This window comes from Oryctolagus cuniculus, chromosome 2, assembly GCF_964237555.1.
Source record: "Oryctolagus cuniculus chromosome 2, mOryCun1.1, whole genome shotgun sequence".
Taxonomy (NCBI): Eukaryota; Metazoa; Chordata; class Mammalia; order Lagomorpha; family Leporidae; genus Oryctolagus; species Oryctolagus cuniculus.
Window position 1 is genome coordinate 97,009,831 of NC_091433.1, and position 144,179 is coordinate 97,154,009.

General features: G+C 40.1%; 1 protein-coding gene, 1 long non-coding RNA gene and 1 pseudogene across 3 annotated transcripts; 1 reads left to right on the forward strand and 2 right to left on the reverse strand.

Annotated features, from left to right (window-relative positions):
• The first annotated feature begins 21,548 nt into the window (after positions 1-21,548).
• Positions 21,549-68,960, forward strand: LOC127486178 (zinc finger protein 585A-like). 2 transcript variants are annotated; one of them, XM_070068653.1, is made up of 4 exons: positions 21,549-21,852; positions 61,018-61,144; positions 61,389-61,481; positions 64,911-68,960. In XM_070068653.1, the coding sequence occupies exons 2-4, from the start codon at positions 61,021-61,023 to the stop codon at positions 67,592-67,594; spliced, it is 2,901 nt and encodes a 966-aa protein (XP_069924754.1). In that variant the 5' UTR covers positions 21,549-21,852; positions 61,018-61,020; the 3' UTR covers positions 67,595-68,960. The 2 variants fall into 2 exon arrangements, with proteins under 2 accessions (XP_069924754.1, XP_069924753.1); XM_070068652.1 differs by lacking the exon at positions 21,549-21,852 and adding an exon at positions 52,653-53,087.
• On the reverse strand, positions 29,478-32,408 carry LOC127486493 (uncharacterized). Its single transcript, XR_007913169.2, has 3 exons — positions 31,548-32,408; positions 30,120-30,324; positions 29,478-29,622 (listed from the first exon to the last, which is right to left on the reverse strand). It is a non-coding gene; the product is annotated as an uncharacterized lncRNA (long non-coding RNA).
• A 58,762-nt stretch (positions 68,961-127,722) lies between the features above and the next one.
• Positions 127,723-131,014, reverse strand: LOC138848535 (inducible T-cell costimulator pseudogene; annotated as a pseudogene).
• Positions 131,015-144,179: the final 13,165 nt, after the last annotated feature.

Genomic DNA, 144,179 nt, shown 5'->3' on the forward strand with positions numbered 1-144,179 from the left:
GTCCCGGTCGGGGACTAGAATGCATATACATATGCATTTGACTTATAGCAAATAAATAAAAAATTATACAGGTATAAAATACACCCATTTTATTTGTAATTCTTACTAAGCATTTTTGGGTGGCTAGGCAGTTCATATGCTGGTGGAACCTGTGATCACAAATGAGGTTTTAGTTGTCTACTGCTTTAATTGAGGCTGCTGCCTTCAAGATTGCTTAACTCACACAAGTATTTTTTTTAAAGATTTATTTATTTGTTCATTTGAAAGGCAGAGTTACAGAGAGACAGGGAGAGACAGATCTTCTGTCTGCTGGTTTACTCTTTAAATGGCTTCACTAGGCTAATCCTCTGCCTGTGGCACTGGTACTCTGGGTTCTAGTCCCAGTTGGGGCTCCAGATTCTGTCCCAGTTGTTCCTCTTCCAGTCCAGCTCTCTGCTGTGGCCTGGGAAGGCAGTGGAGGATGGCCTAAGTGCTTGGTCCCTGCACCCGCATGGGAGATCAGGAGGAAGCAACTGGTTCCTGGCTTTGGATCGGTGCAGGGTAGTGGCCATAGTGGCCATTTGGGGGGTGAACCAATGGAAGGAAGACCTTTCTCTCTGTCTCTCTCTCTTACTATCTAACTCTGCCTGTCAAAAAAAAAAAAAAAAAAGGCTTCAGTGGCTAGGACTGGACCAGGCCAAAGTCGGAAGCCAGGACAGGAACTCCATCCAGGTTTCCCAAGTGTGTAGAAAGGGCCTAAGTTCTTGGACTGCCTTCAGATATTTTCCCAGGTGTATTAATAGGGAGCTGGATCAGAATTGGAGGAACCAGGGTTTTAACCAGTGGTGGTAGCAACGCAGGGTTCCATATCACTTATCAATACTGTTTTATTAATTTATTCATGTGAAAGGCAGAGAAAAAGACCCTCCTTCTGCTGGATAACTCTACAAAAGCCCACAACAGTGAGGGAGGTAGGAATGCCTTGTGGGTATCCCATGTAGATGGCAGGAAACCAAGTTTTTGAGCCATGAGCTGTGGACTCAAAAGAACACTCATGGGAGCAGTGTTGTGGTGTGGTGGGTGAAGTCAGCACCTGCAATGCTGGAATCCCATATGGGCATCAGTTTGAGTTCTGGCTGCCCACTTCTAATCCAGCTCTCTGCTATGGCCTGAGAAAGTAGATCACCCACGTCCTATGGCCCCGTGCCTATGTGGGAGACCTGGAAGAAGCTCTTGTCTTCTGGCTTCGGATTGGTGCAGCTCCAGCCATTGCAGTCAATTGGGGAGTGAACCAGTGGATGGAAGACCTCCCTCTCTTTCTCTCTGCCTCTCCTTTCTCTGTGTAACTCTGTATTTTAGATAAATAAATAGATCTTAAAAAAAACTTGCAGGAAGTTGGGTTGGAGCTGCGGAATAACCAGGACACACACCAAGCACTCTGGTATGTGATGTGGTATGTCCAGAGAAGTAGCTTAACCTCCTGAATCATAATGTCTACCCTTCCAAAGTCTGGTTTGTGCAGCCTGTGACCTAGGCCCCATGTGTCCAACAGGCAAGTCTCAGGATTCTCCACATGATTGCTATGCCAGAAGGCAAACTTCCAAAGGCAAAATACTTTTTGAACTATTTTGGTATGATATTTACTGTTGTCTCATGGGCTAGAACAAGTGAACTGGAAAATGTCAGGGGGTGAAGGTTTATATCAAGGTGAAGGATTATATCAAGGCTTATATACAGGGAGGAGTGTCACATGGAACAGTTACAGAGAGCTGTACTAGTATATTATGTCAATTTTTCCTGTAGATATAATTGTGGCCAAAAACTGATTTTCAAGCTGCATACTTTTATGGAATTTTAAATACATAAAATACTGTAAGGAAAACAGTATTGCCTGAGTAATTTTCTGTGTAATATGGATACTAGTGAAAGCATAATGTGTACTGCTACTTATATGAACAATCGTGATGAACATTATAAATTATTTCTATGCATTGACATTGATTTTTTTATGATTTATTTATTTGAAAGTCTGAGTTGCAGAGAGGCAGAGGCACAAAGAGAGAGGTCTTCCATCTGCTGATCACTCCCCAAATGGCCTCATTGGCTGGGGATAGGCCAATCTGAAGCCAAGAGCCTGGAGATTCTTCTAGGTCTCCCATGTACCTGCAAGGGGCCCAAGGACTTGGGTCTTCATCCCCTGCTTTCCCAGTCCATAGCAGAGAGCTAGATAAGAAGTGGAGCAGGTGTACTGGAATTGGTGCTTCACCCACTGCTCCACAGTAATGGCCCTGGCATTGATTTTTTTTACAGCATTGGTAACAAATTAATATTTTAATTAGCATAACCATAGTCTATATTTAACCTGAGTGATTGGTAGAGTTGTGTGTGCCCTTTCAGGGTCTGTTCTGCTCTTCCCATGTGTAAAGCCTATATTCCCCCGTAGGGAGGGTACTTTATTTTTGTTGCACAGCTAATATGCCCATTTTTCTATATACATTTCCTTCATGACCTTGCTAGCACAGTAGAATCTAGGAAGAATCTAGACTGTCTCACCCCTCCCTCCAAGTAATTCCTCTTGCAGATAAGATTCTACAGACATCTACATGTGGCCAAGTCCAACGAAAATAAACATATTGCCAGTAAGTTGTTTATTTGTTCCTTAGCTCCTTTCACATTGTATTTTAAGAGCTTTCTGAGATTTTGTTAAATAAATTGGAAAAGCATAAAGAAATATAATTCAGAATCAGGATTTATATAAGATAAAGTAAGCATGGCTTCAAGATCTAAAGCCATCTGAGCTGAATGTACATTGGTCTCAATTTTTTTATTGCCATAGCTACAAGACTTTTTACATGGTTTGAGTTGAAACTTAGAGAAGAATTGGCTACCTCAGAAACAATTAATTAAAATGGTTATATTTGGAATTGTTAATGTAGGGTGTCCTCAGAAGCTTTTTGGAGGCTGAGCTTGTTTCATGGATCAGATCAGAAATTGTGTAGAGGACAGAATCTATTGCACGTCCTTAAGTAACTCTCCATAGTTAGGAGACTACTTAGGAATATTTCATAGTAGCAAAGTTATGTTATGTTATGTTTTCAGGCAAATTATTCCATTATTTTTTTGACAGGAAGAGTTAGTGCGAGAGAGACAGAGAGAAAGGTTTTCCTTCCATTGGTTCACCCCAGAAATGGCCACTACGACCGGCACGCTGTGTCCATCCAAAGCCAGGAGCCAGGTGCTTCTCCTGGTCTCCTATGCGGCTGCAGGGCCCAAGCACTTGGGCCATCCTCCACTGCCCTCCCGGGCCACAGCAGAGAGCTGGGCAGGAAGAGGAGCAACCGGGACAGAATCTGGCTCCCTGACCGGGACTAGAACCTGGGATGCCAGTGCTGCAGATGGAGGATTAGCCTATTGAGCTGCGGCGCCGGCCCCAGAAAAGTCTTCCATCCACTGGTTCACTCTCCAAATGGCCCAAGCTGCTGGAGATGGACTGATCCAAAGCTAGGAGCTTCCTCTGGGTCTCCCAGGCCATAAACAGAGAGCTGAATCAGAAGAAGAGCAACTGGGGCCAGTGCTGTGGCTTAGTAGGTTAAGCCTCTGTCTGCACTGCTGGCATCCCATATGGACAGTTATTTGAGTCCCAGCTGCTCCCCTAATGATCCAGCTCTTTGGTACGACCTGGGAGAGCAGTAGAGGATGGCCAAAGTCTTCAGGCCACTGCATCCACAGGGGAGATCTGGAAGAAACTTCTGGCTCCTGGCTTTGTATTGGCCTAGCTCCAGCTGTTTGTGACCATTTTTGGGAGTGAACCAGTGGATGGAAGACCTGTCTCTCCATCTCTGTAACTCTACTTTCAAATAAATAAATCTTAAAAAGAAAAAGAATGTCGCTCCCCCTCTTTGTGGAGGAACGACACAGGACCCTGCGCTGTTCTTTTGTCTGCTCGGCCCTCCCCGGGTTTGCTGCTGGTTCTTCCCGGGTTGGCTACCGTCCCTTCCACCTCCGTGGAAGGGCGGTTCCCCCTAGCCACTTTCCCCACTTCCGCGGGGGAGCGGCACACCGCCGGCCGGCTCTCTCGGGGGCTGCACAGGTGTTCCTTCAGATAGATGTTCCTCTTAGATGTTCCTGGTGCATGTTGTCTCTCTCCTCCTTTATAGTCCTTTTCCACCAATCCCAACTCTGCTACTTACACGCCGAGTACGCTGCTCTCCTCCAATCAGGAGCAGGTCCTGCAGCTTGTCAAGTTGGTGAGAGGCAGCTGGGTAGAAGCTGTTTCCTCCTCTCCCAGCGCCATATTGTGAGAGAGCAGATGCATAGAATAAGTCTTAATTCCAGTAACTTAGTCTACTCTGAGTTGCTCCCAGTTGCTCCCCACAATAGAATAGCATCCAGGAACACATACTGTTGCCCATATGGGATGCTTAGCCTACTATGCCAGAGAGAGAGAGAGAGAGAGACCTTTAATCCACTGATTCACACTTCAAATGCCCACAGCAGCCAAGGCTGGAACAAAGTCATAGCTGAGAGCCAGGAATGTAGTCCTGGCCTCTCACTTGAGATGCAGAAGCCTACTTGCTTGAGTTGTCAGCACTGACTTCTGGTGTCTAGATTTGCAAAAATCTAGAATTAGGAGCCAGTGCTGGAAGCACAGCCAGAAATGTTATTGTAGGACTAGGGCACAAGCCTAAATGACTGCCTCACTTCTAGAATCTTTTGCCTTGCCATAGTTGAAACTACTAGACAGCCTTCTGGAAGCCATCCTGTTTGTATCATGACATCATGGATGGTTTCTTCTCTTTTTACAGGTATCTTATTGATTCCACTCTGCAATTCACATTGACAGGTTTGACCCTATCTGGTCTGACATGTCTGTTTCCTTCCAGCTTGTATTTCTTGCACAGCATGTATACCACTATATCTACACCCTGTTGAGTGTTTCTTTGTAGCTGTCCAAATGGCACCTCATGCCACACAATTCTAATTTGAAAACCTGGGGCTGACATTGTGACATTGTGGTATAGTGGGTTAAACAGCTGCCTAGGATGCCAGCATCCTTATGGATTCTGGTTTGTTTCCTGGTTGCTTCACTTCCAATCCTGCTTAGGGCACCTGTGAAAGCAGCAGAAGATGGTCCAAGTGCTTTGACACCTGCCACCCATGTGTGAGACCCAGATGAAGCTTCTTGCTCCTGGTTTCAGTCTGGCCCAGCTCCAGCTGTTACAGCTATTTGGGGCATGGTACAACAGCTGGAAGATCTTTCTCTGTCTTCTCCTCTTTCCCAAAACTATGTCTTTCAAAACAAATCAGTTAATCATTAAAAATAAATAAAATGAAAAACACATAATTTATTTTCTTTTTAAATATTACTACCAAGTAGCCTTGACCCAAATCATCAGAAAGAAAGTTTTCCTGGAATGCTCTTCTATCTTTTTTTCCCCAGAAACCTCTTAGTTAAGGAATACAAACTTCATGAATTTCATAATTAAAACTTGAAGAACATAGTAATTTTTCCAACCATACCCACCCTCCCACCCACACTCCTACACCCTTTCTTTCTCCTGCTATTTGCATTCTTATTTTTCACTAAGATCTACTTGCAAATAACTTTATACACATATGATTAATTATACTAGTTAAAGATTTCAACAAATAATATGAAAAAAAACCTCTTCCTCAATAGTTGAGACAAGGGCTATTCAGTCATTGCTTCTCAAAGTGTAAATTTCATTTTTATAGATTACCTTATGTGCTCTATTAGTTATCACAGATCAGGGAGAACATATGGTATTTGTCCTTTTTGGACTGGCTTATTTCACTAAGTATGATGTTTTCCAGTTTTATCCATTTTGTTGAAAATTAAATGATGTTTTAAACCTCTGTCAGTATTCCATGGAATACATATCCCATAAGTTCCTTTTTTAAAAAATGATTTATTTATTATTTATTTGAAAGTCATAGTTACACAGGAGAGGCAGAGAGAGAAAGAGTCTTCCATTTGATGATTCACTCCCCAGTTGGCCGCAATAGCCAGAGCTGCACTGATCTGAAGCCAGGGACCAGGAGCTTCTTCCAGGTCTCCAATGTGAGTGCAGGGGCCCAAGGACTTGGGCCATCTTCTACTGCTTTCCCAGGCCACAGCAGAGAGCTGGATCAGAAGAGAAGCAGCTGGACTAGAACCAGCACCAATATGGGATGCTGACACTTCAGGCCAGGGCTTTAATCCACTGCACCACAGCGTTGGCCCTGGAAATGTTTATATTTTCAAGGAGTCAGGAGAGACAGAGAGAAATCTTCCATGCTCTGGTTCATTCCTGATGGCTGCAATGGCCAGCCTTGGGCCAGCCCAAAGACAGGGGCTTCTTTTGGGGCTCACATGGGTCACAGGGGCCCAAGCATTTGGAGAATCTTCTGCTGACTTTTCCTGGTCATTAAAAGGGAGCTTCATCAGAAGTGGAGCATCTGGGACACAAACCAATGCCATATGAGAGGTTGGCATTAGATGGTGACTTTACCCAGTATTCCACGATGTCTGCCTAAGAGGAAAAGTTTTCAAATTTTCACTGTTGACTGTGGTGTTAGCTGTGAGCTTGTCATTTATGGCCTTTATTTTATTGAGATACATTTCCTTTTTTAAAAGATTTATTTCATATTTGAAAGTCAGAGTTACAAAGAGAGAGGAGAGCAGAGATCTTCCATTCACTAGTTCAACTCCCCAAATGAATGCCCAACTGATGGCAGGGTGGGCCAGGTCAAAGCCAGGAGCCAGGAGCTTCATCCAAGTCTCCAACATAGGTGCAAGCAGTTGGGCCATCCACTGCTGCCTTCCCTGGCACAGAAGCAGAGACCTGGATCAGAAGTGGAGCAGCTGGGACTTCAATCAGTGACCATGTGGGATGCTGATGCTGTAGACAGTGGCCTAACCATCTGTACTGCAACACTGGCCCTGTCTCTCTCTTTCTCTTTTTTAAAGCTTTATTTATTTAATAGTCAGAGTTACACAGAGAGAAGAGAGGCAGAGAGAGAGAGAGAAAGAGAGAAAGAGGTCTTCCATCCAATGGTTCACTCCCCAGATGGTGAGATAGAGAGAGAGAGAGCGAGAGAGAGAAAGAGGTCTTCCATCCAATGGTTCACTCCCCAGATGGCCACAACAGTTGGAGCTTCACTGATCCAAAGCCAGGAGCCAGGAGCTTCTTCCAGGTCCTCACTTGGGTGCAAGGGCCCAAGGACTTGGGCCATCTTCTACTGCTTTCCCAGGCCATCAACAGAGAGCTGGATTGGAGGAGGAGAAGAGGAACAGCTGGTTCTAGAACTGGCACCCATATGGGATTCTGGCACTTCAGGCCAGGGCATTAATCTGCTGCACCACAGCATCAGCCCCTGGCCCTCTCTCTTGAAATTTTTAAATAATGAATCTGGGTTTGTTTTGCCAGATGCTTTTTTCTTTGCAGCTGTTATAGAATACAAACTTAAGAGAATTTATATAACCTAAGAACCAATTTTTTGAAAAACAAATTCTAGCAGAAAAAATAAATATATAGGAGTGAATTTAATCTAGGAAGATAATTACCTGGATGTTGAATATTTTATAATGTTGATAAAAGAAATTGAATACAACAGAAATAATTGACACATTACTCACATTCCTAAATGAGAATAATATTAGGATATTCTTAGTATCCAAAGCAATATACAGACACAGTGCAATTGCAAAGTTTCAATGCTATTCTTTAACAAAACTTTTTAAAAGATTTATTTATTTGAAAGAATTGCAGAGAGACAGAGACAGAGAATCAAGTGTTCCATCCACTGGTTCACTCCACAGATGGCCACAAAGGCTGTGGCAGGGTGCTGATCCAAAGCCAAGAAACAGGATTTCTTCCAGGTCTCCAAGGACTTGGGCCATCTTCCACTGCTATCCTAGACCATAGCAGAGAGCTGAATCATAAGTGGAGTAGTTGGTACTTGAACTGGCATGCTTATGGGATGCTGGTACTGCAGGTGGTGGTTTTACTCACTAAACCACAGTGCCAACAAGCCCCTCTTTAACTAATCAAAATAGCATATCACTGGCATTAAAGCAGATACATTAAGCAATGGGGCAGAATAGAGAACAAGTCATTAATCTATAGTCAATTGACTTTTAAGGTGTCTAGAACAGATGAAGAAAAATGAGTAGTCTCTTCAATACAAGGTGTTTGGAAAAGTCAACCAATTCTTTTTGCATTTGAAGAGAAATTATCCAGATAACATTGAGAGCCTGGAGTGCTTCATGAAATTTATGGGGTAATGTGAGGGTATTTTAAGGGTGAAAGGAGAGGAGGTTGTAGGCATTGCTTTAATTTATTTATTTGCTTACTTATTAATTAACAGAGAGAGAGAGAGAGGGAGAGATCTTCCACCTGCTGTTTCACTTCCCCAGATGGCGGCATCAGCCAGGGCTTGATCATGCCAAATCCAGGAGCCAGGAGCTTCTTCATGGTCTCCTGCCTGGGCAGCTGGGGCACAAGTACTTGGGTCATCTTCCACTGCTTTTGAAAGGCCATTAGCAAAGTGTTGGATTGGAAGAGGAGCAGCCAAGACTAAAATCAGTACTCATATGGGATGCTGGAGTCATAGTTGGCAATTTTACCTATTACACCACAACAGCAGCTGCTGTAGGTGTTTCTTTAAGAAACAACTCCCTAGTTCTGGGTTTAGCTGTAGTGATAGTCTGCATAAATAGAAGGTTTACACAGCCAGTTTCTGCATAGCTTTATCTTGCAGGTACATCACCATTCTCCAGCAGTAATAAAAGCAACATGCTAGTATTTCTGTACCTCAAATGAAACCAGAGAAATTAGTGATTTTTCTGCCTGAAAACTTTCAGTTTAAAACTGGGAAGAGTCACTGATTAAGACTTGTGTGCATGGGGCTTCCACTTTAGTGTAGAGAATAAAGCCACCGCCTGCCTTGGCAGCATCATATGGACATGTGTTTGAGTCCCAGATGCTCCACTTCTGATCCATCTTTGATAATGCACCTGGGAAATGAGCAGAGGATGGCCCAAGTCCTGGGCTCCTGCAACCACTTGGGAGACCTGGAAGAAGCTCTTGGCTCTTGACTTGGGTGGTCCCGTCTCTGGCTGTTGCAGCAATTTGGGGAGTGAACCAGCAGATGGAAGATCTCTCTGTCTCTCCCTCTCTCTCTTTGTAAGGCTATCTTTCAAATAAATAAATAAATATTTAGCAAAAATAAATAAGACTTAGAATGAGGCCAGACATTGCATTTTAAGACATGTTGAGTTTGGAAGCAGTCCACACAGCAGACTCATAGAATGACAATCATTTTAAATAGCATATAGATGTAGCATTAGGTGTGAGACTATTAAGTATCATATCTAGTTCTCATCTCTTTTTAAAAATGGGAGGGCACTCTAGAGATTGTAGTTCTAGCAGAGTCTTTTTATGCCAGTTACTATCCATCATTCATTAAAAATCTTTATAACTTCTTTGCTTTATCTAATTTGCTTTAGAGTTCACACCAGTGACTCATTACATCTTGACTTTTGTTTCTTCCATGTGATCAAGATCTAGTTCTGAAATCACAGCTGATCAATCATGTTCCATCTGTCTCTTGTTGCAAAGTTGTATTTGACCTGGTTTTTCATGCAGACTCATGGCAAGATAGAAACATTTGATGAGAAGAAGTCAGTGTAAATATGTTTTTAGTCACATTTGATTAACAATGAAGATTTAGGAGTGGTCTTCAGGCTAATTTTATCTGTACTCCATTGCTAAACTTAGATATATCTGTTCTGTATACAGAAGTCATCGCCCCGAAGTACCTAGCCAGGATTATTTTGCTGGGAATTATACTTCTGCAGAAGTATGCCATTCAGTAGGCCCAAAGTTCAAAATAAAAGTGTTTAACAAAACCAACAAGATAACAAATTGAGTTACATCTATGCCTATAAGCTATGCAGAAGTTATATGTTAAAACAATGAACAAGGTTACAAGTGAATAGCAGAATACCATAATTAACATCATATAAGTACACAGGAAATGCTTATTAACCTCAGTGAAAGTTTTCAGGCCCATGAACATGGGCTGGTATTGTGGCCCAGTGGTTCAGCTGCCATCTTTGATGCCTACATCCCATATGAGTGGCAATTTGAGTCACTTCTGATTTGAATCCATGCTAATGGACCTGGGAAAGCAGTAGAAGATGACATAAGTGCTTGGATGCCTGTCACCCATGGGGAAGACTCAGATGAAGTTCCTGATTCCTGGCTTCAGCCTTGCCCCATTCCATATATTGCAGCCATTTGTGGAATATACCATGGATGGAAGACTCTTTCTCTGTCTCTCCCTCTTTGTCTGTAATTCTTCCTTTCAAATAAATGAAAAACTGAATCTTTGAAATAAAACAAAAACAATGAACAGTTGTGATCTGAAAGAGGGAGTATTACAGTGTGCTAACTACTTACATGAAATATGTATAATGTCTGATCCAAAAATTCTGAAAGTTAAAAATTGAATCCAAGACAGGCTTATATTTTCTTTTTTAACAGCAATATCTGGTATTTTCAAGTTTTGGGGTTCACTAAGAAGTGACAACTCTATTCACTAATTGTAAGGCTAGGAGTTCATGATGCCAGATATTCTGTGCATCATTTTTGTGTATATGCTAATGTTTTCAAGGATATTGTGGTATGATGATAATAGATTCTTCTTTTTTTAAATTTATTCATTTTGACTTGAAAGCCAGAATTACAAAGAGGCAGAGGTAAGAGAGAGAGAAAGATGTCTTCCATCTGCTTGTTCACTCTTCCAGATGGCCACAAAGGTCATAGCTGGGTTGATCTGAAGCCAGGAGCTTCTTCTGGTTCTCCCAGACTGGTGCAGGGGCCCAAGGGCTTGAGCCATCTTCCATTGCTTTCCCAGGCCATAGCAGATCAGAAGTGGAGCAGTCGGGACCTGAATCATTGCCCACATGGGATGCCAGCACTGCAGGTAGCGACTTTGCTTGCTATGCCACAGTGCTGGCCCTGATAATGGATTCTTACTGAGCTCATACAATAACGTTGCCACAAGAAATCAAAGAAGTTTTGCATTTTAGAGGAATTAAGTAAGTGGAAAGGTAAACATTTCCATCTATTTACAAAACTATACTAAAGTATAGTAACCAATAGAAATTGTAGAAATCTTCCTGAATCTAGATGGAACACTGAAATGCAGAACCAAAAAAATTTAAATAAAAGCATAGAAATCCATAAATATGATTAATTCAATCTGATGTAACTAATTCTATGTATTTGAAAGACAGTTACAGAGAGAGACAGAGACACAGAGAGAGAGAGCACTTACATTTGCTGGTTCACTCCCCAAGTGGCTGAAACAGTTGGAGCTGAGCTGATCTGAAGCTAGGATCCAGGAGCTTCTTCTGGGTCTCCCATGTGGATGTAGAGGCCCAAGGACCTGAGCCATCCTCTGTTGCTTTCTCAGGAACATGAATAGGGAGCTGGATCAACAGTGGAGCTCCCAGGACTCAAACTGGTGCGCATATGGAATGCTGGAGCATCAAGCCAGGGCTTTAACCCACTGTGCCACTGCACTGGCCCCTCTACTAGCAGTTTAATGTGATTTTTAGTTTTTTTATTTCCCTCAGCATTCTGGAAATTAGTGTCTAAAGTAGCCTAAGATCTGTATTTAAGAATATTTTCTGTTAAACTGATTTCAAGTGTTTTTAGAAAATACAAAGTTATCCTTTGACATATCCAAGGGTCCAGCTAGAAATCTCAAGGTCAAAATGCTTAGAACCTTGATCCTGAGAAATCCTGTCAAGAATGCAAAAAGGGCTTCACATGTTTGGTCAAAACTTCTCTTGTCATGAGCTGTATGGAATCCTCTCTGGATTTGGGGGACCAAAAATTGGGAATTTCTTACACTCAGCATGGCTCTAAGGCAATCACCATGCTGAAAAATGACTATATTGACTCCTCAGGTACCCTAGTCTCTACTGTGGACCACATATTGATTGTCAGAGTGCTTTGCTTGCACACTGGAGTTTCTTGTCTGATTTCACTCAGATTTAAAAGCTGTAGGAAATCATGGGAGTAGCCATTAGGAGTTTAGGTCTCCAGACATCACCAGTCACTGGGTTCCACATTTTCCTTCCTTCCCATAACTAAGTTAGCTAAGTCAAAGAAAAAGGGTAGCTCTTTGTATTTCCTTTCTGAAAACATCAATGCTAAAAACATTTAAGTGAAGTCTTCTTTAGAAATTCCAAGTTGGATGGGCCAGCGCCGTGGCTCACTTGGTTAATCCTCTGTTTTACTGGCATCTGGGCAGTGGAGGATGACCCAAGTGCTTGGGCCCCTGAACCTGCATGGGAGACCAGGAAGAAGCACCTGGCTCCTGGCTTCAGATTGGTGCAGCTCTGGCCATTGCAGCCATTTGGGGAGTGAACCAACAGAAGGAAGACCTTTCTCTCTCTCTCTCTCTCTCTCTCTCTCTCTCACTGTCTATAACTCTACCTGTCAAATAAAAAAGAAAAGAAAAGAAAAGAAAAGAAAAGAAAAGAAATTTCAAGTTGGAGAGAACATTTACCCAAGGTCTATGATCTAGATAGCTGATTATTTTCAGCATCTTTGAGCAAGAATTGTTAATGAGCTTTTAATCTTAGATCACCAAAGTGTTCCAAGTTTCAATGAAGCACCACAGAATTCAAAGGAAATCTCATCAATCTCTTCCTAGCAGTTTATTTCCTGACAGTCACCTTCCAATAAAAGCAGCCAAAAGAACTTCTAAGATCACAGACACACATTAATGGAGCCACATTCCAAGTCCATGTTTATAAATTAGCTTTTAAATGGTCGGGGATTGGGGTAATAATCTTAAATCTCCATGCACAAGTCCACAAAACAAGACAAGCTGTGTGCCAAGAAAGAGGAGACAGAGCATGGAGCCACAGGCAGGCCAGGTTTATTCACTCCAAGGTGAATGCATGGCAGAGAGTTCCCAGCAAACAGCAAAGAGAGAACCCCCTGTCTTACAGACTGCTGCTTTATATAGCACAAAGTGGTGGGAAGGAGCTTGGAGGTCTGAGCTAAAGCAGGGCTGCTGAGATAGAGAAGAGCTTGGGCTAGATTTCAAGGTTCTTTGAGGTCACAGTGTGAGCTGGGAGGGGTTTGGGCTGAGGCTGGACTCTGAGGCTGAGCGCTGAGATAGAGGGAGACAGCTTGGGAGGAGTGGGGGAGATATCAGACTGATAGCAGAGTTTTCACATAGTGTTGTGCCCAAAAGTTGAGGCAGGGCATGGCTGGTCAAGGCAGGGGTGGGTGGAGGGGGGAGAGGCTGTATTAGCAAGACAGAGAAACAGGGGACTGCTTGTTGTGTAGGTGAGAGGTCAACATGGGCATAAGGATTTTTGTCCTTTCTCCATCACTGTGTATGACAAAGTCAGAATAAAGCAGACTTTGGTGGGAAATTTCTGATATAAATTCTATAATAAAATTTAGCCAATCACAATGTTTTGCAGTTCGGATAGATTTCTGTGGCTGATCCCATGGGACTGCCTGCCCTGCCCATGCAGGAGGTTGAGAGGGCATGGTGCGCTATGCCTCCCAGGAGGGACCCGGGCCTGGCTGCTGGCAAGTGGCAGGAGCTCCAGGCCCATTTCCAACATCTCCTCTTCCTGTTGGAAGCCTTGTGGCTATGCTTTTGTGGTTCATAAACAGAGAGCTGATAAGCAACTCCCAGACATGGGCTGGTTGCACAAAGGAGCCCAGGGGCCTATGTGTGCTAAGTGACCTATAAGTCAATTAGTTAGAGGCCTTTTGGCATGTTGCCCCTTCTGCTCTATAGAATTGCTGTTGCCACCTCAGCTTTTTTCTTCCCCTCCTACCCTATAAATTCTGAGCCTGATTGCTAAAAACAGACAGGCTCATCAGGCCTGTCTCCAGTGTTTCTTGTGGAGAGATGCTGTTGCTCTTCCAGCCCAACAGCTGAGGGTCTCATGGAAAGAGACCACAGATGTCAGTCTTTCAATAATGGGATTCATTATTGAATTCATTATTGGCTGCCTTTCAGCTGGGAACCTGAGGAAATGTCTAGCAAGGGTAAATGCCATAGGAGTTGTCAGAGACCTAGTAGAGAAAATGATGTGCACCACCAATGGCAAAATCCAGCTCTAATGACAGAACTCCCAATCCCCAATATAGAGCCACACATTTAGCATCTTTCATGTCAGCAAGGAGTATTTACCTTTTGCAAGAACTCTCAGTCAAGTCTCAAGCTATGTGCATGCCTATATTTGTTTTAAGCAAATATTTGTTGGGCCATTTGTCAGAAAGACAAGCAGAATATTAGCCACATTAGGCGCTTTATTCATAAGTTCCAACATCATTACTACCACCAATTCAGATTTAAGAGGAGGACAATTGCTAACCTTGGGTGTGCATCTTGGGGAAGGGGCAAAGGAAATGCTGTGTTTCCTGTCTCTTTGCTCATTTTCTAGCCTGCAAACCTTTCTTCTTCTCTAGTAGCCCCAGGTAAGAAATCAGCCTGCTTCACTTGCTCATAGGTTCTTCTTTAAAATCCCATGGCGCAGCCGGCGCCACAGCTCACTAGGCTAATCCTCCGCCTTGCGGCACCAGCACACTGGGTTCTAGTCCTGGTCGGGGCACCGGATTCTGTCCCAGTTGCCCCTCTTCCAGGCTAGCTCTCTGCTGTGGCCAGGGAGTGCAGTGGAGGATGGCCCAAGTGCTTGGGCCCTGCACCCCATGGGAGACCAGGAGAAGCACCTGGCTCCTTCCATCGGATCAGCGTGGTGCACCGGCTGCAGCACGCTGGCCACGGCAGCCATTGGAGGGTGAACCAATGGCAAAAGGAAGACCTTTCTCTCTGTCTCTCTCTCTCTCTCACTGTCCACTCTGCCTGTCATGCCCACTCTCCCTCTGTCTGACCCTCATTCATATCAGGCATGTGAGTGAACACATGGGACAGCACCCAACATTGCACATTCACTTGTCATTATGACCCACAACCTGCATACATTAACCAGGATCTCATCTGGTGGTCTCTCAGCATCACCCACCCAGGTTGTTGCACTCAATTCAGGCTCATCTAAGTTCACAGGAGCATAAGGGGAAGGACATGTAGTCAGGAGTCCACCCTGCCTTGCAGGGCTACCCCTGCCACATCACCTTCTGAAAATATTATTGCTATGGCAACTTTCCAACCTTGAGGCCAGTGCTTCATACTTCCTCTGACTGTAGGTCTACACACATCCCTTGGCCTCATCAGGCACTCCAGGAGCAGACTCGCTCCATGCATACTGCAGTGCTGGCCAGACAGAGGCAGGATTAGCTCAAACCACTGCCACCAGTCATCCCTGATGTGTCAACAGCTGCAGCCAGTACCACGAGGCCACAGCTCACAGCACATCTGTGACCATCCTACTCTGTGGGCAGATGTGTGATGTGGCAAGCCTCTGAGTCTTCTGCTGGATCCTTTAACCAATGGGCTCTAGAGGGGCAGGGCTTTCCCTCCCCAAATGTTTTCTACACTGTCAAGACAGTGCCTGCCCAACTCTGGTCTTAGGGGATTTGTCATTGTTCCAGGAGCATGTACTCAGGGGTGGGTGGCTGAGCACTTCTGAAGTGTGAACAGGATTTTCTGTGTTTTGTTTTCTTCTTCTTCTTCTTCTTCTTCTTTTTTTTTTTTTTTTTTTTTTTTTTTTTTTTTTTTTTTTTGCTTTGTAAGGAGGACTCTATGGTTGAACATTTGAACATGACCAAAGTCCCCTGCCTCAGTTTTCTCACCTTCAAGTACACCCATAAGGTGAGAATAGATTCATGAGTCTTCCATTTACATGATACCTCAAGATTCTGTTCATTCAGCCATTCACATTCACATGTGCCCTGTGATGTGGGGCTATGGGGGGTCTGGTGGCTTGAGAGGTTTATGCTAAGAAGACCAGGTCAGAAAAGAGCCTTCCTATGAAAGAGGAAATCTCAGGGTTAAAAAGATTCTGACTTCAAATGTGGGGAGCTCCCACAGTCCCCTCAGCCAAGGCCAGAGATGATTTTCTCTTTCTTGGTTATGCCTCTCTGCAAAGACATGGGCACTAGGATAGAAGTTGGGAGATCCCAGCCTTGTCCAGGTTAATGATTGGTTTGACAGCCTGCCAGTCAAGATCCATGTGCTGATCCCAGCTTTAGTTACCAAGCTTCTACCTACCATCTGCCTATTTTCATTTCGTACAATGGTGTCATTTCTGGGCTCTGCTACCTCTGAGATCTGACTCTTTTTTTAAAAAAGATTTATTTATTTATTTGAAAGTCAGAGTTACACAGAGATAGAAGGAGAGGCAGAGAGAGAAGAGGTCTTCCATACACTGGTTCACTTCACAGTTGGTGGCTGCAATAGCCAGAGCTGCACTGCTCAGAAGCCAGGAGGCAGGAGATTCCTCCAGGTCTTCCCATGAGGGTGCAGGGGCCCAAGGGCTTGTACCATCTGCTTTCCCAGTCCACAGCATAGTTCTGGATCAGAAGTGGAGCAGCTGGGAATTGAACCAGTGCCCATATGGGATGCTGGCACTGCTGGGGGTGGCTTTACCCTCTACACCAAATGCCAGCCCTGAGATCTGACCTTAACCTGGTGGTTCCTGCCTGATGGGCATGGCACCCACAAATGTTGTAGGTGATTGTATTCTGCACCCAAAACTTTTGTCACATTGTTTTTAATTATCTATGTCCTTGTCATTTGTCCACCAGGACTGAAATCACCTTTAGGGTAATCATGATATTCACATTATTTGTATTGCATCATTCATACCCAGGAGAGTACCAGGCATAATGCAGACAAGTAACCACTGTCTCGCTTCCTCCACTGCTCCTCATTCCCACAGTGCTAGGGGCTCTTGCTCTTCTCCTCCTCCACCCCTCCCTCTGCACAGCTAGCACCACCATGAGACCCACACACCATACTCCTTTACTCCCTCTGAACCCATACGCTCTCCAGTTCCAGTGGATCCTAACAGGAGGACATATCAAGTGTGGAGGTTTAGTTGTACTCATGAAGCAAAGCTACAGAGCTCCACTATCACTAAGTGAATTGTGGATGTTGGACTTGAAAGCTCTGATTGTTGTGCTCAGTTCTATGGTCCTATGACAACTGAGAGCATGGCAGGAATTAAGGAGATGCCTGCTGTCGCTCCCCCATTCGCGGAGGAATGACACTAGGACCCTGCGCTGTTCTTTTGTCTGCTCGGCCCTTCCCGGGTTTGCTGCTGGTCCTTCCCGGGTTGGCTGCCGATCCCTCCACCTCCGTGGAGGGGCAGCTCCCCCTGCCACTTTCCCCACTTCCGCAGGGGAGCGGCACACCACCGGCTGGCTCTCTCGGGGGCTGCTCAGATGTTATCCAGATGTTCCCGGTGCATGTTGTCTCTCTCCTCCTTTATAGTCCTCTTCCAGCAATCCCAACTCTGCTACCCACATGCCGAGCATGCTGCTCTCCTCCAATCAGGAGCAAGATCAGCGCCTGCAGCTCAGTCAAGTTGGCAAGAGGCAGCTGCGTAGAAGTTGTTTACTCCCTTTCAGCGCCATATTGTGGGAGAGCAGATGCATAGAATAAGTCTTAATTCCAGTAACTTAGTCTAGTCCAAGTTGCTCCCCACAGCCTGCCTGCATATCCCATTCATTTAGGAGACACAGAGCTCTGCGGCATTGTTGTTTTAGCCCTTTCCATTTATTCACTGCTCAAACCTATTGCTTTCTTTTCTGCTTTGTGTCCATCCACTCATATCAGAGTAGCCAGGACAGAGTGAGTTTTTATGAGTCATGATGGTGAGCCAGTGGCTAGACACCTTACTTGGACTTTATAATGTGCATTTTGGCTATTCCAGGAAATTGTTTTTTTAAAGATTTATTTATTTATTTGAAATAGTTACACAGAGAGAGAAGGAGAGGAAGAAAGAGAGGGAGAGGTCCTCCATCCGTTTGTTCATTCCCAATTGGCTGCAATGGCCGGAGCTGTGTCAATCTGAAGCCAGGAGCCAGAAGCCTCTTCCAGGTCTCCCACATGGGTTCAGGGGCCCAAGGCCTTGGGCCATCTTCTACTGCTTTCCCAGGCCATAGCAGAGAGCCGGATCAGAAGTGGAGCAGCCAGGACTTGAACAAATGCCTATATGGGATGCCACACTGCAGGTGGCAGCTTTACCCACTATGCCATAGTGCTGGCCCCTCCCCAAGGAATTTTTTGTTTTTTACGTCTTTCCTGCTTAATTGTGCTTTAGTTACCTAAGGCTGATGAATCTATAAATTGTGAATTAGCAAGGTATTCCAAATTTAGCTGTGAAATATATGATTTTGTGCATTTTTTAACTTAACTTTTTTTTATAAATTTTCTTTTGACAGGCAGAGGGACAGTGAGAGAGAGAGACAGAGAGAAAGGTCTTCCTTTTGCCATTGGTTCACCCTCCAATGGCTGCCACGGCCAGTGCACTGTGGCCAGCGCATTGTGCTGATCTGAAGCCAGGAGCCAGGTGCTTCTGGTCTCCCATGTGTGTGCAGGGCCCAAGCACTTGGGCCATCCTCCACTGCACTCCCTGGCCACAGCAGAGCACTGGCCTGGAAGAGGGGCAACTGGGACAGAATCCGGTGCCCCGACCTGAACTAGAACCCAGTGTGCTGGCCCCACAAGGTGGAGGATTAGCCTATTGAGCCACGGTGCCAGCCTTTTTAAAATATTGACCATTACTACTCTTTTTAAAAATATTTATTTACTTATTTATTTGAAAATCAGAGTTACTCAGAGAGAGTGGAGGCAGAGAGAGAGAGGGAGAGAGAGAGAGAGGTCTTCTATCTGATGGTTCACTCTCTAATTGGCCACAATGGCCAGAAGTGTGCTGATTCAAAGCCAGCAGCCAGGAGCTTCCTCCAGGTCTCCCATGTGGATGGAAGGGAGCAAGTATCCTCTACTGCTTTCCCAGGCCATAGCAGAGAGCTGGATTGAAAGTGGAGCAGCCAGGTCTTGAACAGGGGCCCATATTGGATGCCAGCACTTCAGGCCTGGGTGTTAACCTGCTGCGCCACAGCGCCAGCCCCTGAATTTAACTTTTTATTTAAACCTTTCTTATAGAAATGGATTATGTCTTCTAGTTTCTAAGTAACTGCATCATAATGAGGACCATTGTAGATTGTAGCAGTTAAAAATATTTGGCTTGATGATCAACATAAGGCTTATAGATAGTAGCTACCCATGAGATTGTGTCTTGGATTTAGGGGAAGTTTATAAGTCAGTTGGAGGTAGCCTTTTATTACTGGTGAACATGAATGTACTGAGAACTCCTTGTCCATTTAATAATAAAATCCAAATGAAGATTTACACATGAGTTCCCTCCTGCCTTCATCTACCACTGAAATCCTGTTGTTTCTGCCTTTTGGATCTCCCTGTAATCTGTTGCCTCTTCTTCATTCCCGCTACCACCATACCTTGGTTTAGATTCTATGGAATTTCCTTTGATATACTTTTTAATTGACTTCTCTGCTTTTTGTTTTTCTTACCTTTGTGTAAAGCCTCTTAGTTCATCCAAATATTTTTCTGATTGCTCAGGTTCTCTTACTCCAATAACTAAGAAAATCATGTGGCTGGTAGTTCTTTCAACACACCACACAAAAGAATGCTCAGTAAATGCTTACTAAATAATGAATGGAATGCCTTACAAAGCTAGGGTGAACATTTAACCTGCTTGGCCCTGGATGGTTTCTGTTTATACATTTCAACCCTGTGTCATTATCAATATGTCTCTTTTATTATCAAAGTTGTCTCTGAGCACCAAATTATACATTCATCTAATTGTGTGTGTTATCAAATAGATATCTATTTCATTGTCTCTTCAACTAGGTAGTTATTGGGGGTCAGAAATTATATTTGTTTAATTTTTATAGCCTCATTTATTCATTCAACTAAAAGAATGACTCTATCAAGATGCTGAGTTTCAATGTCAAAGCAAACATGTTTCTTGCCCTCCTGAATTTCAATCTGGCAAGAAAAAGCAGTCTACACAAAGAATATTGCCTGACATAATAAACATTAGTGTGAAATGAATGGATACATTTAAGCATTCCTAATCCAGCAATTCTAATCCCATGAATTATAATTGACAGAAGTAATCACAAACAGAACTCCATGTCATCCTGCTTCCATTTACATTTCTACTTAAAATCTTAAAAATCAAACACCACACATATACCTAAGAATGCATAATATTTATATGCTATCTTGATATTAAGCATGAGAAAAATAACCATACAGCAAAAGCAACTTTGAACCTCCTTTCTTTTTTAGATAAATTATAATCCTATGTGTTTCTCTACAGTGAAGATTAGGATTGTAGATACTCTTCCTCTCCCTCACTTTTTATTTTAGAGATGAGAAATCTGGGGTTTTAGAAACTGAGCCCCAAGATAAAAGAAATATTTCTTTTTTTAAAGAAGATTTTTTTTTATTTGAAAGGTAGAATTACAGAGAGGCAGAGGCAGAGAGAGAGAGAGAGAGAGAGAGGTCTTCCATCCACTTGTTCACTCCCCAAATGGCTGCAATAGCCATAGTTAAGCTGATCCAAAGCCAGGAGCCAGGAAATTCTGGGTCTCTGATGTGGATGCAGGGTCCCAGGCATTTGGGCCATCTTCTACTGCTTTCCCAGGCTACAGCAGAAAGCTGTATTGGAAGTGGAGCAGCAGGGACTTGAACTAGCCCCCGTATAGAATGTCGGTGCTGAAGGCGGAGGCTTAGCCCACTATGCCACAGTGCTGATCCTGAAAGACTTCTTAAACCAATATTTCACATTGGTCAGCCTTTAAGCTAGACTTTTTTACCATACTTCCATGGGAAAATTCAATTCTAATCTCTTTCCACCTCAGCTTTCTCTTTGTGAATTGAGAATACGGTCTCCAGAATTAACCTAAAGTATAATTGATACAATGTAAGGCATTTACTCTGTTAATCTGGCCCCTAGAAGATACTTGGGAATGTTAGTCCTGTATCCAGTTCTCTCTCTCTCTCTCTCTTTTTTTTTTTTTTTTTTTGTACTTGGTGAATTAGATGGTGGTGTAAAATGCTTTGAAAAGAACCACAAATAAAAGACACAAATAAAAATTGTATTCTCAAATCTAGATGTTAAACTATGCCGTGTACACCTGTGCTGAGAGTTACATTGAAATCCTTGTCATTCATTATTTGAGAGAAGCTGTCCAGGAATAAAGCAGCAGGGGATTTTCCTGAGGGAAACAGCGTGTGTGAGGGAACTGGGATTTGGGACTCAGCAGCAGTGGCTGTCAGTTCTTAAGATTTTGTTCAAGAAAGGATGAACAGCAGCTGATCCTCGAGATCTGGGGTGGGAAGGAAGGGAAGGAGGGATGTAAACAAAAGCAAACACCCTCTGGTTCCCAGCCTGTCTCCACCCACCCCGCACTGAAGTCCTAGGAGAGGGCCAGTAAGTCTATCTAGGAATGCTCTGGCCTGGACTCCATTTCCCAGAGTCACCCAGTGCTCTAACGTTTCCTGCCTGTGCGTGTGCATGTGGGAGAACGTGCGCATGCGTGCTTTTCCCTGTGGCTCGGGGCTGGGAACAGAAGTTGATTTACTGATCAGAGAGGTCCCTGAGAGGCCGCGTTGCTCCTTCTCCCACATTCACTGGGGAGTCTTGCTTTGCAAGTGCAATTTCCGGCGGTTCGGGAGCACACACCTCAGACCTGCCGCCCACTGCTTCTGTGCCTCTGCATCTGCCACCGTGGGCCCCAAGTTCCAGCGACTTCTCCTGTCCCACACTCTCTGCTTTGCTCTCCAGGTGTCCTGAAGAAAGGGGACGTGCTCCCGAGATTTTCCACGGCAAGTATGGAGAACAGGAGGGGCATCTATGCGTGTGTGGGAGAAGGGAGGGTGCGATGGCAGGTGGCGGCTCCCAGACCTCGATCACTTGCTTCTCAGTGATCCTGGGAGCTTCTCCGGCAGAGTCAAGGCTGGGGCCCAGGTGTTGTGTTTCCCGCCACCGCTTCCCAGTCTCCCGATGCTTGGCCAGTGCCATGGGCTGCCTCGCTCAAATTCTCCTTAAAGTACACTGGATGAGGAACGGCACAAGCAGGGCAGTTGAGAGCACGCCTAAGGAAGGAGTCCCTTTCCCTATATTTAAATAAGCCCAGTTCTCACTTTGGGTGGGTCAGAGAATGCCTTGTGGCTGGCCTCTGGCTATATCCCCTGGTAGTTCCAGCTGGGTGGGGCTCAGCGGCCCTCAGCCTGAGCCTGAGGCAGTGGAGAGGTGGAGACAGAAAATCAGAGTAGGCTCTGGCTCCTGGCCCCCATGCTGGACCCCACGGACACATCTGACTGCTGGGGCATTATGTGTTTGGCTGACTTTCCCAGCAGCACGTGAAGCTTGTGCAGTAGCTTTGTGGATTGATCACTCCTCCGTGTTTAATTAACAGACTCTTTTTCAATCTGGAGCTTGAGGCCATGGAAATGTGATTTATTTTCCTGCATGTCGATTTCTGTCTTCAACCCTTCTTTCTTCTCATGTTATTAGGGATGTGAACTTTTATTACCTGCTGCTAATCCCTTTGCAAAGTGAGAAGTGAACTGAAATTAATGCAAGTCTACCGTGTGAGTTAATAATGAGCTACTTCAATCTGGATTTTCATAGTGGAGAGCTACGAAAACATAAATACAGAAAAGTATCAATTTTTCTTGTCTAGTTCTTTACAGTCACTCAATGCTCCACCAAGCTGATTATCTTACAGTCCATAGGGTTTTAATTAGGGGGCCAGTTTTTTTTTTTTTAATTTGACAGGCAGAGTTAGAGAGGAAGGTCTTCCTTCTGGTGGTTCATCCCCCAAATGGCCACTATGGCTGGCGCACTGTGCTGATCCGAAGCCAGGAACCAGGTGCTTCCTCCTGGTCTCCCACATGGGTGCAGGGGCCCAAGCACTTGGGCCACAGCAGAGAACTGGACTGGAAGAGGAGCAAATGGGACAGAATCTGGTGTGCATATGGATGCCAGCACTGCAGGCAGAGGATTAACCAAGTGAGCCATGGCGCTGGTCAGTTACTTTTTTTTAAAAAAAATTTATTTATTTATTTGAACGGCAGAGTTACAGAGAGGCAAAGACACACACACACACACACACACACACACAGAGAGCTCCCATCTGCTGGTTTACTCCCCAGATGGTCACAATGGCCAGAACTGCATAGATCTGAAGCCAGAAGCCAGGACCTTCTTCCAGGTCTCCCACACAGGTACAGGGGACCAAGCACTTGGGTCATCTTCCACTGCTTTTCCAGGCCATAACAGAGAGCTGGATCAGAAGTGGAGCAGCCAGGTCTTGAACCAGCACCCGTATGCTTTTACCCACTCAGCCACAACACCAACTTCAAGTTACTTTTCTTATTCTGGGTTCTGTGTTTAACCCCATGACATTTTCAACATGGAAGGATAATAGTGATAGATTTTCAAAATGACTGCTCTGTGGAAGCCTTTGTACAGGTGTTAATGTGAAGATGGGTAAGGAAGAAAAGAGAAAATGTTCCCCTCTTCCCCTCACAGAGATGCCCACACAGTACGGTAAACGATGTGGCTTTGGGCTGGCACTGTGGCTCAGTAGTTTAATCCTCTGCCTGTGGTGCCAGCATCCCATATGGGCACCAGTTCGAGTCCCAGCTCCTCCTCTGATCCAGCTCACTGCTATGGCCTGGGAAGGCAGTAGAAGATGGCCCAAGTGCTTGGGCCTCTGCACCCATGTGGGAGACCCAGAAGAAGCTCCTGGCTCCTGGCTTTAGAACAGTGTAGCTCTTCTGGCCATTTTGACCAACTGGGGAATGAACCAGCAGAAGGAAGACCTTCCTGTCTGTCTATCCATCTCAGTATCTGTAATTCTACCTCTCAAATAAATAAATAAAACATCTTTTAAAAAAAGAGAAATGTGGCCCTGAAAACTATTGGTATAGACTAACTTTCAGTGTAATGAAGTTTTCACTTCTTCTGTGTAATAGTTATGTTATGTTATCCTTGCTTTGGATAAACAAACTCTCTCCCATCCCTCAGTTAAAATGCTTTTAAAAATAGGTTTATTTTGAGGGCTGGCACTGGGGCATGGCAGGTGAGGCTGCCACCTACAGTGCTGGCATCCCGTATGGGTGCTTGTTTGAGATCCTGTGAAAGCAGTGGAAGATGGCCCAAGTTCTTGGGTTCTGCACTCCATGGGAGACCTGACAGAAGCTTCTGGCTCCTGGCTTCAGATAGATCCATCTCTGGCCATTGCAGCCATTTGGGGAGTGAATCAGTACATGAAAGACCTCTCTCTGTGCCTCTGCCTCTCTGTAACTCTGCCTTTTAAATAAATAAATAAATTTTTACATGCTATACCATGGAGCTGGCCCCAAGACCTAACAGGTTTTCTGGGTGCTTATCTTGGGGTTCACTTTGAGCACTAAGCACAGTTATTCTGTGTGACTGAATATTTCATGTTCCTTCTTATGGAAAAGTTTTTCTCATGATCTGAGTGATTGGCTACATCTGCCTGTAGTGGAAACTAAAACTTAATTTGGCATCTGAACACCCAGAGTGCTGAGTCCTGTAATCTTCAGAATTTAATCAGAAAATGTGTTTTGAAACATTTGGTCTATGGGTAGGCAGGGCAATTTTCCTGGATCACTGTGAGAATTCTGAAATTTACTTCCTTTTATTTTCTTAAAATAACTATATTTGTAATTTGCTCCCCCTTTCTGAAATGTTTGTGCTTCTGTCCTCCTTATAACCATGGACATGAGTAGCACTTTTCCTTCTCTCTCTCTCTCTCTCTCTTTTTTTTTTAACAGGCAGAGTGGACAGTGAGAGAGAGAGATAGAGAGAAAGGTCTTTCTTTGCCATTGGTTCACCCTCCAATGGCCACCACGGCCAGTGCACCGTGCTGATCCAAAGGCAGGAGGCAGGTGCTTCTCCTGGTCTCCCATGCGGGTGCAGGGCCCAAGCACCTGGGCCATCCTCCACTGCACTCCCGGGCCATTGCAGAGGGCTGGCCTGGAAGAGGGGCAACCGGGACAGAATCCAGCACCCCGACCGGGACTAGAACCTTGTGTGCCAGCGCCACAAGGAGGAGGATTAGCCTATTGAGACGCTAAGCCATTTATTTTCCTTCTCTTTATGATGTTACAAGAGCAGTGGGACATTGTAGCTCTCTCCCCTGGCAGCACATCTTCCTCAGTACGTCTCTTTGAATTAGACCCTGGGTTAACTTGGCTGCACAAAAGGCATATATCTAAACCCAGTGTACCTAATGAATGAAATTCATCATGAAATCAATATGCCTTGTAAACCTCTCATCTCTTGTTTTGAAATGTGTTGTGAATGTGTCTTTTATGTCAGTATCTGTAAGCTGGAGATTTGCCACTTAAGGCAGAAGGCTGCTGAGGGACAGCACAACTGTAGCTTTGCTCTCTTACTTTAGTGTGGCTACTCTCTCACCCTTTCTCTTTATTTTATTAAGATTTAAAAATTTTATTTTAAAGGCAGAGTTACAGAGAAAGAGGCAGAGACAGAAGGATGGGGATCTTGCATCTGCTGGTTCACTCAAGGGACTGCAATGAATAATGCTGGCCCAGCCTGGAAGTCCAACCCAGTGTCCCATGTTGGTGCAAGGACCCAAGTACTTGTGCCATCTGTTTCTGCTTCCCTAGTTGCATTAGCAGGGAGCTGGATCAGAAGTGGAACAGCTGTGACTCAAACTGGCACTCATGAGGCTGGCATTGTGGCACAATGGGGAAAGCCACCATCTGCAATGCCAGCTTCCCAGATGAACAGCCGTTCATGTCCCAGTTGCTCCACTTCTAACTTAGCTCCCTGCTGATGGTTTGGGAAAAGCAGCAGCGGATGACTCAAGTGTTGGGGCCATTGTAACCCATGTGGGAGACCCAGATGAAGTGCCTGGCTCCTGGTTTCTGTGTGCTTCAGCCCTGGCCATGGCAGCCATCTCAGATGGAAGATTTCTCTCTTTTTAGCATTTATTTATTTATTTGCAAGGCAGAGATAGAGAAAGGGAGAGAATGAGAAAGAGATTTTCCATCTGCTGGTCTACTTCCTAGATGGCTGCAATGGCCAAGACTGGGCCAGGCCCAAGCCAGGCACCAAGAGCTTCATCCAGGTCTCCCACTTGGGTGTCAAGGACCCAGGTATTGGACCATCTTCTACTTTTCCAGGGCCACTAATAGAGAACTGGATTAGAAGTGGAGCAGCCAGGACATGAACTGGTGCCTATACCAGATGCCAGCACTGCAGGCAGCAGCTTTACCTGCTAGTCCACAATGGCATCCCATCTGACTCTCCCTCCTCTCCATAACTCTGACATTTTTTTTAAGATTTATTTTATTTATTTGACAGAGTTACTGATAGAGATAGAGACAGATAGAGAGGTCTTCAGTCTGTTGTTTCACTCCCCAAATGGCCACAGTGGCCAAATCTGAGCTGATCTGAAGCCAGGAGCCAGGAGCTTCTTCTGGATCTCCCACATGGATATAGGGGACCACAGACTTGGGCCATACTGTGCCACTTTCCCAAGCACATTAACAGGCAGCTGGATTGGAAGTGGGACAGCCAAGACCCAAACTGGTGACCATATGGGATGCAGGACAGTGTCTCAACCAGCTGTGCCACAGCACTGGCCCCCAAAACTCTGACTTTCAAATAAATAAATCTTTTTTAAAGGGTGGACACACATATTGGATCCCAGCATTTTATTTGGTGGTGGCTTAATCCACTGTGCCACAAAGCCAGTCCCACCCTTTATCCTGGTGACTTGTGTGTCAAGATCTGGGTAATATCTGCTGAACAACTGTTGGTATTATGTTAGACTCTTCTGTTTTATTTTGGTTCTCATTTGTTGAGTTTATTTTGGCTGCCACTTTTTGGTAGCAAGCTGTGATGTCATCAGTGGCTAAAGCTGCCATGTGTTAGGTTGGCACTGATTCTACCTTTCCATTTCTTCAAGTAGAAGTAGAAAATGAAATCCTCTCAAAACTAACATGCTACAAGTAACAACTGGAAATCAAGCTTCCTTCCTTCTCACCTAACAGACCCAGCTGGTCTCTGTGTTTCTCATTTTAGCCCAAACCTACATGAGATTCCTAGAGCAGAAGGAAGCTTATTCTTCAAGGCAGAATTCATAGATATGGTTATCCATTCACCTCTGAGAATTAAAGCCATCACTCTGCTTTTTGACTGGTTTTCAATTTGTGGTGGTGCCCTCTCTCACAGGAGGATAGATTCCTCAAAGAAGAATACACCTAGGTGGAGAAAACTTCAAGGAGTGGGTTTTCCAAAGTGAAATGGAATTCTGGCCTGGACATCCTTGAGATCATGATCAGCAGAGTGGGGAAATTCTTTGCTATGTCCATTCACATCCTTTCCTTTTTGTTCATTGTATTCCTTCCTTACATAGTGCTCTGTGCTCTCCTTCTGTTGCACACACACAAGGCGTGTCTGTGATTGAGGCTGTTTGTGTACCACTGCAGTATCTGGAGTTGCCTTTGTCTCCGTCTCTAACCAGAAATTCAGATGCAGAGTGAGGAGGAGACTGCCAGCCTGCCACACAGGGCTTGGGCCCCTTGCTCCTTTACTTTTCTTCAGTGCAGGAGCAGCCTTAAAGAGAGCTATACTGGGTAGTATTATTTCTTTTGGATTTGAGTGCTTGGATAGCAAAAGAAATACATATTTTTTTTCTTATAGAATGGATTGAGGAGGCACTACATAAAGTCAGCAGCAACTTTCTTGGCTCTTGTTACATGTCAAGATGAGTCAGAATATTTAGGGCCATTTGTTAAATTTTTTAAAAAATTAAAAGTATTTATTTATTTGAAAGGCAGAGTTACAAAGAGAGAAGGAGAGATGTAAATTATTTATCCACTGTTTCACACCCCTAATGGCCACAGAACCTGGGGTTGAAACTGGATTAAAGTCAGGAGCCAGTATCTTCTTCCACATTTCCCATGTGGGAGTAGGAGCATAGGCACCAAACTTTGTAGCTTTCCTAGGCACAGCTGGGACATGAACTCATGCACAATATGGAATACCAGCATCACAGGCAATGGCTTTCCCACTATGCTCTACTGTCTGTTTATTATTATTATTATTATTATTATTATTATTTTTATTTGAAAGAGAATTAGAAGCAGAGGCAGAAAGAGAGAGGGAGAAAGGCCTTCCATCTTCTGGTTTACTCCCAGATGGCTGCAATGGCTGGAGCTACCCTGAACTGAAGCCAAGAGCCGGGAGACTCTTCCAGTTATCCCACATGGGTACAGGGGCCCAAGGTCTTGGGTCATCTTCTACTGCTTCCCCAGACCTTAGAAGAGAGCTGGATCAGAAATGGAGCAGCTGAGACTCAAAGCAGCACCCACATGGGATGCCAGTAGTGCAGGCAGCAGCTTTCCCTGCTGGGACACAGTACCAGCCCCTCTATCATCTGTTTTATGGAAATATTTAAGGGACATTAGAAGGCCATTCAGGCCCTTCCTACAATACATTTTGAAATAGTGATTGACAGTCCACAAGACTGCTTCCAAAGGGAGAGAGCTGCAGGGACAGAGAGGCAGTGATATTGAAAGGGTATGAGGAACAAGGGAAGATGGGAAGGCCAGAAGAAATCTTGAAAAGTATTCCAAAGGATAAAGTAATAGGACACAGGTCATTTGTGCAGGTTTCCATTATAGGGTTTTCCTTTTTTTTTTTTTTTTCTTGTTAATTAGAGATAATTTCTAACATGATTTGTGATATACTGGACTCACTTTTCAGTTTTCTTCTTACAGATAAGATGTGCTTATAAGATGTAGAGGGGCTGGTACTGTGGCTTTGTAGTTTAATCCTCTGCCTGTGGCACTGGCATCCTATATGGGCACCATTCTAGTCCCAGATTCTCCTCTTCTGATCCAGCTCTCTGCTATGACATGGGAAAGTAGTAGAAGATGGCTCAAGTGCTTAGGTCCCTGTACCCAAGGGGGAACAGAGAAGCTCCTGGCTCCTGGTTTCAGATCAGTGCAGCTCCCTCTGTTATAGTCATTTGGGGAATGAACCAGCAGATGGAAGACTTTTATCTCTGTCTCTTCCTCTCACTGTCTATAATTTGAGCTCTCAAATAAATAAAATCTTAAAAAATAAGATGTAGAGAAGTACTGGAATTAAATGCAATAGTACACTCCTAAATATGCAATAGCATTAAATTTTTGTTGAGAAAGGGATGAGCTTGGCTTTATGTGTGTCTTGCTTAGAGCAGAATTTTTGACTGAATTTGAGACAATTAAAAATCAGTTTCATAATTGAAACATTGACCATTTTTACTGCTGCAGCCTCCCCCTCACTCTGTATCCCTATGCAGATAGTCCACATGAGAGTACAATAGAAAGAGAGGCCTGCATATCTGGAGTAATGCAAATAAGCCCTTTGCTTAAACCAGGGGATTGATCGACTGGAGTTCTTTGTGATTCAGTTTGCATTTTTCTGTAGAGTGAAATATAGTGATTTGGGTAAAGTATCTTGTCTTCTAGTAGATGATTCCAATTGGCTTTCTTATCCATCTACCTGGCATCACAGGTGATTCCCAAGACAGGTGTTGCGCTCTATGGAAAAAAAAAGTAGCCTTTTCAGAGTTGATGTATTTCTCCTGGATAATTAGAGAAATATTTTGTAAGAAGCAGTTCATGGAGGATGTGTACTTCCCTAGAAATGAGACAGAAGTGATTCCCTTTCCTTGCCCCTCCCTGAGCTAGTTCCTGAGGCTTATTGATCAGGGCAAGAATGCTAATATTTATAGGCCAATTATGAATGATGCATGTTTGTCTTACACATGAGATGTCGACAGATCTGTTTCTCAAGGCCTTTAAGATAAAATAAGCAAATTTTGCAACAAAAGAGAAGGTTGGCATTGCCTGTTGCCTTGGTCTGGGATCTGTGCATTTATTATACACTTAGTACTCTGACTCCTATTGTGCGCATCTCCTGATGGTTCTTTTTTGGCCATTCCTGTGTCCAGATTCCTTAATGGGTGACAATCTTTGTCCAGACTGCCAGTCTGATAACTCAGCCCAAATTGGAGTTGACTAGTTTGTGTACTCACTTCAGGATTAAGGTGGTCCAAAACTGCCAATGCCCAATGACTGGGCTGCCTTTATGCTCACTCAAGAGATAAGACTCTGGGAACAGGTCCCAAGTGGCTTTGCTTGGTTCTCTTCCCTTGATCTCCTTGGTGACCAGGCTGATTCTCAGATAGACAGGGAACTTGTTGGCTCACAGAAGTCTCCAGATTTCTGTTTTGCACTCATCTGCAAAATATTTGAGTTTTCTCTTGGATCTCAAAAGTCCTGAGTAGGGAGTTTTATTTTGTATTGAGATGTGTCTTTATAAAGACAGGTGTCATTGAAGACTGTGTGTCCTCAGAATCAACTGATCTCATCCAGGCCTGCCTGGAGTTTTGGGATCCTGGCTTCAGGCTGAACATTGCCTGCTGTTGTGAGCATTTGGGTGTGTACCAGAAAATGGAAGAAATCTCTCTCCCTCTCCATCTCCCTCTACCTTTCAAATAAAATGAAAAACAGATAAACATTGGAAAAAGTGTGTTTTGCCTTGTGTCCTAAGGAAAAAGTAATTACTGTTGTTATAGCTAGAACTCATTTGTACACTTCACAAATACTCACAAATCTCAGGTTAAAGGCTTGGTGGTCACTACTGGCTGGGCTGCCTACTCAGCTCCCATTCTGTAATGCATCCCCTTCCATCATCTGCAGTTCACTTTGGGTGCTCATAAAACACCAAACTGCCTCTTGACTTTGCATCCCTATGTTCTTTATACATAGCTGGGCCACAATCTCATTTTCTTTAGCAGCATGCTAATTTTTATGAGTACTTCATAGGCAAAGAATAATGGGGACATTGATTTTTTCTGAGCTTTTGCCCTAAGTGGTTTATTTTATGAAGCTGATTCTGGGTACTGTATAGAATTTTGTTGGATCAGAAGTTGGGGTGCAGAGGTTGACATTAGAGAAATAGGGCTAGCACTGTCACTTCCACCCTGCAACCCATGCCTGCCTTTGGATTCTGCTTTCATAGAGTGTTGGAATGAGGCAGTAGTGATGCAATAAAGGAATGAACTTTCAATTGTTAAACATTTTTATTTTTATTAATACAAAGAGAACAGATTGTATAAGATTGTAATTCCAGAAGAACATTACCATACTTTTCTATTTCCCCCTCCTTTCTTCCTTTCTCTTTTTAAGGATTTAATAAGCTGGCTTTTTTTCCCTAACCTAGTCTTTACCCCTTCACCTCCAGCCTTCCTGTCCATTTGCTCCTACTTTACAATCTAGTACTTTAAGATTTTTCCCCCTTCTTTCATGCATGTTTTTGCCTACTCCTACTCCAATTCCAAAGAAGGAAAAATGAATAAAAAACATGAGATAGTGATTCAAAGACAGGAATCCTATCCAGAAATATGGAAAAAAAAGTTACCTCCTTTTTCTTTTTATTAATAATTTATTTATTGACTTACCTTTCTGGAAGAGGCAGCTGGAAGTTCTCTGAGGTCTTTCCTTAGAATGTGAGGAGAGCCAGACATATTGGATAGACTCTTTACAGTCTGTTTTACTGTGAGAGATGCTGTTCCACTTGCCTGTGGCAGAAAAAAATGTGATTTCAATGATTTTTTTTCTGTATTACTACTAATTTTTATGATGAGTCTCATCTTTATCAATGGATAGAGACCTGTCAAATTTGCCATGAGCAAAAAATTTCACAGACACAACTGCTTCCAGAGGAGATGCATGCCTCTTCATTCCCACATGGCCTTCCCCTGAGATCTCCAGGTGGCTTTCCTTAGTCTCCTGGAAGCAAAGAGAAGATTCCAACCACAGAAAAAGCTCACTATGACTGTGATGTTGTTTCTTGGAAGTTCCTGTCCAAAAAGTAATCATTTAAGAACATCAGGGGCATTTCATTAGTTTCACAGGAATTTCTTCTTCCTGGCTTCAGTGGAGAGGAAAAATAACCACAGTTGAAGCATGATTCTAGGGAAAGCACAATTATTTATCTGCATAACAAAAATCCTCAATTTTTTCTGCACATTGTTAGTCTTACATGGGTTAGAAAAAAATGCCATTTAATGTCTTAGAACTCTCTAATGTTAAAAAGTACAAGAATTAAAAATTGCTATTATTTTATGCTCTTATAAAGCTGCAAAAGCATTAACATTGTGCATTTCTGGGTGATTTGGAAACTAAATTCGAAATCAACTACATTGACTGATTTTGCAGAGTAGGAAGAAAATAATTGGTTTATTAATTATTTATAAAGAGAGACTATGAAAGAAGCTATTCATTGGTACCAATTGTCTAAGCTTTAGTGTATATGAAACTATGATTTATTTATTTATTTGTTTGTTTGTTTATTTATTTATATTTGACAGAGTTATAGACAGTGAGAGAGAGACAGAGAGAAAGGTCTTCTTTCCGTTGGTTCACTCCCCTAATGGCCACTACAGACAGTGCTCTGCCTATCCGAAGCCCAGAGTCAAGTACTTCCTCCAGTTATCCTGTGCAGGTGCAGAGAACCAAGCACTTGGGCCACACTCCACTGCCCTCCTGGGCCCAGGAAGAGGAGCAAATGGGACTAGTACCCGGCACCCCAACTGGGACTAGAACCCAGGGTGCTGGTGCCACAAGTGAAGGATTAGCCAAGTGAGCCATGGCATCAGCCTATGATTTATTTTATTTTATGAGCTATGTCCACTTGAAGTTGTGAAAGGAAACCTACAATGGTGGTTGTAATTCACTTTAACAGACTTTTTGAAGGATTGTATTTATTTCTTTGAGAGGCAGAGTTACAGACAGTGAGAGGTAGAGACAGAGAGAAAGGTCTTCCATCCATTGGTTCACTCCCCAAATTGCCACAACAGCCAGAGTTGCTTGATCCAATGCCAGGAGCCAGGTGCTTCTTCCTAGTTGCCCATGGGTGCAGGGGCCCAAGCACTTGGGCCACATTTTACTGCTTTCCCAGGCCATAGCAGAGAGCTGTAGTGAAAGAGGAGTAGCTGGGACCAGAACCAGTGCCTATATGGGATGCCAGTGCCACAGGTGGAAGATTAACCTACTGTGCCATCGCACTGGCCCCACAATTCTCTTGAAAACAGAAACATTTATTCCTGAGTCTTTTGATGAGTTAGGCCAATGAAGTCCTGACAGGGCACATTTGTCTCTAGAATTAGAGGTGTGCTCATCATTCTCATACTGTGTTCTGTTGCTGTTCAGCCTGTGACAGTGACATGGAAATAAAAAAACCAGATATTCAGCATGTGGTTACCCGACAAGGAGTCTTATCTTGTCTGCATCTGAATAATTTTGATAGCCAGGTGTTTTTAAGTTGCTAAATATTCTCCTAATTTGTATTTATTTAAAGACTATTAACTCAGTATGACAATTTTTGTTATAATAATTTGATTGCTGATAAGGAATTTACAAATTCATACCTTAACTAGAAGTTTTACTTTGTAACAATCACAGACTAGCAGAAGTCATAAACCATTAACCCTCATTTTTCTTTTTTTTTTTTAATTAATTAATTTTTTTTTTTGACAGGCAGAGTGGACAGTGAGAGAGAGACAGAGAGAAAGGTCTTCCTTTTGCCATTGGTTCACCCTCCAATGGCCGCCACGGCCAGCGTGCTGCTGCCGGCGCACCGCACTGATCTGATGGCAGGAGCCAGGAGCCAGGTGCTTTTCCTGGTCTCCCATGGAGTGCAGGGCCCAAGCACCTGGGCCATCCTCCACTGCACTCCCTGGCCACAGCAGAGAGCTGGCCTGGAAGAGGGGCAACCGGGACAGAATCCGGCGCCCCGACCGGGGCTAGAACCCGGTGTGCCGGCGCCGCTAGGCAGAGGATTAGCGTAGTGAGCCACAGCGCCGGCTAACCCTCATTTTTCTAAAATAAGAGGTTGTAAGTGATATGAATATATAAAGAATATATTTTTTAAGATTTTATTTATTTATTTGAGAGGTAGAATTACAGACAGAGAGAGGGAGAGACAGAGAGAAAGGTCTTCCTTCCATTGGTTCACTCCCCAGATGGCTGCAATGGCCAGATCTACATGGATCTAAAGCCAGGAGCCAGCTGCTTCTTCCTGGTCTCCTATGCAGGTGCAGGGGCCCAAGCACTTGGCCATCTTCCACTGCTTTCCCAGGCCATAGCAGAGAACTGGACTGGAAGAGGGGCAGCCGGGACTAGAACCAGCACCCATACAGGATGCCGGCACCACAAGCAGAGGATTAACCTCTGCACCACATCACCAGCCCCAAGTACGTGAAGAATTTAGAACAGAAATTCTACCAACCTCATGGAGTTTATCTCCCTTTCAAAACTTTTAATAACCTTTGGGATGGAGAATGCTAACTTAAGGTACTGTAATTAAATTCACACAAACAAAAGATGTTTTAGTATGTTTTACTTCATTATTTAAGTTAGATACTGTTAGGAAATTCTAGATTATTTTGTGAGTAAATTGTAATTTCTTTTCACAAGTGTATTTGAGTAGAAACACAAGCTTTTATAATCAATTATTTATGTTTGAAACATATGCTTATGTATGTTTTGTATTAAAATAACAGCATTTTATGAAGTTTAGATACATCTTGTTCAATACAAGCCTATACTTTTTTTAAGTTTTATTTAAAAAGAATCTTTGTATTTATTTTTTTAATACAGCAAACTCAGGTGATACCTTAAGTCCATAATTTCCCATAAAATTGATTAACTTAATAATTGAGTATCTTAAGTCTTATAAATCTTCTGAATCATTCATAGTTATGCACTCAATGGAATGAACTCCTCAGCAGCTGAGAAGAATCTTAACTTAAAAGCACCAACTCTTCAGGCTAGGCTAGGCTATTTTTCATTCTCTAAGACATGCAGTCAGACTGCTGATGCAGCAAATACCAATTCACCTTAAGCTTCAATGTATAAGAAAAAGCATGTGGGAAACCCACATTATTAATATTAAGTCTGAAAGCATTTCTACCTCTTTACTGAATGACTTTCCCTTCTGTCAATGTTAAACTCTAATGAATAAAAATTGTGTATTGAACATAAGTTTTTCAGGTTAATCTAGCACTTTAGGACATTTGTTTTTGTTTTATAAGCCTTAAGGAAAACAAAAAGGTAATCTCTAATCTAGACAATTCTGGAATCTTTCATTAGATTTAGAATTTTACAGCAAAGTAATATGATCTGTCCAAATAGTATGCCTTTTAAAAAATTCTCTTCATGTATGTAAATTAATAAAACTTATTTCCAATATATATTTTCTGTATTTTCATTTGCTGAAGCAGGGTTCAAAGGGTGTTTTTAGGATTTTGCCAACATCAGCCCTATGTACCCATAAATTATTGGAGCCATTAAATGGACAATAAAAACTGGTTGAAGCTACCGATAAATGCTTCAAAAGGAATCTGAATCTTTTCCAGGTGTCTTTTTAGGTCATTAAGGTGATTGATAACATCCCAAAACCCTGTAGTTTGGAACATACACCCTAGCGGTTTGGACCCTACACTTTAGCCAATCATTTTAAAAAGCATCAATCCCAAAGCCATCTAACCACCTTTACTAGGTCTATTCCCACCACTGGATTTACTAATCAATTTTAAGAGACGTTCTTTAAATTCTCGCAGAATGAGATGAGTTGCTGAATGGTGCTATAATATGTAGAATGTCTCTGAAAACTCTATATAAACCCTACAAAGTATACGGGGTGGGTCCTCATCAGATGACCACTGTGATGATTGGAGGAGTGGACCCTAGATCAAGCTAGAACAATAAACCTCTTTGCTTTTGCATCATTGAAGTCTGTCTTTGGGATAATTGAGTCCCATCCAAGTTCGGTCTAACAGAAAGAGAGTCGGCCTCTGCCATCCGCTATTTCACTCCCTAAATGGCCGCAATGGCCAGAGCTGTGCTGATCTGAAGCCAGGAGCCATGAAATTCTTCCAGGTTTCCCACATGTGTGCAAGGACCTAAGGACTTGGGCCATCTTTTTACTTTTTTCCCAGGCCAGAGCAGAGAGCTGAGTCAGAAGTGGAGCAGCTGGGACTTGAACTGGAGCACATATGGTGTGTCAGCACTGTAGGCCAGGGCTTTAACCTGCTTCACCACAGTGCCAACCCCCCAACTATTTATTAAGAGCTCTTAACTGACCTGTTAATTTGATAAAAATTTATGACACTCAGGAGTTTTATTATCAATCTTCATTCTAGTTTGCATGGCATATAAATGACCCCCTTGGTGAAATACATAATGATCAAACAATGGCTGACAACAAACACCCCTCAGATCAATTCTTGAGCAACTATTCAGTAATAGGCCACCACAGGGTCCTACTTGTCATGCTCCTGAACCATCAGGTGATGCTGTATGTTCTTTTATTTTTAAATTTTTTTTATTTTTTTATTTTGACAGGTAGAGTTACAGACAGTGAGAGAGAGACAGAGAGAAAGGTCTTCCTTCTGAACATTGTTGGTATTTTGATTGAGATCATGTTGAATCTGTAAATTGCTTTTGAGGGGCTGGCACTGTGGAATAGTAGTTTGAGCCTCTGTCTGCAGCATTGGCATCTCATATGGATGCCAGTTTGGGTCCCAGCTGGTCCTCTGATCCAGCTCTCTGCTCATCGCCTAGGGAGGCAGTGGAAGATGGCCCAAGTGCTTGGGCTCCTGTATTCACATAGGAGATGAGGAGGAAGCTCCTAGCTCCTGGGTTCAGATCAGCCCAGCACCAGCCATTACAGCTATTTGGAGAATTAACCAACAGTTAGAAGGCATCGCTTTTTGTCTCTCCATCTCTCTGTCTATAACTTCCTCTCAAATAAATAAATGATTATAAAAGTAAAATTAAAAATAATTCCTATTGGTAGAATGGGAATTTTGGTGATATTAGTTCTTCCAATTTATAAACATCAAAGATTTTTCCATTTTTGGGTTTTCTTTTTTTTTTTCTTTAATGTTTTGTAATTTTTCTTATAGAGATCTTTCACACCCTTGACTAAATTTATTCCAAGGTAATAAAAAAATTTATGGTTATTGAGAATGGTACTGATTTGATAAGTTATTTTTCAGCCATGGCATTTTTGTATATATAATGGTTATTGATTTTTATGTGTTGATTTCATATTTTACAACTTTGCCAAACTTTCTTGTGAGTTTCAATAATCTCTTGGTGGAGTCTTTTGGTTTCCCAATATTTAGGATCATGTCGTCTGCAAACAAATTATTGGACTTTCTCCTTTCTAATTTGTTTTCCTTTGATTTCTTTTTCTTGAATTATTGCCATGGCTAAAACTGTCAGTAGTGTATTGAACAGCAGTTGTGATGGAGAGCAACTTTGGTTTCAGATCTTAGTGGAAATGCTTCCAAGATTTCCCATTCAATATGATGTTGGTTGAAGATTTGTCATATATTGCCTTGATTGTGATAAGGAATGTTCCTTCTATTCCCAACTTGCTTAAGGTTTTTATAGTGAAAGGTTGTTTTTTTATCAAATACTTTCTCTTCATCTATTGATCATCATGTGGTTTTTATTCTTTAGTTTGCTAGTGTCACATATCACATTTATTGATTTGCATATGTTGAACTATCCCTGCATACCATAGGTACATTCCACTTGGTCCAGGTAAATTATCTTTATAATCTGTTGTTGAATTTTATTAGCTAGTATTTTGTTGAGAATTTTGGGATCTGTGGTTATCAGAGATATTCTTTAATTCTCTTTCTCTATTGCATCATTTTCTGGTTTAGAAAACAAGGTGACACTGGCCAAATAGAAGGAGTTTGGGAATACTCTTCTCTTTCAATTGCTTTGAATAGCTTAAGAAGAATTGGAATTAGTTCAATTTTTTTTTTTTGACAGGTAGAGTGGCAGTGAGAGAGAGACAGAGAGAAAGGTCTTCCTTTGCCATTGGTTCACCCTCCAATGGCCATTGCAGCTGGCACGCTGTGGCCAGCGCATTGCGCTGATCTGAAGCCAGGAGCCAGGTGACTCTCCTGGTCTCCCATGGGGTGCAGGGCCCAAGCACCTGGGCCATCCTCCACTGCACTCCCGGGCCATAGAAGAGAGCTGGCCTGGAAGAGGGGCAACTGGGACAGAATCTGGCACCCCAACCGGGACTAGAACCTGGTGTGCCGGTGCAACAAAGCGGAGGATTAGCCTATTGAGCCACGGTGCTGGCCAATTAGTTCTATTTTTAAAAGTCTGGTAGAATTTAGCAGTGAAGCTTTCTGGTCTTGGGCTTTTCTTTGGAGGGTTTTTGTTACTGATTCAATATCTGTTTTGGTTTGTGGTTTGTTTAGGTTTTCTATATGTCTTCATGGCTCAGCTTTTTTACCTAGCATGTGTCTTGATTTCTTCCAGGTTTTCTAATTTGTTGGTCATTGCATGTGATGCCCACATTCTATATTGCAGTGCTAATCTAAGTTTTCAGTGTTTCACTTCCAAACTAGTTTCCTGCTTAATATCTCTGGGAAGCATGGGGTAGTGGCTCAACTTCTTCAGTTCCTTTTACCTAAGTGCAAGATCTACTACTTATTAGGGGACCTGAGAGCCTGGTCCAGCCATAGCTGTTGCAGACATTTAGAGAGTGAACCAACATATGCAAGACCTCTTTTCCTCTCTCTCTTCACCCACTTTCTGTGTGTTTCTCTGCCCTTTCTAAAATCATTTTAAAAGTTATTTACTTCTTTATTTGAAAGTCACAGTTACAGGGAGAGAGAAAGAGAAAGAGAGACATAGATCTTCCATCATCTGTTTCACGTGCCTGGTGTCTCCACTGGCCAGTGTAGGGCCAGGTTGAAACCAGGAGCTTCTTTTGAGTCACCCATGGGGGTGGCAGGAGCCCAAGTACTTGGACCATCTTCCACTGCTTTCCCAGGCACATTAGCAGGGAGCGGGATAAGTTTGGAGCATCAATATCTGTGACATTCTCCTTGTAGTACAAGGATATAGAGCCCATCTTGCACAATTAACGTCCTATTTATGGGTGGGCCAAGTATAACAGCTTCCAGCTCTCAAGGTTTGGACTAGATGGGTTCTGAGGAATTGTGTTATAATAGATATTAATCCATAACTCTTGGTTTAAGCTTTTGTTAGCAGATAACGGCTGTGACTACTTTGGGTCTCTGGATTGTCACCAGTGAGGGCATCCAGATTAATAGTAATGAAATCAACAGTCAGCAGAATGGTGTCCAGCTGAACTTAAATGGTTTTACTTTATTATTGTTAGAATAGTGACCTCCTGCTGTACCCTGGCATCCGGACATAGACAGCAGACATTGGAAGCCATCCCCTTTGCCAGATGGAGTATGCTAAGTTTGGGTCCATCATCTATTAAGGAGGCCTTAGTAGCCATTCTCATGTTTTACTGTTCTATATCCATGGCCAAAGTCCTACTAGATAACAAGGTTTGTAGAATCACAGGCTCAAGGTGTGTAGGTGACTGTTTTTCCAGTATAGCCCAGTTAATAGCCATCTAATTTAATTTTACTGAAACATAGCAAGGTTCCAAAAGAGGGTATTCCTTGCATCACAGCCCTTGAGAAGTAATGGATATCACAAATGATCCAGAGAATTTAGAAGGCATATGAGCTCCACGAGTGAAGAAGTCACTGAGAGTACTAAGGATAGTGCCTACAGAATTCAATTTGACTTTTCATTGGAAGGGAGGCCATATAAGCTGGGCTGATTTGTAGCATCCATGACAATTAATTTTTTTTTTTTAATTTTTTGAGAGGCAGAGTGGACAGTGAGAGAGAGACAGAGAGAAAGGTCTTCCTTTGCCATTGGTTCACCCTCCAATGGCCGCCGCGGCTGGCGCGCTGCGGCCGGCGCACTGCGCTGATCCAATGGCAGGAGCCAGGTGCTTCTCCTGCTCTCCCATGGGGTGCAGGGCCCAAGCACCTGGGCCATCCTCCACTGCACTCCCTGGCCACAGCAGAGAGCTGGCCTGGAAGAGGGGCAACCGGGACAGAATCTGGCACCCCAACCGGGACTAGAACCTGGTGTGCCGGTGCCACTAGGTGGAGGATTAGCCTAGTGAGCCGCGGCACCGGCCGACAATTAATTTTTTAAATGAGGCATGCATTGCACCAAAACACAGGAAGGACTAAAAGGTATTAGCATTGTATGTTCTTCACAAGTGTGTCAAATAGTCTCATGAAGGGAGGAAGTCATCAGTGTGATATATTCTTGTGCTCCTGATAAAAGCTGGTACAGTTAAATTCTTTGCAAAAATTATGTTTGATGGTCAAGTCAATGAAATGCTCATGTATACTCTAGAAAAAGTGTCTTTCCAAAGTGAAGGCAAACTAGACTGAGGAGCTGTTGGAAAAGCTTTGAGCAAAAACACATTTGCCACTTTTGTAATAGTTAAGACAGGTCATTTATCTATTAAGAGGCATCAGATATGTTAATATTAGATATAAAGTATGGTGCACATAATCGATGGCATATAGCGTTAAGATTTTAGTAATCTACCATGAGATGCCATTTACTTTTTTCCAGATTCAACAGGTAAAATTGGGCTGCTAAGCGGGAAACAGCTGGAATAATCACCTTTTTGTTTATTAAGTTTAATGTAATAAATTTTAATGCATGAAGACATTGAGTTTCCTTTTATTATGTCATCTTAATTACTTAGTTTGGGACCTGTGGAGTGTTATTTTCCCTAGTTAAGTTGTAGCTTAAAATTTTTATTTTAATAATTACTTGCTGTGTTAGGCCATCTCTCCCACCTGTGGGATTTTTTGAGTACATCTGACTATTGGAAATTTAGGTAATACTATAGTTAAAATGAGATGTACCAAATAAATTATTTTTTTCTTCTGATACATATTTTGGAACTTTTCTAAAATGGTATTGAGCACCCTGTTTAAATTTAGGGGGATTCCCTGTGTAAGACTGTTATTTGAGCCACATTACTGATTACATCTAGGAAACTCTGTGAATAAGTGCATCTAGTACCTGGAAAAGTTGACGTCTTATGCTGAAGAGACATAAGGATCAATGTCTTTTTATCTTTTTTAATTATATAATTTACAAATATGTTTTATATGTCTAAAAGGATGAAATTATGTACTTTTCAGAAATTTATACATATATACAACTATAATTTATAGATTTTACATTTTCATTCTTTAGGTTTTTAAGACTTATTAGGGCTGGCACTGTGGTGTGGGCAGAGGCCCACACACTTGGGCCATCTTTTGCTGCTATTTTCCCAGGTTCAATAGCAAGGAGCTGGATCTGGAGTGGAGAGACTGGGACACAAACTGGCACAAATATGGGACACAATTCCCATCTAGTAAAACTTGATCAGATAACACTGGTTGCTTCTATTAGTGATAAGTAGCTCAACCTTGACCTCAGATTTAGTCCTTGTAGGATCCTGAATTAGTTTCAGTCTGTGATTCTCACTCTCTTTATATCTTAGGGACTACATTTTTCATTATTGATTGAGTAAAATCGAATGTTAGAGCTCCTATTTCTAAGTGCTTGAAATTATAAATGCTGGTCAGAAGGTGTATTTAGGGCTTGGCACCATGGCTCACTTGGTTAATCCTCCACCTGTGGCACCAGCATCCCATATGGGCACCAGGTTGTAGTCCTGGTTACTCCTCTTCCTGTCAAGCTCTGTGCTGTGGCCAGGGAAGGCAGTGGAGGATGGCCCAAGTGCGTGGGCCCCTGCACCCCCATGAGAGACCAGGAAGATGCACCTGGCTCCTGGCTTTGGATCAATGCAGCGCTGGTGACAGCGGCCATTTGGGGAGTGAACCAGCACAAGGAAGACCTTTCTGTCTCTCTTACTGTCTATAAATCTACCTGTCAAATAAAAACTAAGGTGTATTTAAAATCAGTGAGAGAAAATGAATTGTAAAAGATCAATCAACAACAATTGAGTGTTGCGTGCTGTCTTCCCACTTTCTTCTCAGGAATCCCCACAGAATTTTCAACCATAATTCTAAAATCAGCAACTCCTGCTGTCAGAAGTGTGTGGCTACCACTATGGGGAGCAATAATTTTTAGAAAGAACAAGGGAATTCACTATTTCATGATACTATTCTTGTTTGATGCCTACAACTTCATTTTCTGTTTACATTGTATGATGCTGGGAACTAAGTAATAATTTTATTCTGGGTCTGAGGTGAAGTTATGTAAGATTGAAGTTCAAGACTGAGGTCCTTCAATTTGCAGAGTTTAGTCACTGAAAGGCAATTACCAGATCAGTGCTGATATAGGCATTTGCATGGCACAATTCATACACTATACATAGAAAAAATGACCAATAGCTGTTCGCCAACAGTCAGTGGCCCATGAGACCATCACTCAAATCCTCAAGAGTTTGTCTATAATTTCATGGCAATTCTCATTTAGACTAGAAGAGGAGTAAAAGCAGGAGCTCCATGACACCCTAATATTTGTCTCTTGCCTAATTTGTGTCAGAAACCACTACTTAAGTGCAGTTTTTTTCTTAAATATAGCTTTGTTAAAAATATACAGATAACTGGATGTGATGGATAGATGAATTTCAGGATGATTTGGGTAAAGAATTTCTAGATAGTGCAGTTTTAAATATTCACAAAGATTTTACAAGGCATTCACCCTGTTTTCCAGCCATATTAATGCACCAAATTATTACTATTTTACTGTAAAATATGATCCATTGATGGCCCACAAATTCTTTTAATAGGTAAGATCAAGCATTATTTTAAAGGATTAAAAATGATTTATTTAGGATATTATTTTCTTCTTTAAACACTAAAGTTAAAGAGAGTCCGTGGAGGTTTTTTCTAAGTATCTGTAGAAGTATTTGAGGTTTTAGAACCATAATTTAATTATGAGAATTTAAAAAATATTGATATATATAATGACAATTTCCAAAAATTCTTTCCACATTTTAATTTCTCCACTTATAGTATGTTTCGTTTTGTTTCCTTCCTTCCTTCCTTCCTTCCTTCCTTCCTTCCTTCCTTCCTTCCTTCCTTCCTTCCTTCCTTCCTTCCTTTCTTTCTTTCTTTCTTTCTTTCTTTCTTTCTTTCTTTCTTTCTTTCTTTCTTTTTTGACAGGCAGAGTTAGTTAGAGAATGAGAGAAAGAGAGAAACAGAGAGAAGGGTCTTCCTTTTTCCGTTGGTTCACACCCCAAGTGGCTGCCATGGCTGGCATGCTGTGCTGATCCAAAGCCAGGAGCCAAGTGCTTCCTCCTGGTCTCCCATGCAGGTGCAGGGCCCAAGGACCTGGGCCATCTTCCACTACACTCCCGGGCAACAGCAGAGAGCTGGACTGGAAGAGGAGCAACTGGGACAGAATCCAGCAACTCAACTGGGACTAGAACCCAGGGTGCTGGTGCCGCAGGTAGGGGATTAGCCGTGTGAGCCATGGTGCCGGCCAACTTATAGTATGTTTCTTTCAAATGTATTTGCCAAGCCAGGAATTAATGAGGAATTGGAATATTATGCAAGCACTTCATGTGGTTAGACAAGTTTTATGTATCCTCGCTGTAGCCTAAGAGGTTGATTTTCTAGCAAATTTCTTCCTAATGGAGGTGTGCACTGTTTTATATGGAAAGTAGCTTCAGCAGCCCGTGATGTCAACAGGGAAAGATCATGGAAAGTCTCCTTTGTTTTCCTTCTCAGCATATGCCATTGCAACCACTCCCACCATCGTTAGAGAATTTCTGGTCCTGAAGCTGTCCTCATATTGCTCAAGGATTGTGTGATTGGTTTCTATGTCTGTGAATGTTAGTGTGGGGGTAAAAGGAACTTTGGAGAGCAGGGCAGGTTCCTGTCTCTTGATGGCATAGGTGCAGTTGTAGATTGGAGGCATTATAATCTCTCTTTCAGGTACACCCTTGGCTGGTTCAGGAAGGGATACTAGTGGTAGATCCTCAGTTTCAAAGCCATAGAAGGAATGAATAATGTTGGATTTTCAAGGATTTTTTTTTTTTTTGTCAGAAGATGAAGGGCTAGCGCTGTGGCTCAGTGGGTTAGTGCCCTGGGCTCAAGTGCCAGCATCCCATATGGGTGCCAGTTCTAATCCCGGCTGCTCCTCTTCTGATCCAGCTCTCTGCTGTGGCCTGGGAAAGCAGTAGAAGATATCCCAAGTCCTTGGGCCCCTGCACCCGTGTGGGAGACCCAGAAAAACTGGCTCCTGGCTTCGGATTGGCACAGCTCAGTTGCAGCCATCTGGGGAGTGAACCAGTGGATGGAAGACCTCTCTCTCTGTCTCTACCCCTTTCTGTAAATCTGCCTGTCAAATAAATAAATATAAGTCTTTTTTTAAAAAAAGAAGATGATGTGTCTGACAGACCAGTGGGTCTCCAGGTAATCAGAAAGGGTTTCTAAAATTTCTGTAGACAACTAGTCTCATACAAATGGCCGTGGGATGGAGATGGGTATTCAGACCATTTGAGCTGAATTGTATATGAGCTGAATGTAGGTTGCACCTCTGTCACTGTTTACTCATCTCTAAGATGAGTATAGCAACAATACTAGTGAAATGTCTTTACTGTGAGATGTGTGCATGCTGACTTACACTGTGTTGCAATTGCATTTATGGGGTTTCTGGTGTGTCTTCTTTAAATGAAGTTTCTCATTTCCTGCACTGTATAGCCTGCCCCGTGCTACTCATTCAAAGTTACAGAACTTACACAATACATAGTTTCTGGGAACCTGGAAGTTTGGGTACTGGGGGACAGTCCCATTTCCTTTGGAAGTGAGAAGCTTTTATGGCATTTGAAGAAGGGAGCTCAATAAATAGGAATCTTTTCTAACAGAATACAACTTAATGCTCTCTAAGATAATACCTTAAGGCTCAGAGCAGAGACAAGACTCATTAAAAAGTAAAGATCCTAGTTGCATGGTTCAAGCAGTTATGGGGCATACTGACCAGAGAAACAAGATGTACTTGATATTACCTTACCTCATCCATTAGTTTTCAAAACTTGGTGGTAATAGAAGTTCTGGACCAGCATTCAAAAGAGAGTTGTGAGTGGATTAGAAAGACAGTGGTCTTAAGGGTGCATCCTGGGGTGGAGGGATAACCTCTCCAATCTGAGAGTCACTATTTGCATTGCTTCCTACCATATGCCCATTACATCATTCCACTATCAGCATCTCTAGAAATGGAGGTCTGTAAAATCTGGTTTGTTATATACTTGGTACCTGGGCTATGCTTCTGCCCACTGTATTCTTTTTCTCTTTAACTTTTATTTAATAAATATAAATTTCCAAAGTACAGCTTTTGGATTACAATGGCTCCCCCCCCCCCATAACTTCCCTCCCACCTGCAACCCTCCCATTTCGGGCTCCCTCTCCCATTCCATTCACATCAAGATACATTTTCACTTATCTTTATATACAGAAGATCAATTTAGCATATATTAAGTAAAGATTTAAAGTTTGCACCCACACAGAAACACAAAGTGTAAAGTACTGTTTGAGTACTAGTTATAGCATTAATTCACATTGAACAACATATTAAGTACAGAAATCCTACATGGGTAGTAAGTGCACAGTGACTCCTGTTGTTGATTTAACTATTGACAGTCTTGTTTATGGCATCAGTAATCACCCTAGGCTCTTGTGTTGCTAAGGCTGTGGAAGCCTTTTGAGTTTACTGACTCTGATCTTATTTAGACAAGGTCATAGTCAAAGTGAAAGTTCTCTCCTCCCTTCAGAGAAAGGTAGCTCCTTCGTTGAAGGCCTGTTCTATCCATTGAGATATCACTCACAGGGATCTTTTATTTAGGCTTTTATTTTTTATTTATTTTTTTTTTCCAGTGTGTCTTGGCTTTCTATGCCTAAAATACTCTCATAGGCCCTTCAGCCAAATCCAAATGCCTTAAGGGCTGATTCTGAGGCCAGAGTGCTGTTTAGGACATCTGCCATTCTATGAGTCTGCTGTGTATCCCGCTTCCCATGTTGGATCTTTCTCTCCTTTTTAATTCTATCAGTTAATATTAGCAGATACTAGTCTTGCTTATGTGATCCCTTTGACTTTTAATCCTATCATTATGATCAATTCTGAACTGAAATTGATCACTGAAATTGATCAAATTGATTGACTAGTGACATGGCATTGGTACATGCCACCTTGATGAGATTGAATTGGAATCCCCTGGCACATTTCTGACTCCACCATTTGGGGCAAGTCCAATTGAGCATGTCCCAAATTGTACATCTCCTCCCTCTCTTATTCCCACTCTTATATTTAACAAGGACCACTTTTCAGTTAAAGTTAAACACCCAAGAATAATTCTGTGTTAATTAAAGAGTTCAACCAAAGTATTAAGTAGAACAAAAAAATACGAAAAGCGATAAAGTATTAAGTTGTTCATCAATAGTCAGGAAAAGGGGTGATCAAGTCAATGTTTCTCAAAGTGTCCATTTCACTTCAACAGGCTTCCTTTCAGGTGCTTGGTTAGTTGTCGCCAATCAGGGAGAACATATGATATTTGTCCCTTTGGGACTGGCTCAATTCACTCAGCATGATGTTTTTCAGATTCCTCCATTTTGTTGCAAATGACTGGATTTCATTGTTTTTGACTGCTGTATAGTATTCTATAGAGTACATGTCCCATAATTTCTTTATCTAGTCTACTGTTGATGGGCATTTGGGTTGATTCCAGGTCTTAGCTACTGTGAAGTGATCTGCAATAAACATTATGGTGCAGACATCTTTATTATTTGCCAATTTAATTTCCTTTGGGTAAATTCCAAGGAGTGGGATGGCTGGGTTGAATGGTAGGGTTATATGCAGGATTCTGAGGAATCTCCAGACTGAATTCCATAGTGGCTTTACCAGTTTGCATTCCCACCAACAGTGGGTTAGTGTCTCTTTTTCACCACATCCTTGCCAGCATCTGTTGTTGGTAGATTTCTGTATGTGAGCCATTCTAACCAGGGTGAGGTGAAACCTCATTGTGGTTTTGATTTGCATTTCCCTGATTGCTAATGACCTTGAACATTTTTTCATGTGCCTGTTGGCCATTTGGATTTCCCCTTTTGAAAAAATGTCTATTGAGGTCCTTGGCCCATCTCTTCAGTGGGTTGTTTGTTTTGATCTTGTGGCGATTCTTGATCTCTTTGTAGATTCTGGTTATCAACCCTTTATCAGTTGCATAGTTTGCAAATATTTTTTCCCATTCTGTCAGTTGCCTCTTCACTCTCCTGTTTCTTTTGCAGTACAGAAACTTCTCAATTTGATGCAATCCCAAGTGTTAATTGTGGCTTTGACTGCCTGTGCCTCTGGGGTATTTTCCAAGAAGTCTTTGCCGGTGCCAATGTCTTTCAGGGTTTCTCCAATGTTCTCTAATAATTTGCTGGTGTTGGGTCATAGATTTAGATCTTTAATCCATGTTGAGTGGATTTTTGTGTAAGGTGTACAGTAGGTGCCTCCCTAAGGTGTAAGGTAGGGGTCTTGCTTCATGATTCTGCAAGTGGAAATCCAGTTTTCCCAGCACCATTTATTGAATAGACTGTCCTTACTCCAGGGATTGGTTTTGGATCCTTGATCAAATATAAGTTGCCTACAGATGTTTGGATTTCTGGTGTTTCAATTCTGTTCCATTGGTCTATCCATCTGTTTCTGTACCAGTGCCATGCTGTTTTGATTACCACTGCCTGTCGTATGTCCTGAAATCTGGTATTGTGATGCCTCTGGCTTTGTTTTTGTTGCACAAAGTTGCTTTAGTTATTCGAGGTCTCCTGTGTCTCCATATGAATTTCAGCACCATTTTTTCCAGATCTGAGTAGAATGTCTTTGGTATTTTGATTGGTATCACATTGAATCTATAAATTGCTTTTGGGAGAATGGACATTTTGATGCCATTGATTCTTCCAATCCATAAGCATGGAAGATTTTTCCATTTTTTGGTATCCTCTTCTATTTCTTTCTTTAAGACTTTGTGATTCTCATCATAGAGATCTTTAACATCCTTGGTTAAGTTTATTCCAAGGTATTTGATTGTTTTTGTGGCTGCTGTGAATGGGATTGATCTTAGCAGTTCTTTCTCAGCCATGGCATTGCTTGTGTATACAAAGGCTGTTGATTTTTGTGCATTTATTTTATATCCTGCTGCTTTGCCAAACTCTTCTATGAGTTCCAATAGTCTCTTAGTGGAGTTCTTTGGATCCCCTAGATAAAGAATCATATCATCTGCAAAGAGGGATAGTTTGAGTTCTTCCTTCCCAATTTGTATCCCTTTAATTTCTTTTTCTTGTCTGATGGCTCTGGCTAAAACTTCCAGAACTATGTTGACTAGTAATGGTGAGAATGGGCATCCCTGTCTGGTACCAGATCTCAGTGGAAATGCTTCCAACGTTTCCCCATTCAATAGGATGCTGGCCATGGGTTTTCATAAATTGCTTTGATTGCATTGAGGAATGTTCCTTTTATACCCAGTTTCCTTAGAGTTTTCATAATGAGATGTTGTTGTATTTTATCAAATGCTTCCTCTGCATCTATTGAGATAATCATATGGTTTTTCTTCTGCAGTCTGTTAATGTGGTGTATCACATTGATTGATTTGCGAATGTTGAACCATCCCTGCATACCAGGGATGAATCCCACTTGGTCTGGATGGATGATCTTTCTGATGTGTTGCTGCATTCTGTTAGCCAGAATTTTATTGAGGTTTTTTTGCATCTATGTTCATCAGGGATATTGGTCTGAATGTACTTTCAATGCTGCATCATTTTCCAGCTTAGGAATTAAAGTGATGATGGCTTCATAGAAAGAATTTGGAAGGATTCCCTCTTTGTCAATTGTTCTGAATAGTTTGGGATTAGTTCTTTAAATGTCTGGTAGAATTCACCAGTGAATCCATTCGGTCCTGGGCTTTTCTTTCTTGGGAGGGCCTTTATTTCTGTCTCAGTTATGGGTCTGTTTAGGTTTTCTATGTCTTCCTGGTTCAATTTAAGTAGGTTGCATGTGTCCAGGAATCTATCCATTTCTGACAGTTTTCCCTGTTTGCTGGCATACAAGTCCTTGTAGTAATTTCTGATGATTCTTTTTATTTCTTCGGTGTCTGTAGTTATGTTTCCTTTTTCATCTCTGATTTTATTGATTTGGGTCTTTTCTTTTTTTAGTTAGTTGGGCCAATGGGGTGTCAATTTTATTTATTTTGTCAAAAAATCCAGCTCTTTGTTTGGCTGATCTTTTGTAATGTTTTTTTTTTTATTCAATCCTGTCGATTTCTTCTGTGATTTTAATTATTTCTCTTCTACTAGATTTGTGTCTGTTCTTTTGCAGTTTTTCTAGATCCTTGAGATGAATTGAAAGCTCATTTATTTGGTGTTTTTCCAATTTCTTGATGTAGGCACCTATTGCTGTAACCTTTCCTCTTAACACTGCTTTTGCTGTATCCCATAAGTTTTGATATGTTGTGTTCTTATCCTCATTTACTTCCAGAAAGTTTTTGATTTCTCTTTTGATTTCTTCTATGACCCATTGTTCATTCAGGAGCATGTTGTTCAGTCTCCATGTGTTTGCATATGCTCTAGGGATTCCTGAGTTGCTAATTTCCACCTTCATTCCGCTATGGTCTGAGAAGCTGCATCATATGATTCTAATTCTTTTGAATTTGCTGAGACTTGCTTTATGGCCTAGTATGTGGTCAATCCTAGAGAAGGTTCCATGTACTGCTGAGAAGAATGTAAATGCTTTAGCTGTACGATTGAGAGTTCTGTAGATATCTGCTTGATCCATTTGGGCCATAGTGTCAATTAAATCTTCTGTTTCCTTGTTGATCTTCTGTCGGGTTGATCTATTTCTGAGAGTGGAGTATTGAAGTCCCCCAATACTATTGTATTGGAGTCTATGTCTCTCTTTTAAGTCCCTTAACATATCTTTTAAATAAACTGGTGCCCTGTAATTAGGTGCATATACATTGATAATTGTTATATCTTCCTGTTGAATTGTTCCCTTAATCATTATATAGTGCCCCTCTTTGTCTCTCTTAACAGTTTTTGTGTTAAAGTTTATTTTGTCTGATATTAATATGGCTACACCTGCTATTTTTTTGGTTTCTGTTGGCATGGAATACATTTTTCCAAACTTTTACTTTCAGTCTCTATGCATCTTTGTTGGAAAGATGTGTTTCTTGTAGGCAGCAAATAGATGGGTTTTTTTCTTTAATCCATTCAGCCAGTCTGTGTCTTTTTTTTTTTTTTTGACTTTTATTTAGTGAATATAAATTTCCGAAGTACAACTTATGGATTACAATGGCTTCCCCCCCATACCGTCCCTCCCACCCACAACCCTCCCCTTACCCACTCCCTCTCCCCTTCCATTCACATCAAGATTCATTTTCGGTTATCTTAATACACAGAAGATCAGCTTAGTGTACATTAAGGGTTTCAACAGTTTGTTCCCACACAGAAACATAAAGTGAAAAATAATAGATGATTTTTTTTAAATGATGATGAAATCAGATCAGACCTATTGTCATGTTTAATCCCAGTGAGAGTCAAGTTGGGAATTGATAATTTCTTTTTTTTTTTTTTTTTTTTTTTTTTTACAGAAGATCAGTTTAGTATGCATTAAGTAAAGATTTCAACAGTTTGCACCCCCATAGAAACACAAAGTGAAATATATTGTTTGAGTACTCGTTAGAGCATTAAGCCTCAATGTACAGCACATTAAGGACAGAGATCCTACAGGAGGAGTAAGTGCACCGTGACTCCTGTTGTTGACTTTACCAATTGACACTCCTGTCTATGGCATCAGTAATCTCCCTATGCTCCAGTCATGAGTTTCCAAGGCTATAGAAGCCCCTTGAGTTCTCCGACTCTTATCTTGTTTAGACAAGGTCATAGTCAAAGTGGAGGTTCTCTCCTCCCTTCAGAGAAAGGTACCTCCTTCTTTGATGACCTGTTCTTTCCACTGGGATCTCACTCACAGAGATCTTTTGCCAGAGTGTCTTGGCTTTCCATGCCTGAAATACTCTCATGGGCTTTTCAGCCAGATCTGAATGCCTTTAGGGCTGTTTCTGAGGCCAGAGTGCTCTTTAGGACATCTGCCATTCTATGAGTCTGCTGAGTATCTCACTTCCCATGTTGGATCACTCTCCCCTTTATTTATTCTATCGGTTAGTGTTAGCAGGTACTAGACTTGTTTATGTGCTCCTATTCAGCCAGTCTGTGTCTTTTAACTGGATATTTGAGTCCATTAATATTCAATGTGACTATTGATAAGTAGTAGCTTTGCCCTGCCATTTTCCCAAAGATATTTCTAATATATGCTTTGAACTTCCTGTGATCTTTTACTGGGAGATTTTCTTCCTTCACCTTTTTTCATATTTATGGCCGTGTTTCTGTGTTTCTGTGTGTAAGACATCTTTAAGCATTTCTGCAGGGCTAGACGAGTAGTGACAAATTCTTTCAATGTCTGTTTGCTATGAAAGGTCTTTATTTCACCTTCATTCACAAATGGTAGCTTTGCAGGAGATAATATTCTGGGATGGCAGTTTTTCTCTCTTAGTACCTGGGCTATATCTTGCCATTCCCTTCTAACCTGTAGGGTTTCTGATGAGAAGTCAGCTGTGAGTCTAATTGGAGATCCTCTGAGAGTAATCTGACGTTTCTCTCTTGCACATTTTGGGATCTTTTCTTTATGTTTCACTGTAGTGAGTTTGATTACAACGTGTCATGTCAAGAATCTCTTTTGGTCATGTTTATTAGGGGTTCTATGAGCTTCCTGTACTAGGATGTTTCTGTCCTTCTTCAAATTCAGGAAGATTTCTGCTAGTATCTCACTAAAAAGGCCTTTCTCTTTCTCCAGGCCTTCAGGAACTCCTAGAACCTGAATGTTGGGTTTTTTAATAGTATCCTGTAGATTCCCAACAATATTTTTTAGATTTCTAATTTCCTCTTCTTTTCTTTGGTTTGACTGTATGTTTTCCTGTGCTCTGTCTTCTAAGTCCGGTATTCTCTCTTCTGCTTCACTGATTCTGTTTGTAAGGCTCTCTAATGTGTTTGGCATTTGATCTATTGAATTCTTCATTTCATTTTGATTTCTCTTCACTATCACAATTTCATGTTCTACTAATTGCTTCATTCAATTAGATTTTTCCTTAAGATTTCATTTTCATGAGAGAGAATTTCTACCCTGTCCAGTAAGGATTTCCGTAGTTCAAGAATTTGTTTTTGAGAACTTCTAAGTGTTCTTATCATATATTTTTGAAAATTGATATGTTGCATTTCTTCTATCTCATCACCTTTATAATCTTGGCTTGGGGTGTCCTGTTCATTTGGGGGCATCATAATGTCTTCTTTGTTCTTGTTTCCTCAGTTTCTGCATTTGTTGCTTGACATTATGGAATTATTCTTTGGTTTGGTTTTCTTCTTCTTCTTCTTCTTTTTTTTTTTTTTTTTTGCTGTTGAGGTTTTTCTTGTTATACTATGACTCGATTAAGTGGACTTTCTGTTCTGCTTTTGATGGATCCTTAGAGGCTTGTGATGGGTGTGGCCAGAGAGTGCTGTTTGATTCTTCAGGGTTAAGGGTGACACACTCTGGTTAGGCATATTAAATTTTTTCTCTTTCTGTGTTTTTTTTTTATTTTATTTTTTTTTATTAAGAAGGGAAGTAATTCCACACAGCTGAGTGGAATTGAAGGCAGTCAGTGTCTGAGCTCTGGCCCCTGTGGGTATAATATTCATCTGCTCTGTCCCAAGGACCACACAAAGGATCTGTGCAGTCCTCAGTGAAAGCTCAAATTCCCCTGAAGTCTTCCACCAGGTTGCCAAGGTTACCAAGTTTGCGGCGTCTCCCAGGAGTACTCACATCTCAGGCACTCCATGAGTTCTCTCACATACCCTCAGTTTTTTTTTTTTTTCACAGTCACAGTTCATAAGCTCCCACACATCACTAGGTCCTAACCTCCTTTTATTTCTCCCACCAGAGTCAAGTTTTTCTACTTGGCTGAGGGCGGGTGCAGCCCTGAGGTGACACAGCTCTTACATATGTCCAAAATGGTGCCTGCTCTTTGTCTTGCTCACCTTTGTAAGGTGAGTGGAGAGAGAGAATCATGTTCATACTGGTTCCTTTTATTTTATTTTATTTTATTTTATTTTATTTTATTTTATTTTATTTTATTTTATTTTATTGATTTTATTTCTCTCTTAGTTAGCCTGGTGGACTTTCCCCCAGGGCTTCAAGCCTCATTCCCTCTAGGCTCTTCCTGCGACTTCCCTGCCAGTGTCTTGGGCTACTGAGGTTTTGCCTCACCTCCCTTTCCAGTACTGGTGTGTAGACTCAGCAGCTGGGGTCGTGCCCTCCATGTAGGTCCACCATGTCCCACTATTTCTGGAAGAGTTTCTTCTGCAGTTTTTTCCCCCTAACTCTTCCCTGAAACTACAGTATCTCCACTTTTATTAAACTATCTTTTCCTGGGCTATCAGTGTGCTCCCTCCCTATTCCACCATCTTGGAGGACTCCTGCCCCCTGTATTCTAATAGTCCTTCCTGGTAGCTCAAGGAAGTTTTGCCAGGATCTCTGTAAAAAAGATGAAATAAATTGTATTTCAGGAGAAAAGTGCTTTGTGTAGTGTCACATGATTTGTAAATACCCAGCACCTTAACTTCTGCCTAATGTTCTCTATCTTGCCACACTTAATTAAAAAACATTTATTTTTCAGATCCATTTCAGAAATTGTCACCAGTTCAAATAGTACTGCTTTAGAAAACTTTCAAGAGTATGTCTTCCCTTTTTCTACTAATGCTATGTTTGGAGTGTATGACTTCAAAAAGCATATCATGAGGCTGGTGCTGTGGCACAGCAGGTTAATTCCCTGGCCTGAAGTGCCCACATCACATATTGGCACAGGTTCAAGACTCAGCTGCTCCACTTCTGATCCGGCTCTCTGCTATGGCCTGGGAAAGCAGTAGAAGATGGCTCAAGTCCTTGGGTCCCTGCACCCATGTGGGAGACTTGGAAGAAGCTCCTGGGTCCTGGCTTTGGTTGGTGAAGCTCTGGCCATTACAGCCATTTTCAGAGTGAGCCATCAGATGGAAGATCTCTCTCTCTCTCTCTCTCTCTCTGAGTAAATTTGACTTTCACATAAATAAATACATCTTTTAAAAAAACCAAAAGATATCATAAACATTTTACCCCTTTCAGTAATTTCATCTTCAACAATATGCAGTATACATGCACCTACAGAAAATTACTGTGAACATTTATCCTGCCTTCTGAGATAGTAAAATTATATTAAATTAGATTTCATATGATAATAAGCTTCTTAAAATATAAACTAAAAGAACACAATGACCATATATAAGCCGAAATGTGAAGAACCACCTTAAGGTCTCCAGATAATTTATTTTTATGAATCCCAGGACTTTTTTTTTTTTTTTTTTTTTTTTGTATCAGCAGCTTTTCTAAGGTCTAATTGATAGGCAAATATTGTGTTTATAGGAGCATTTTTCTAAGTTTTTTTAAAAAAGATTATTTGAAAATATTGTATATAGAGGAGAGACCCAGAGAGATCTTTCTTCTGCTTGTTCACATCACAGATGGCTGCATTGAGCAGGGCCAGGAAAGAATGAGGCCAGGAACCAAGATTTTCATCTGGATCTCCCACATTGGTAGCATTTGCCCAAGTATTTGGATCATCTTCTATTGCTTTTCTTAGGCCATCAGCAGGAAGCTGGATCAAAAGCAGAACAGCCAGAACATGAACCAGTGTTCATATGGGATGCTTGTATTGCAGACGGCAGGATTACTTGCTATGTGACAATGCTGGCCCTGTTTTATGGGAACTTCCAAATGAAATTTTGAAGTTGTATGCATTGTAGTTTGCATGTAATTCAACTTTCTGCCATACTTACTGATACATATCAGCATTTGATGTAGGACAAACCAGAAAACACAATGGCTTAACAAATAGCCATTTGATTTGCAGTTCTGACTCTGTGTTATGGGCTGTACTCAGCTGGGCAGTTTCTATGATCAGTCCAGGAGTAGAAATGAGAGTTTAGCCATTTGGGGAACTGATTGAGGCTTCACTTAAGTGTCTGGGGTTTGTGGTGAATCTTGGCTACATATTATCTCTTTTTTTTCTTTTTTTGACAGGTAGAGTTAGTGAGAGAGAGAGACAGAGAGAAATGTCTTCCTTCCACTGGTTCACCCCCAAAATGGCTGCTATGGCCAGCCTGCTGTGCTGATCCAAAGCTAGGAGACAGGCACTTCCTCCTGGTCTCCCATGTGGGTGCAGGGCCCAAGAACTTGGGCCATCCTCCACTGCCTTCCCAGGCCACAGTCAAGAGCTGGACTGGAATAGGAGCAACTGGGTCAGAACCGGCACCCCAACTGGGACTGTCACCCGGAGTACCAGTGCCGCGGGTGGAGGATTAGCCTAGTGAGCCATGGCACCACCCTACTACTATCTCTTCAACAGGCAGGCCCCAGGGTTTTTCAGAAGATAACTGTCAGAAAAAGAAAATCTGAGAAGGCAAATACTTTACCAATTGTCTATTTCTGGGGCTGGTTCTGTGACATAGCAGGTAAAAACACCACCTGCAGTGCCAGCATCTCATATGGGTGTCAGTTCATGACTCGGCTGCTCCACTTCTGATCCAGCTCTTTGCTACAGCCTGGGAAAACAGTAGAAGATGGCCCAAGTCCTTTGGCCCCTGCTCCCTTGTGGGAGACCTGAAAGAAGCTCCTGGTTCATATCTTTGGATCTACACAGCTCCAGCCATTGCAGCCATCTGGGGAGTGAACCTGCAGTTTGAAGACCTCTGTTTCTCCCTCCTTCTCTCTCTCTCTCTCTCTCTCTCTCTCTCTCTCTTCTCTGCCTCTCCTTCTCTCTTTGTGTAACTCTTTCATATAAATAAATATTTTAACAAATTGTCTATTTCTATCACATTTACTGGTATCTCATGGGGTAAATCAATTGAAATGGTGAAGTTCAGGGTCTTTTTAAAAAAGATTTATTTATTTATTTGAAAGAGTTACACACAGAGGGAGAGGCAGAGAGAGAGAAAGAGCTCTTCCATCTTCTGGTTCACTCCCCAGTTGGCTGCAATGGCCAGAGTTGTGCCAATCCAAAGCCAGGATCCAGGAGCTTCTTCTGGGTCTTCCACATGGGTGCAGGGGCCCAAGGACTTGGGCCATCTTCTACTGCTTTCCCAGGCCATAGCATATAGCTGGACCAGAAGTGGGGCAGCTGGGAATCAAACCAGTGCCTATGTGGGATGCCAATCTGCAGGTGGCAGTTTTACCCGCTAGGCCACAGTGCCAGCCCCAATCCAGGGTTTTGTGAAGGGATGAATACAGGGAAAGGTGCTACTTGGAATCATTACTGGTAAAGTGCACTGCATTAAATATACATTATGTGTATTTGTTAACTTTCTTTAGTATAAACTTTAATAACAACATAATGTTTATCTTTGATAACCTTATTCATTTGAACACTCAACCTTTCTTTTTACTTTTACATTATTATTTTACAAAATTTGTAGATAATGCTTTCATTAAACCAATGATAACTTCTGTTTAATCTCTGCTACTTAATATAGGTGGGTGCATTTTCCTATGTATTTCTATTTTTACAGGATTATTCCTCCACAGTGAAGCTGATGTTTATTATTCTTTATTCATCTATTATATCCTTTTTTTCCCACTGTTCAGTGCAGAAGGAAACCAGAGGTTTTTTTTTTTTTATTTAAGATTTCATTTATTTATTGAATGGGTTGCAGAGAGAGAAAGTCTTCTATCTGCTGGCTCACCCTCCAAATTACTGAGAGGCTGGAGCTCAGCCGATCCAAAGCCAAGACCCAAGAGCTTCTGGGTCTCCCATGCAGGTGCAGTGGCCCAAGGACTTGGACCATGTTCCACTGCTTTCTCAGGACATAGCACAAAGCTAGATTGTATGTTGAGCAGGCAGGACTTGAACCAGAACCCATATGGAATGCTGGCACTGCAGGCAGCAGCTTTACCCCTTATGCCACAGTGTTGGCCTCCAGAGTTTTCTTTGAACTCCTTCCATTCACCTTCTCTCCCAGGTATGATTCTGGGTCCTCCACATGTTTCTAAGAGGAAAGAAAATTAATATATCACCTGTAAGTGTTTTTTTTTTTTTTAATTATTCCCCAGCTTGTCAGTACTCATTTTAGGTGTTTAATGCTAGTTTATTTATTTATTTTTTTAAGTATTTTTTATGTATTTGAAAGTCAGAGTTACAGAGAGGCAGAGGGAGAAAGAGAGAGAGTCTTCCATCTGCTGGTTCACTCCGCAGTTTGCCACAATGGCCGGAGTTACACTGATCCAAATCTAGAACTGAAGAGCTTCTTCTGGGTCTCCCACATGGGTTCAGGGGCCCAAGGACTTGGGCCATCTTCTACTGAAATCCCAGGCCATAGCAGAGAGCTTGATTGGAAGTGAAGCCACTGGGACTTGAACTGGCACCAATATGGGATGCCAGCACTGAAGGCAGTGGCTTTACCTGCTAGCAACAATGCCAGTCCCAGTATACTAGTTAATTAAAATGGAAAATATGGGGCTGGCTCTGTGGCTCAGTGGGTTAATGCCCTTGTCTGAAGCATCGACATCCCATATAGACACCGGTTTGAGTCCTGGCTGCTCCACTTCTGCTCCAGCTCTCTACTATGGCCTGGGAAAGCAGTGGAAGATGGCCCAGGTCCTTGGGCCCCATCACCCATGTGGGAGACCCAGAAGAAGCTCCTGGTTCCTGGATTCAGATTGGTGCAACTCCAGCCATTGCAGCCAATTGGGGACTGAACCAGCAGATGGACGACCTCTCTCTCTCTGCTGCTCCTCTCTTTGTGTAACTCTTTCAAATAAATAAATAAATCTTTAAAAAATTTTAAAATAGAAAAATAAACATAAAATTTGTTCTCACAGAATATACAGAAATGAATTATGAATTTGGCATGATTATGAAACATTATTGTCATGTATAATAATGCAATTTGGTATCTTCTCTTTCTGTTGCTATAGCAAAATACATATTTGTTACATGAATTGAGTTGAAACTAAGCACAATATGCTACATTTTTGGAGTCATGTCTGAAACAGTGTACACATAGATGATGTACTGAACAGTATTTTAGTGCTACCTATGAAATAAACACTTAGCATTTTGCAAGAGGAAGAGTTACCTAGTGCTGGAACACAAATCAGTTAAGTTTGTTTTCAAATTATTAGAGTAATGGAGTTCTTAATACCTTTGAGAAGCTGAATGGGATTCTGGAATAGGATAAGGAATGTGTGAAGAAAAGAATCTACTGGAGGTTCATTTATTTTTTTAAGATCACAATGTAATACTTTATCCATTTTAGTATTTTTTTTTGTTCTAGTACCATTGGTTGAACTCTGTAATTAACACACAATTATTCTTAGGTGTTTAAATTTTAACTGAAAAGTGATCCCTGTTAGGAATTTGGAAAACATTATGCTGAGTGAAATAAGCCAATCCCAAAGGGACAAATACCACTTGTTCTCCTTGATAGGTGACAACTAACTGAGCACCAAAAAGGAAACCTGTTAAAGTGAAATGAACACTATGAGAAACGGTGACTTGATCAGCCCTCACCCTGACTGTTGATGAGCAACTTAATATGTTATCCCTCTTAGTATTTTTTTTGTTTGTTCTACTTAATACTTTTGGTTGAATACTGTAATCAATACATAATTCTTCTTAAGTGCTGAAACTTAACTGAAAAGTGATCACTGTTAAATATAAGAGTGGGAATAAGAGAGGGAAGAGATGTGCAATTCGGGACATGCTCAAGCTGACTTACCTCAAATGGTAGAGTTAGAAACATACCAGGGGATTCCAATTCAATCCCATCAAGGTGGCATGTACCAATGCCATCTCACTAGTCCCAGTGATCAATTTCTGTTCACAATTGATCATAATGATAGGACTAAGAATCAAGGGGATCACATAAACAAGAATAGTGTTTGCAAATACTAGCTGATAGAATCAAAAAGGGAGAGAACGATCCAACATGGGAAGTGAGATACACAGCAGACCCATAGAATGGCAGATGTCCTAAACAGCACTCTGGCCTCATAATCAGCCCTTAAGGCATTTGGATGTGGCTGAAAAGCCCATGAGAGTATTTCAGGCATGGAAAGCCAAGACACTCTGGGGGAAAAAAAAAAAAAAACTAAATGAAAGATCTCCGCGAGTGAGATCCAGTGGAAAGAATGGGTCATCAAAGAAGGAAGTACCTTTCTCTGAAGGGAGGAGAGAACTTCCACTATGACCACGGCCTTGTCTAAAAATTATCAGAGTCGGTGAACTCAGGGGGCTTCCATAGCCTTGGCAGCTCATGACAAGAGCCTAGGGTGATTACTGAGGCCATAAACAAGAGTGTCAATTTGTTAAGTCAACAACAGGAGTCACTGTGCACTTACTCCTCATGTAGGATCTTTGTCCTTAGTGTGCTGTACATTGAGATTTAATGCTATAACTAGTACTCAAACAGTATTTTTCACTTTATGTTTCTGTGTGGGAGCAAACTGTTGAAATCTTTACTTAATGTATGCTCAACTGATCTTCTGTATATAAAGAGAATTGAAAATGAATCTTGATGTGAATGGAAGGGGAGAGGGAGTGGGAAAGGGGAGGGTTGCGGGTGGGAGTGACATTATGGGGGGGACATTAGTATGGGAGTTCCTTACAAAAATAAACGTATGTTCCAGTATTTCCAAAAAAAAAGATTATTTATTTGCAAGGTGGACTTGCAGAGATTGGGAGAGACAGGGAGACAAAAGGATATATCTTCTATCTACTTTTTATTCCCCAAATGCCCACAATGCCCGGGACTGGGCCAGGCCAAAGCCAGGAGCCTGGGACTCCATGGGTCTCCCACATTGGTGGAAGGGTCCAAATACTCAGGCCATTTTCACTGCTCTTTCAAATGATTAGCAGGGAACTAGATTGGAAGTGGAGCAGCAAGGAGTCAAGTCCTCTGTTTATATGGGATGCCAGCATTGATGGTGGAGGCTTAGCCTGCTGGATTACAGTTCTGGTGACTATTGCTTGTTCTGAAACAAATCTCTAAACATTTTTGTCATTGAGTCACAAATGCAGATTGTACTGCAGACATTCCCAGGTTCTCTTTTTGGGCAAATAATTCCATTGCTTTCACTTTAATTATGTATAATGTTATTTCAATTGTTTATCAGTAGAATAATCATAGACAAGGGCAAAAGCTAATTTGTATTCTTTGTCTTACTTGTATTTTCTCTCTTACTTCAAAATATTTATTAGCTTGATAGAGAAAGAAGTTGATGGACTGAGAGATAGAGAGCTTTCACACATTAATTCACTTCCTAGATAACCATACCAAACAGAGGTGGGGCAGGACTGAAGCCAGGATTGAGGAATGGAATCTAGCCCTCCTTCATTGGTGACATCACCATTGCTTCCCCAGGTTTGCATTATCTGGGAGCTAGAAACTACAGCTGGCATTGGAAATCATAGACACTCTGAGGTGGCATCATAAACAACACTAAGCTAAATGTCTGCCCTGTCTTTTAATATATTTTTTCTCTGACATATTGGAAATGATATGCATGGTGTTTTCCTGGAAATTGTTTTCTGTTCATTCCCATCATAGTTTCACCGATGGTTTCTTGCCTTTTTTTCTCAATGCTTCTACATACTTCTCCTTAACATTGCCCAGTCAAGAGTCAGTATTGCCCCTCTTCTAGCCTGCTGTGCAATTCCCCTTGAATGATATGGCCTTTTTGATTTGAACCTCCTGTTTCCCTCCAGCTTGGGCATTTCTCACAGCCTGTAGATCATTGGTTTGACTCTTGAATGCTCTGTGTGGCGTTCTAAACACTCTACAAGTCTAATGTGAAACCATATCCTTCCTTTTTTCCTTCATATCAATACACAACTGTCAGTGTTTATTTTGTGACAGAGTTAACATGTTGACTGAAAGTGTATTATTATAGGTGATGACAGCATTTGAAGACCTCGCTGTGTACTTTACATGGGATGAATGGCAGAAAATGAACAATGCTCAGAAAATCCTGTACAGAGATGTGATGCTGGAGACCTACAGCAGCCTGTTCTCGTTGGGTGAGTGACACCCATCACATGCCCAGTGATAACATTTTCTTGCTATTTGACAAATAAGGGAACACTTTATGCTGTTTAATATTGGGCAGGATTAGAATTTGAGTCCATGAATAATCTGACTATCTACCATCTAACAAAAGATTCAAATTGGAACATTTGTTGCATAGCTCCTGAACCAAGCTGTAGTCCTTTAAATAACCCAAGATAGTGATTTTACAAAGTGTTACTTTGTTTCCATTAATAGGGCACTGCATTACCAAACCTGACTTGATCTTCAAGTTGGAGCGGGGAGAAGAGCCATGGATGGTGGACGAATGCTTGAATCAGACCCTTTCAGGTCAGTCTGCACATAACAGACAGGGAGGCCAAGGCAGAGAGTATGCAGATGTTGACTGGTGTTCTTTCCATGAATTTTTCTCAAGCCTTACTCCTGATGAAGGCTGGTTTTGTGCATCAGACACAGGCATTTAGAGATACCAGTATCTTTCTAACTTTTGTTCTTAGTGAAGATGTTCTTTGATTAAAAAAAAAAAATCTAGTCATTTTCTGCTGTTACTAAGGCTTTTATCTAGGTTTGATACATTCCCCCAATTCTAACTTGTCCTCCTCTACACTTTCATACCTTTTCCTTCATGCATTTATTAGTTCCTTCAGTTCTAGTTAATTAGGCAACATATAGAAACTTATTTTTTTTTAAGATTAATTTTTCTGTGTTTTTTTTTTTTTTTTTTTTGACAGGCAGAGTGGACAGTGAGAAAGAGAGACAGAGAGAAAGGTCTTCCTTTTGTAGTTGGTTCACCCTCCAATGGCCACCATGGGCATTGTGCTGTGGCTGGCACACCACACTGATCCAAAGCCAGGAGCCAGGTGCTTCTCCTGGTCTCCCATGTGGGTGCAGGGCCCAAGCACTTGGGCCATCCTCCACTGCACTCCCAGGCCACAGCAGAGAGCTGGCCTGGAAGAGGGGCAACCGGGACAAAATCCGGCACCCTGACTGGGACTAGAACCTGGTGTGCCGGCGCTGCAGGCAGAGGATTAGCCTATTGAGCCACCACACCAGCCTGTTTTTTTTTTTTAAGATTTATTTATTTATTTGAAAGTCAGAGAGAGAGAAGAAGGGGAGGCAGAGAGAGAAAGAGAGGTCTTCCATCCACTGGTTCACTTCCCAATTGGCTGTCATGGCTGGAGCTATACTGATCTGAAGCTAGGAGCCAGGAGCTTCTTCCAGGTCCCCCATATGGGTACAGGGGTCCAAGGACTTGGGTCATCTTCTACTGCTTTCCCAGACCATAGCAGAGTGCTGGATCAGAAGCGGATCAGCTAGGACTTAAACTGGTGCCCATAGTGATGTTGGCACTGCAGGTGGTGGCTTTACCTGCTATACAACAGCACCAGCCCCCGGAAACTTATTTCTAACTCATTGCTCAGATTGAGTTCCTACTCATGATTTTGCCCAGGCTCAGGACTGAATCAAGAAATGTGAACTCTCTCTTTCTTAGTCTCTTTTTTTTTCCTCTGTGCCTCTCAAATAAATAAGAAAATTATAGTCTGTTGGAAACATTTGAGGGGTGAGCTTACAGTTGGCAAACCTCTGTTTCAGTCTGTCTTTATCTCTCATTCTGTCTCTCTGATTCTCAAGTAAGTAAATAAGTAAATGCTAAAAGGTGGTCATGTGGCTGGCACTGTGGTGCAGTGAATTAACACCCTAGCCTGAAGCAGCAGCGTCCCATATGGGCACCAGTTCGGGACCCAGTTGCTCCACTTTCAATCCAGCTCTCAGCTATGGCCTGGGAAAGCAGTAGAAGATGGTCCAAGTCCTTGGATCCCTGCACCTGAGGGAGACCCAGAAGCAGCTCCTGGCTCCTGGCTTCAGATCAGCACAGTTCTGGCCGTTGTGGCCAATTGGGGAGTGAACCATTGGATCAAGACCTGACTCTCTCTTTGCCTCTCCTCTCTCTGTGTAACTCTGACTTTCAAATAAATAAATAAATCTTTAAAAATAAAAGATGGTCATGAGTAAGCCTCTGTGCTGTGACATCAGAAATTATGAAGCTAGGAATGACATTGTGGTGCAGTGTGTTAAAGCTCTAGCCTGCAACACTAGCATTGCATATTGGTGCCAGTTCAAGTCCCAGCTAATCCTCTTCTAATCCAGCTCTCTGCTAATGCACCTGAGAAAAGAGCAGAGGTTGGCCCAAGTCTTTGGCCCCCTGTACCCATGTGGGAGACAAGAAAGACACTCCTGGCTCCTAACTTCATTTTGGCCCAGCATTGGTTGTTGTGCCCATATGGGGAGTGAACCAGCAGATGGAAGACTTCTCTCTGTCTCTCTCTCTATAATTCTAGCTTTCAAATAAATAAAGTAAATCTTTGAAAAAAAAAAAAAGAAATCATAAACTAAGCATGAACTTATATAAAACATGAAAATAAGTGATCCTAGACTCACCAAGAAAGTAATGAGATTTTGAGACCCAAGGTCAAGTAGCCTCATGGGTTTATGTTGAGTAGCTCAGATTTCTTTAAGGGTGGAGTTTGAAGTATGATTTCTCTCTTATTTTTCAGTATCATTGAAAAATAAGCAAACAAAAAGATAAGAAAAGCATAGGAAATGAAGCTTTCAGTGAAAATAGGAGGCAACTGATCAAAAGCCTCCAGAAATTCAAATTATCACACAGGAATGCTTCTAGAAAGAATTGAGAGGAGGTAACCAGCACTGATGATTTCAGAATGAGCTAGAAAACACTTTTCAAAGAAGATGAGCACATCCTGGTTTGCAGAAACAAATTCTTCAAACTGATTGGGAGTGTTTAACTAAAGTGGTATATTGGGAATTTTCTGTACCTGTTGTACTTCTGAGAAGCTGAAGGTGTTGGGTGTCCTTAGGAATTTGGGGAAGCTGTCATAGAGTAGAGACAAAGTAGTTTTTCATTTGAAAAATCCCACAACTGATGTTTACCTAGGAAGACTGAGCATGAGACAATCATAGATTCAAATTCTACTCCTTAAATGTTGTCCTGCTTAAAGTACAGGCACATTTCACTCTTCTCCACCTGCAAGTAAATGATCAGTAAAACTTTTTCATGTTTATGGTTGAGATATCAGAGAAGCAAAAAGCACAAAATTTTTATAGAAATAAACTGGAGAAAAAGGACAGGGAAAAAATGGTTGGTAGGTAGTGGGTGAATATTTTTATTAAATATTTGCCCATTCTTTAAAATATTTTATAGTTATTTCATCTTTGTGAAAGGCAGAGTGATAGTGAGAGAAGAGAGAGAGAGAAAGAGGTCCTCTATTAGCTCACTTCCCAAATGCCTGCAACACTTAAGTCTAACTAGTCTGAAGCCAAAACTCTAGAATCCCTCTAGTCTTCCCTGGTTTCTCATAGGTTTCCAGGCACATGAACCATTATCTGCTTCCTTCCAGTTTACATAGGCAGAGAGCTGTACTGAAAGCAGAGTAGCCAGGGCTCAAACTGACACTGTTTTGAGATGCAGGCATCCCACACGTCATAGCACAAATGTCATTCTACCATCCTTGACAAATTCCCATAGTAAAAAGGATCATGTTTGAACATTGGGAAACCTCATGGTATATTAATGTATTAAGGAGATTAACCATATAATGGATACAAATAAGTACTTCATACTGATTTTGTGAAAATCTTATGCCACTTGGATTAGAAGTAACTTCATTCCCTTTACATGAGTATGCCAGGAGAAACAGTTACATGTGATTCAGTGACATGATTGCTTTTTTCTCATTTCAGCGGTTATGAAAAGGGATGACCTGCGTAGGATCAACCAGGAAAGTCAGGACACAAATCTGAATCAGGATTTTATGAAAAATAACAAGACATCAGCTCTCAAGAGAATTGAATTAAGAAAAACTCTTAGTTTAAATTCAAGCCATATTCCAACACTGATTATTAAAAAGGGAACAAATACAGGATTGAAGCCTGAGGAATGCAGTAAATGTCACACTGTATTTCCCCCCAGTGGCCCTGATCAACTACAGGCTGGAGAAAAATTTGATAACACTAAGATACTTGGAAAATCTCTGCAGTTCTGTGAGCCTCTTAGTCAGCATGACAATATTCATATCATGAAGCAGCCATTTGAACCCACTGGACAAGCAAAAGTCTTCATAAGAAAGATGTTCTGTAAATCTGAGAGGATTCATATGGCAGAAAACTGTAATAAATCAACTGTCACTTTTGGAAAAGCAACTCAAATAGAAAGAGCTATCCATGAAAATTCTAGCCTCAATATGCATCAACAAACTCACACAAGAAAGAAATTTTATAAGTACATTATGTATGTTGAACCTGTCATTCACCAGTCACATCCTGCAATAAACCAGAGACTAAATACAAGGAAAAAAGTTTACACATGTAAACCTTGTGGCAAATCACTCAGTTTTAATTCACGATCTGAATGTCATGACTGTGGAAAAGTCTTTAGACAAAATTTAGTCCTAAGAAAACATCAGCAACTTCACACAGGGGAGAAACCTCATGAATGTAGTGACTGTAGAAAAGCCTTTACACAAAAGTCATACCTCATAAACCATCAGCGAATTCACACAGGAGAGAAACTTTATAAATGCCTTCATTGTGGAAAGGGCTTTCTGTGGAAGTCAGACCTCATAGTACACCAACAAATTCACACAGGGGAGAAACCTCATAAATGTAATGACTGTGGAAAAGCCTTTAGACACAAGTCAGGCCTCAGCAGACATCAGCAAATTCACACAGGGGAAAAACCTCATAAATGTAATGACTGTGGAAAAGCCTTTGGAAACAAGCCAGGCCTCAGCAGACATCAGCGAATTCACACAGGGGAGAAACCTCATAAATGTAATGACTGTGGAAAAGCCTTTGGAATAAAGTCAAACCTCATCATACACCAGCGAATTCACACAGGGGAGAGACCTCATAAATGTAATGACTGTGGAAAAGCCTTTGGAAGAAAGTCAAACCTCATCATGCACCAGCAAATTCACACAGGGGAGAAACCTCATAAATGTAATGACTGTGGAAAAGCCTTTGGACACAAGGCAAACCTCAGGAAACATCAGCTAATTCACACAGGGGAGAAACCTCATAAATGTAATGACTGTGGAAAAGCCTTTGGAAGAAAGTCAAACCTCATCATGCACCAGCAAATTCACACAGGGGAGAAACCTCATAAATGTAATGACTGTGGAAAAGCCTTTGGAATAAAGTCACACCTCATCATACACCAACAAATTCACACAGGGGAGAAACCTCATAAATGTAATGACTGTGGAAAAGCCTTTAGACACAAGTCAGGCCTCAGCAAACATCAGCAAATTCACACAGGGGAAAAACCTCATAAATGTAATGACTGTGGAAAAGCCTTTGGAAGAAAGTCGTACCTCATCATACACCAGCGAATTCACACAGGGGAGAAACCTCATAAATGTAATGACTGTGGAAAAGCCTTTAGACACAAGTCAGCCCTCCTCATGCACCAGCAAATTCACACAGGGGAAAAACCTCATAAATGTAATGACTGTGGAAAAGCCTTTGGAAGAAAGTCAAACCTCATCATGCACCAGCAAATTCACACAGGGGAGAAACCTCATAAATGTAATGACTGTGGAAAAGCCTTTGGAAACAAGCCAGGCCTCAGCAGACATCAGCGAATTCACACAGGGGAAAAACCTCAGAAATGTAATGACTGTGGAAAAGCCTTTAGACACAAGTCAGCCCTCCTCATACACCAGCGAATTCACACAGGGGAGAAACCTCATAAATGTAATGACTGTGGAAAAGCCTTTGGAAGAAAGTCAAACCTCATCATACACCAACAAATTCACACAGGGGAGAAATCTCATAAATGTAATGACTGTGGAAAAGCCTTTAGACACAAGTCAGCCCTCCTCATGCACCAGCAAATTCACACAGGGGAAAAACCTCATAAATGTAATGACTGTGGAAAAGCCTTTGGAAGAAAGTCGTACCTCATCATGCACCAGCAAATTCACACAGGGGAGAAACCTCATAAATGTAATGACTGTGGAAAAGCCTTTGGAAACAAGCCAGGCCTCAGCAGACATCAGCGAATTCACACAGGGGAAAAACCTCAGAAATGTAATGACTGTGGAAAAGCCTTTGGACAAAAGGCAAACCTACTCATACATTGGCAAATTCACACAGGGGAGAAACCTCATAAATGTAATGACTGTGGAAAAGCCTTTGGACAAAAGTCAGCCCTCATCATACACCAGCGAATTCACACAGGGGAGAAACCTCATAAATGTAATGACTGTGGAAAAGCCTTTGGATACAAGTCAAACCTCACCATACATCAGCAAATTTACACAGGGGAGAAACCTCATAAATGTAATGACTGTGGAAAAGCCTTTGGACAAAAGGCAAGCCTACTCATACATCGGCAAATTCACACAGGAGAGAAACCTCATTAATGTAATGACTGTAGAAAAGCCTTTGGAAGAAAGTTACACCTCATCATACACCAGCGAATTCACACAGGGGAGAAACCTCATAAATGTAATGACTGTGGAAAAGCCTTTGGAAACAAGCCAGGCCTCGGGAGACATCAGCGAATTCACACAGGGCAGAAACCTAATAAATGTAATGACTGTGGAAAAGCCTTTGGACAAATTACTAACCTCATATCACAGCAGAGAATTCACACAGGGTAGAGAACTCATGATTGTGATAACTGTGGAAAGCATTTAGCCATAAGTCAACCTTCTTCATGAATCAGAATTCACACAGGGCAGAAACCTTATGAATGTAATGACTGGAAAAGCCTTTGGACAAAAGTCAAACCTCATAATGCACCAGAGAATGAACACAGTATTGAAACCTCATGAGTGTAATGACTATGGAAAAACTTAAGTTCCAACTCCAAATGCATCAGAGGATTCACACAGGAAAATAATCTTATAAATGTAATGACTGTGGAAAGGCCTTTTTCTATAAGTTATACTCACATCAAAACAATTCACACAGGGCAGAAGCCTTATGAATCTAATGGGTGTGGAAAAGCCTTTTTAAATCATATGTTATAAATCATAGCTCATATCACACCAGAGAATTCACACTGGGGAGAAACTTCATGAATGCAATGACTGTGGAAGAGCCCTTGGCAATAAGTCACATCTCAGAATGCATCAGAAAATTCACATGAAGAGAAACCTTTTGGACATAATGACTTGGAAAGCTTTTTCCCATAATTCAGCCCTCATTGCACATCATCTAATTCATATGGGGGAAAACACTTTGGATATAATGCATATGGAAAAGCCTTTATCCATAAGTAGCACCTCATAAAACATCAGAATTCACATGGGGGAGAAAGCTTATGAATGGAATTTAATGAATGTGAAAAAATTTTTCTGCCATCAATCAATTCACATGAAGAGACTCCGAAATGAGAAAACATACATGCATAGAAAAGTCATGTACCATACATCACCTCTCAATGGTTACCTGACAACTCACAGAAAGAAAAAAATCCTATGACTGTATTGTAATGTGAAATACCAGCATTATTAGGCAAACTTCCACAAAACAGAGCAAGATTACAGAGAGAAGTCCCTGAAATATAATTTGTTTGGAAGAATTCTTTGGTAGAATCACACCTTAGTGAGTATTGGGCAGTTTTCATGATGAGTTGTGACAGAGAGTGGTTAACCATTCTTCAGAAATTTTTCTCTTATTCAACCTGAACTTTTGGTTTCTCACTATTGTGAGTGGGATCAAGTATATGAACTGAACTGTGCTGTCTTGTGTAAATTTTGTTAATAAATATTTAAAAGTTGAGTAACAGTTATTTCAACAGTTATTTGGAATACCATCTTCATCAATTACAAAGTTATTTGTTTTATAGCTCCTTTTTTGGCCATCCAGGATTCTTTCCCCACATTATTGTAGTGCAAACCAGTGATGTGACCATAGGCATATCAAGTGACACATGTTCCAGCCATCATAGTGTACCCCGGCCCTGGATAGTAAGTGTTGTGTGCAACACAAGGGAATGAGTTTGTGGCAACCTATATACCCATGAGAAATTTCAACTAATCTGTGTGCACATCTGGATTAGACTCCACTACCCAAGGTCTATTTGAATATGCAAGTAGATGTTGTCGCACACATTACCCTCATTCTTTAAAGGGACAACCTCAGACCCTATAAGTTGCAACACTCATCTGAATTTTTCTGTATTACTGAGTGCATAATTCCTTTTTCATTCATGATGCCACTTTTCTATGCTTTTTCATTCTGTTCCTAATTGCCTTGAGACAAGAACATGGAATGAAGTCTATCCATGTGGTACCCATTGCAATAGAGAAGCAGGAGCATAGGTGTAGTATTTTTTTTTAAAGATTTATTTATTTGAAAGTCAGAGTTACACAGAAAGAGCAGAAACAGAGAGAATTTTCCATCCAATGGTTCACTACCCAATTGGCCACAATAGCCAGGACTGTGCTGATCCAAAACCAGGAGCTTCCTCAAGATCTCCCATGTAGGTGCAGGGATCCAAGCACTTGGGCCTTCTACTATTTCTCAGGCCATAGCAGAGAGCTAGATTGGAAGTGGAGCAGCTGGGTCTCGAACCAGCACCCATATGGGATGCCAGCACTTCAGGTCAGGGCATTAACCTGATGTGACACAGTGCTGGCCCCTGTAGTACACTTTTGTATTAATTTAACATATTTTTATAACCTTTTTGTTGCATTATTCCCTGCTCCTGCAGGTGGCCCTGATTTTTATTGAAAATGTGTGTTTTTATTCCTTCCGATTTACAAAGTCCTTTCTGGATTTATATAAATCTGATTTACATTCAGTTAGTTCCTCAGGATACCCTCAGGAGGAACACTTTTCCTAGGTTGCTTGGCTATCCCATGATAACAGGGCTACAAATGCTATGATGCATCTAGCTGCAGTAGCTCTTTTATTTCCCATCTAGATAATAGCTGTGCAGCTAATCCATTCCACCTCCATTACTACCCATAAGAAATAGCTCTTCATCCCTGTTTAAGTCCCCACAGCTTCTTACAAGTGTTCATCAAAAAAAATCTTATTATAAACAGATTTAATAGAAAATGAATGATATAGCTGCTGGTAGTTTCAGTGAGGTTGAATGATTTGCTGGACCGCTGTTTTGTCTGGGTTATCTTTCATATTACTTAGAACTAATTTTTCACAATATTACTTGCCTGAGCACTGTTTCCTAGGCTCCCAGCTAAACAGGTGTTTGAAGAGTAGATTTACTGTTAATTCTCACTAAGGACAGAAGAACCACATTGAGAGCACAGATCCTCATGTGGTCCTTGGGACATAGTGAATATTATACCCACTTGATTTAGTACTCAGGCACTGGTCTCCATTGAAGAGAAGAACTCAGCTGAACAGAATATAACTCCCTTCTGATTAAAAGAGATTTACCATGCCAAACCTGGGTGTGTCACCTTAGGCATACTCTTTACCCTTGAAAACTTAACGGAGCTCTCTGGCCACACCCACTACAAGCCTCTAGAGATTCACTAAAAGCAGAAAGTCCATTTATCTACAGTCATAATACAATGATAAAAACTGCTAGGAAAAAAAAAAGTATTTCCACAAATGCAAGAATCCAAGAAGCAAGAATAAGGAAAACATCATGCTCCCAAAAGAACATGACATTTCAATACTAGGTCATGAAGATGATGAGAGAAGAAATGCAAGAAATAGAACTCAAAAATTTGCTCATAAGATTACATAGAAGTAATCAAAAGCAAATGCACAAACTACTGAAATCCATGAAGGACATGAAAGAAAATCTCTCCCATGAAGTAAAAATTATCAGGAGGAATCAAGATGAAATGAAGAATTCAACAGAACATGAAACAGATATTAAAAAGAAATCAAAATGAAATGAAGAATTCAATACAATAAAAAATGCAGTGGAGAGCCTTAGAAATAGAATCAGTGAGACAGAGGAGAGAATACCAGACTTAGTAGAGAAAGTACAGGAAAGTATACGGTCAAACCAAACACAAGAACAGATTAGAAATCTAAAAAAGACTGTTGGGAATATTTACAGGATACTATATAAAAAAAAAAAGACCCTCCATGTGGGTCCACCATGTCCCTCTCATGTCAGTAGAATTTCCTCTGTCATTTTTTCCCTAACTCTTCCCTGAGACTACTCTATTTCCACTTTTTTTAAAACTATCTTCTTCTGGGCTAGAGCAGTAAGCTCCCTCCCTACTCTACCATCCAATTATTAGCCCATCTCTATATGATTATGACTCTTTCTGCCAAATTACTAATTTATACACCATATAATCAAAATTAAATGCCTTCCATGGAATGCATATTTATTTTGTCATTTACTACTATCACCTGCATGTGTAATGAATAACCCAATTTGTGACATTCCTAAAACAGGGAAATGATGGGTACCATGGTTTGATTTATAATTGTGTGGTCATCAACTCACTCTAAATGCTGGAAGTTGTCCAAGCAACTGTCATGTGTATAGGATTTGAGTACATTGCAGTGCCAGCACCATCATGGTCATCAACATAGGATACATTCTTAATGTTTCTAGATGCTCCTGGAACTGTAAATTATTTTCTGATTGTGGAAATTTTCCAAACTGCAAGTCTGTATCATACTGTAATTTTTCCAGTTTATTCCGGACTGTTTTTTCACCAAATATTCATCCACATATTTATTTTTTAATTATGGCTCACATTAAAATACACATTGTTACTAAGGGCAAGGCAAAGTTTTAACTTCCATGTGCATCAGGTTTCTATTTTTTATTTTGTCTTTCATTTAATTAATTTCATCTGAGTATGTCAATATCCACATGGAAAGCAATCTTAGCACTGCCAAGGTATGATGATTCTTTTGGGCACTTATATTTTCATATCATGAATGCACTAAATAATGTTCAAGTTGTCTTAGCAACCTCCATCTTTATGGCCTATCAAATAATTTTAGAACATTACATTCTTTTACACTTTCAAGGACACTTTTTTATAGCTTCTTTATATTTCGAGAATCAAAATTGTCATTCTCTTTAAAATTTCCATGCATTGGATCGAGACAGTTTTATCTTGGTTTTAAAACTACTGAATTCAATGGCATAAGCTTTCTTTGATTTAAGAGAGCACAAATTTTCTGTATTTAAATGTGTATTTAGGGCTATTTTTATTAATATCTGCTACGTCTCCTTGTAACCTTATTCCTGCTTCTACTAAATTTACCATTTGTACACACAACTGTCAATATATTGAAATGAATACATTTCTCTATTTTTCATGTTGATTCAAATTTATTACCACCTCAATAAATAATAACCTGATTTGTGCCAATTCTAGTGCAGGGAACTTCAGGCTACCATTAGAGCTTGGTAGACTTGGAGACACAGAGAAACAAAGATTATGAGCTACAACTTGGTGGCTTACTCTTCATTCTTGTAATGATCAGAAACTGGATTATTACAGAAATCTGAGCTATTCTTTTCTGATGACAAATACATTATAAAAATTTCAAAATGTTGCTCTCTATATATTTATATTACAAATTATATATATGTACATTTATATTGTAATGTCATAAATTAAACACACACACATATATATATATATATAAACACCTTTAAAATTCTCCTTGTTATTGTTATAAATATTTTGAATTTTAAATATTTACTTTTAAAATTTTATTTAATATCAGTTTGATATATTTCATATATACAGACTAACTAATGTAAGTGACACTTTCTCCGATACCCTCCCTGCCATACACACTCCAACCCTTTCTCCTCTTCCCTCTCACATTCCCACTTAACTTTAACAGAATCTGTTTTCAGTTTACTTATTGATTGTATAGTTAACCCTACACTAAGTAAGAGTTCAACAAGTCAGCGAATAGTATGAAGAAAAAAAATAAATTACTGTTCCTCAATGGAAGAGACAAGGGCTCTAAACAATCATCAAATCTCAAAATGTGTATCTAACTCCAATACATTACATTTTAGGTACTCTATTAGCTACCTCAGATCAGGGAAAACATATGATATCTGTCTTTCGGGGACTCATTTATTTTACTAAGTATAATGGTTTCCAGTTTCATCTATCTTGTTGCAAAAGACAGGGTTTCTTTTTCTTTTTTTTTTTTTTCATAACTGAGTAGTATGCCATAGTGTGTATATACCATAATTTTTTTTATTAAGTCAACAATTAATTGATATCTGGATTGTTCCCAGATCTCAGCTATTGTGAATTGTGCTGCAATGAACATAGGGTTATAGATAACTCTTGCATATGCTAATTTCTTTTGGTTTGGGTAAATTCCAAGGAGTGGGATGGCTGGATCAAATGGTAGGTCTGTAATCAGATTTGTTAAGATATCTCCATACGGTCTTTCATGGTGGCATGCACCAGTTTACATTCCCACCAACAGTGGACCAGGGTAACTTTTTTCTACATCCTCATCAGTTTTGTCATTTGTTGATTTCTTTTTTTTTTTTTTTTTTGACAGGCAGAGTTAGGCAGTGAGAGAGAGAGACAGAGAGAAAGTCTTCCTTCCATTGGTTTACCCCCCAAATGGCCACTATGGCTGGTGCGCTGCAGCCAGCATGCTGCGTTGATCTGAAACCAGGAGCCAGGTGCTTCCTCCTGGTCTCCCATGCGGGTGCTATTCTTCCTTCCCTAGTTCTGACTCTTAAAAGTGTTCCAAATTATGGAATTTGATTCAATGCACCAGGTCTTAAATTTAAGGTTTTATTTCTGACTTTTGAACAACCAAAGAGACAGATTTTGTGTTATTTTAAAGTAATCTATTATGTTCTCTTACTGCCTCTTAAGTTCTAATTGTTTAAAACAACTGAGTTTTAAAGGAGCTATGATTTGATCAAATCTGGTCTATACTTTGTCATGATGTTAAGGGATCTTATTTCAACCAGATATTTTAAGCCTTCTTGTCATCTTTTACAGGCATTCAAAAAAATCAAAGTTCCAAAGAATTTGGGCTTTGATATTTCCAGTTAGGTTCCTGGAAATGTCAAAGGATATATGTCTCTCATATTGGAGAGACACCAGCTAATCAATCAGGCTATTTGGGTTATCTTACAGGTATTGTTAAAATGTGAAGTCACGCTAAATTTTAAGTTTTGATAATATAAAATGCCGCCGATACAAATGTCTGAAAGTTAAAAAGTCTAATGATCTTGTGTTACTAGACATGGTGGTTATCTTAATGAGAAAGGCCCAGAGGCCTAAAAGAATTAAATGTTTTGTAAAATCCTACAGGTGCTTTTGAAAATACTGTGTAAAGTAAGTAAATGTCTCTTGTTGATTAATGAGTTTATCATTTTAAACATAGCTATTTAAAGTCTTTTCTCATCCACAGTTTTGTATATCAGATTTGGCTGCTCTAAACTAAAACATTGTTGGTTCTGTGTTTAGCTGCCCTCCTATGGGTTCTGATGGATTTTTTCCAGCCACTTCTATTGAATTCAGTAGTTTTGAATTGTTCTGTAAACAGATGAAGTGAATAATGCACTACAGGTTCCAACTGGAAGAAAGTATGGTTAATCAATTTACCAAGAACAGAAAGTAATTTTAATTGGTTGGTAATAAAACAGCTAAAGATTTTAGGAAAGTACTACTAAAACTGCTTTATTGTTCTACCTTGTATGTGTGTTATGTGTGTGTTCATATTGTATGTCTACATGGGAAAATTTATTTTGAGCTCTGTCTTACTTGGTTTATAAAGGAAAGATTGCTCATAAATTTAATAGCTAAAATTAATTGAAGATACATTTGATTCATGTGACCTGAATCTCTTTGTCAGATGTTTTAAATTTGTTGATAGAAAAAGGAACTAAAAAATGTTTTATGTTTCTGCTTGCTGTTTAAACAAGCCTCATCATGTTAGATATTTAAGATATATTTAAATACATGTATTCTTAAAATTTATAGAAGGCATTGGACCTTCCAGTAAATATTTTATAAGCTATTATTTAATGGTTAAAACCACTTGCTAAGATTCCATTAGACATTGTCAGTGGGCATTCTGGCAAGCCTGCCTTGCTCCCACATTTCTCTATTCTCTTTAAGATGGGACACTGACTCTGTCCTGAGGGATTCCTCAAGATGTAGTTTGATTTTTCTATCTTATGAAAGGAGTGACTAACATATTCTGTGTAACAGCATAGCCAAAATGAGAGCTTAAATCATAATTTCACAGCTGGATTTACTTCACCATGGGATCCCAAATCCCCTTCGGCTAGATGGTGAAGTGACATCTTAAGTTTTAACATTTATATATATATATATGATTAATTTTAAAAGTGACTGTATTTGATTGCATTAAGTTTAAATTGGTCATATAGGAGGCACTAATTGTTAAAGTGATCATATCAATACAATTAATAGAATTAAAGAGGAGTAAATGCTTCAACATGGGTAGCAGTCCATACAGCAGACTCATAGAATGGCAATTGCTCTAAGTAACGCTCAATGACCTCAGAGTCATCCCTAAAGGCATTCTGGTCTGGCTAAAAAGCCCACAAGAGCATTTCAGGCGTGGAAAGTCAGGACACTTATGCAAAAAGGTGTGCCTACATGGAGAGTCTCCCTGGGTGAGAGTCCTGTGGAAAGAAGTGGTCATAAAGAAGGATGTACTCTCTTCAAAGGGAGAACTTTCACTTTGCTTACAGCCTTCTCTAAATATTGATGGAGCTTGTGGATTCAGAAGGCTTCCATAGCCTAGACAGCTCATGTCAAGAGCCTTAGGTGATCACTGACAGCACACAAAAGAGTGTGAATTGTTAAATTAACCATAGAAGTCACTGTGCACTGACTTCCCATGCAGGACCTTAAGACTATGCTAAAAAAAACAGAGGGGAGAGTATGGTACCCCCACTATGAGTGTATTAACGTTGCTCCTTTCACTGTTAAGTCCTTACCAGTCTCACCCCCTGGAGAGCCACCAGCAGTGAGACACTGGAGACCTCTCACAGGTGCAACCCAATTGCCTCTGGTTTGATGGAGGGACCCAACCACCCAACAATGGAAGTGGCTGATCCCCTCATAATGTTGGGCAAAGGTTTTGCTTGTGCTTTCCAGAGATCACTCTGCAGCCTGTGTGGATAGCAGCCTGAAATGCCAAACCCTGGACCCAGTCTCTGAAAGCTGACCCTCTACAAACCAACTTCAGCACCTTTCCCTGAACAAGCCATTCATAGAAAGATCCTCTTCAGATGGGCTACAGCTTAAATGGAAGGGACCTTACCAGGTGCTACTAAACATGACTACCTCAGTAAAATTAGGATTAAATGTCTACCTCTCAAGTCCTCACACGTGCACTCAAAAGACATGCCTGATGATTCCTGTAAGCCAGAGATCTTAAGCAAAAAGAAAAGCCTTTGCTTTCCTCACATCACGAGTGCTACACCTGAAGGCAGGCATGGTGTACCTGCCTCTTTGATTCTCCCTGTTATTAACAATAAAACTCCTAATGTGTTCTTCTAATATAATTCTCTATACTCAAGCTAAATGGGTTTATAATGTATCACCACCCACTATCTGGGAGTCTGTAGGATGTAGTCTTTTAATCTTAAACAGGCACTCCACTTACAATTGGTCATGTTCCAGTTTTGCTCATACTAATTAACAAACTTATATGTTCCAGAACTCAACAACTTCTGGGAGTCACTGACCATGCAGAGGACACAGACATTGGTGGTGACCAAGATTGCTCCAGCTCACAGAGAGAATTTGTTAGATGAGATAGGCAGAGACTTCCAGACCCTGGACAGGCCCTGCACTATATCCCTCATAAACAGGAAGCAGCTATAGAAGATGTGATGATTCTACATCCTTCAACATCCCTAGGATTAAGGGAATGGAGTCTCTGAAGGGGGGATGATGCAGGCAGTCATATATCATTAGACTTGAGAGCTGGAAGGCTACACCTTCATCACACTGTCCCCAGCCCCCATGTGATCTCATGCCCCTGCTTTCCCATACCTGTGCACTGCTGCCAATTACAAAGGCCTGAAACATGGTGGGCCTGGCCTTTTTCCCTTTGCCCTTCTTTTCCTCCCTGCCCTTAATCCTTGTGCTAGGCATTCTTCAATTTAATTTAAAGCTTATTGTGGGCTGTGGTTTGTTGCTGTGCCACACTAAGCAGAGTCACACTTGCCCTAAAACAAAGGGGGAATTGTGGGTGATCCTGTGAGACTTTCTGCCTAGCCCATGTGGCTAGCCTGACTGATGGTGGGAGGTGGGAGCCTCAGGCACATTTCCTCCCACCCCCACCTTCTGCCAATTAGGTAAACTGTTGCTGGCAATGGTCCAGGCCCACCTGGAAAGCTACCCTAACTATGAGACCTTCAAGCTAATCGGAGATGCATATTTGTGCCAGTGTTGGTTCTATCCTATAGAGTTAGGGTTGCCCTGAATTAGTTACTTCCCTTCTGCCTGCCCTTTAAAAGTGTACATGGTGATTAATAAAGGTGGACATGTTCACTGAAGCTTGTCCCCGGTGCTTCCTGTGGAAAAACACCATTGCCTCACTCTCCCCAATGGTGTGGGCCTCACAGGACAAGTCCACAGCTCTTGGCCTGCTGCCTGCTTGGTATGGCCCCTACTTAATTTCCAGACTTTCCTTTCTCCTTTAGATAGAGCCCTCACTCTCCTATGCATTCTTCTCACTGAATAAAAGCTTAAAAACTCAGCTTATCATCTGGTCTATTTGAACCAGTATTCAGAATTTGTCTCTGAATTCATGGCAAGAACCCATACAGATTATTAATTTCAAAAATATTAATAAGTGCTGAAGTCTCAGGGCCAAATTATGGAGTCTTTTATTTCTAAAAGCCAGTGGCTGCACAGGGGTGTGTGCTATCCAAATCATACTGCCCTGAAGGAGCTCAAGGTTAAGGTTCTAAAGGCCAAAACCATATCTTGTTGAAGTTAATTACAAAGCCAAGTGGAGTGACTCTGGTCAGGCCATAGCTCATTTGTACTTGAAAATCAGTAAAACTTAGCCTGAGGATCTGCAGCACCTCCTGCATGGACCCAGAGGCCCCTCTGACTTTGACCATCTTGACCTCAGCATGACCCCAGCATGGCTCCCCATTCTCTGTTACAGGAAACTGGGTTGCCAGCATCACTGCAGAGAACAAGGACAGTCCCACAGTGACGGTGGTGGAGCCTGGAGCTGGAGTCTCTACAAGAGGCAAGGACCCATGGCAGTGTGGCAGGAGTTCCCCATATATCACAGAGGACAGTGAGTGTGCCTCTGGTGGACTTCCTGTTGCAGGCAGAGGATTGCTCACTTCAGGACTGGTTACTACATGAATCATACTGGCTGTGAGGTGTTAGCTCCATGCAAAACTTGGCTCATCCCTTGGATGCCTAGAATTAATCTCAGACATGGCCAAGAAGGCCCCACAGCACTGCTCAGTGCATGGCATGGCCTCTGTCAGCAAGGATAGTGTCAACATAAAGAAGCCACACTACTGCCCCTGAGCCAAGCACCCAAAAGCACTTGTCTGTCCCGATGTCTGAACACCAGTCTGCTTTCATAATCAATTTCATTGTGACAGGATGAAGAAGTCAATAAAACTGGAGAAAAAGTGGGAAAAACCAATGTAATTCTACACACTTTTCAAAAGACAAAGAGGAAGAATACATCTGGACTAATTCATAATGCAAACATTATCCAACTGCAATGACTGAAGAAATCAAATTTCCACATGAGCAATAATATAAAAATCAAACTAAATTTGAAACAGGATATTCTTCAATAGGTGAATGTATTAATAAACTGTGTTGTGTCTGAGAGACCTGAGCCTGGATCAAGGCGCAGCTATTTTAGAATAGGCCTCCATCTTGTAACTTGGGCCTGACCGAGCCCTGAACCCTGAAGCTCATGAAAGAAAAAATAAATAAATGAACTCCCCTTGCAATAAACCCCACCTAGCAACAGCCAATCAGCAGATAGCAGGGAGATGCCTAAAGTTTCAGGTGTCTTTCAGGCACTTAAGGTAATTGATAATATCCTGAGACCCTGCAGTTTGGCACATACCCTAGTGGCTCAGACCCTATACTTTAGCCAATCATCTTAAAAGGCATCAACCCCAAAAGCCATCCCATCACTTTTAATAGGTCCATTCCTGCCGCTGGATGCACTAATCAATTTTAAGAGTTGTTCCTTGAATTTCCCATGGAATGAGATGATTTGCTGAATGGTGTTAGAATGTATAGATTGTCTCTGAAAACCCTATATAAACCCCATTAACTGAAGTTGGGACTTTCAACCAGACCCGTGGCATCAGTGATAGTTGATCACCCAAGCCCAGACCTGCAATAAAACTCATGTGTTTTTTTTTTTGGGGGGGGGGCAGGCAGAGTGGACAGTGAGAGAGAGACAGAGAGAAAGGTCTTCCTTTGCTGTTGGTTCACCCTCCAATGGCCACCGCGGCTGTTGCACTGCCACTGGAGCACCGCACTGCTCCGAAGGCAGGAGCCAGGTGCTTCTCCTGGTCTCCCATGCAGGTGTAGGGCCCAAGCACTTGGGCCATCCTCCACTGCCTTCTTGGGCTACAGCAGAGAGCTGGCCTGGAAGTGGGGCAACTGGGACAGAATCCAGTGCTCTGATCGGGACTAGAATCCGGTGTGCTGGCAACAGAAGGTGGAGGATTAACCTAGTGAGCTGCGGCGCCAGCCAAACTCATGTGTTTTACAATGGTATAGGCTCCTTGGTGGTCTTTGGGGACAATCTAAGTGGGCATAACATATCATCCACAAAATTTTAGTGCTAAAGGAAATGAGCTCACAAATCATGTGGTCCATTAGCATTGAATACCACATCCTGTTGCAACAGCCTGACCATGCAGATGAATATCTGTGAGATGGGATAACTTCAGTCAGAGTAAAGTTAAGTTTCAAGATAAAGTCTGGGACCTGGCACTGTGGTGTAGTGGCCTAAGCCTCTGCCTACAGTGCCATAATCCATATGGGCTCCAGTTCAAGTCCCTGCTGCTGCACTTCTCATCCATCTCTCTCCTTTGGCCTGGGAAAGCAGTGGAAGATGGCCCAAGTCCTTGGGCCCCTGCACCCAGGTGGGTGACTCAGAATGAAGCTCCTGGCTTTGGATTGGCCCAGTTCTGGCCATTTGGGGAGTGACCAGCAGATGGAAGATCTTTCTCTCTGTCTCTCTTTTTCTCTGTCTGTAACTCTACCTATCAAATAAATAAATAAAATCTTTAAAAAGAAGAGATAAAGTCTGCCTGATTTTTTTTGGACAGGCAGAGTTAGACAGTGAGAGAGAGAGAGAGACAGAGAGAAAGGGCTTCCTTCCATTGGTTCACCCCCTAAATGACCACTACAGTTGGTGCACTGCTCCAATCCAAAGGCAGAAGCCAGGTACTTCCTCCTGGTCTCCCATGCGGGTGCAGGGCCCAAGCACTTGGGCATCCTCCACTGCCTTCCTGGGCCACAGCAGAGAGCTGGACTGGAAGAGGAGCAACTGGGACAGAACCCAGTGTGCTGGTGCCACAGGCAGAGGATCAGCCCAGTGAGCCATGGCGCCAGACTTAGTAGTAGTTTTACCATTAATTCACATAGTACAACACATTGAGGACAGAGATCCTGCATGGGAAGCAGGGGCACAGTGATTCCCATTGTTGATTTAACAATTGACAGTCTTATTTATGATGTCAGTAATCACCCAAGGCTCTTATCTCGAGCTGCTGAGGCTATGGAAGCCTCTTGAGTTCACAAATTCTGACCTTATTTAGATAAGGCCATAATCAAAGTGGAAGTTCTCTCCTCCCTTCAGAGAATGGTATCGCCTTTGATGGCCCATTCTTTCCGCTGGGATCTTACTCACAGAGATCTTTCATTTAGCAACCTGGTTATTTTTAAAGTAACAAGCTGATATAAGTGCATATGAAATGCAAAGAATCTAGGATAGCCAAAATAACTCTGAAAAAATAATAAAATCAAAGGGATGATTTTTAAGTGTTATAAATTTATACTAATCTAAAGTGTGCTGTTGTCATACAGAAAGCCAGACAGATGAATGGAACACAAAAGAGGTTCCAGAGAAGATCCAAACACAAACAGTGAACAGGTTTTCTACAGAGGCACTATTGCAGTGCAGGGAAGAAAGTATAGCCTTTTCAGCACATGGTGTTAGCACAATGAGATACTAATTTCCAATAAAATAGCTTCTATTTACAAAATTGAAAAGAAAATATGCCACAGATCTAACTGTAGTACTGAAAACTACAATACTTCCAGAAAAAAATCATAGAAGAAATTTTTTTTTTTACTTTAAGTTAGGCAAAGATTTCCTAGATACAAGAAAAAATTAAAATCTATAATTGAGTACAGGGATAATTTACACTTAATCAAAGTCTAAAACTTCTTTTCTTCAAGACTTATTAATTTATTTGAAAGGCAGAATTACAGAGTGGCAGATGCAGAGAGAGAGAGATCATCCATCTGCTGGTTCACTCCCCAGATGGCCACAAGGACCAGAGCTGGGCTGATCTGAAGTCAGGAGACAATAGATTCTTCTGGATTTCCCATGTGGGTGCAGGAACCCAAGCACTTGGGCCATCTTCTACTGCTTTCCCTGGCTATAGCAGTGAGCTTGATCAGAAGTGGAGCAGCCAGGACTCAAAGTCATACCCATATGGAATGCCGGCACTGCAGGCAGCAGCTTTACTCATTATGCCATAGCATGGCCCCAAAAACTTCTTTTCAAAATGCTGTTTGAGAATGAAAGTCAAAGCAAAAAAAATCCTTGAAAAATATACTATGAGACCAGCTCTGTGGCATAGTGGGTAAAGCTTCTGCCTAGAGTACCAGCATCCCATATATGCACCAGTTTGAGTACCAGTTACTCAGCTTCTGATTCAGCTCTCTGCTATAGCCTGGGAAAACAGTAGCAGATGGTCCAAATTCTTGGACCCCTGCACCCTCATGGGAGATCTGGAGGAAATGCTTGGCTCCTGGCTTTGGATAGGCACAGTTCTGGCCATTGCAGCCAACTGGGGAGTGAATAAGCAGTTGAAAGACCTATCTCTCTCTGCCTCTCCTTCTCGCTCTGTGTAACTCTGACTTTCAAGTAAATAAATAAATCTATTTAAAAAAAGAAAAAGGAAAAATATACCTGATAAATTAAATTTTATAGTGCACTACATAAGATGCCAACAAAACAATGCTTAATTCTAAAATAGTAAGCATGTTAGAAATAGTTCACCACAGAAGGCAGGAGAGGGAGCTGTTGTTTAACAATGGGTTGAGCCATCTCCTACACTACTGGGATTCTATATGAGTGCTGATTTGAATTCTGGCTGCTACATTTCCTAACCAGTTATGTTAATGCTCCTGGGAAAGCAGCAGTGGATTCCACACCTATTCTGACCCCTGGCACATATGTGGGAGAATGATATGCAGTGATCCTCACCAGGTAATCAGTGAGCCCTGAGTACATGTAACTTCCCACAGTGACTGCCCAAAGTCCCAGCCACACCCTGAGCCCTCCCATGCAGCATCAGTGTTCTCACAGTCCCAGCACACAAGCCTCCCACAGTCATGAGCACCTAGCCCCCCATCAGTTCTCCCCACCAAATTCAAGTTTCTCTGCTCTGCTGTTTTCTAGGTGTACAGACACTGGTGCATCTATTACATATGTCCAAAATGATGCCTGCTTTCTATCAGCTTGTTACAGAATGCCAGTTTCAGGGTGGTCAGGGAGAGAGAAACATGGCACGTACACTGTCTTACCTAGGGCTCCTATCTGGATTCCCACCAGGATCTTTCTGCAACTTTATCACCAGTGGCTTGGGTTGCTCCAGTCTGGTCTCACTTACTGAGCTGCTGCTGAGGTTCTTGGCTGCTGGGTTTCTGCGTTGTGCATGTCCACACCCTGCACATGATCCACAGTGTCCCTCTAATTTGTGTGGAGTTTCCTCTGCCATTTTTTCCCTAACTCTTCCTTGAGAATGTACTCCACTTTTTTCATACTATGTTCTACCACAGTAAGCTCCCTCTATTGCTCCATCTTAATCCAATCCTTGATTTATTTTTTCTCAAGAAATTCATCAATAGGCTTTTTACTCATCGGTTCAATTGTTTATTATTGAGTTCAACAAATACTTATTGAACAACCAATGCATGTCCATAATAGTCACAGTGGAAAGAAACATGGCTTTTAAATGTTAAAATTTTATAATAAAAATGATAATCTGTGATATATTGTCAATATTTTATTTTCTTAAGTACATTTACCAAGTCTTCTCATTTTTCCTAGAGTATAAACAACTATTATACAGCACCCTGAAAAATCATAGCCATTTGTGATAACAGGGTCAATGACACTGTCATATATATAATGCTAAGGAATGGCTAAATTTCATCTTTCAAATTGCTTTTATTGGATGCATGCTTGTGAGAACACTATTAGAAAGGTTTCACCCTAAGCTCATTTTCCCGACCACATCTCCCTCCCTACAAACTGCCCTCTCTAACTTAGATTCTGTATCATCTTCACTCTCTGAAAAAGAATGCACCTGCCAACTAATGTGAAGAGTAAGTCACTTCATCTCCTGTTTAGATGCTGCTTTTTGGACACTTGTGTGCTTCTACCTCCAAAAACAGCCACTCTGTCATTCAACGGTCACTTTTACATCCTTCAACAAACAGGCACTAAAAAAAAAAGAGACAAGAACAATCCCACACTTCATGGGTTTTGGGTTTTGTGTCTTCCCAGAGCCTGTAGATTAAAATTCTCATGGCTAAGTTCACCAAGGAGTTGGAGCAAGACAGACAGCAGAGTTCCCTATTGAAAAAAAAAAAAAAGGTCAGGTCTTCCTCTAACACATTTGTGTTAGTCAATTAAAATTTATTAGATTATTAGATCAGCTACTTACTACGTTAGGACAAAGAGATAACATAGCACCATGGAACGAATAAGAAAATGAGCCTAGGGTGCTGCTATTTTTTTCCTTTTTTCATAGAGGCAGCTGGCAGTTTGAGGAAGAAAAGAGTTTGGACAAGAGTGCAAGCTCTGAGCAAAAGCCAACCCCAGCTGAAAGAGTGATGGTCCACACCAAAAGTTCTTCCTTTCCAAAATTCAGAAACAAGCTTCCCAGAAACTGAGATGCCCCAGGAAGAAAAGACAGCTAAAGAATCCAGTTAGGCTGACTCCAATGAGACAAGAAAAGAAACACATTTTTCAACATGATGCTTGAAGTATGTTCTCCATCTCATGAAGCATCTATCCAGGGTCTGGTGCCTTCTTGGTAATGTCAGCCATCAAACAGATGCCATACTTCCCCCCTAGCTGACCCATCAGCTGACCTCTACCCTGTTCAGCAGCACTGAAGCCTATACCCTATCCCCAAACCCTACTTCAACATCCCCAGCTTCTGAAGCTGGATGGACCAGAGAGACTGGTAAGCCAAACTCGAGTGAAGACAAGGCACAATAAAAAGAAATATGGAGAAGTGTGTAATTCAGGTTTGAGTAGTAGAGATAACATGTGCTTAACTAACCAGTCCTGGTTCCAACCCAGGTCCTGAAACTTGTTAGTCTGTAACAAGACTTTGAGCCAATTATCTTGCTCCTCAGCATCTGCCTCCTCATCTGCAGAGATAAAACACCGACTTTGCAGAGCTACTATGAAATTTAAATACATATGAAGTTGGCCTTCAGAAAACAGTAATTAAAATTCTTATTTCTTTATTAAAAGACAATCCCAAATGCACGTGAGGCAACAATCAGATTTTACTAGACACAAATCCTACATTATAACTAAGAATATAAAAAAATCAAATCTGAATAACAGCTACTTTGATGCAGCAAAATATACATGCACACACAACAGTTGTACAAATTCCCAGCTTGTGAAATCAGAATTATCTAAACAAAACAGATGTTAATAACCAAAATGTATGATGAGTTCTGCTCATTTCTTCACCACAAGTAAAGACCTTCCAGGATGAAATCAATGTCCTCATTTGCTTTCTCTAAGTTTGAGGGTGGTTAGGATTACTTCATTGGCCTCCTGGGGTTTCCAAGGCAACTGTTAGGGTAATTCTCAAAAGGAAAAGAACACCAAGTCTGTGACAACTATTCTAGAGACACTCATACAGTAATAGACATTATTACTAGAAATGCACTGCTCTCAACAGCAGCTATCTCCTTTGGATAATTTACTACATTCAAAGCTCTAAGTAGGTAAACTCACACTTCTGCATAAAAAGTAATGATTATTACTACAAGAAACCATCAGAACTCTAAATGGAAAATAAAATTAATTTCATGAAAGTGAATTACAAAACCTAAAGCCCAAATTTGCAGCATAACCCAGTACTGTCTTTTCAATAAAAGAAAGTTAATTCTCAAGTGTCTACACCTAAGAGATTCCCACAGCTGCCTCATGTCATCCTTTTCCAGGAGTCCTAGGGAGGGAAAGAAATGGCTAAATTATATTCAGAATGTCATTAGTGTTTCTGTTTATTATCACATAAATTTATGATAGGTCAACTTTCAGTTCAGCATTTCAATGTTCAGTTGTGCTAGAATATTTCATTTTTGGAACAGGTATGTAACCTAGCAGTTAAGATGCCTGCATCCCATGTCAGAGTCCCTGGGTTTCATTTCTGGCTCTAGAACCTAATGCAGGCTTCCTGATAATCCAGACCATGGGAGACAGATAACTGCTCTTGCTACCCACCTAGGAGACCTTGATTGAGTGCCTTTTCTGCTGACCTAACCCCAAGTGTTTAGGCACTCATGGAGTGGACATGAAGAGTTTAGCTCTTTCATTACATTCCTATCTCTTTGTCTCTATACCTTCCAAATTTAAAAAATGAAAGCAATTCTATTTCTGAGCCATTTAATAAAGAATCACATGTAACCATGAACTATAAAGCAATTGAAGTACTAAATAGAATTCTTTTTTAATTTTTTATTTACATAAGGTGAACAAATTCCATGCATTTCATATGTACAGATTTAGGAGCATAGTAATACTTCCCACCAACTCTCTCTCTCGGCCTTGCTCCCATCTTCCCTCTTCCTTCTTTTCTTAATTTTTCTTTTAATTTTTACAATGACATACTTTTAAAATTCCACTGAGTAAAGCATTCAATAGATATCAAGTAAGAAAACCACTGTTCTTCAAGAGTATAGACAAGGGCACTAAACCATATTCACATTTTAACGTCTCAATTTTGCTAGCATACATAAATTTTGTCACAGTAAATTTATAAAATATGTTTCAAGATTTGTACTGCCTACACATGCAAACAAAAGTATATAGAATAAACACAGCCTTCTCTACCAGATCACTTAAAGCACCGTAAAAACATATTGTAATTGATTTATTTTTAAAAGAAAATGTCTTAGAATTCCACATTCCTCAATTATCACCAACTTTTCTATTGCCTTTCTTAGTAAAAATGTTTTAAGTTCTCTGAACTTATCCATATCAGTCAAAATTCCATAGCAACGATCTATTGAAATGGTTCCTTAACAAATTCAATTATCAGCTACCTGTAAAGCATTCAAGGTCATTGTTAAAGTGAAATATTTTCTTGCTATGACCCAGGGAAGATACAATCCTGTTTTATTTCCAGAAAAAGTTATCACTGCTAACATTTTTGCAAAAGAAAATGAAGGATTTAGTTTACCATTTTTCATCCTGATCACATAAACAGTTTTCATCATTCACTTGTAGCAGACTCCTGCATTAAAATTAATTAACTGAGTATTTCATTTAAAAAACATGAAGAAAAGCAATTAGCCTACTAATATAGACTGCAGCTGTTGGTGAACTAAAGGTAGATATTTCTAGCCTTTGGACACATTTTTGAGGTAAACTTGATAGGATTTGTTTACAGACAAGGAAGGAGTTGTGAAAGAGAGATTAATCAAGAATTGCACTGTGGGCCAGTGCTGTGGCTCACTAGGCTAATCCTCTGCCTGCAGTGCTGGCACCCAGGTTCTAGTTCCAGTTGGGGCACCAGATTCTGTCCTGGTTGCTCCTCTTCCAGTCCAGCTGTCTGCTGTGGCCCGGGAAGGCAGTGGAGGATGGCCCTGCATCCACATGGGAGACCCGGAGGAAGCACCTGGCTCCTGGCTTCGGATCAGTGCAGTACACCAGCTGTAGGCCATTTGGGGGGTGAACCAATGGAAGGAAGACCTTTCTCTTTGTCTCTCTCACTGTCTATAACTCTCTCTCTCTGTGTCTCTTTCTCTCTCTCACTGTCTACTCTGCCTGGCAAAATAAATAAATAAATAAATAAATGCACTGTGGATCTCAGCACAGCAACTGCAGAAGCTGCCATTAACTCAAGTAGGGAAGACTACCTAAGGGACAGGTATGAGAAAGAATAACATTAGTTATATTTTGGACCTGTTTGGGATTTAAATACACAATAGATAATCAAAGAGAAGTCTCAAGTAGGCAGTGTGATATACCGATCTGAAATTAAGGAGGGGTTCCTGGGCTGGAGATACAAATTAGGAAACCATTAGTACAAACAAGGTTGTACAAATCATTAGAAAGGATATCAAAGATTGAGCTCTACAGCACTTCTATATTTAAAAAGGAGGAGATGAGAAATAAAAACAGACTATGATGGGTACACTAGAAAAGCAGTAGGAAAACTAGGTGAGTGATAGTTTTCATGCTTATTTCAGAATATATATGGTTGATAATGAGCAGCATTTGCCATTTTTGATTTTGGATGATGGTCACTCTAACTGGGGTGACATCACACTGTAATTGTTATTTGCATTTCCCTGAGGGCAGTGATCCTGGAGTTTTTTCATCTGTTTTTTGCCCCCCCCCCTTTTAAGGATTTATTTGTTTATTTCAAAGTCAGAGTTACACAGAGAGACAAGGAGAAGAAGAGAGAGAGAGAGAGAGAGAGAGAGAGGTCTTCCATCCACTGGTACACTCCCCAAATGGCTGCAATGGCCGGAGCTGAGCCAGTATGGAGCTAGGAGCCAGAAGCTTCTTCTGGGTCTCCCACATGGGTTCATGGGCCCAAGGACTTGGGCCATTTCTACTGCTTTCCCAGGCCACAGCAGAGAGCTTGGTCAGAAGTGGAGCAGCAAGGACTTGAACCAACACCCATATGGAATACTGGTACTGCAGGTGGTGGCTTTACCTGCTGTGCCACAGTTCTGGCCCCATGTTGGCCCTTTTTACTTCATCCCTTGAAAATGCTGTTTATACCCTTGGCACATTTTTAACTGGATTATTTTGTTGTTGTTGAGTTTCTGCAACTCCTTATATATTCTTGATATTAATCCTTTATAGGATGCATATTTTTTCAAATATTTTCTCTCATTGTTTTGATTACCTCTTCACTTTGTTAATTATTTCCTTTTTCATGAAACAATTTCTTTTTTTTTTTTTGACAGGCAGAGTGGACAGTGAGAGAGAGAGACAGAGAGAAAGGTCTTCCTTTGTCATTGGTTCACCCTCCAATGGCCACGGCAGCTAGTGCGCAGTGGTCAGCGCACTGTGCTGATCTGAAGGCAGGAGCCAGGTGCTTCTCCTGCTCTCCCATGGGGTGCAGGACCCAAGCACTTGGGCAATCCTCCACTGCACTCCCGGGCCACAGCAGAGAGCTGGCCTGGAAGAGGGGCAACCGGGACAGAATCCGGCACCCTGACCGGGACTAGAACCCAGTGTGCCAGCACCACTAGACAGAGGATTAGTCTATTGAGCCGCGGTGCTGGCCGGTTCGTGAAACAATTTCTTGGATTGATGTAATCACATTAGTCTATTGGTGTTTGTTTTATTACTTGCGCTTCGGCTATATTATTGAAGAATTCATTGCCTAGGCCAATAGCTTTTCCCCTATGTTGTTCACCAGTAATGTGATGGTTTCAGGTATGAGGTTTAGATCCTTGATCCATTGTGAGTTGATTCTTGTATCAGGAGTAAGATATAGGTTTGATTTTGAACTACAGCAGTGGAAATCCAACTTTCTAAACATCATTTATAGAAGAGACTGAATTAATTTCTAAAATATTTATTTATTTATTTATTTAAAGACAGAGATGGGGGAGAGGAAGAGAGACAGAGAAAGTGATTTTCAGTCTGCTATTTCTCTCCCCAAATGGCTGCAATGGTAAGGGCTGGGACAGGTCAAATTCAGGAGAACAGAACTCCTTCTGGGTCTCTCACATGGGTGGAAGGGCCCAAGGTGCATTAGAACAAAGGTGGATTGGAAGTGGAGCAGCTGAGGCTTGAACCAGCACCCACATGGGATGCAGAAACTGCAGGTGGAAGCTTGACATTCTATGCCCCAGTGCCAGCCCAGAAGCAGCTGAATTTTATCAAACTTTGAAGGAAGAACTGATTCCCATTCTTAAATTATTCAAAACAATTGAAAGGGATAAAATCAATCCAAATCTGTTCTTTGAGACAAGAATTAGCTCAATTACAAAAGCACAGAGATGCAATGAATAAGAACTATACACCAATATCTGTAATGGACATAGATTCAAAAATCCTCAACAAAATGGTATGAAATGCATCAATAAAATCATCAATAATACATCAATAAGACACAAAGTAGAATTTATTCAAGGGATGCAGGGGTAGTTCAACATATGCAAATAAATATGTTATTTAAAATCAATAAAATGAAAGATAAAGCCATTTGATTTTCTCTATAGATGCAGAGAACCATTTGATAAAATGACATCCTTTCATGATAAAAACCTTTAAAATTCAGGATATAAGAAGCATACCTTGACACAATCAAAGCAATATATGACTAAACCACAGGCAGCATCATATTGAATGAGGCAAAGCTGTGAGGAATTTCATTAAGTCTGGAACCAAAGATAATCATTTTCATTATTCTTTTTCAGTATACTTCTGGAAGTTTTAGTCAGGCATTAGGCAAAAAACCAAATCAAAGTGATACAAATTGGAAAGGAGACATTCCAATTATCCCTGTTTGCAGATAATATAATCCTTTATATACAGGAACCAAAAGACTTCACTAAGAGACTATTAGAACTCATAAGAGAATTAAGAAAATTTGTAGGATATAATATCAACACACAAAAACCAGTGTCATTCTTATACATGAACAATTCTCTGCCTGAGAAAGAACAGTAAGGTTAGGCCCATTCACAATAGAAAAAAAAAAAAGACCCTTGGGATAAATTTAATCAAGAATGTGAAAGATCTCTATAATGAAAATTACAAAACCTTAATTAAAGAAACAAAGGACATAAAAATGGGAAAAATCTTTCATGTTCATAGAACAGAAAAAATAATATCATCAAAATGTCCATACTACCCCAAGTAATTGATAGAGTCAAAGCAATCCTAATCAAAATACCAAGGACATTCTTCACAATTATAGAAAAAACTGATTTTAAAGTTCATATGGAAAGAAAGAAGATCCCAATTACTCGATCTTAAGCAGAAATGAAGCTGGAGTCATCAGAATACCAGATTCCAAGACATAATAGAGGTCTGCTGTAATCAAAACAGCCTAGTACTGGAACAAAAATAGACATGTAAACAAATGGGACAGAATAGAAACCCCAGAAATGAACACACACATTGACAACCAACTAACACTTGACAAATGAGCTAAAATAATTTGCTAGATGCAAATATTTTGGAAGACAAATGAGGAAGCAATTTTGGAGAAGTTTTTCTGTTGAGAACAATACTACTTACAGGTTATATAAAATGACATTGAAGAAATGACCTCTAATTTTATTTATTTATTTTTTGACAGGCAGAGTGGACAGTGAGAGAGAGAGAGACAGAGAGAAAGGTCTTCCTTTGCCATTGGTTCACCCTCCAATGGCTGCTGCAGCCGGTGTGCTGCAGCTGGCGCACCTTGCTGATCCGAAGGCAAGAGCCAGGTGCTTCTCCTGGTCTCCCATGGGGTGCAGGGCCCAAGCACTTGGGCCATCCTCCACTGCACTCCCAGGCCACAGCAGAGCTGGCCTGGAAGAGGAGCACCCGGGACAGAATCCGGCGCCCCAACCGGGACTAAAACCCGGGGTGCCAGTGCTGCAGATGGAGGATTAGCCTATTGAGCCATGGCGCTGGCCAATGACCTCTAATTTTATAAAAATAACTGTCAACCTGGAGAGAACAAATTTTGTATGGTAAGGGGAGTGGAAATTACTGGAATCTGTTCAGGAGTAAAGGAAAAGGATATTGAAGACAATGTGTAAAGGCAGTCCTTTCACAGTCATCATTGCTGAGTGACGTAATCATGCACAATCTAATTTTACTTATCTGTGTTTCGTAATCCTTAAATAATGGTTACAAATTATATTGGCAATACTTCAAAGCTTTTAAACTATGAAATGAATATATAGCAGTAAAAGGCAAACCAAGGTACTAAATGATACATATCTAAAGCTAAAGAATAAAACGACTTCTTCAAAATTCCCAAATATGTATTATGTATACTATTTATCATCTTGCTTAGATTTGTAGATACCATAAAATGTTTGAAAATCTTAAAGACTTGGTAATTCTACCCTAGTCAAGTATAACATTTCTTAATCATATTTAAATTTTGAATTACTTAAAAATGAAAGAAAAAAGCAGAAAGAAACCTTATTTTGTAATTAAAGATTTGAAAGTTTTATTTGAATACCCCCTTGAAAAATGTGGTGTGGCACACAATGGTATCCGTAAAGTGGGTAATAACATGCATGCAAGATATTCTGAAAAAGGAAGATTCACCACATTAGTCATTCCTGTAGGCCAAATACACCTCTTTTTGTAAATAAATATTCATTGGAATCCAACCACACCTATTTACTTAAATCCCTTTAACTCAGGAACCTCATAGTACAAAAGTTCTCAGATGTTGTCACAGGCTTGTTCTGGCTTTACTTGCAGATGTGTATAGAGAATTATAATTCTTTTTTAAAGATTTTATTTATTTGAGAGTTAGAGTTACAGACAGTGAGAAGGAGAAACAGAGAGAAAGGTTCTTCCATCCACTGGTTTATTCCCCAGATGGCCACTGCAGCTGGAGCTGTGCCAATCTGAAGCCAGGAGCCAGGAGCTTCCTCTGGTCTCCCAATAGTTGCAAGGGCCCAAGAATGTGCCCCATCTTTTACTGCTTTCACAGGCCACAACATAGAGCTGGATTGGAAGTAGAGCAACTGAGACCTGAATCGGCACCCATAAGGGATGCCAGCACTTCAGGCCAGGGCATTAACCCACTGTGCCACAGTGCCGGCCCCAAGAATTATAATTCTTAAAAACATAGAGCTGCTGAAAATCCAATGAGAGCATTTCAGGCATGGAAAACCAAGACACTGTGGCAAAAAAATGATCTACATGAAGGATCTCTGTGAGATCCCAGTAGAAAGAAGGAGCCATCAAAGAAGGACATACTTTTCTCTTAAGGGAGGAGACAACTTCCACTTTTACCGTGGCCTTGTCTAAATACTGATAGAGTTTGTGGACTCAAAAGGCTTCCATAGCCTTGGCAACTCATGACAAGAGCCTAGGGTGATTACTGACGCCATAAGCAAGAGTGTCAATTTATTAAGTCAACAATAGGAGTCACTGTGCACTTATTCTTCATGTAGGATCTCTGTCCTTAATGTGCTGCACATTGTGATTTAATGCTGTAACTAGTACTCAAACAGTATTTTTTACTTTTTGTTTCTGTGTGGGTGCAAACTGTTGAAATCTTTACTTAATATATACTAAACTGATCTTCTGTATATAAGGAGAATTGAAAATGAATCTTGATGTGAATTGAAGGGGAGAGAGAGTGGGGGGTGGGAGGGAAGTTATGGGGGGAGCCATTGTAATCCATAAGCTGTACTTTGGAAATTATATTCATTAAATAAAAGTTAAAAAATAAGCTTCAATAAATAGGTTGAGATTTGTAGAGTATTTTAATAATGTAGCTCTCTGGGAATTTCTGTAATTGATCTCACACCTTTTTTGTTAACTTTTTAATTCAAAGTAGATTATTTAGAAAAGAAATAAAAATATATTTAAGCTTACAAAAATATATTGGCACTGTATTTGTTTTTGGCAAGTGCTTGTTCTTTTATTTTATATATAATAAAATAAGCTTTTGTTAAATTTTGCATGCAATTCCATCAAGCATGTATTTTTTTTGACAGGCAGAATTAGAGAGAGAGAGACAGAGAGAAAGGTCTTCCATCCATTGGTTCAACCCCAAATGGCCACCACGGCTGGTGTGCTGTGCCTATCCAAAGCCAGGAGCCAGGTGCTTCCTCCTGGTCTCCCATGCAGGTGTAGGGCCCAAGCACTTGGGCCATCCTCCACTGCCTTCTTGGGCTACAGCAGAGAGCTGGACTGGAAGAGGAGCAACTAACCGGGGAAGAACCGGTGTCCCAACCGGGACTAGAACCCAGAGTACTGGCGCCACAGGCAGAGGATTAGCCTAGTGAACCACTGTGCTGGCTTCAAACATGTGTTTTTTTTATAAGATTGATTTGTTTATTCGAAAGGAAGAATTATAAAGACACATACACACACACAGACACACAGAATCTTTCATCTGCTGGTTCACTCCACAAATGACCACAATGGCTGTTTCTGTGCCAGACTGAAGCCAGAAGCCTGGAACTTCATCTGGGTCTCCCATGAGGGTAGCAGTGGACCAAGTACTTGAGTCAACCTCTGCTGCTTCCTGAGGCTCATTAGCAGAGAACTGGATGGAACATGGACTTGAACTGTTGCTCATATGGGATGTCAGCGTCATAGGACATGGTTTAACCTGCTGTGTGACAATACCAGTCACTGTTTTGTCTTTTTGATAATAGGCATTCTAACTGAAGTAACTTGGTATCTAATTGTGGTTTTTATTTGCGTTTCCCTGTTGATTAGTTATGCTGAGCATTTTTTCCTGTACTTGTTGGCCATTTGTATGTCTTCTTTGTCAAATGAGCATTTAGCTCTATTACCAGTTTTAAAATTTCCTAATTTTTTGTTGAGTTGTTAAAATTTCTTTAACATATATACATATATATAAATATATATTCTGGTTATTCATCCCTTACTAAATGTCTAGTTTGCAAATATTTTCTCCAATTTCATAGGTTGGCTGCTGTGTTGATTATTTTATTTGCTGTGCTGAAGCTTTTTAACTTGAAAAAATTCCAATTGACTATTTTTTTTTCCTTGCTGCCCTTTGGTGTCTAATCCCCATAATTCTTGTGCACTCAAATGTCCTGAAGCATTTTCTCCAAATAGTCAGGTCTTACATTTAAGTCTTTAAATCATCTTTAATTAATTTTAAGGAGTATTTATTTGAGAGCAATGAGACATAGAGAAAGAGACATAGAGAGAGTGCTCTCATGTTGATTGACTCCACATATGCCCACAAAAGCCAGGACTGGGCCAAACAGAAATCAGTAGTGTGGAATTCAATCCAGCTCTCCCTTGTGGTAGAAGGAACCCAGAGCTTGAGTTATCACGACTCCCTCCCAGCATCTGCATTAGCAGGCAACTGGAGTCAGAAGTCAGAACTTGGTATCTAGCTCAGGTACTTGGATATGAGACACTAGTATCTTAATGATGAGGGTAAATGAACACCCTTGAGTTCATTTTTTGGTAAATGATGAGAGATAAGAGAAAGTTTAAATCTTCTGCATATGGGTATTCAATATTGCAAACATCATTTATTGAAAAGACTGTCCTGTCTGCAGTGTATATTCTTAGCACTTTTTTGAAGATCAGCTGGCTGGAGATGTTTAAGTTTACTTTTAGGTTCTCTAAATTTTTTTATTAATGGTAATAGAACAGATTTCATGTATTTCTCAGGTACAATTCTAAGAAAATAACCGTAGTTCCCTCTATCTCTCTCACCTTCAATCCTTCTTCACCCTTCTTTTCTTTCTTTAATTTTTGCAAAATTATAAACTTGAAAAAACTTAATTTCATAACTTCCCTTATAATCTCAGATGTAGTGCAGCACTAACCATAATATTCAGCAAGTAAAAAGTACAAATACCACAGTTTCACTAGAATATATACAAGGGTAAAAAAACAATAATCAAATCATATGTGCATTGCTTTCATTTGTATCCTATGTTAATAGTATATAATAGGGGAAACATATTTGTCTTTCTTGAATGGCTTATTTCAATAAGCATCATGTTTTCCAGTTGCATCCATTCATTGCAAAGACAGGAGTTCATTCTTTTTTATGACTGGGTAGTATTCCATGCTACTCATTTTCTTTATCCCGTTATCAGTTAATAGAAATCTGACTTGATTTCATATCTTAGTTACTTTTAATCGAGCTGCAATAAATGTGAGGGGTACAAATAACTCCCGTAGGCTGATTTCATCTGATTTCATGTAGTAGATGTACTTTCAGATATCTGAGGAACATCCTTACTGTCTTCCATAATGGTTGTACCACTTTATGTTCCTCCCAACAGTGTATTAGGGTAACTTTTTCCCTCACGTCCTTACCAGAATTTATCATTTTTTGGTTTTTGGATAATAGACATTCTAACTGGGATGAAATGAAACTTCATGGTGGTTTTCTTTGCATTTCCCTAATGGTTAGAGATACTGAGCATCTTTGCATGTGTCTCTCAGCCATTTATATTGCATCCTTTGAAAAATTTCTGTTCATGTCCTTAGCCCATTTGTTAACTACATTGTTTTATTGTAGTTGAGTCCCTTCAGGTCTTTATAGATATTGGATATTAACCCTTTATCAATTATATAGAGTACAACTATATTCTTCCGTTCTGTACGTTCACTTTGCTGCTGAGTGTTTTCTTTGCAACACAGAAGCTTCTTTGCTTTTGGCTCTTTCTTCTTTCATTGCCTGTGCTTCTGGGGTCTTTTCCAAGACATCTTTGCCTATGCCAATGTCTTGCAGAGTTTCCCCAATGGTTTCCTCTAGTAATTTGATAATATCAGGTCATAGATGTAGATCCTTGATCAATTGTGAGTTTATTTTGTATAGGGTGTTAATACAGGTCTTATTTCATACTTCTGAATGTAGAGGTCCAATTTCTCCAGCACCATTTGTTAAAGAGATAGTCCTTTCTTCAGAGATTTATTTTTAGTTCATTGGTTGATTGTGGATGCATGGATTAACTTCTGTGGTTTATATTTTGTTCCTTTGGTGTACATGTCTATTTTTGTGCCACTTCTAGGTTGTTTTGTTTATAACTGCCCTGTAGTACATCTTGAAATCTAGTATTGTGATGACATTGACTTTATTTTTGTTGTTTAAAATTGCTTTAGCTATTTGGGTTCTCTAGTGTTTCCATACAAATCTAAGAATAATGTCCTTGGTATGTTGACTGGGATCTTATTGAATCTATAAATTGCTTTGGCTAGTTTGAACATTTTGATGATATTAATTCTTCCAATCCACAAACATGGAAGATTTTTCCATTTTTTTGTGTTATACTTTTTTTTCTTTAATGTTTTATAATTTCACATCTTTAGTTAAATTTTTTCCAAGGTATTTAATTTTTTAGTAAACATATTTTTATCATCAACTTCACAAGGGTTTCAAGGATTAATTTTTTGATACAACATTAAAACTATAAAAGGCATTGTTAAATACCCATCCCAGATAAATAATTTCTGTCAAATCATGTGTAAGGAGATATAATTATAGATGTGTACTTTAATTAGAAATGTAGATATTGATGAATCCCTCAAAATTTACTATGGTATTTTTGTTTAAATTCTAAGTCATTCCTGAATATAAACTCATGAGTATCATAAAATTTGTCGCAGTGAAGAGTGTTCATAACTTGCATTCCTACTTTCTCTGCATTCTGAATGATTCAAAACTAGACATGGAAGGAAATGTGAGCTTCATAGCCCACAGAGTTATTAGTCTTGGTGCTTAGCAAAAAAGACTCTCTTCTGTTGCTGCAGTACCTTATATCCTTACCTAGTCACTAACAGAGCACAGATTTTCTGCTAAATTTACAGTATAAATGAGGGCAGACAAGAACTCATGTTCATTTGTAGGCATCCTAAAAACATCCTAAGTACAACACAAGGAAGTATGGTAGCTCATTTACTCCTTCACATATCTCCAATCATGTAAGTTATTAATAAATCCCATATAGAGGAACAACTGAGGAGGGGTCAGGAGCAATGCTCTAATATTTAGGCATTTTTCTTTGTAGAGTGGACTGAATCCTTGTCAGTCTAAATTCAAACACTCTGCCCCCCAAAAAACAAGAAGGCTAGAAAAGTGATCATATCCAAATTGCTTCTTTTAATTGTAGAAAATCACTTGTGTGGGGCCAGCATTGTGGCACAGCAGGTAAAGCTGTTGCCTGCAGTGCTGGCATCCCACATGGGTGGTGGTTTGAGACCTGGCTGCTCCCCTTCCAATCCAACTCTCTGCTATGGCCTGGGAAAGCAGTAGAAAATGGCCCAAATCCTTGGGCCCCTGCACCCATGTGGGAGACCAGGAAGAAGCTCCTGTCTACTGGCTTCAGGTGAATGCATCTCCCACCATTGCAGCCACCTGAGGAGTGTACCAGCAGGTAGACGACCTCTCCCCCACCACTTCCACCTCTGCCTCTCTGTAACTCTGCCTATCAAATAAGTCAATAAATCATAAAACAGAGAATTCCTTGTGTCCAGCTACAGTCACTGTATTAAAGTGAATAATGAGAAGAATGTGAAAATTTTAAATTTGAGCAAGGAATTCCTCTCATATGACATGGGTATGAATCTATTGTAAGAATAATATGTATGAGTACATGTTTATAGAATATTTCTGCTGTGGTTTTAGAGTTCTTATGGACTTCAATTTTGTAATTTTTTAAAATGATGCCAAGTGGGGGTGGAGCCAAGATTGCGGAATAGTGAGGGCGCGCATCGATAGTCCGGGAAAATTTAGTTTAATAAAAGTGGAGTTACGGTAGCCTCAGAAAAAGGACCAGGAAAAAACTGCAGAGGAAACTCTTCTGGATCTAGTGGCTGTGACTCGGAGGACCTACTGGGAGAACAAGGTCACCCAACACACGGAAGCTGAGCCGTGTGAGCCGCAGGGTCTGCGTGCCAGTGCAGGAAGGGGAGTGGATGTCACACAGACACCATCGGGGAGAGTTGGGATGCCCAGGGCTCTGAGTCCACACATCGGTGCTGGAAGGGGAGGTGAGCTCAGTAACCCAAGACATTGGTGGGGAAACAGCAGTCAGAATCTAGAGGGGAGCAGGAAAGTTCACCAGACTGACTACAGGAGAGAAGGAAAAAAGGTGGGGGGTTTCTCTCTCCACCAACCTTGCAAAGGTTGCAAGGTAGCAAGGTTTGCAAGACTTAGCAAGAGTTTGCAAGCTTTGCAAGAGACAAAGAGCAGGCCCCTGTGGGGAGCAACTGGGAGCAACTCGGACTAGACTAAGTTACTGGAATTAAGACTTATTCTATGCATCTGCTCTCCCACAATATGGCGCTGGGAGAGGAGGAAACAGCTTCTACACAGCTGCCTCCAGTTCAACCAATAAACAGCAGGACCTGCTCCTGATTGGAGGAGAGCAGCGTACTCGGCGTGTGGGTAGCAGAGTTGGGATTGGTGGAAGAGGACTATAAAGGAGGAGAGAGACAACATGCACCAGGAACATCTATCTGAAGGAACACCTGTGCAGCCCCCGAGAGAGCTGGCCGGCGGTGTGCCGCTCCCCCGCGGAAGTGGGGAAAGTGGCAGGGGGAACCGCCCTTCCACGGAGGTGGAAGGGACGGTAGCCAACCCGGGAAGAACCAGCAGCAAACCCAGGGAGGGCCGAGCAGACCAAAGAACAGCGCAGGGTCTTGTGTGGTTCCTCCACGAAGAGGGGGAATGACAGGCCCCGACTCTGGATTTATATAACAACAGGGGAGAGCTAAGGAACTGAGTCACTACAATTCAGTAGCCTAGGCAACCCAGTGGGAGTCCAGAGGAGAAACAGAGCCTGCACAGACTTTTGGGTAGAAGCCAGAGATTGGAAGCTAAATACCATCAATTCTGCACAGCTATGCAGTGTGGTATTACTTACCTCCTGAATAAATAAATAAATAAATAAATAAATAAATAGAGAGAGATTTACCACGCATAACGTGAGGGTGTCACCTTTGCACACCCGTACCCCGGAAGAACCAAGCAGAGCTCTCAGGCCACACCCATCTCAAGCCTCCAAGGCTCCTCCAACAGCAGGCAGTCCACTTAACCCAGACATAGTATAAAAAAATAAAATAATAATAAAAAAAAACAAATGCACAGTGATGAAAGAAGAATTAACTATGCCAAGCAACAAGCACAGAAATCGAGGGAACAAGATCAACGATGACACTATGATGCCTCCAAAAAAAACAAAACACCCCAAACCAAGATTATGAAGATGATGAGATAGAAGAAATGCAAGATACGGATTTCAAAAAATTTATGATAAGAACATTTGGAAGTTTTCAAAAGCAAATCGTTGAACTACAGAAATCCTTATTAGACAGGATTGAAAATCTCCCTCGTGAAAATGAAATTTTAATGAAGAATCAAAATGAAATGCAGAAACTTGTAGAACAGAAAAGCGTGATAGTGAAGAGAAATCAAAATGAAATGAAGACCTCAATAGATCAAATGACAAACACATTAGAGAGCCTTAAAAACAGAATGGGTGAAGCAGAAGAGAGAATATCGGACTTAGAAGACAGAGCACAGGAAAACATACAGTCAAACCAAAGAAAAGAAGAGGAAATTAGAAATCTAAAAAATATTGTTGGGAATCTACAGGATACTATTAAAAGAACCAACATTCGAGTTCTAGGAGTTCCTGAAGGCATGGAGAAAGAGAAAGGATTAGAAGGCCTTTTTAGTGAGATACTAGCAGATAACTTTCTGGGTTTGGAGAAGGACAGAGACATCCTAGTACAGGAAGCTCATAGAACCCCCAATAAACATGACCAAAAGAGATCCTCACCACGACACGTTGTAATTAAACTTACCACAGTGAAACATAAAGAAAAGATCCTAAAATGTGCAAGAGAGAAACATCAGATTACTCTCAGAGGATCTCCAATTAGACTCACAGCTGACTTCTCATCAGAAACACTACAGGCTAGGAGGGAATGACGAGACATAGCCCAGGTGCTAACAGAGAAAAATGCCAGCCCAGAATATTATATCCTGCTAAGCTGTCATTTGTGAATGAAGGTGAAATAAAGACCTTTCATAGCAAACAGAAATTGAAAGACTTTGTGGCCACTCGTCCGGCCCTGCAAAAGATACTTAAAGATGTGCTACACTCAGAAACACAGAAACACGGCCATCAGTATGAAAGAAGGTAAAGGAAGAAAACCTACCAGTAAAAGAGCATGGGAAGCTCAAAGCATATACTAGAAAATATCTCCGAGAAAATGGCAGGGCAAAGTCACTACGTATCAATAGTCACATTAAACGTTAATGGACTTAACTCTTCAGTTAAAAGACACTGATTGGCTGATTGGCTCAAAGAACACAACCCAACTATTTGTTGCCTACAAGAAACACATCTAACAAAGATGCAAGCAGACTGAAAGTGAAAGGTTGGAAAAAGATATTCCATGCCATCAAAAACCAAAAAAAGCAGGTGTAGCCATATTAATATCAGACAAAATAAACTTTAATACAAAAACTGTTAAAAGAGACAAAGAGGGACACTATATAATGATTAAGGGTTCAATTCAACAGGAAGATGTAACTATTATAAATGTATATGCACCTAATTACAGGGCACCGGTCTATTTAAAAGATATGTTAAGGGACTTAAAGGGAGACTTAGATTCCAATACAATAGTACTGGGGGACTTCAATACTCCACTCTCAGAAATAGATAGATCATCCGGACAGAAGATCAACAAGGAAACAGCAGATTTAATCGACACTATTGCCCAAATGGATCTAACAGATATCTACAGAACTTTCAATCCTACATCTACAGACTTCACATTCTTCTCAGCAGTGCATGGAACCTTCTCTAGGATTGATCACATACTAGGCCATAAAGCAAGTCTCAGCAAATTTAAAATAATTAGAATCATACCATGCAGCTTCTCAGACCACAGCGGAATGAAGCTGGAATTTAGCAACTCAGGAAACCCCAGAAAGTATGCAAACACATGGAGATTGAACAACATGCTCCTGAATGAACACTGGGTCATTCAAGAAATAAAAAGAGAAATCAGAAACTTTCTGAAAGTAAATGAGGATAAGAACACAACATATCAAACCTTATGGGATATGGCAAAAGCAGTATTGAGAGGCAAGTTTATAGCAATAGGGGCCTATATCAAGAAATTGGAAAGGCACCAAATAAATGAGCTTTCAGCGCATCTCAAGGACCTAGAAAAACTGCAGCAAACCAGACCCAAATCTAGTAGGAGAAGAGAAATAATTAAAATCAGAGAAGAAATTAACAGGATTGAATCCAAAAAAAATTACAAAAAATCAGCCAAGCGAGAAGCTGTTTTTTTGAAAAAATAAACAAAATTGACACCCCATTGGCCCAACTAACTAAAAAAAGAAAAAAGACTCAAATCAATAAAATCAGAGATGAAAAAGGAAACGTAACAACAGACACCATAGAAATAAAAAGAATCATCAGAAACTACTACAAGGACTTGTATGCCAGCAAACAGGGAACCCTATCAGAAATGGATAGATTGCTGGACACATGCCATCTACCTAAATTGAACCAGGAAGACATCGAAAACCTAAACAGACCCATAACTGAGACAGAAATTGAAACAGTAATAAAGGCCCTCCCAACAAAGAAAAGCCCAGGACCAGATGGATTCACTGCTGAATTCTACCAGACATTTAAAGAAGAACTGACTCCAATTCTTCTCAAACTATTCAGAGCAATCAAAAAAGAGGGAATCTTCCCAAATTCTTTCTATGAAGCCAGCATCACCTTAATTCCTATGCCAGAAAAAGATGCAGCATTGAAAGAGAATTACAGACCAATATCCCTGATGAACATAGATGCAAAAATCCTCAATAAAATTCTCGCCAATAGAATACAACAGCACATCAGAAAAATCATCCACCCAGACCAAGTGGGATTTATCCCTGGTATGCAGGGATGGTTCAACATTCGCAAATCAATCAATGTGATTCACCACATTAATAGACTGCAGAAGAAAAACCATATGATTATCTCAATTGATGCAGAGAAAGCATTCGATAAAATTCAACACCCTTTCATGATGAAAACTCTAAGCAAATTGGGTTTGGAAGGAACATTCCTCAATATAATCAAAGCAATTTATGAAAAACCCACGGCCAGCATCCTTTTGAATGGGTAAAAGTTGGAAGCATTTCCACTGAGATCTGGTACCGGACAGGGATGCCCACTCTCACCACTGCTATTTAACATAGTTCTGGAAGTTTTAGCCAGAGCCATCAGACAAGAAAAAGAAATTAAAGGAATACAAATTGAGAAGGAAGAAGTCAAACTATCCCTCTTCACAGACGATATGATTCTTTACTTAGAGGATCCAAAGAACTCTACTAAGAGACTATTGGAACTCATAGAGGAGTTTGGCAAAGTGGCAGGACATAAAATCAATGCACAAAAATCAACAGCCTTTGTATACACAAGCAATGCTACGGCTGTGAAAGAACTGCTAAGATCAATACCATTCACAGTAGCTGTAAAAACAATCAGATAAAGGGTTAATAACCAGAATCTACAAAGAAATCAAGAAACTCCACAAAAACAAAACCAACAACCCACTTAAGAGATGGGCCAAGGACCTCAATAGACATTTTTCAAAAGAGGAAATCCAAATGGCCAACAGGCACATGAAAAAATGTTCAAGATCACTAGCAATCAGGGAAATGCAAATCAAAACCACAGTGAGGTTTCACCTCACCCCGGTTAGAATGGCTCACATACAGAAATCTACCAACAACAGATGCTGGAGAGGATGTGGAGAAAAAGGGACACTAACCCACTGTTGGTGGGAATGCAAACTGATTAAGCCACTATGGAAGTCAGCTGTGGTGTAGTGGGTAAAGCTGCAGCCTGCAATGCCAACATCCCATATGGGTTCCAATTTGAATCCCAGCTGCTCCACTTCCAATCCCGCTCTCTGCTATGGCCTGGGAAAGCAGTAGGAGATGACCCAAGTCCTTGGGCCCCTGCAACCATGTGGGAGACCCAGAAGAAGATCCTGGATCCTCACTTCAGATCAATGCAGCTCCGGCCATTGTGACCAACTGGGGAGTGAGCCAGCAGATGGAAGACTTCTCTCTTGCTCTCTCTCTCTTTCTTTCTCTCTCTGCCTTTCCCTCTCTCTGTGTGTAACTCTGACTTACAAATAAATAAATAAATCTTTTAAAAAAGGAAAAAGCTACGGTGTAGGAAGCAACAGCAAAAATTTTAAATGATGCACTAAAAGAAAGCTATTTAACATGAAAGGACATGGTAACAAAAAAATATAGTAAGGGCTGGTGCTGTGGCATAGTGGACCTAAGCCTAGTCCTGGATGCTCCTCTTCCTATCCAGCTCTCTGTTAGGGCCTGGGAAAGCAGAAGATGGCACAAGTTCTTGGGTGCACCTGCCTGGGAGACCTGGAAGAAGCTTCTGGCTCCTGGCTTTGGATTGGCCAATCTCTGGCAGTTGTGGCCATTTGGGGAGTGAACCAATGGATGGAAGGCCTTTCTCTCCATCTCTCCCTTTCCCTGTCTGTAACTCTACCTCTCAAATAAATAAATAAATCTTTAAAAATATATATGGTAAAGGAAAAAAACAAAAAATTTTAAATAATACACTAAAAGAAAACTGTTTAACATGAAAAAGCATGGTTATAAGGTAGTAGAGGAATAAAAACATTACAAGATTTTAGAAAACAGTAAAGTGACAAATGTAAATCTTATGTTGTCAGTATTTTATTCATTAAACATACACAGATTAAACATTCCAGTCAACAAAAAACTTTACAGGATGGGTAAAGAAAATATAATACCTCCATATGCTTTACAATGAGGATATTGTTTAAATACAAAGACACAAATAAGTTTAAAGTAAAGGATGGAAAAAAGTATATGAGGGATCTTCAAAAAGTTGTTGGGGGCTGGCACTGTTGCATAGTAGGTTAAGCCTTTACCTGTGATGGGTGTGGGTTTGTGTCCTGGCTGCTCCTCTTCTGATCCAGCTCTCTGCTAATGGCCTGGGAAAGCAGTAAAAGATGGTCCAAGTGCTTGGACCCCTGCACACTCATGGAAGATCTGGAAGAAGCACCTGGCTCCTGGCTTCAGATCATCCTGGCTCCAGCCACTGAGGCCATTTGGGTAGTGAAATAGCAGATGGGAGACTTCTCTGTCTCTCCCTCTTATCTGTAACTCAGCCTCTCAAACAATTAAATATTCTTTTGTAAAAAGTTGTTGGAAAATATGTACTATGAAAAATTTATGCATGGGCTTCAACTTTTTTTAACTAAAACAAACTCAACTTTTCTTCATATTTTTTTCTTGAACTTTTTGAAGTATTCTTATACTACAGAAACAAAGAGGTAATGTATCAAGAAGGTATAGAAATTATAAACATGTTAGCACTAATAACACATCCCAAAATGCACAAAGCAACAATAGACAGAGAATAGACAATTCAAATATAGTAGTTGCAGGTGCAGTTGTTTGGCCACTTTGAATGTTCTCATCTGTTATTCAGAGTGCCTGGTTTGAGTCCTAGCTCATTTGCTTATTTTCTAGCTGCCTGCAAATGCATACCCTGGGACACAATAGATAAGGCTCAATTACTTGGGACCCTGCTACCGCTTGGAAGACCCAGATTGAGTTCTGGACTCCTGGCTTCAGCTTGACCTAAGCCTGGCTTTTGCAGACATTTGAGTAACCCAGTGGATGGAAGACTTCTGTCCTTCTGCCTTTCAAATACAATATGAAAATAAATATTGTTGCAAATAGAGACTTCATATTTCATTTAAAGTAATGAATAATAGCTGAAGAAGGAAATGTAAGAGTAATATGAACTGATTAAAAATAATCCTTCAGGAGGTACCTTTCTCTGAAGGGAGGAGAGAACTTCTACTTTGACTCCGACCTTGTCTAAATATGATCAGAGTCGGGGAACTCAAAAGGCTTCCATAGCCTTGGCAACTCATGACAAGAGCCTAGGGTGATTACTGACTCCATAAGCAAGAGTGTCAATTTGTTAAGTCAACAACAGGAGTCACTGTGCACCTACTCCTCATGTAGGATCTCTGTCTTTAATGTGCTGAACATTGTGATTTAATGCTATAACCAGTACTCAAACAGTATTTTTCACTTTGTGTTTCTCTGTGAGTGCAAAATGTTGAAATCTTTACTTAATATATGCTAAACTGATCTTCTGTATATAAAGAGAATTGAAAATGAATCTTGATGTGAATGGAAGGGGAGAGGGAGAGGGAAAGGGGAGGGTTCTGGGTGGGAGGGAAATTATGGGGGGGAAGCCATTGTAATCCATAAGCTGTACTTTGGAAATTTATATTCATTAAATAAAAGTTAAAAAAATAAAAAAATCCTTCAAACACCAGCAAAATACAGACTTCTGAAAGGTTCATGGAATATTCTCTAAAATTGTCCTGTTATAAAATTGGTTATTAAGTAAGTCTCAGTCAATTTAAATGATTAAAATCAAGCAAAACATGTTTGCTGACCACACTGAAATGAAATTAGAACCAAGTAAAGGAAATTAGGAAAATCTAGAAACACATAAAAAATAATGTGACTTTAAAAATGATAAATGAAATTAGAAAACACTTTTAGATGAGTGAAAATGAAATCAAATGTAGCAATATTTATAAGACAAGCAGTGCTTACATGGAAACATGGGAATAATGCCTGTATTTTTTTAAAAAGACACTTCATGTCAGTAACCTGTGATAAAAAAGAACAAGATAAACACAATGAAAAAAGTAAATAATAAATATTATAGCAAAGATATAAATAAGTATAGAATAGAAACATAATAAAGAAAATCATTTAAACTATCATTTGATTCTTGAAAATGATCTACAGTTTGGCAGAACTTTTGTCAGGCTAACCACAAAAAACAGTGACTTCATTTACTAGAATTGTCAACAAAAGTGGAAACAACACTAATAAATAAACAACGTGAAAAGATTCAGAAAGCAACACTATAAACTGTATGCCACCAAATTAGATGAAATAGGAAAATTTCTAGAAAGGCAACAAATTCCAAAACTGAATGAAGAAGAAATAAAAATCTGAATAGATTGTGTAGCAAGTAAAGAAATTGAGTTAGCAAACTTCCTACCAGCCCAGGCCAAGATAGCTTCATTGAGAAATTGTAGCAAATGTTTAAAGAACAGTAACATCAAAACTTCACAAATGATTCCAAAAATACCTGAGGAGGGAACACTCCCCACTTACTCTATAAGGCAGTGTTGCCCTTTTACCAAAGCTAGACAAAAACATCAAAATGTACTCCTAACCAGTAGTCTTTATTAAATATAGATGAGAAAGTCTTCAAAGAAATACCATCAAACCAAATCAGTAATATTAAAATAATAATTTAAACATATTATGACAAAATAGGATTCATGTCAGGAATAAGTTTGGTTTGACATCTGAAAATCCATTAATATAATATATCAAATTAGTTGAATCAAGGACAAAGTTACCTGATTATTATAGATGTAGAATAAGTGATAAAATTCAGCATCCTTTCATGATAAAATCACTCAACTAACTAGAAGTACCTAGAAAAGTGCTCAACCTGATTAAAAGCCTTTATGAAAACCACACAGCTAATATCATCTTTTGTGGAGAAAGACTGCTTTTCGGGAAGATCAGGAAAAACATGAGGATATCTACTCTCAAATACTAGTATTTTACATTGTACTAGAACTTCTAGCCAGGGAATTTTAACAAGAAAAATGCATTCAGACTGGGAGAAAAAGAAGATGGAAAACTAGTTTGTGTATAGGAAGCTAAAGAACACACACACACACACACACACACACACACAAGATTAGATCTAACAATTCATCATTGTTGCAGGATTGAAAATAAATATTTAAAAATAAACTGTATTTCATTCAAATTTAAGTAGTTCTTAACAATGTGGTCCCAATTTCAAAGCTTATCACAAAGCTGTGGTAATCAGATTCTGGTCTAGCATAAGGACAGACAGATGAATGAATGGGATTGCAGAAACAAACTGTTACATTTATGGTTAATTGAATGCTGGCTGTGCTGCAAGATAATTCAATGGGAAAATAACATTGTATCCACATAAGATGAAATTTGTCTCCTACCTCAAACAATATCTCAAAGTGGATCCAATTCCTAAATTTAAAGGTTAGAACTAAAGAACTTTTTTAGCAGAAAACATAAGAATAAATCTCTGTGTGTGTGTGTTTAGCTTTGACACCAAAAGCACAAATGACAAAAGAAAAAATAGCAAAATGGACTTCATCGCAATTAAAACCTATGCTTCAAAGAACTCCATTAAGAAAATGAAATGACAACCCATAGAACTGAAGAGATTAATTATACATTATACACCTCATAAGTGGCCTATAAAAGGAGTATATTCTTTAAAAAATCACAGCAATAAAAGCACCAAATCACTGTACTTAAATCTAAAATGTTTTGAAGTTTTCAAAAGCTTATATACAAATGATCAACAATCTTTGGACAATTAATAAAAGAAAGACAAAGCAAGCATTGACAATGGTGTGCAGTAGTTGGAGCCCTCATATATTGCTAGTGGGAATGTAAAATGGCACAGCCAAGTTGGAAAGCAGTTTTCCAAAATGAGTTAACATATGACCCAATAAATTCCATTCTTAAGCAATGCTAACCAAGATAAATGAAAACATGTCCACAGAAAAACTTCTACACGAATATTCCATCCCATAGTTTTTCACTGTAGTTGGTGAACAAAAATCTACTTGGAGGTAGAAATAGGAAACAAGCCAGAGCGTTAGGGGTATGTCAAGACTTTTCCTGGGAACTGATAGAATCAGCCATTGTTTTCTGGGTAGGTTCTGGGTAGTTGGGCAATATGTTGAGAGGAAATGGGATCCCAGAGGAATATAACTTCTTCTGGTGGTAATACCCATTTTTCTGGATCTGAGATAGGTGGGGCTTCCTTTTATAATATGGATAATACATCTATTTTTGATACTTTTAATGATTCTTTTGCACAAGTTATTTTATTCTTTTTCTATACTGGAACAGATTCTAAACATGAAATCTCTTCAGTAACAGATTAAGTACTTGAGAAATCATAATTTTTCTGTTTTTTAGAGGCAACTTAAGCCAGTAAATTTAGTCTCAGTAATTGCTGATTTGTAAGGATTTATTGCTGAGTATCAAAATAGGTTTTTCTCCATCTTCAACAGATTTAAAAATATGGTAGTGGGGCCAGTACTGTGGAACAGCAGGTTAAAGCCCTGGCCTGCAGTGCTGGCATCCCACATGGGTGCTGGTTTGAGTCTTGGCTGCTCCACTTCCAATCTAGCACTCTGCTATAGCCTGGGAAAGCAGAAGAGGTGACCAAGTCCTTGGGCCCCTGCATCTGCATGGGAGACCTGGAAGAAGCTCCTGGCTCCTGGCCTCAGATCAGCTCTGCTCTGGCCATTGCAGTCATCTGGGGAGTGAGCCAGCAAATGGAAGACCTACCTCTGGCTCTATCACTCTCTGAAACTCTTTCAAAAAATAAAATAAATCTTTTAAATAAATAAATAAATAAAATATGGTTGTTATGCAATTTCATAGATGTTATAGGGGTATCAATTGTCATATGCTTTGAAATTCTAACACAAAATGAGAATCATATTACTTAACATATCCAACAAAACATGTTAAAAATTAAAAATAACATAAAAATCCATCAACTGATGAATGGAAAATCACAAATATATCTGTTCAATGAAACATTATTTGGCCATAAAAAGGAATGAAGAAGTTATACATACTACAACATGAATTTTTTAAATTATTTTATTTATTTATTTGGGAGGCAGAGTTACAGAGAGAGGGAGAAACAGAGAGAAAGGTCTTCCATCTGCTAGTTTAAATAGCCACTATTGCAGGAGCTGGGCCAGTACAAAGCCAGGAGCCAGGAGTTTCTTCTGGGTCTTCCATGCAGGTGCAAGTGCCCAAGCAATTGGATTGGGCCGTATTCTATTGCTTTTCCAGGCCATTAGCACAGAGCTAGATCAGAAGAGAAGCAGCTGGGACAAAAGCCTGTACCCCTAATGGAATATCAGCACCGTAGGCAGAGGCTTAACCCCCTGCACCACAGCACTGGCCCCCACGGATGTGTTTTGAAAGCATTATGCTAAATGAAAGAAGCTGTTCACAAAAAAATGTTGTATGATTCCACTTATATAAAATGTTTAGAATCAGCTAAGCAATAATATTTTGAATCATTGAGTTTCTTCCTTTTATGGCTCATGTTCCCTCCAGCCCTGCTACCAATTCCTATATATTCCTCCTGGTTGAAAAAGTCTTCCTTTTCTCTTATATGTTATTTGTTTCTTATGTTATGTGCCAGCAATTATTTGAATTTTATTTAAATTATTTTGGCAGGAACCAATTTTAGTACATATCCTTAAATATATTTATGGGTGAATAAACATGATAGCTTTTCTTGTCCCTAGCTATAGATACAAAGCCAATTTGGGAAACATTTGGCTACATATCACTACTTTTTTTTTTCCCTAATAAGTCTGTCACTTTACTGATCAACTTGTATGCCCTAGGGACATTTCCTGATGTAGTATCCCCAGCAGGGTCCTTTTTAGTCATTCGGAGTTGCTTCCAGCATGAGACCTGTTTGTAATTCCTGAGATGAATGTAACTGAAGTCTAGAAAATTTTAGAATATGACATTTTGTTTCATTATATCTCTTGGAGAGCATGTCAATAAAAGGTAATTTATTTTGTTATATTATTAAAAGTTAAATCTTAAACTTCCTAAGAAGTTAAAGTATTTTTTTTTGACAGGCAGAGATAGACAGTGAGAGAGAGAGACAGAGAGAAAGGTCTTCCTTTTCCATTGGTTCACCCCCAAAATGGCCACTACAGCCGGCACGCTGCACTGATCCGAAGCCAGGAGCCAGGTGCTTCCTCCTGGTCTCCCATGCAGGTGCAGGGTCCAAGCATTTGGGCCATCCTTCACTGCTTTCTCAGGCCACAGGAGAGAGCTGGACTGGAAGAGGGTAACCAGGAGAGAACCAGCGCCCCAACCAGAACTAGAACCCGGAGTGCTGGCGCCACAGGCGGAGGATTAGCCTAGTGAGCCGCAGCACTGGCCAAGAAGTTAAACTTTAATATAATGATAATAGTTGTGGATGGTTAAATTTATATGATGTTTACCTTCAACCTGAAAAATCTTCCTTTTTCTTTTGTTTTTTGAAATTGAAATCATCGCTACCAGAAGGAAAGAAACTGTTAATTTCTGTGGCTTAGGAGCTAAATATTACCCTCTGTCTCCCTCTCTCTCTCTTGTTTTTTGTAATAATAATTTTCTTAAATCATTCAAATCTTGGAAAAGAGATGAATTAGTGTTTAAACTTTCTTCATTTTTATCTTTGGTAAATAGAATAGTGGCAAACCAAATTGCTTCTTTTGAATAGCTATGAAAGGTCAGAAGTGAAGACTTCCTATTTATTTAACTGTCATATTGAGAGGAAAACTGGAAGGATTTCTTTTAGTACAGTGTAATGTGAAAGTTCATAAGGTTAGAAATAATTTCCATCCCAACTTAAAACTCATAGGTAACTTTTAAAAAAGATTGAGTTACAGTTGTCATTTCTGTGATTTCAACAGAGAAAGCAGTAGGGAGAATACCTCACTGAATGTTCTCCCTCATTCCTGAATAATTACTACATTCTTTGAATAACGACCTTGTCAGGTGACACTTTACTGGGAAGGCCAGAGAGCATATGATTTTCGAAGTGCTTGAATTCACGCATAGTAATTTCACCTTTTTTTTTTTAAAAGTAGCATTTTGACTAAGTGAATTCTTTAACTTTTAGTGGTACTCTAATATTGGCTCAAGTGAGTATTTGCCCTTGATATATTGATTGAAAAACAAAAAAAAAAAAATCATTTTGAGCTTTGATGTTTGGGGAAACTTTAAATTTATTGGTTCATGGCATTTTTGTGTGTTAAAATATATTTTAATCTCTAAAAAGAAAGATGGAGACTAATCAAAGCAGTGCCTATTTGACTATTATACAAGTTAATAAATTAATATTTTGTTCTGATTGCTACAGAATTTTTGATAATAATAATGTTACACTGTAGATAAAATTCATTACCAGACCCATCACCTTTCTTAGCAGTTACACCATGAACTTAGTATTTTTTAAAGATTTTTTGCTTTATTCAAAAGGCAATTACAGAGGGAGAGACAGAGACAGAGACTTCCTTCCACTGGTACACTCCCCAAATGCAACAGCCAGAGCTGAGGCATACTGAAGCCAGGAGCTAGGAACTTCATCCCTGTCTCTCACATGTGTGCAGGGGCCCAAACATTTGGACCATCCTCCACTGCCTTCCCAGGCATTAGCAGAGAGTTGGATCAGAAGTGGAGCATCCAGGGGCCAGCACCATGGCATAGCAGGTAAAGCCTCCACTTGCAGTGCCAGCATCCCAGATGGGCTCTGGTTTGAGTCCCAGTTGCTCCACTTCCAATCTGGCTCTCTTCTATGGCCTGGGAAAGCAGTAGAAGATGGCCTAAGTCCTTGGGCCCCTGCACCCACATGGGAGACCCAAAAGAAGCTCCTGGCTCCTGGCTTCAGATCCATGCAGCTCCAGCCTTTGCAGCCATGTGGGGAGTGAACCAGCAGATGGAAGATCTCTCTCTCTGCCTTTGCCTCTGCCTCTCTGTATCTCTGACTTTCAAATAAACAAATAAAATCTTTGAAAAATTGCCAGTGCTGTGGCTCACTAGGCTAATCTTCCTCCTGCGGCACCAGCACCCCAGGTTCTAGTCCCAGTTGAGGTAGTGGATTCTGTCCTGGTTGCTCCTCTTCCAGTCCAGCTCTCTGCTGAGGCCTTGGAAGGCAGTGGAGGATGGTCCAAGTGCTTGGGCCCTGCTCCCACATGGGAGACCAGGAGGAAGCACCTGGCTCCTGGCTTCGGATCAGTGCAGTGTGCCAGCCATAGCAGCCATTTGCGGGGGTGAACCAATGGAAAAGGAAGACCTTTCTCTCTGTCTCTCTCTCTCTCTCTTACTGTCTAAGTCTGCTGTCAAAAAAAATCTTTGAAAAAAAACTGGATCAGCCAAACTCAAACTGGCACCCATGTGGTATGATGGCACAGCAGGCAGAGGCTTAACCTACTATACCATAGCCCCAGCCCCTTAAGTTAGTGGTTTTTATTCCTAAGAAATTATTAAATGGTTACTTATCTGAAAATGGTATATGTTGTGTATCATATTTTTGAATTCTAAATACTATGACAGTATGTCTATCATTTCTATTTTTTCAATTATTAGAATATATAATGAATACTTTTGCCTGTTTCATTGTGCTCATATTTAAGACTCCCACCTTTTTATGTAGGTAAAAATGAATTCTTGGGTCTATGTATATATTTAAATATATTAGATATTCCAAATTGTTCTTCAAAGCATTTGAAGCTGTTTATATCCCCATCCTAAGTTTTTAAAATTTTATTAGATCTAGTTTATATACCATAATAAGATATCACCTGTATATATATAATTCAGTAGACTGTAGTATATTTGTAGAATTCTACAACTACTACCAAAATCTAATTTTAAAACATTTTCATTCCATCACCCCAAGTAAACCTTGTATCCACTGGTGGGTCATTTTCTGTTACAGCCCCGCCTCATTCAGTTTGCTTATGCTTATAGAGTACATAAAAGTACACTGGTGTACTTTTTATCTCTATAGATTTCCTTCTCCTAACATTTGTATGTATGATAACATGCTGTACTTTGTCTCTTAAGAAACTGGCTGCTTTCATTTACCACAATATTTCTGATGTCGATTCATATTGTCGCATGTGCCTGTGTTTCATTATTTTCTTTTGAAGAATAGTACTACCACATTTCATTTATTCATTATGATTTGATGATTATTTGGGTTATTTCTGCTCCCTGCTGAGAGTGAATAATCATGCTATGAATTTAGATGGATAAGATTTTTATGGATATATTTTTATTTCTCTTGAGTATATGTTTGGGAGTAGAATTGATCTGGATGATCAAGACAACTATATTTAACATTTTGAGGAAGTGGCAAAAATACCTACACTATCTTATAATCACCCCAGCAATATCTGAAATTTTCAGTTTCTGTGTACCTTCTAATATCTGTTATTGTATCTATATTATACATCCTTGTATGCATGAAGTGGTATCTTGGAGTTTTGGTTTCCATCTCCTTAATAACTAATGACTAATGAACATCTCTCCATATATTTGTGGCATTTCTGTATCTTTTTTAGAGAAAATTCTGTTCAGATCTTTTACTCATTTTTAAAACTGGATTTTTAGTCTTTTCATTGTTAATTTTATGTGTGTTTTACACATTTTGAATATGTGTTCTTTTTCAGCTATATCATTTTCAAATAGTTTCTATCAGTTATCTTTTCACTTGCTTGATGGTGTCCTTTGAAAAACAAAAGTTTTTAACTTTGATAAAGTCCTATTCATTAAGCCTTCCTTTTATTGCTTGTGCTTTTGGTATCATATCCTAAGCCAGTGTGAAGAATATTATCCCTATGTTTTCTTTCTTATTTTTAAGATTTGTTTATTTGGAAGGCAGAGTTACAGAGAAGCAGAGGCAGATAGAGAGAGAGAGAGAAAGAGAGAGAGAGAGAGAGAGATCTTCCATCTGCTGACTCAGTCCCCAGATGCCTGCAACAGCTGGAACTGAACCAATCCGAAGCTAGGAGCCAGGAGCTTCTTCTGGGTCTCCCACATGGGTGCGAAGGCCCAAGGACTTGGGCCATCTTCTACTGCTTTCCCAGGCCATAGCAGAGAGCTGGATCAGAAGTGGAACATCTGAGTCTTGAACTGGCGCCCATATGGGATGTTGGCATTGCAGGCTGCAGCTTTACCCACTACACCACAGCGCCAGCCCCCTTCTGTTTTCTTTTAGCATTTTTATAGGTCTTTAATCTGTTTTGACTTAATTTTGTATATGCTGTGAGGTAAGGGATTACATAATTTATTTGTATGTGGATAACACAGCATATTTGTTGAAAAGATTTTTCTTTCCTCCATCAAATTATCTTGGCACCCTTGTTGACACTCAATTGACCAGAAATATATGGGTGTGCTTTTAGGATCTTAATTCTCTTTACTGAACTATGTGTTTATCCTTAGGCAAGTACCTCAGATTCTTGATTACTGTAACTTTTTGGTAAGTTTTAGAATAAGGAACTATAAATCCTACAACTTTATTCACCTTTCTGAAGATTTCCTGGGGTATTCTGGGTCCCTTGAATTTCCACTTAAATTTTAGGATTGGTTTGTCAGTTTTTTAAAGAAAGTATCTGGAATTTTAATAGGGATCCTTTTGAATCTATACATTAATTTGAGGAGCATTGCTGTCAACAGATCTTTCTGTTTACTGGAAAACCGTTAGATATCTTTACACTTATTTTGATCTCTTAAGATTTTTTAACATTTTTACTTTAAGGTATAGAAATATGCCTTTTTCTTTTAACATTTATTTCTATGTATTTATTTTTGTTGATGCCACTTTAAAAAGAATTATTTACTTAATTTTCAAATATTGTAGCCCATATATTGGTAGCATATTGATATGCATTTGATCTTTGCACAGTATATTTGTCTCATATTCTACAATTTGTTGACCCCATTTAATAGATCTAATAACAATTTTGGCTGATTCCTCAGGATTTTGTATATTCAAATTCAAGTTCAGAGTTTATCCATGTTATTGAGTTAATTTCATTGACTACTTCATGTTTTTTGACCCATATCTTCCTGTTCTTATTTTATTCTTCCTTTTTGATGTTACAATTTCTTCCTTTGCCCAGAAATTCTTCCTTCATTTATATTTTCAAACATTGTAAATGTACTTCTCTTAACTCTTTGTCAGACGGTTTATTTTTTTTAAGATTTATTTTATTTATTTGAAAGACAGAGTTTCAGAGAGAGGTAGAGACAGAGAGAGTTCTTCCATCCAATGGTTCACTCCCCAAATGGCCACAACAGCCAGAGCTGCGCGGATCCTAAGTCACAAGCCAGGAGCTTCTTCCAGGTCTCCCACACGGGTGCAGGGGCCCAAGCACTTGGGCCATCTTCAACTGCCTTCCCAGGTCATAGCAGAGAACTGGATCAGAAGTGGAGCAGTGGAACTAGACCAGCACCCATGTGGGATGCCTGCACTTCAGGCCAGGGCTTAACCCACTGCACCACAGCACTGGCCCCTGTCAAACTGTTTCAATTAAACTAATTTTACATGGAATGATAGAATTTTCTGACTGTCAATTGTTCATTCTGTTCGATACCTTTTTTTTGTTGTTGTTTAAAGATTTATTTATTTATTTATTTATTTATTTGAAAGTCAGGGTTACACAGAGAGAGGAGAGGCAGAGAGAGTGAGATGTCTTCCATTTGCTTGTTCACTCCCTAATTGGCTGCAATGACCAGAGCTGCACCGATCTGAAGCCAGAAGCCAGGATCTTCTTCCAGGTCTCCTATGTGGCTTTAGGGGCCCAAGGACTTGAGCCATCTTCCATTGCTTTTCCAGGCCACAGCAAAGACCTGGATCTGAAGCAGAGCACCTGGGACTTGAACTCATGCCCATATGGGATGCTAGCACTACAAGCAGTGACTTTACCCACTATGCCACAGCACCCACCCTGATACCTTGTTTGCATTAGATTTTTGTGAATTTTGGTTTGCAGGCCTATTTTGAGTGGGAGGTTTTATGAGCTTAGTGTTTTTTTTTTTAATTTGACTTTGCTCATTACTCCCTATGATGATTTTTCAATTACCTGCATCTGGTTCCCTAACACTCCCATCCATAGGTTTTATAATGACAGTTTGATGTTCAACCCAGAGTATTACTGGGTATTGGTTTGGTTTACACGTTCAGCTACTGCATTTTCTTTCTTTTTTAAAGATTTTGTTTGTTTGTTTTGTTTGAAATACAGGGTAACAGAGAGAGGAAGAGAAAGATCTTCCACTTCTTGATTCATTCCCCAAATGGCTGCAGTAGCCAGGTTTGGGCTATACCAAAGCCAGGATCCAGGAACTCCCTCCAGACTTCCATCATGGGTGGCTGGGACCCAAGTGCTTGAAACATCTTCCACTGCTACCCTAGCCTGTTGGCAGGAAGCTAACTTGGGAGCAGAGTGTTTGGGACTTGACCAAACACTCCTATATGAGATGCTAGTATTGCAAGGGGTGCCTTAATCCACTGCTCCACACCACAGCCCCCACTGTACTCTATTTCAGGTGAGCAGGAGCCTTGTACCGGCCCTCAATGTCCCATGTACTCTTTTCATGGCCAGTGTGCTGCAGCCGGCGCACTGCACTGATCCGAAGGCAGGAGCCAGGTGCTTCTCCTGCTCTCCCATGGGGTGCAGGGCCCAAGCACTTGGGCCAACCTCCACTGCACTCCTGGGCCACAGCAGAGAGCTGGCCTGGAAGAGGGGCAACCGGGACAGAATCTGGCACCCCGACCGGGACTAGAACCCGGTGTGCCAGCACCGCTAGGTGGAGGATTAGCCTGTTGAGCCACAGCGTCGGCCGTCCCATGTACTCTTTCCTTCCCATTTCTATGAAACATATGTTCTTACCTCACTGGAGCCCCACCTCTGGCTACCATCATTTCTCTTTGGATCCAGCATGCCAGTAGCCTCAGCCCTACACCCTGCTTTGAATTTCTTTTTCTATGTTGGGCCATGGAGGTTTATATCTTATTTCTGAGCCTGGTTATGCTTTTTGTTTTCTGTTTTATATTTCATATACAATGTTTTCTGTTTTGAGTAGCTGCTCTACATCTGATCCAGCTCTCTGCTAATGTGCCTGGTAAAGCATCAAAGGATGGCCCAAGTGCTTGGATCCCTGTGCGCACATGGGAGACCTGGAAGAACCTCGTGGCTCCTGGCTTCAGTCTAGCTCAGTCCTGTCTCTTGCAACCAGAGGATGGAAGACATTCTCTCTGTCTCTCCCCCTCTTCCCCTCTCCCCTCTCCCCTCTCTTTCTGTATATTATTCTGCCCTTGAAATAAAACTTTTTTAAAAAATTAATATTTCTCCAGTGGATTTCCCCCCAACTCACAGGAAAATCCTTTCAGTTTCAACTAACAGTTGAATATTTACTTGCTATATTACATTTGCTATGCTGAACATTTTACCTATTTTATTCAATTACAGCAACCCTGCAAAATTTATATGATTGTCATTGTATAAAAGAATAATTTGAATCTTAGTCTGTTGAAAACCTTGTCAGTAGTCAGTAGAATCAGTATTCAAATGTAGGTATATCTCATTTGAGTCTGTGCTTTAAATCACTTTTTTATGCTTTTCTATGCTAATTGAGAGAAGTTTGCATTATATTCTCATCTCCTTTCTGACAGATTAGTACAATTTAATGATATTTTCATACAAAAAATGAGAAATTAGAGAAGGGAACAGACTGCATGATTTCCGCATTTTTCAGAACTTCAGCTTGTGTTTACTGTAATATAGGATTTCAGAATGCATTTGAGGAACATTCCCTGAATTGCTGGGATTTTTCCTAATAAATTATCATTTATGCAATTGCTAATGTTTAGGAGGTGGTGATGAGGGACTTTGTTTTTCCCCATTCTTCCATTTTTATTAATATGATATTTGTAGATGACTTAACAAAGAGACATCCTTGTGATTTTGTGGCTTTGGTATTTTTTTTTAAATGTTAGATTAATCACAATAACTTTTTACAATCTAAAGGAAAGCATCATTTTTTCCAAGTTAATATTTCAGACTCTTGGTATCTGTTGTGCATGCAATCACTCTAAGAAATGAGACAGACATAGTTTACAGAAGGATAAAAGATGGTGAGAGTTGTCATTCCTGAACTGAGTAGTATATTGAGAAGTTTTAGCAACATTCCAAGTATAGGAATTTGTGGGTGAAGAATTAAACTTAAATCTCATGCCTTGCCTGCATTATTAACTAACTAAAATATGCCCATTATTTACTTAGTAGCAATTGTTAGGCCAGTAAGAAAAAAAGGAAGCTATGCAAGTTTCAACCTATACTAGGCGATTGGACTTATAGCTGAAGAATAATAATGACTGGGGCAGGTGCTGTTCCTCAATGTGTTAAATACCTGGCCTGCAGCACCAGCGTCTGATATGGGTGCCAGTTGTAGTCCCAGCTGTGGTACTTCCAATCCAGCTCCCTGCTAATGGGCCTGGGAAAGCGGCGGAAGATGGTCCAAGTACATGAGCGCCTATACCCTCATGGGAGACCAGAAGTTTCTGGTTCCTGGCTTCGGCCTGGCTCAGTCATGGCTCTTGCAACCATCTGGGGAGTGAACCAGAGGATGGAAGGTTTCTCTCCCTCTCCCACTCTCTGTCTCTCCTCCTCTCTCTTTATAACTCTGCCTTTCAAATAAAATAATAAATTTTAAAGAATAATAATGACTCTATAAGAGTAGTGCTTATTTAAGTTTGCAAGAAATCAAGAATTAAGATAGTGAGTATTACAGTCAGGTGATAAAAAGAACACATGTGCATGCCAGTGCTTTACTAGGCTGATTATAAATGAGCTTTTGTGTTAGCTTGGAGTGAAACATTGAAGGAATACAATTTTAGTTAGATTTTTAGGGATGAAATAAGTAAGGAAGTATAGAATAATCCTTAATGGGTTGCAACTCTTTGATGAAATGAATTTCCTCTATGCCTTTCCTCTAATTATGGAGAGGGTTTATTGGAAATCTCAAATTTGAGCTACTCAGACTCTGTATCCCATTTCTCTAGGGCCAGCTCAGCCCTTCATCCTGTCAAAGCAGATAAAACAGAACAGGTTGCAATTTGCTATAAAGGGGTCCTTGGGATGAAGCATTTTAATGTCTATAAAGAGTAGACAACACCTTCATTTTTAAAGACTCCCATGGAACATTTCAAATGGGATGGATATTTCTTGGTGCCTTTGCCAAAATTAATAGATTTGGGCTACGGAATTGGAGGAAAGCTAAGCATTTAGGCCTGCTTATCAATCATTAACATTTTACTAAGTTTATTTTAGCTGACTTGCCCTAAAACTATCACATATTTGAGTAAATAATACCTTGAAAAGAAAGTCCATTAATTTTTAGAACTGTGTCACTTCAACATAGGAAGAATACAGATTTACAAAAATATCATTTTAAAAATTAAGAATTATGTGTTATGGTCAAGATAATACATCAGATTGGTATAGTTTAACCATTGTTTTTAAAATTTTTGACTCAGTCTGAGATTGAATTGCCTTTATGATTTCAAATAGCTATTCCAGCCAAGAACCCTGATGAAGAGATGGCACAGAGTAACTGGAATATAATAAAGAGCCAAGTATGATTTTTTTGATTCTTCTCATGCTTTGAGAATAGGAATATCTTAAGACTTGATAAAATGGTGCAATTTTATATTTCCCATTTGACTACTTTAAAAGGTTCATTGTCTTTTAATTAAACTATAGGGGGAAGAGCAGAGATTAAAAGACATAGTTCTTAAAAGGGGATGGCTTTCAAGACACTCTGGCAAAAAGATCTCTGTGAGTGAGATCCCAGTGGAAAGAACAGGTCTTCAAAGAGGGAGGTGCCTTTCTCTGAAGGGAGGAGAGAACCTCCACTTTGACTATGACCGTGTCTAAACAAGATAAGAGTCGGAGAACTCAAGGGGCTTCCATAGCCTTGGAAACTCATAACTGGTGCATAGGGAGATTACTGATGCCATAAACAGGAGTGTCAATTGGTAAAGTCAACAACAGGAGTCACTGTGCTCTTACTCCTCATGTAGGATCTCGGTCCTTAACGTGCTGTACACTGAGGCTTAATGCTATAACGAGTACTCAAACAGTATATTTCACTTTGTGTTTCTATGGGGGTGCAAACGACTGAAATCTTTACTTAATGTACACTAAACTGATCTTCTGTAAAAAAAAAAAAAAAAAAAAGAAAGAAATTTTCAATTCCCAACTTGACTCTCACTGGGATTAAACATGACAATAGGTCTGATCTGATTTCATCATCATTTTAAAAAAATCATCTATTATTTTTCACTTTATGTTTCTGTGTGGGAGCAAACTGTTGAAATACTTACTTAAGGTATACTAAGCTGATCTTCTGTATATTAAGATAATCGAAAATGAATCTTGATGTGAATGGAAGGGGAGAGGGAGTGGGAAAGGGGAGGGTTGTTGGTGGGAGGGACGGTATGGGGGGGGAAGCCATTGTAACCCATGAGTCGTACTTTGGAAATTTATATTCATTAAATAAAAGATAAAAAAAAAAAAAGAAAAAAGAAAAAAAATAGAAAAAAAAAAAAAGGGGATGGCTTTAACTGCAAGTTACATGAGTGACGACACCCCACTAAAACAAGATGCAGTGCAGCAACAAATATTTTTCCTTGAAGGCTCCTCTTTTCTGACTTTCGCAGTAATTTGGAGTTAATTGGTGCAGCTTCTCAATACAAGACTTTGTGTTTTATGTTCTTTGATTCTTTCTTCTATCTCTTCCCAGCTGCTCTTTTATCTTCCCTTTCATGTAGTGCAATACAGCTTAGGCAACTAGATGTAATAATGATGTAAACTAGTTTAGGTGAGAAACTTAGATCAGCATGCAGATAGCATAAAAACAGTGCACACTAACCATTGCCAATTTGTGTTTGCTTAGCCTTTGCTTGGACTGTGTACATGCTAAAACTATAGGTTCCCATAAAATCAATAGATAATGCTAGCAAAACTATTATCACTCTCTCTTCAGGAAATTGGCTAATGATAGAGAACCTCATGAAGTTTGGTATTAAATAATTTTAAGACTTGCGAGAATCTTTCCTCTACTATCTTACATAACTGAATAGAAATGTAGAGGTATCAGGCAACAAAAGTGTGGCTATCAATGTAACTATAGAACTTCCCATCTTTATAATGTCACCTTAGGGTGGTACGGGATGGGGAATACCCAAGAGACTAAAGATTGGTTAAAAGTGAGTGAAAACTGGCAATAAGAAAATGCCTACTGAACATATGATTGGAGCCAATTTATGAAAATCTATGTTTTATAAGTGTTTTCCTACCATTATCTTTGCAAAAAAGATAATGAACTTAGAAATAAAAAAAAATAAAATAAAAAAATAAAAAAAAAAGAAATAAAGTAATATTGGGTTGTAGTATTAGCAAGATAAATGAACTTTCATAAAATTACACAGGAAAATATGTACACATTATATACCTTATGCCATATCTAAGCTCTTTGTTTCATCCTTTGCTCAAATATTGCATATCCAGTGGGTAATATATGTATTTACATTTAGTTCAGAATTCATTACTTTTATTACTACTATGTAATAAAAATCAAGTCAAAGACACATTGCATACTGATTTCCAAACAGATGGTATATAGCTGGAAAATAGACTAAAGCTATAATAAAATGGGAAAAATGGGTTCATGAAATTAAAAGAAAGCTTAAAATACTCAGGGTATCAATGAGTAACAAAATATCATGTAGTAACTGTGGAGATGATGGCTTTATTTGAAGTGAGGGGAGGGAGGAGAAAGTTAGAAGGAGGCAAAAACACAATTGGGTCTAAAATTGAATTTCTCTGATAAGGCATTTCAGAAGCATCTTGTCTTATTTACTAAGCAGCAAAATAGTCATATGCACTTTAATAATCTTTATTTCACAGGATCGCATTGCCAGAGTAACAGAATTGTAAGCAGAGGAACAGCACCTTGCAGATCACAAAGGCAAATCTGTGGAAAGAAATTTCACTGAGTTTCTCTTTTTCTTGCCAGGGTAATAACGGCTCTTATTTTTCCTGCAGTATTTAATAATCTCACATAGACATTCTTTAACCTTTCCCTTTTTCATATCTGTTCAAACATGGACTATAGCATAAATCAGGAACTGTCAAGCTCAGTGGGCTAAGCAAAAAACAGATGTTATATCTTTAGCATTTTTATATAATTATTTTTATTGCTATTTTACCACTGTCTCCAACCCTTTCAACCTTATTGTTGTTTTCTTCTCTCCATAAACCAATCTGATGATAATATTCCAAGAAAGAGGGCTTAAGGTGGGAATTGGTATTCAGCTATATTAATCTGTGTTTATTAACTAAGCTTGCTTGCATGAAGATTTTAAGGAGGAGATGATTGCAACTGAGGCATTATTTTTAGAAGGAAGTAAATTGAATTATAGCAAGTGGACTAAAATGCATTTAGGCCAGAAATGCATTTACTGCAAAAATAATGATTTCTTTATACTCATGAACACACACTCAAATATACATACACAAGGGGGGAAGTTAGAACCAAAAGGAAGCAGAGATAGGTTCTTTCAGCTGTCCATAGGACACAGAATCTAATAAATTGGCCTTTTTAATATTAACAAAATGAAAGTTTCCAATGCTTTTATTTAAAGACAGTAAAAACTGGAGATAATACTATGCCTACTAAACATCTGATTGGGGCCAATTTATGAAAATCAATGGTTTATAAATGTTTTCCTACTACTATCTTTGCAAAAAGCTATAGCTTATAAAAGTGAATTTAGAAATAAAGTTATATTGGACAGTAGTATTAGCAAGATAAATAAATGAGTTTTCATGAAATTACACAGGAAAATATGTTTACATGATAAAGGTTTGACTTCCACCAAGAATTTTTTATTTTATTTTATTTTATTTTTTACTTTTATTTAATGAATATAAATTTCCAAAGTACGACTTATGGATTACAATGGCTTCCCCCCAATACCGTCCCTCCCACCCACAACCCTCCCCTTTCCCACTCCCTCTCCCCTTCCATTCACATCATGATTCATTTTCGGTTATCTTAATACACAGGAGATCAGCTTAGTATACATTAAGTAAGGATTTCAACAGTTTGCTCCCACACAGAAACATAAAGTGGAAAATAATAGATGATTTTTTTAAAATGATGATGTAATCAGATCAGACCTATTGTCATGTTTAATCCCAGTGAGAGTCAAGTTGGGAATTGATAATTTCTTTTTTTTTTTTTTTTACAGAAGATCAGTTTAGTATGCATTAAGTAAAGATTTCAACAGTTTGCACCCCCATAGAAACACAAAGTGAAATATATTGTCTGAGTACTCGTTATAGCATTAAATCTCAATGCACAGCACATTAAGGACAGAGATCCTACATGAGGAGTAAGTGCACAGTGACTCCTGTTGTTGACTTTACCAATTGACACTCCTGTCTATGGCATCAGTAATCTCCCTATGCTCCAGTCATGAGTTTCCAAGGCTATGGAAGCCCTCTGAGTTCTCCGACTCTTATCTTGTTTAGACAAGGTCATAGTCAAAGTGGAGGTTCTCTCCTCCCTTCAGAGAAAGGTACCTCCTTCTTTGAAGACCTGTTCTTTCCACTGGGATCTCACTCACAGAGATCTTTTTGCCAGAATGTCTTGGCTTTCTATACCTGAAATAGACTCATGGGCTTTTCAGCCAGAACCAAATGCCTTTATGGCTGATTCTGAGGCCAGAGTGCTATTTAGGACATCTGCCATTCTATGAGTCTGCTGAGTATCTCACTTCCCATGTTGGATCACTCTCCCCTTTATTTATTCCATCGGTTAGTGTTAGCAGGTACTAGACTTGTTTATGTGCTCCCTTTGACTCTTAGTCCTTTCATTATGATCAATTGTGAACTGAAATTGATCACTTGGAATAGTGAGATGGCATTGGTACATGCCACCTTGATGGGATTAAATTGGAGTCCCCTGGTATGTTTCTAACTCTACCATTTGGGGCAAGTCAGCTTGAGCATGTCCCAAATTATACATCTCTTCCCTCTCTTATTCCCACTCTTATGTTTAACAGGGATCACATTTCAGTTAAATTTCAACACTTAAGAATAACTGTGTGATAATTACAGAATTAAACCAGTCATATTAAGTAGAACAGACAAAAAAACTACTAAGAGGGATAATGTATTAAGTTGTTCATTAACAGTCAGGGCTATGCTGATCAAGTCACCGTTTCCCATAGTGTCCATTTCACTTCAACAGGTTTCCTTTTTGGTGTTCAGTCAGTTGTCACCAATCAGGGAGAACATACGGTATTTGTCCCTTTGGGACTGGCTTATTTCACTCAGCATCATGTGTTCCAGATTCCTCCATTTTGTTGCAAATGACTGGATTTCATTGTTTCTTACTGCGGTATAGTATTCTAAAGAGTACATATCCCATAATTTCTTTATCCAGTCTACTGTTGATGGGCATTTAGGTTGGTTCCAGGTCTTAGCTATTGTGAATTGAGCTGCAATAAACATTAGGGTGCAGACCGCTTTTTTGTTTGCCAATTTAAATTCCTTTGGGTAAATTCCAAGGAGTGGGATGGCTGGGTCGAACAGTAGGGTTATCTTCAGGTTTCTGAGGAATCTCCAGACTGACTTCCATAGTGGCTTGACCAGTTTGCATTCCCACCAACAGTGGGTTAGTGTCCCTTTTTCCCCACATCCTCGCCAGCATCTGTTGTTGGTAGATTTCTGCATGTGAGCCATTCTAACCGGGGTGAGGTGAAACCTCATTGTGGTTTTGATTTGCATTTCCCTGATTGCTAGTGACCTTGAATATTTTTTCATGTGCCTGTTGGCCATTTTCCCACCAAGAATTTTAAGTCAATGCTACCTCTTAGTTTCAACATGCCCTCTGAATGCAAATCTGTGTAGTTTATGTAGTTCTTTCTGTGGGTATGAAGGAAAAGTATTATCCACAAAGTAAACTGTGCATGGTTTCATCCTAACATATTCTGAACTTTGATAAGATTTATTAAAATGTAATTTTTAGAAATTATTCTTTCTAACCAGGTAAATCTTGCACAAATACCAAAACTTAAATTCATAAAGCTACCGTAGAAATAGTTAATGGCAAAAGAAAAAGTAAAATTTGAAAATGCCAAGCAAAAACATGTTAAAACAGCAAATTACAGGGAAAACATTCCACAGTGTTGTAGCTAGTGTGTTTCTGATGCTCGTGGAAATGGGTCGTGTTGAAATACTAAGATTTCTGATATTCAAGAGGAATTTCAAACCCAAATGCTGTGGAAGTCAAAGCCTGATTCTCATTAAGCACAATTCAGAGTTCTAGAGATTTTTAAACCCAGCAGACTCTATTTTAGATTGTTTCTCCATATTACAAAACTATTGATTTAAAATCAGCTCCTGATTTTCGTTCTACATAGAGTCACTTTATTTGGGGCTTTCCGGGAGCCACTATCTTCTTTGATGGAAAATCTGTTATTTGACCTATCTAATGTTAATTATTTCTTAATAGCCTATGAGTTCCCTAAGATAGTATTACCAGAAAGGCAGATATCCCTCTCCTTGAGTTCTTCTTGACCTGTAGATTCTCTAAGGAGAGTCCTCTGTGGAAGAAAGATTTTTGGTTTTGTGAAAAGAGTAGCGTATCTGTTTTCTTGGGATTTAAGCCTTTATCCCTGCTACATCAAAATCATCAACTCCACCACATTTTTAATTGTTATAAAGATGAGCATATGGTTGCCAATAAAAGCATGGAGATAGGTGAATACAGGTCAAATGGTGATCTCACTTCAGCTGTAAATATCTTGAAATCATCTGCTGATAGGGCAAGCATTTAGCCCAGGGTAAGATGCTGTTTATAATGCCCACGTCCCATGCATGCCTGAGTTCAATGCCCAGCTGTGGTTCCTGACTCCAGCTTTCTGCTAATGCAGACTCAGGGAGTCAACAGTGACAGCTCAAGTATTTAGGCTCCTGCCACCCACATAAGGTTTCTAGACTGGGTTCACAGCTCCTAGTTTTGGTATTGGCCAAGCCCTGGCTGTTGGGACATCTTAGGAGTGAACCAACCAAAGGGCGCTCCCTGTCTATATGTCTCTCTGCCTCTCAAAAAAAATCACCTGTCACCATTTGGTCTACCTCATTTAATAAAAAAAAAATAATTATTTTTCCTTACTTGAATTCAATGCAGTTTTGGAACCACATGAGACAGAATCTTAAAATGAGACTCCTTATTTATGTTAGCTGAGGCCCTAGACAAAGGATTTGAAGGTGAGAGAATAAAACATGATCTAGTTCTTACATGAGGAGGAGGGGGAAATGAGTTACATGATTTTCAAGATATTTAACCATGTCAAGTTTATAAAGGATTGGGAGTGTATGAGTCAGGGAACAGACTGGTCTTCCTGTCAATAAAAATTAAAACAAAAACAAAAACAGAGACTAGCTACTGTGCTAAGTGTCCTATCACACTTCCCAGGGGAAGGAGTCAGGATGCAACTCCCTTCATATGATCAGGAGAGAGGGGCTTTCAGAAGATTATCTGGGGAGCATAAATAGTGACTCCTGCCATGTTGGACTTGAATCTGACTCATGCCCAAGACTGATTGGCCACATGTTTTGAAAGTGGAATGACAAAGAGTTGGCTTTTTTAAGTGACCTGTATTCTTAGAGTTTGTAAGAACAATTGTTGCTTAAGTTTATGTCATGGAATAGAGTTGGTCCATGTGCACAGGAGAGATGATACAGATTGTCTTAGACCCATATACCTGACTAGCAAGTGTCAGTGATGCCAAAAGTCAGGTGAATTACCATCTTTTCTAGCATAGTAAGTGAAGAGAGTGCTTAACTAAATCAGATTATCTGCAGGTACCTGTCACATCCTATTTCTCCTGTAAATGGTCAGCCTGTGTTAGGATTGAATTGGGAAAAAAAGGTAGCTATAATTTTGATTATTGAAAGTTTTTATTATTTTACTAAGATTAGATGTGCCAATGGTGTATTTTGATTACCTGTTAATGAAGAAAAACATCAACTCTACCTTAAATTTCATGAACAGACATGGGAAGCCACATAGAATAAATTAAAAGACATTCTGAATGTCAATAGTAAAGTTTCTTTATAATAAAGAAGTTTTGCTTTTTTAGCCTGAGTGTGTGTGTGTGTGTGTGTGTGTGTGTTGGAAAATGGTGATCTTGAATGAATAGCAAAGTTTGGTGTTGGGAAAAAAACATTGCCAATTTCTTTTGATCCTCAGATTATTATCTCTGGCTCTGGGGCCAGTAAATCAATGCTTTATTCTTGGCCCTGTCCATACTTTAGTGAGAAGGTACTAAAGTCAGACAAAAATCATAGTTATCAGGAAGATTTTCATTAGATTATTTTATCCATGTAATCTTTTCTCTTCTTTAGAAACCCTTCTACAGCTTTACTTGATTTAATATCTCCCTACTTTCTGTTTTTTCCCAGAGCTCAAGTAACGGAATCAAAATCAAGGAGAATTGATTAACCTAAAAACTCTATCAGATTTTTACTAAGTATCTGAATGTTCCTGATAATATTTTTAAAAAAGATTTATTTACTTATTTTAAAGGCAGAGTTACAGAGAGGCAGAGGCAGAGAGAGAGAGAGAGGGAAAGAGAGAGAGAGAGAGAGAAAGAGAGACAGAAAGAGAGAGAGAGAGAGAGAGAGAGGTCTTCCATCCACTGGTTCTCTCCCCAGATGGCTGCAATGGCCAGAGCTGAGCTAATCTGAAGCCAGGATCCAGGAGCTTCTTCCAGGTCTCCTACATGGGTTTAGAGGCTCAGGACTTGAACCAGTTTCTACTGCTTTTCCAGGACATAGCAGAGAGCTGGACTGGAAATGGAGCAGCTGGGACTTGAACCGGAACCCATATGGGATGCTGGCATTGCAGGTGGCGGCTTTATCTGCTACAGCACAGTGCTGGCTGTGCTTTAAAGAAAAAAAATGGCTGCTTTAGAGAAAAAAAAAAGAGTTGTTTTACTGCATTGCTAAAAGTAGGCCTAGACAAAAGGATTCCTTCCCAGTGAGGTCTGTTTGTTGAGTGCATATGAGATGGGCTTTCTATAAAGCTAGTTGCAAGAAGGTGTTTGTTCTGAGAAAGCAGCAGCACCAAGGAAATCTGTGCAAATCCTGCTGGCTTTTAGAGTCACTGGTGCAGAATGAACAAAACATGAGCAGGAGATGGATGTGGTCCAATCAAGTCAAGTACTCTAGTCCAGGAAACAAGGGACTCTCTCACTTTAAGTTGAGGAGACCTGACCAATGTGTGCCATGCCCAGGTGCCTGAGAGTTCTGTCAGTGCAGATATTTTAGCTGTGTTCACTGCTGCTATGAACACATACTCACTATTTGGGTCATGCACACTTGATTGATATTTCTCCTTTGTAAGCCGAAAAATAAATATGCATTCAAAAATGTAGACTACTGCAAAAGCTGCACATCCTATGGGTAACCAGAACTTCACCTGGCAACAGAGCTTGTGATTCCTAAATATGCAAATATTCTCCTCTGAGAATCTCTACTTGAAAAGGAGGAGGGTCAAAAATTGATAGTTTGCAGAAGTAATAGCTGGCATGAGAATTGTCCAAATTATATAGGAAAAAAGAAAATGTTGTTGAATAATTGATATTGACAGAATTTCAGAGCCTTAATGAACACCGTGTTTCCACTCTCCTTTGTCTTCCTGAAGTCACAGAGGACTTATCTCCCTGTCAGCAGCTGCATTTTGAATTGCAGGACAATCTCGGGGTATTTGCATAAAATTTGAACACCTCCATTCTGAAATGTAAACATCTCATACTTGACAGGGTCATTGATGTCTCCTTAAAGCGATTCCAACACAGCCAAGGAAAGGTTCAAGTGTCTGGAGTTCTCTGCTGAAGACCTCACTGCCAAGCCCCATCTTTGGGCTTTAAAAGCTGTGGCAGGGGCCGGCGCTGTGGTATAGTGGGTAAAGCCACCACCTGAGTGCCAGCATCCCATATGGCTGCAGGTTCCAGTCCAGGCTACTCCTCCTCAGATCTGGCTCTCTGCTATGGCCTGCAAAAGCAGTAGAAGATGGCCCATGTGGGAAACCCGAAAGAAGATTCTGGCTCCTCATTTCAGATTGGTGCAACTCTGGCCGTTGTGGTCAAATGGGGAGTTAACCAGTGGATGGAAGACCTCTCTCTCTCTCTCTCTCTTGGACTCTCCTTCTTTCTCTGTGTAACTCTTTCAAGTAAATAAATGAATCTTTAAAAAAAAAAAGCTGTGAAAGACTAGTTACAAATACTGGCAAATTTTCAGATTCCCTTAATTGATACCATCTTTAATTTACATTTACAGAAAAGGTTGTTTTTTAAATGTAATTATAATGAGCTACTTCTCAGCAATTTCCCTTTTATCTCTGTCATTTTATTATTCTTCTGACCAAACTACTGATTTCTTTTCACAGTAATGACAATATATTTTATATCGTAAGGTGTGTATCACTTTTAAACTTTCTTTTTGAATTTAGACATATCACTTATGAGCATCTTTAGTATCTTAGCTGAAGGCAGTACTTACACTGTGAAGCTGAGTCATCAGCTTCCTCAGAGTTCTATAAGTTGTCCTGATGATGTTCATATACAAAATTTTTCAGGGCTATCTTTGTCCAATGTAGTCATTCACAAGTACCAGGTAATATACTTAGTACATTTCTTGATTGTTATGGAACTTTAAATTTCACTTGATTTAAAAGCCAACATATTTTGAGCTAATTCTAATAAGCAGCACAATCTTTGACTTATAATTTTATTGTTTTTTAAAAAATATTTCTTTTTTAATGTATTATAATAGTCTATTTTTCACTAGCTTTCCCATTATCTCATTGTCTGTCTATTATGGCTCCTACTGAATTACTCATTTCTACTCACAGTAATCATTTTATTTCATAAAAATCCAACATGTTTTTATTACTGTCTTTAAGATTACCATCACCTGTATTTTTCTTTAATATCCCAGTGTATTCCAGACCTGCCACTGTGAATTCATGGCCATGTTGGTTAAGTGTTCATTATGAGGTCATGAACTCCATAAAAATTCTATAAGTTGTGCTAGCAACCATCATGCACACATGTTTTCAGAGACATTTTAGACCCACATGATAGGCACTCTTTTCAGGTACTTTTTTAGGCTCTTTTCAGGTTCTTTTTTATATTTCATGAAATTCTAAACTTCCCATTAATATATGAAAGTTTCAATAGAATGAGTTAAAAATCCATCTATTTGAAAGATTTCTCTGATAAGTGTATGATCTTCATTTGATTTACATTTTGTGAAAATTATTTCATTTTCCTTTTTTAAGGTAATTGTTATCATTTCCAGTAATTTCCCTTATATTTGCTTGTCATTCTGCTATTACTTCTAGAAAATAATTGTTACTTACCCTAGTCACAGTGTATTTTCTTTCTTTCTTTCTTTCTTCCTTTCTTTTCTTTTCTTTTCTTTTCTTTTCTTTTCTTTTCTTTTCTTTTCTTTTCTTTTCTTTTCTTTTCTTTTCTTTTTTTTGACAGGCAGAGCGGACAGTGGGAGAGAGAGACAGAGAGAAAGGTTTTCCTTTTGCCATTGGTTCAGCCTCCAATGGCTGCCGTGGCCAGCGCACTGTGTCCAGCACACTGCGTTGATCCGAAGGCAGGAGCCAGGTGCTTCTCCTGGTCTCCCATGGGGTGCAGGGCCCAAGCACTTGGGCCATCCTCCACTGCACTCCTGGGCCATAGCAGAGAGCTGGCCTGGAAGAGGGGCAACCGGGACAGAATCTGGCACCCTGCCCGGGACTAGAACCTGGTGTGCCAGCACCGCAAGGTGGAGGATTAGCCTGTTGAGCCACGGCACCATCCAAGATTCATTTTCAATTATCTTTATATACAGAAGATTGATTTAGTATATATTAAGTAAAGATTTCATATGTTTGCACCCACACAGAAACACACAGTGTAAAATACTGTTTCAGTACTAGTTATAGCATTACTTCACATTGGAACACATTAAGGACAGATCCCACATGAGAAGTAAGTACACAGTGACTCCTGTTGTTGAGTTAACAATTTGACACTCTTGTTTATGGCATCAGTAATTTCCCTAGGTTCTAGTCATGAGTTGCCAAGGCTATGGAAGTCTTTTGAGTTTGCCAACTTCAATCTTATTCCGACAGGGTTGTATTTTGTTTTTAAAGAAACTTTCATTGGCCACAAAATCGCATAAGTTTTTCTGACAATTTTCATGTATACAATTTTCAGAGACTTCTTAGCCAAATTTGGTCATTCTCCCTTTCCAAGTATCATATTTGATGGCAATTATGAATTTTACCAGAACTATGACATATATCTTTGATTTCTGAAAGTGTCAATAGTTTAATTCAAGTTACTGACACTTTTCCTTCATGGTTATAATGGTATTTGATGTGGATTTTTAAATTTTGTGAAAATTTTTATTTATATTCCTTCTTAATATATTGTAATTATTGGTCTCCCGGCAAGATGGCGGAATAGGAAGGGAGCACACTGATAGTCTGGGGAGAGATAGTTTAATAAAAGTGGAGATACTGCAGGTTCAAGGAAGAGTAGGGGAGGCAACAGCAGAAGAAACTCTTCCGGAACGCGTGACTCACAGCGGACCTGCGTGGACAGCGTGGGAGCCCACAGTTTGGGACATCAGCGGCAGACTCAACACACCAGCGCTGGAACGCGAGGTGAGCCGAACCTCAATAACCCGAGACACCGGCAGGCAAGTGGAGAGAGGAGACTAGAGGGAACGACCCCCCCGGGGGGGGGAAGTTCACAAGGCTAACTGGAAGAGAGAGAGAGAGAGAAAAAAAAAAAAAGGGTGACTAGTACGGACACGGGTTTCTCTCTCTCCGCTCACCTCTCAAGGGCGAGCAAGACAAAGAGCAGGCGCCATCTTGGACATACGTCATAAGCAGAGCGACCTCAGGTCTGCACCGGCCCTGAGCCTAGCAGAAAAACCTGACTCTGGGTGGGGCGAATTAACAGGAGATTAGGACCTAGTAAATTTGTGGTGCTACTGAACTGAGACTGTGAAAAAAGAGACGGTGGGGGAGAGAACTCACGGAATTCATGTGAGCACTCTCCAGAGACGCTACAATTCCATAACTTTGGCAACCCAGTGGGAGGCTGAAGGAGAATTTGAGCCCACTCTGAGGGCCGAACAGATTCCCTGTGGGGATCTTGGGAAAGAGCTTCCGATCTCTGGCTCCTGTGGGTATATCATTTGCCTGCTAACTACCTCCAACTTCATTCAGCTGTGCGGAATTACTTCCCTTTTGAATCAAAAAAAAAAAAAAAAAAAGAAAGAGAGAGAGAGAGATTTACCACGCCTAACCTGGGAGTGTCACCTTTGGCACACCAAACAGAGCTCTCAGGCCACACCCATCTCAAGCCCTAAGGCTCCATCAAAAACAGATAGTCCACTTAATCTAGAGTCATAGTATAACAAGAAAAAGCACCACAGTGAAGAAACCAAATATCTCCAATATGCCAAATAACAAACGCAAAAACCGAGGTAATAAAAACAAGGAAGTCACCATGACGCCCTCAAATGAAAAAGACACCCCAATTCAAGATTATGAAGATGATGACATACAAGAAATGCAAGAAGCAGATCTCAAAAAATTGATAAGAACATTAAGAAGTTCTCAAAAACAAATTCTGGAACTACACAAATCCTTAATGGACAAGATAGAAAATCTCTCTCGTGAAAATGAAATATTAAGGAGGAATCAAAATGAAACGAAACAACTAGTACAACAGGAAACTGTGATAGTGACTGAAGTGAAGAATTCAATAGATCAAATGAAAAACACAATAGAGAGCCTTACAAACAGAATGGGTGAAGCAGAAGAGAGAATATCGGACTTAGAAGACAGAGAACAGGAAAGGATACAGTCAGACCAAAGAAAAGAAGAGGAAATTAGAAATCTGAAACATATTGTTGGGAATCTTCAGGATACTATTAAAAATCCCAACATTCGGGTTCTAGGAGTTCCTGAAGGCATGGAGAGGGAGAAAGGATTAGAAGGCCTTTTTAGTGAGATATTAGCAGAAAATTTCCCAGGTTTGGAGAAGGACAGAGAAATCCTAGTACAGGAAGCCCACAGAACCCCTAATAAACACGACCAAAAGAGATCCTCACCACGACACGTTGTAATTAAACTCTCCACAGTGAAACATAAAGAAAAGATCCTAAAATGTGCAAGAGAGAAACGTCAGATTACTCTCAGAGGATCTCCAATCAGACTCACAGCTGACTTCTCATCAGAAACTCTAAAAGCTAGGAGGGAATGGCGAGATATAGCCCAGGTACTAAGAGAGAACAACTGCCAGCCCAGAATATTATATCCTGCAAAGCTATAATTTGTGAATGAAGGTGAAATAAAGACTTTTCATTGCAAACAGAAATTGAAAGAATTTGTTGCCACTCGTCCAGCCCTGCAAAAGATGCTTAAAGATGTGTTACACACAGAAACACAGAAACACGGTCATCAATATGAAAGAAGGTAAAGGAAGGAAACCAAGGAAGGAAACCTCACAGCAAAAGATCACAGGGAATTCAAAGCATATATTAGAACTTATCTTTGGCAAATGGCAGGGCAAAGTTACCACTTATCATTAGTCACTTTGAACGTGAATGGCCTGAACTGTCCAGTTAAAAGACACCAATTGGCTGATTGGGTTAAGGAACAAAACCCATCTATATGCTGCTTACAAGAAACACATCTTTCCAACAAAGATCCATACAGACTGAAAGTTAAAGGCTGGAAAAGATATACCATGCCAACAGAAATGAAAAAAGAGCGGGCGTAGCCATCTTAATATCGGACAACATAAACTTTACCACAAAAACTGTTAATAGAGACAAAGAGGGACACTATATCATGATTAAGGGATCAATTCAACAGGAAGATATAACAATTATCAATGTATATGCACCTAACTACAGGGCACCAGTTTATCTAAAAGATTTATTAACGGACTTAAAGGGAGACTTAGACCCCAATACAGTAGTACTGGGGGACTTCAATACTCCACTCTCAGAAATAGACAGATCATCCGGTCAGAAGATCAACAAGGATACAGTAGATTTAAACGACACTATAGCCCAAATGGATCTAACAGATATATACAGAACTTTCAATCCTACAGCTAAAGATTTTACATTCTTCTCAGCAGTACATGGAAGCTTCTCTAGGATTGACCACATACTAGGCCATAAAGCAAGTCTGAGCAAATTCAAAAGAATTAGAATCATACCATGCAGCTTCTCAGACCATAAAGGAATGAAGTTGTAAATTAGTAACTCAGGAATCCCTAGAGCATACGCAAACACATGGAGATTGAACAACATGCTCCTGAATGAACAATGGGTCATAGAAGAAATCAAAAGAGAAATCAAAAACTTTCTGGAAGTAAATGAGGATAACAGCACAACATACCAAAACTTATGGGACACAGCAAAAGCAGTGTTAAGAGGAAAGTTTATATCAATAGGTGCCTACATCAAGAAATTGGAAAGACACCAAATAGATGAGCTTTCAATTCACCTCAAGGATCTAGAAAACCTACAGCAAATCAGACCCAAATCTAGTAGGAGAAGAGAAATCATTAAAATCAGAGAAGAAATCAACAGGATTGAATCCAAAAAAACATTACAAAAAATCAGCCAAACGAAGAGCTGGTTTTTTGAAAAAATAAACAAAATTGACACCCCATTGGACCAACTAACTAAAAAAAGAAGAGAAAAGACCCAAATCAATAAAATCAGAGATGAAAAAGGAAATGTAACAACAGACACCACAGAAATAAAAAGAATCATCAGAAATTACTACAAGGACTTGTATGCCAGCAAACAGGGAACCCTATCAGAAATGGATAGATTGCTGGACACATGCCATCTACCTAAATTGAACCAGGAAGACATCGAAAACCTAAACAGACCCATAACTGAGACAGAAATTGAAACAGTAATAAAGGCCCTCCCAACAAAGAAAAGCCCAGGACCAGATGGATTCACTGCTGAATTCTACCAGACGTTTAAAGAAGAACTAACTCCAATTCTTCTCAAACTATTCAGAACAATCGAAGAAGAGGGAGTCCTCCCAAATTCTTTCTATGAAGCCAGCATCACCTTAATTCCTAAGCCAGAGAAAGATGCAGCACTGAAAGAGAATTACAGACCAATATCCCTGATGAACATAGATGCAAAAATCCTCAATAAAATTCTCGCCAATAGAATGCAACAACACATCAGAAAGATCATCCACCCAGACCAAGTGGGATTTATCCCTGGTATGCAGGGATGGTTTAATGTGCGCAAGACAATCAATGTGATACACCACATTAACAGACTGCAGAAGAAAAACCATATGATTATCTCAATAGATGCCGAGAAAGCATTTGATAAAATACAACACCCGTTCATGATGAAAACTCTAAGCAAACTGGGTTTGGAAGGAACATTCCTCAATACAATCAAAGCAATCTATGAAAAACCCACAGCCAACATCCTATTGAATGGGGAAAAGTTGGAAGCATTTCCACTGAGATCTGGTACCAGACAGGGATGCCCACTCTCACCACTGCTATTCAATATAGTTCTGGAAGTTCTAGCCAGAGCTATTAGGCAAGAAAAAGTAATTAAAGGGATACAAATTGGGAAGGAAGAACTCAAACTATCCCTCTTTGCAGATGACATGATTCTGTATTTAGGGGACCCAAAGAACTCTACAAAGAGACTATTGGAACTCATAGAAGAGTTTGGCAAAGTAGCAGGGTATAAAATCAATGCACAAAAATCAACAGCCTTTGTATACACAGACAATGCCATGGCTGAGGAAGAACTTCTAAGATCAATCCCATTCACAATAGCTACAAAAACAATCAAATACCTTGGAATAAACTTAACCAAAGACGTTAAAGATCTCTACGATGAAAATTACAAAACCTTAAAGAAAGAAATAGAAGAGGATACCAAGAAATGGAAAAATCTTCCATGCTCATGGATTGGAAGAATCAATATCATCAAAATGTCCATTCTCCCAAAAGCAATTTACAGATTCAATGCAATCCCAATCAAGATACCGAAGACCTTCTTCTCAGATCTGGAAAAAATGGTGCTGAAATTTATATGGAGGCACAAGAGACCTCGAATAGCTAAAGCAATCTTGTACAACAAAAACAAAGCCGGAGGCATCACAATACCAGATTTCAGGACATACTACAGGGCAGTTGTAATTAAAACAGCATGGTACTGGTACAGAAACAGATGGATAGACCAATGGAACAGAATTGAAACACCAGAAATCAACCCAAACATCTACAGCCAACTTATATTTGATCAAGGATCTAAAACTAATTCCTGGAGCAAGGACAGTCTATTCAATAAATGGTGCTGGGAAAATTGGATTTCCACGTGCAGAAGCATGAAGCAAGACCCGTACCTTACACCTTACACAAAAATCCACTCAACATGGATTAAAGACCTAAATCTACGACCTGACACCATCAAGTTACTAGAGAACATTGGAGAAACCCTTCAAGATATTGGCACAGGCAAAGAATTTCTGGAAAAGACCCGGGAGGCACAGGCAGTCAAAGCCAAAATCAACTATTGGGATTGCATCAAATTGAGAAGTTTCTGTACTGCCAAAGAAACAGTCAGGACAGTGAAGAGACAACCGACAGAATGGGAAAAAATATTTGCAAACTATGCAACAGATAAAGGGTTAATAACCAGAATCTACAAAGAGATCAAGAAACTCCACAAAAACAAAACCAACAACCCACTTAAGAGATGGGCCAAGGACCTCAATAAACATTTTTCAAAAGAGGAAATCCAAATGGCCAACAGGCACATGAAAAAATGTTCAAGGTCATTAGCAATCAGGGAAATGCAAATCAAAACCACAATGAGGTTTCACCTCACCCCGGTTAGAATGGCTCACATTCAGAAATCTACCAACAACAGATGCTGGCGAGGATGTGGGGAAAAAGGGACACTAACCCACTGTTGGTGGGAATGCAAGCTGGTCAAGCCACTATGGAAGTCAGTCTGGAGATTCCTCAGAAACCTGAAGATAACCCTACCGTTCGACCCAGCCATCCCACTCCTTGGAATTTACCCAAAGGAATTTAAATTGGCAAACAAAAAAGCGGTCTGCACCCTAATGTTTATTGCAGCTCAATTCACAATAGCTAAGACCTGGAACCAACCTAAATGCCCATCAACGGTAGACTGGATAAAGAAATTATGGGATATGTACTCTTTAGAATACTATACCGCAGTAAGAAACAATGAAATCCAGTCATTTGCAACAAAATGGAGGAATCTGGAACACATCATGCTGAGTGAAATAAGCCAGTCCCAAAGGGACAAATACCGTATGTTCTCCCTGATTGGTGACAACTGACTGAACACCAAAAAGGAAACCTCCTGAAGTGAAATGGACACTATGAGAAATGGTGACTTGATCAGCATAGCCCTGACTGTTAATGAACAACTTAATACATTATCCCTCTTAGTAGTTTTTTTGTCTGTTCTACTTAATATGACAGGTTTAATTCTGTAATTATCACACAGTTATTCTTAAGTGTTGAAAATTAACTGAAATGTGGTCCCTGTTAAACATAAGAGTGGGAATAAGAGAGGGAAGAGATGTACAATTTGGGACATGCTCAAGCTGACTTGCCCCAAATGGTAGAGTTAGAAACATACCAGGGGATTCCAATTCAATCCCATCAAGGTGGCATGTACCAATGCCATCTCACTATTCCAAGAGATCAATTTCAGTTCACAATTGATCATAATGAAAGGAGTAAGAGTCAAAGGGAGCACATAAACAAGTCTAGTACCTGATAATACTAACCGATAGAATAAATAAAGGGGAGAGTGATCCAACATGGGAAGTGAGATACTCAGCAGACTCATAGAATGGCAGATGTCCTAAACAGCACTCTGGCCTCAGAATCAGCCATAAAGGCATTCGGAGCTGGCTGAAATGCTCATGAGAGTATTTCAGGCATGGAAAGCCAAGACACTCTGGCAAAAGATCTCTGCGAGTGAGATCCCAGTGGAAAGAACAGGTCATCAAAGAAGGAGGTACCTTTCTCTGAAGGGAGGAGAGAACCTCCACTTTGACTATGACCTTGTCTAAACAAGATAAGAGTCGGAGAACTCAGAGGGCTTCCATAGCCTTGGAAACTCATGACTGGAGCATAGGGAGATTACTGATGCCATAGACAGGAGTGTCAATTGGTAAAGTCAACAACAGGAGTCACTGTGCACTTACTCCTCATGTAGGATCTCTATCCTTAATGTGCTGTACATTGAGATTTAATGCTATAACGAGTACTCAAACAATATATTTCACTTTGTGTTTCTATGGGGGTGCAAACTGTTGAAATCCTTACTTAATGCATACTAAACTGATCCTCTGTAAAAAAAAAAAAAAAGAAAAAGAAAAAAAAAAGAAATTATCAATTCCCAACTTGACTCTCACTGGGATTAAACATGACAATAGGTCTGCTCTGATTTCATCATCATTTAAAAAAATCATCTATTATTTTTCACTTTATGTTTCTGTGTGGGAGCAAACTGTTGAAATCCATACTTAATGTATACTAAGCTGATCTTCTGTATATTAAGATAATCGAAAATGAATCATGATGTGAATGGAAGGGGAGAGGGAGTGGGAAAGGGGAGGGTTGTGGGTGGGTGGACGGTATGGGGGGGAAGCCATTGTAATCCATAAGTCGTACTTTGGAAATTTATATGCATTAAATAAAAGTTTAAAAAAAATATATTGTAATTATTTAGTTTTCAACAATTTCATTTATCTGTTGGTCACTCTATATTGCTCCTACAAAATTGCTCACATCTTTCAAAGTGATCTTCATTTATTTATTTCATATCATCTGCATGCTTTTTCATCTGTTTTATAAATTGTAGTTAATACTAATACCTGTATATTAACATCCTAGTGCAAGTCAATCTTAGCAGTAGAATCCCATGGCCATCACAATACTACAACTGTTCCTGGCTACCATATTTTACACATATTTTTAGAAATATCTTAGACTCATTTGATAATTCATCATTTTCAATTTTTTTTTACTTTTTCTGGACTTTATGGAATTTTAACTTTAGCTTTGATTTTTAAAGGTTCTAATAGAATATTTCCAGATATAGATATCTTTCCCTCAAGATTTTTGTGGTACATTACAAATTTCCCCATACCTCTGGCCCCTTATCCCCTAATAATATCTCATATCATTATACTTATATACTTATCACAATTAATGAACCACAGCTCAATTTCTAAACTTTTTAATCCAAATTTCTTTTATCTCTTCCACCCAGCCCAGAGTCTGTCAATTAACATTCTGTGTTCAGAATAACTTTTTCTTTTAATATTAACTTCCACATGCAAAGGAGAACAAGCAGTTTTTGTGTCTCTGAGTCTGGCTTATTTCACTCAATGTTATGTTCTCTATTTGTAGCACCCATTTTGCTACAAATGACAGGACTTCATTCTTTTTATAGTTGAATAATAGCTCATTGTGAATATATATCCCATTTTCTTTATCCATTCATCTTATTAAGCATATTTGGTTGATTCCATATTTTCATTATTGTGAACAGTTCTGCTATAAACATGGTAGAGCAGAATCTCTTTGATACAATGAGTTTAAATATTTTGGATAATACTCAGTGTTGGGATCATTGGATCATATGGAAATTCTATATCTAGATTTCTAGGACATCTCAATATTGTTTTCAATGGTGACTGTATAAAGTACACTCCTGATATCAGTGTATAAAATTATACTTTTTCTATATCCTCACCAGCATATTATTGCTCTCTCCTTTTTGGATAATATTCATTGTGATAAGGGTGAAGTGATATTAATTTGCACTTCCCTGATAGCTAACATTATTGAGCATATATGTGTGTGTGAGTATGTATGTTGATCATTTGCATTTATACTTTTGAGAACAGTCTATTCAGGTCCTTTGCTCATTTTTTAAATATGTATTTATTTATTTGAAAGTCTGAGTTACACAGAGAGAGGAGAGGCAGGGATTCAGAGAGAGAGAGAGAGGTCCTCCATCCAATGGTTCACTCCCCAATTGGCCACAATGGCTGGAGCTGTGCCCATCTGAAGCCAGGAGCCAGAAGCTTCCTCTAGGTCTCCCACATGGGTGCAGGGGCCCAAGGACTTGGGTCATCTTCCACTGCTTTCCCAGCCAATAGCAGAGAGCTGGATTGGAAATGGAGCAGCTGGGTCTTGAATTGGCATCCACATAGGATGCTGGCACTTCAGGCCAGGGTGTTAACCTACTGTGCCACAGTGCCAGCCCCTCTTTGCTCATTTTTAGACTGGATTGATTTTTGAGTTACGGATATACTCTCATATTAATCTTTTGTTGGAGCTTGCAAATATTTTCTCCCAATTTTTCAGACTTCTCTTAACTCCCTGATTGCTTCTTTTGCTGTGCAGAAGCTTCTGAGTTTGATATAAATTCATTTGTCTAGTTCTTCATTTGTCAGTGTTTTGGGGGTCTTATCCAAGAAGTCATCATGTTACACAAATATCTTGGAGAGTTTCCCCCTATATTTTCTTTCAGAAAGTTCAGAGCCAGAGATTAAAATCTTAAATTTAGGTTTTTGATCCACCTTGAGTTGATTTTATATATAATGAGAGGTTAATACCACACACACACACTTTAGTTTTGAAGAACTGTTTATTGAAAAAACTACCCCTTTTTAAATGTTCATTCTATGGAACTTTGGTCAAAAATCAGTTGCCTGAATGCACATGAAGTGATTTCTGGACATTTTATTTTCTTCCATTGATCTATTTGACAATTTTATGTTATTACTGAAACTTTGTAATATGCTTTGAATCAGGTACTATGATGCCTCGACCTTTATTGAAAAATGAAATGACACAGATTGCTAGGTACAAGATCAATATAGGGCTTGGCATTGTGGCATAGCATGTAAAGCTACTGCCTGCAAAGCAAGCATTCCAAATGGGTACCATTTTGAATCCTGGTACCTCCATTTCTGATCCAGCTCCCTGCTAATAGCCTTGGAAAGCTGTGGAAGATGCCCCATGTTGTTGAACCCCTGACCCATGTGGGAGACCAGAAAAAGTTCCTGGTTTATGGCTGGCTCTGGCCAGGCCTAGTTTAGTTGTTGTAGCCATTTGGAGAGTGAAGCAGTAGATGGAAGATTCTCTCTCTCTCTCTCTCTCACTCTCACTCTCTTACTCTCTCTCTCCTCTTTCTCTCTCTGTAACTCTGCCTTTCAAATTAATCAAGAAAAAAATTAAAAATTATTTTAAATGAGACATATATATCTATCCATCTAATCAACAGAATTGCTATGTACAAAGAAGACACAAATAGGAAACAATTTTAAAGGACACAGACAGACTAGAAAATGAATACCCATTTGAGAAATGAAACAAGGAAGGACTAATCTATGTAATATCTTCAAGTGTTATTTAAAAAAATATACAGTAGTACATAATTCCTATCAGTTTGTTTGACAAAGATTTTAAACGAAGTTTGAGAAAACATTGTATTTTCATCAAAATTGATACAGGCATTTCTTTTTGGTGATTTTAGCTCCCACATATAAAGGAGAACCTGTGGTATTAGTCTTTCTGTGTCTGTCCAGCATGTTTTTGTTTTTGTTTTTGCTTTTTTGCTCAAGTTTACTTTGCTATTCTGGGTATTTTTTTCATACATATTTTTGGATTGTTTTTTTTACTTTTATAAAGAATGTCATTGGTATATTGACAGGGATTGCACTGAATGCATACTTAAGATGCTATAGATTCTTAATGATAATAAATCTTACAATCCATGAGCAAGAAATATCTTCACATTTTTATGTCCTTGATGATTTCTTTCATCAATATTTTATAAATTTTATTGTAGAGATATTTCATTTCTTTGATTAAATTTATTCCTAAATATTGGATTGTGTTTGTGATATAGTGAATGGGATTTCAAACCTGATGTCTCTTTCAGTGAGATCATTGTTGGTACATAAAAAGCCTACTGTTTTGGGTAGCTCCCTTTGTAACTGTGATTTCACTGAACTGATTTATAAATTCTAACAGCTTTTTGCTGTAGTGCTTGGTTTTCATCCAGGTACAACATCATGAAATTTGCAAATGTTAATTTTAAAAGTTTATTTATTTATTTGAAAGGCAAATACAGAGAAGGCAAGGCATAGAAAGAGAAATAATCCATCTATTCATTTCCCAAATGGCTGCAACAACCAGGCCTGGGTCAGTCTGAAGCCAGGAGCTAGAGATTTATCCAAGTCTCCCACATGGGTTCAGGGGCCCAAAACTTGATCTGTTCTCTGCTGCCTTCCCAGGTGCATCAGTAGAGAGGTGGATCATGAGTGGAGTATCCAAGAATCCAACTGGTGACCATATGAGATGGTCATGCTTCAGGCGGTGGCTTTACCCACGATGCCACAGAGCTGGTCCCAAATATGGCTATTTTGAATTACTACTTTCCAATTTTAATTACCTTATTTATTTTCCCTCCCAAAATGTTCTTGCTAGTACTTCCAACAATATACTGAATAAGACTGGTGAAAAATGGACATTTTTCTTTAATTCCATATTTGAAAAGAAGTGATTTCTGCTTTATACTTTTCAGTATAAAAGTAGCTGTTGGTCTGTCTGAGTACTAGTTATAGCATTAAATCTCAATGTACAGCACACTAAGGACAAAGATCCTACATGAGGAGTAAGTGCACTGTGACTCCTGTTGTTGACTTAACAAATTGACACTCTTGTTTATGGCATCAGTAATCACCCTAGGCTCTTGTCATGAGCTGCCAAGGCTATGGAAGCCCTCTGAGTTCACTGACTCTGATCATATTTAGACAAGGCCATGGTTAAAGTGGAAGTTCTCTCCTCTCTTCAGAGAAAGGTACTTCCTTCTTTGATGACCCATTCTTTCCACTGGAATCTCACTCACAGAGATCTTTCATTTAGGTTTTTTTTCCCCCAGAGTGTCTTGGCCTTCCATGCCTGAAATACTCTCATGGGCTTTTCAGCCAGATCCGCATGCCTTAAGGGCTGATTCTGAGGCCAGGGTGCTGTTTAGGACATCTGCCATTCTATGGGTCTGCTGTGTATTTCACTTACCATGTTGGATCGTTCTCTCCTTTTTTTATTCTATCAGCTAGTATTTGCAGACACTATTCTTGTTTATGTGATCCCTTTGGTTCTTTGTCCTATCATTATGATCAATTGTGAACAGAAATTGACCACTGGGACTAGTGAGATGGCATTGGTACATGCCACCTTGATGGGATTGAATTGGAATCCCCTGGTATGTTTCTAACTCTACTGTTAGAGGTAAGTCAGCTTGAGCATGTCCCGAATTGCACATCTCTTCCCTCTCTTATTCCCACTCTTATATTTAACAGTGATCACTTTTCAGTTAAGTTTCAGCACTTAAGAAGAATTGTGTATTGATTACAGTATTCAACCAAAAGTATTAAGTAGAACAAACAAAAAAAAAATACTAAGAGGGATAACATATTAAGCTGCTCATCAACAGTCAGGGTGAGGGCTGATCAAGTCACCGTTTCTCATAGTGTTCATTTCACTTTAACAGGTTTCCTTTTTGGTGCTCAGTTAGTTGTCACCTATCAGGGAGAACAAGTGGTATTTGTCCCTTTGGGATTGGCTTATTTCACTCAGCATAATGTTTTCCAAATTCCTAACAGGGATCACTTTTCAGTTAAAATTTAAACACCTAAGGATAATTGTGTGTTAATTACAGAGTTCAACCAATGGTACTAGAACAAAAAAAAAATACTAAAATGGATAAAGTGTTACATTGTACATCAACCGTGAGGACAAGAGCTGATCAAGTCACTGTTTCTCATAGTGTCCATTTCATTTCAATAAGTTTCTCCTTTGG

Coding starts and splice junctions, on each gene's coding strand:
- LOC127486178 (XM_070068652.1), top strand. CDS start 53,043: ATGTCCAAAATGGTGCCTGCTCTTTGTCTTGCTCACCTTTGTAAG. Junction 61,145..61,388: donor CAGCAGCCTGTTCTCGTTGG/GTGAGTGACACC, acceptor TTCCATTAATAG/GGCACTGCATTACCAAACCT. Junction 61,482..64,910: donor CTTGAATCAGACCCTTTCAG/GTCAGTCTGCAC, acceptor TTCTCATTTCAG/CGGTTATGAAAAGGGATGAC.